Below are 116,259 nucleotides of genomic sequence, written 5' to 3'. Positions count from 1 at the left end.
CCATGGCCTAGCGTCCTTTGGCAAGGTGTCAATCCACAATTTGCCACTCTCCACCTAGGTGTTAAATGGGTACCCAGTAGGATGCGAAAGCCTATGTGGTATGCGTAGCAATTGAGTCTTGGAACTCTTGTTGGAATGCTCCCCAGGGAGTGGAGAAGGTGCATACATTGTATGTGGGCGTGCCAGGATTCGATGACCGGGGTAACAATATATCTGTAAAGGGCTTAGAGATATTGTTCCAATATATTAAGCGCTATATAACAGCGGATTATTATTATCAACAAGTGAGTCTTCACACAAGACTAGCGCAAATAAAACTTGCCAATTCAATGAGAGAGACATTCTTCTGTACACAGGTCATTGACAGGTACATTAGGCTGCACACTTAGACTACTTTCTTTGAGTGAAGGGCTTGCGCAGAATACTATGCATGGAGCAAGCTTTTGGTAGCGGAGGGGAGAGTAATGAAGAAGGGGAGGGGGGGGGAAGTTGGCGACGTAGAGTAAGATAAGAAGAAAGCTGGTTTTTTTATAGTGGGAAGGGTGAAGGGGAGGGAGGGAGTGAGTAAGCCCCGACTGATCCACAGTGGGACAAGAGAGAAATGTAGAAGGGGGCAACGGGAGGCGAATGTTTATGGGTTACGAACAACAAAGACAGATACAGGAGGAAGTGAGGAGTTGAATTTCCTGTTTTGTAAGCCCTTGTCAGTCCCACTTGGGCTGAATTTTGTCATCAGAGAAGATCGCATTCGAACTCGCTCTCAAGACGGCCCTAACTGAATATGATTGGATTGTCAAGCAGCCATATCTCTTATTCACAGAGATTTTTTATTTAATATTGACAGGGCTTGGAAATTGTTACTGTCCCAGACGCCTAGTCATTTTTTTTTCAAAGAAATGATATATGGAAAATAATAATCCATGTGACATATGTTATTGTTGGAAAGAGGAATCCAGAAATAGAAATCCTCCAAAAATTCATGTTGGGAAATTGATCTTGGGTCCGCGAGCACCAGATTGACGTTGCTCTATCCCTGAAAGCATATTGAAGTGTATTTTCAACCTCAGCTGATAAACACTATAACCAAATAGACTTTGAAATATGGATGCAATTGGTCATTGCTTTAGTGTAAGAACTTTGCATATATTATGTACTGTAAGTCTGTAAAGAAAAGAAAATGTTGAGACAGTATCTGATATCTTCCAGAATTCATAGCAGAGAGCTTTCACAATGTCTTTTCATGGACAAAATTTTAATATGGGTATCTATTTTATGCTAAAATCACACAAACAGAACAAATTTCAAAGTTATTCATGGTACAGTGTATGTCATTTGATCTGTATAGAGTCGCGTTTCACAGGTGTGACTGTAGCATAAATTTCTTTCTGAATTTCTTTTTTTCTTACTCCCATTAAATGGCCCATTTTGATACCCCCCCCCCCCCGTTAGCTGAGCACATGCATCTCAGCATCCTCCCCCTCCTTTGCTGAGCCCATCTCATACCCCTTTCATACTGCCCTCTTCATTTTTCACCGGCGAACTTCTCTGCCTCGCATTCCTCACTTCCCCGGCAAAGAAAAAAATGTACCCTTTCGCACTGACATTTCTTCCCCGGCGAAAGTCAACGGGCGATTGCAGAACAAAACGAAAGAAAATTGTAAACATTACTTCTTACCTATTACAAAAAGGTATCAAAAATAATTAATTACAACATATTTTGGAAGTATTACGAGAAAAACAAGCAATATCACCTTGTTTTTATATTTTAGCGCATTTTATACATGTAAAAAGTGCTTTTTAATAAATATTGTTAGTAAAAAATGTTCGAGGGTATCTTCTTGGCCATAGCATTCAGCTGAGCTTGCAACTTATCGCGCGCGGAATCTTGGTACAGGGGACTTCGGGAGAGAAAAATTGACCTCTGACGTCATTAAAGAGGAGAAGTTCTCCGGTTTGCTTTCATACTGGCCTTTTCACCGGCGAACTTCGCCGGTGAAACAGTTTCGCCGGCGAAGTTCTCCACCTCTAGAGGTGGAGAAGTTCGCCGGCGAACTTCACCGGTGAAGTTCTCCTGTGTACCTTTCATACTGGACACTTTTCCCTTCGCTGGCGAACTTCGCCGGTGAAGTTCGCCGGTGAAAAGCGCAATATGAAAGGGGTATCAGTATCCTCCCCCTCCTAGCTGAGCCCATCTCAGGATCCTCCCCCTCCTAGCTGAGACCATCTCAGGATCCTCCCCATCCTAGCTGAGCCCGTCTCAGCATCCCCCCATCTGAGCCCATCTCAGCATCCTCCCTCTCTAAGCTGAGCCCATCTCAGCAACCCCCCCCCCCCACCTGAGCCCATCTCAGCATCCTCCCTCTCTAAGCTGAGCCCATCACAGCATTCTCCCCCCTAGCTGAGCCCATCTCAGCATCCCCCCCAGCTGAGTCCATCTCAGCATCCCCCCTAGTTAAGCCCATCTCAGCATCCTCCCCCTAGCTGAGTCAATCTCAGCATCCCTCCTAGCTGATTCCTTCTCAGCATCCTCCCTCTAGCGGAGCCCATCTCAGCATCCTCCCCCGAGCTGAGCCCATCTCAGCATCCTCCCCCTAGCTGAGTCCATTTCAGCATCCCTCCTAGCTGAGTCCATCTCAGCATCCCTCCTAGCTGAGTCCATCTCAGCATCCCTCCTAGCTAAGCCCATTTCAGCATCCTCCCCCAGTTGAGCCCATCTAAGCATCCTCTCCTCATACCTTAGCCCATCTCAGCATCCTCCCCCAAGCTGAGCCCATCTCAGCATCCTCCCCCAGTTGAACCCATCTAAGCATCCTCTCCTCATACCTTAGCCCATCTCAGCATCCTCCCCCGAGCTGAGCCCATCTCAGCATCCTCTCCCTAGCTGAGTCCATTTCAGCATCTTCCCGCGTAGCTGAGCCCATCTCAGCATCCTCCCCCTATCTGAGTCCATTTAAGCATCCCTCCTAGCTGAGCCCATCTCAGCATCCTCCCCCTAGCTGAGCCCATCTAAGCATCTTCCCGCCTAGCTGAGCCCATCTCAGCATCCTCCCCCTAGCTGAGCCCATCTAAGCATCTTCCCGCCTAGCTGAGCCCATCTCAGCATCCTCCCCCTCCTAGCTGAGCCCATATCAGCATCACCCTCTCTTAGCCGAAAACATCTCAGCGTCTCCCCCTCCTAGCTGAGACCATCTCAGCATTCTACCCCTTCTTTAGCTGAGCCAATCTCAGCATTCTACCCCATCTTTAGCTGAGCCCATCTCAGCATCCTCCCCTCTTAGCTGAGCCCATCTCACCATCCTCCTAGCTGAGCCAATTTTAGCATTGTCCCCATCCTAGCAGAGCTCATCTCGGCATCCCCTTGTAGCTGAACCCATATCACCATCCCTCCCCTTCTCACTTCTCCCATCTCTTCATCCTCTCCCACCTATATGTGCCCAACTCAGCATCCTCCCTTCTAGGTGAGTCCTTCTCAGTATCCCCCCTCCTCCTACATCAGCCCATCTCACCATCTTTCCCCTGTTAGCTGAGCCCAATATTGTCATATTTTTGGCAAAAGTTCGAGACGTTTCTCTTAAAATGTCACATCACCGCAAATACCCCCAATTACCTTGATCAATCGAAACAGACAAGGTTGGTTTTCATCAGCCTCAGTTACATAGTTTTGGTATTAAATCACCCAAACTTTCCCAATAAGCCACGCTACCATTGTATGATCACATTTCAGTGATTTATATTAAAAAATCATTTTGATTGGGTGCCAGAATACATGTACACTCCGGTGTTGTGTTCTTGCTTTCTTTTTTCAACAAATTTCCAATGGAAGTTTTAATGAATAAAGTGCACCAAATCCTAGTTGATCGAAAGCAAACAAGAACTAACAAAAGGCCAGGAGTGTCTAGGCGGTGGCTGCTTCACAGCCACGGCACATCGTCCATAGTCTTCCGCATCAGTCGTAGTGCAGAATTTTCACATAACAGTATTATACTAAAACGCAAAGACAAAAACTGCAGCTTCCGCCTAGATTTTAGGCTACCTGTAGTACAGTGGGATTGTCAGTAATAGCCCCTGAATATTTTCTCATGGCATACTAAATTGCCTAATATTCCTGGATCAAGCTTACTGGGTCTAATGATGACACAACTCCAGAATTGCAGTCATTGTCATCCCTATACACTTGAGAGAATGAATAGAATACATTGACCTCAGTATCACCCTCTCTTCCAATGACTCAACAACCCGTTCCTTATAGTCATCTTCTATATTCCTTTGAAGTAGCTTTGGTCTAGGATTCACCTCTTTAAGTCTAATCAGAACTTCTTAAAGCAGGCACAGGTTAATCCCCGTGCCTTTATCTTGGTTCTTAGCTGACGTGGTAAAGCCCATCTATAGCAGATGAGGTAAAGGTGAAGTGCCACTTGTGTGCTTTCCATTCGGTCTCATCCCACATGGTCTTATCCTAGTAAAGAGAATGGTGCTCTGCCTCCCAACTCCCTGGTAAAAGTATTCATCAAAAATACATAGGCCTCTGCAGGCTCTCAAAGATGATATTTTTTTATCCCACCGCTGCCACCAATAGTCCAACACCCTTTAGATATTGTTGGGTTTTATAGGAAACCTGAATTTCTTTCTACTTAGTACCCATCTAATGCACCTGGGTAACAATTGGTATAATTGTAAATTACCTCTTCATCTACACTCGCTATTTCGATTTTGTCTTTTCAGAATACGCCAGCCTACTTATAATATGGGGGGTTAGTCTCCAACAGGTTACACTATGGTCTAAATCTCCATGTAAAAAAAAAAAAAACTTCAAGCACATAAACAGATCTTCTTTCTTTTCATATCATGTTAGTGAATAACTGAACATACTAAAATAGACATGTTTTAACGGAGCAATACATGTACACATAGTCAATTGAGAACAAAATAAAAAATTACATGTATCTGAAAAATATATCCTTTTTCAGGTCAGGCTAAAAGAAAAGTGTTTTCCATCATGAAAACTACAAGCTCATGGGAACGTCCTTATAAATGAAGATTGGTTTAATTTCATGTTCCAGAACATATAAGAAAGAACCCTTTTCATATATAATTTGCAGTGATCGTGTGTACACAAATTCAATGGAGAATAAAAAGACCAGGATATTTGGCTTCTTGCAGGTGTATAGGTAATGTGTCCTGTTGTTTAATTAGGAAGTGAGCCACCTAGTGTTCTGATAAAAACATATTTCCTTTGTTTGGAAAGAGACGATCTGTGAATCCAAAGTTTGTTTTACATGAGTCACTTCTAAACTGTACATGAATAGATTCACAGGTTCACCTAAATGCCGACCACGGTAATCGTGTGCGTCACAATTACGCAGTTTCACAGTAGTTTATGCATAGCCATATTAGCCCTATATGTGTATTACATCATGTATATTCCTATACTTCTTTGCACCTAATTAAAAAAATTTTTTTTTATAAATTCTCAACAGGCATATTGATTCAATTTCTTGAACATATACTTTTTGTCTTTTTGGAACTCGTTCACCTTTTCTTTTCTCCTAGGCATTTTAATTCATTTGTTTAGCCACTTGACTTCACTACACTTGTGCTCTTGTCATTGATCACAACTTTTTGGCCTTTTAGAACATGGCGTTGTAATAGGATGAGAGTTTATATTTATTCTATTATTCTTTGTTTGGTGTCACCTGTGCCTGAGAGGCAAATTCAGACTATATCACTGTGATCTGCTGGTCATTGTATTTTATTGTACTTTTTTGTAACAGGGCTCTGTAATTACTCTGCTTGGAGTTGAAGAACATTCCAATCATTTCATTAGGCTACATATTTAGTTGTGTTTTTTTGTGATGACTAATTCTAGATAAAGTTTGACTTAACCCTCCTTTGACTTTGATCCTTTTATGAAAAAAACAACAACAAAACTTTTGACTTCCTTGTCATTTCCTGGTAGGAAACGGATAGGATTGCAAGAGAGAGAGAGAGAAAGAGACAGTGAGAGAGAGAGAGACAGAGGAATTTTTATTTTACAATTTAATTTATGAACTCTTTAAGGTTTATATCTATTCAAGCAGTTACTGTATACTTGGATAAGTTGGATTATTTCATTGGGTAAACTGCGTTTGTTCATAATGAAGTGCATTGTTAGGCTATTCTTGTTCGAGTTTGAAGACAGAGAGGAAAAAGCGTATTGTTGGTTTTGCTTTTTTTGTTCAAGTGACCAGTGCAACCAATGCAAGTGAAACTGATGTATTTGCTCAATGAGTCTCCACTTTTATGCTCTCGGAACGATCACTTTGGAATAATATTTGTCTTTGGAATTGTATTGAAATAACATCCATCATGGTTGAGTTATGAGTGCACATCTCTATTTGTACAAACATGACTTGATAAGTGGCCATCAACTGGGATTCCCAAGTACTAATTTGCCTCATCAGACTCACACTTCTTGAACTTGGAAATCAGAGAATTCCTTCTGTCCTTATTTTGATATCTTTTGGAGGAAGTCCTTCTTTATTTAGACCAGGAAAGGGAAAACGGCTTGGTTCCTTTGGTTATTCCACCATGAATAAAAATTTGCTGGTTCGCGTGACGACAAAGGACATCATTTTGTAAATATGGATTTTGAAGCTTGCTCCTGAGCCAGTTCATGTCAGAGAAAAGGTTACTGGTACTTGCAAGCAAGCAAGAACAGTTGCTAGTGGGTAATGTGGCAAAGGAGAATATTTAGAAGAGAGACACGAATGTGTAAACCTTTCAAGAGAACATCGAAAGTCATTGTGCCAAAGCAAACATGAATCTGCTTTACAAGGGATTTTTCTTTAAGACAGGTATGGTGAAATATCCAAGGAACTTTATTTTGAGAGTTGCGTGTTCTGGACACTAAGAAGTCAAGATTCAGAAGAGAATTGGCATCGTGATTCTAGTGGAAATTCAAGTCAATGTTTGGTTGGGTTATCTTGAAAATTCAGTTGAATAGTCAAAGGTGAGGGTTGAATATCCAAGACTTTTCAACATATCAAGACAGACATTGCCATACTGCAGATGAAGTGCTAATTAATGTGGCCTTTGGGTTGTGATCTCTGTTGTTCACTGACCAATCACATGAAAGAAGCCTGTGTCGGGAAATACTGCAATGTAAGACCTCTTGCTAATTGTTGATAACATCTTCAATGGTGCGGGAAGTGTGACTATGCTGTCGTGCTCCTTGGGAGTTACAGTGGAAATTCAGAGATAAAAGAAAGAAAAATGAATCCACATTCAAAAGCAAGCATGATCTGCTGTGCATGGTTCTGATTCAAACTTACCTTTAACTTACCTTACATTTGTGGTTAGTGGACATTCCAGTGGACATTCTTCCAAAGACTTGCTTCCAAGAGAACCCTGAAGCAAAACTGCCACAGATGGCTGTCAATGAACATCAAGTTTTTGTGTGTGATGTTCCTCTGATTGTGACATACCTGTAACTGTGACCTTGCATTTGTGAGCAGTGGAAGTTCTACCTTAGACTTGCCACCAGGTAAACGGAATCTGCAAGAGAATCCTGAAGCAGAACTGCCACAGATGGTTCTCACCAATTACCGAATGTTTTGTAGTGATGCTCCTCCTGTCCTGACCTACCAGGAGTTCAAAGTGGCAGAAGAGAGATATGCAATGAAGTTGGAGGAGGATGAGGAGGAGGACGAGGTTGGGGAGAGTGATCCTGAAATGTCTCTGGAAAGCTTCATCGAGGAAGATGACGATGACGAAGCCTTGCACCTTAGCCTTATTCTTGTAGGTGTACAGATTACAGAATCTTTTTAGAAGCTACTGTAGGGTTGATCTATAAGTGCTCGGGATCACAGTGATTGATTGAACATCGAGTATTTTTTCCCCATGGAATATTGGTTCTTTAGTTCAGCTAGGATCTATAGGCCTACGTGTTACATTGATCTTGCTTTAGTTTGTACCATGGTAATGAGACTTAAAGAAACAGAAATAAAGTTTCTGTGGTAGTTACTGTTGATGGTAAATTGGTATGTTATTTCTAACAGGGTTCTAGTTCTGATGCAAATAGGGTCCAATCATGTTTAATAGAGGGTGGCCTTGCATTTCATCAGTTGATCTTTCCAATTCCCGTCGTTATGGCATATGCATCAAAGGTGGTGGGGGAATAAATTTCTTGAATACATGTACATATATCTTCACATACTATGAATACCCTGGAAAAAAAACCTAGCGAATGAAGTTATGTTTTATGATACAAAGCATTAATTGTTTATCTCACATCCCTTGTAAAATAGATTTAGCTGCATGTATCATTTTAGGATTTAATCCTTCCTGAAATTTGTGATAAAAATAAAAAATAATAATAATAAAGAAGAAACATCTTTTTGGTATTAAGTCTCCCTCTGGTTGTCATAGGCATTATTGGTATATATATGCCATGTAAGTAATCGTGGGGACTTTGTTTTTAATATTGCGCAAAATTTTGTAATTACATATACATGTATATTGAAATTGAAATTTAAAATTGAAACTTTATTTACCACAATTTTCATAAAGAAACATACAAATCAAGAAATATGAATATTTCAAATAAAATACATTATAACATAAGTGAGAATATTTAAGGATAGTGGAATGATACAGGGCTCGACACTAGCGCCGGTCCGACGGTCCCAGACCGGTAAAAATCACTGTCGGGCCAGTAGATTTTCAGAAATAGCAAGATTTACTGGTCCGACATGACCAGTAAAAAATATCATTGTCGGGCCAGTAATTTTTCCAAAAATAGCAAGATTTATGGATCCGACATAAACAGTAATAAAAACTATTGTTGGGCCAGTAACTTTTCCAGAAATTGTCAAATTCGCTAGTCCAACATAAATATGAAAAATATTCCATGACTCAAATTGCAAACCATTTTCCTCCCGTGAAATTCTGGCATTCACACACAGAACACACACAGAATGAATCGCATGCAATTTTAATAGGGTAACATACAGTGCATATGGCTATAGCTAGCCAGCCACACAGCCCACATGGTAAATTTTCTACTGGCTGCACGAACGAAGCTTGGCTAACCTCTGGCAGAAATCTCTCACAGAACTGTAAAAATTCACATTCACACTAATGAAAAGCTCTTATAATGTCCATATTTCCTAAAAATTGGGGTAACTCTGTCATTTGTAAGCAGTAAAAGGAGAAATTTTCACTTCTGTTTTAGTTCAAAGAGATCGGGTTTCGAGTGATATCGTCTGAATACATGATAGCCCCACATATGCATTTGTGTGTGTGTTGATACACTTGGTTTCTTTCGTAGCAATATCTTAATTGAGCCAAAAAGAAACTGATAATTTATTTATGATGATAGTTTTAGCTTTCTTCCTTTGTTTTCTTTCAATCTTTCTTTCCTTCTTTCTTTTCAATCTTTCTTTGTTTCTTTCTCTTCTTTTCCCCCCCCCCCTTTTTCTTTGTCTTTCTTTCGTTCATTCTTTCTGTCCTTTTAATATTTTTCTGTATTTCTAATGCTCTTTCTTTTTCTTTCTTTTTTGATTTCCTACTTTCTTTAATTCTTGAGTCCATCCATCCTATATTTATCTCTTCTTTCTTTCTTCCTTTCCTTCTTTCTTTTTCTCTTTCTTTCCTTAATTCTTTGTTACTTTCTTTGTTTCTTTCTTGGATCATTCCATCCATCCTTTCTTTACCCTTTGTTTTTATTTCTTCCTTCTTTCAGCCCTTTCTCTCTTTCATTCCTTCCTTTCTTCTTTCTGTCTTTTGTTCTTTCTTTTTCCCCTTTGTTCCAACTATCCTTTTACCTTTTCTTACTTTCTTTTTTTTACTGCTTGCTTCCTTTCCTTTCTTCTTTCGTTCTTTCTTTCTTTGAAATTCGGTCTTTCTTTTTGTTCTTCCTTTCATCTATTCTTTTACATTTTTTTTTATATTGCTTCCTTCCTTCTTTATTTCTTTCCTTCATTCTTTTTTCCTTCTATCATTTTCCCTTTTCTTGATTTCTTCCTTCTTTTAATTCTTTCTTTCTGTTTTCCTTCTTTCCATCTCTCCTTTTACCCTTTCTTTCTTTTTTATTGCTTCTTTCCTTCTTTCTTTCATTACTTTGTCTTTTGTTCTTTCTTTCTATATTGCTTGCTTCATTTCATTCCTTCATTCCTTTTTTTCTTTTGTTCTTTCTTTCCTTCCTTTCCTTCTTTAGTTTTTTTTTCCTTCACATTTTTTCTTTACCTTTTTCTTCCTTCGTTTCTTTTATTCTTTCTTTATTTCTTTTTTCCTTCTTTCGATCTCTCCTTTTACCCTTTCTTTCTTTTATTTATTGCTTCTTTCCTTCTTTCTTTCCTTTTTTTCATTACTTTCTGTCATTTGTTTTTTCTTTCTTTATTGCTTGCTTCATTTCTTTCCTTCTTTTTTTCTTTCTTTCCTTCTTTTTTCTTTTGTTCTATCTTTCTTATTTTTGTTCTTTCTTTCCTTCTTTCTTTCTTTATAGTTCTTTCTTTTTTTCCTTCCTTCACATCTATCCTTTCTTTACCTTTGCTTTTTTCTTCCTTCCTTCCTTTCTTTTATTCTTTCTTCCTTTCTTTCTTTTTGTCTTTCATTCATTCCTTCATTTTTTTTTGGGGGGGGGGTAACAAGAAAGGACAGCAAAATAAACTCACGCCTTTTTTTCATGTTTTCTTTATTTTTTGGGACCAGTAGATTTTAGGTTCGGACCAGTAAAAAATTGAAAAACTGGGTATCTACTGGTCCGACATGAATAGGTTGGACCAGTAGAAAAAAAGGGTTAGTGTGGAGCCCTGCAGTGAGATACAAAGAACTTATAAATTAATGATCCTGAAAACAACTCAATATAAACAAATGCATTCAGGAAATACAGAACAAACATTGCTTGTAGTGTTGTGAACCCATTAGAAATGTCTAAATGTGAGCGTTTATAGTTAAGAGCACATAATACTCAATAACTCGGAAATGAAGTGCGAAGGAAGATAGTTTCTGTTTTACTCTCTTAGTATAGGCCTTAATATTGAAAAAAGTTCCCATAATATCTGTTGCGTGAGAAAGCATTATTGCAACACAGCAATGTGGAGAGGGGGGGGGGAGTCTTTCAATACATGCAAAAATAATTTTTAGAGGAGATTCAATATTCATATTTCATTGGTTAAATACTGCTTTAAATTGATTTTAGTTTCTAATGGATTAATCTTGTTTGATCAGTTGAAAGAATTTTTGTTGCTTTTTATATGAAACAATATTTCTATTACTGAAATAAGCCATTAATTCAGGAAATTATGGATTTTTTTGGGGGGTTGGGGGGGGGGGGAGGGTAAGGAGTGGGTCAGGCCTTTTTATTTTTATTCACTAGGTGCTAGGTATAACAAAATTGATACATTATACTGTAAATGCTAGCAAAAATGCAGCATGTGTCACAACACAAGCATAGTAAAAGCCTGCATGTTTACAGTTAAAAAAGTTTGGGGTTTTGTGTTTTCTTCTTTTACCCCTTTCACAAACCCAATTATGCGGATAATATCTGCATAATTTGGTTGTAAAATCGGAGCGGGACCAGAGTTATCCGCATTATTTCGATGCTGCAATTATCCGCACAATAGCAGCATCGGGACCAGATTTTGGCTTTGTGAATGCATTTCCAAAGTAATGCGGATAATTGCCATGGTGCGGTCACAAAAGGTCACCCTTTTCCAACACAACCCCATCGGAGGGGTCGTGTGCAGTTGCCATGAAAATTATCCGCCTTTTTCAGGTCGGGCGGTCGTAAAAAAATAGTGCGGATTATTTTCAGAGTTTGTGAATGCAATTTTTATTGAATTATCCGTGTACTCTTAGGCGGATAATTGGAGGATGGGTTTGTGAAAGGGGTATTTGTTTCCTCGATACGGTCAAAGGTGGGAGGGTCAATTAGAAAGCTAATAATTCTAGGGATATTTAATTGAAAAAAAATGCTTAACAATTTAATAAGTGTCAGGGAATAAATAAAAAGGAGGCGATTTCGTCCCAGAAATGCTCATAAGAGCACTGGAAAATGAAAAAGAGCCGTGGAAAATACCCAATCACTGTAATAAAGATTATTTAATATTGCAGATTTAGGCAGTAGAATGTGGATAGTAGCCCCCGAAAATATAATAATGATATTTGGCCTGTTAAGTGTCACAAATGCCTGCATGATTCAATACAAGCATGAAGCCTTGTAAAAGTTGTATGCCTGCACGTGTAGTTACATTTTAGTTGCATGAAAGAAAACAAGGTAACGTCTAACCTCTCTGCACCTTTCCTAACTTTGTTTCTAACGTGGTGTATTTTTGTCTTTTGTCTCTTCACGTTCTCTCAATCCATCCTTTCCTCTCAATGTCTCATCTTTCCATGTGGTGCCCTGGTGATTCTATCATTCTATCTTCACCTACACTTTCCAAAATGGGGGGAATCAAATCACAAATTCAATGCTTTAAAATAATCCATCATTCAATTCTTGAAATTTAAAATGCTGCGACAAAACGCTACATTTTTTGTTGCTGCTTCTTGCAATAGTCATCGGCAAAATTAGTGATAGAACAAAGACCTCACTTGAATACAATTTCTCAGCCTGTACTCAGACGAGAGAAACCCCCAACCAAATTACGCACCCACTTGGAAGTGGAAGAGTCCAGGGATAAGAGTTGGAATGGATGCGCACAGGAGGTGATGGCACGTACCACTAAGGAAGCAGGGTTGGGCAGTCTGGATGGCAAGAAGGAGGGATTCAGACAGAGGAGCAAATTGCTGACAGTGAGTTGTTGATGATCATTGTTTATTCTCGTCATCTTTTGATTTTGTTTCTTTCTTTTCCAACACAAGAAGCATGATTTAGCACTACAGATCATCCATAGGTTAATACTTTTTCACAACTGTAGCCCATTTTAAGTGCATTATTTCCATGTGTTTACACATTTATGCAGTCACTTTGAAGATGCAAAAAAAAGTAAACATTTACTCAAATACTGAGGAGTGTTTCGTGAAGCATTTTTCAGTGATATTCACTGACTAATATGCTTTTCACACTTTTTTTTCCTTAACCCTGGGAAATTGGTGGGGCTAAGGGGGGTCTTAGCCCCACCAATTTCCCGGGGTTAAGCTTAGCCCACTTTGTTTTCACACTACGTTTTAGCAAAGTGGGCTAGCACGGTAGTACAGTACTATCTGGCCCTGCCAAAAAGCACGGTTAGCCGGCGTATTGTGGTGCTAGCACCACGATTGCGGTGCTAAGAGATGCAGTGTGAAAAGAAACTGGGCTAAGGAGAAGTGGGGCTAAGCATTAGACAATCACAGAAGTTGCACGTTAATTGAGCTTTGTATGGTAAAATCATCAATATTCATGAGCTGTGTGATAGTCTGGGGTTAAGGCGTTAACCCCAGCTTGGCAAATAGTATGGGGTTAAGAAAGACAGTGTGAATTAAAAAAAAGATAGTATGTGGTTAAGGAAATGCAGTGTGAAAAGCATATCTGTTATTCTGAGCCAATTAGAAGCAAGGATTTCAGTAGCTTATAACAGAGGTTTCATGAAATGCCCCTGTGGTCACATCTGGGACCATTTTCACTTTTCACTCTTCTCGAGAGAAATCTCTTTGAATGTAGATGGTCTTCTTTCAAATAGTAAATTTCTTGCCCTCTGGTTAAAATGTTTCATTCAAAACATTGTGATTAAGTTTAATATGATAAGGTGTGAATATTTTTTTCTGTGTTTTTTTTTTATCTTTAGAGTGTAGGCCTGTCCAACAATGAACGGCTAATGTAAAAGCTCCACACTGTGCATGTCATTCCTATCAATACTGTTATCAGATCGTGAGCAATAAAGTATCTCCCTGTGATTCACACTCTGGCGGCAGTGACGTTTTTTCTCTTGCTTTGAACTTTTAATGACAAAACCATGAACAATAGTAAAATGACCTTGAAAAGATTATACATCAGAAAAGTTCACTTCAGTAGCTGGCAGGTTCAAACTATATGCTTGAATCATATTGGTCAATATTATAATAAAAATCATCTCAATATGGTAATTCCTATTGATAGTCTTGATGGCCAAGATAATAAATGAATTCAAAACTTTCATAAATTTGTGTTTGATATACTTTGAAAATGCACACATTTGTATGCAATTGGAGATTTGATGCACAATGTAGTACTTCTATCAGTACCGCAGTACTTCTATCAGAAGTCACAATTCATAAAAATCTTGAATGTGGATACATAGGAGTACGGTTATTGTTATTTTCTGAATGTACCCCACACACACACACACACACTCACACACACATATATATATATATATATATATATATATATATAATGTATCCATGTATATTTAGGAATAAGGCTATTGCTATTTGCTATAGTCTGAACGTATCATTCTTGTTTATCTTTGTTTTTAATTGGGGGGGGGGGGGGTTGGGGTAGCAGCCCAACATCAATACATGAACCATCATGAAACTTAAACTACAGAATGTGATCACTTCTCATTTTGTGTTTTGTTTCACTGTGGATTGTGGAAGTTTAACCATCATTCTTTTTTTCAATGACATACTACAGTATTCCTTTCTATTTGCTTTCATCTTTTTTTTTTACCCTTATCGATTTTCATATACAGATTTTGTTGTACATTTTTTGTGTGTTTTGTAACACCAATTCAGTATAAGTCACATTTTATCTGAACATGCTTTTCAATTTCCTGACCAGTTCTGTTTCTCATTAATGTAGATCTGTCACGGAGATAGGGTAAGAGTGATTTAGCTCATCGTCAGTCCCTCCCACCCACTTTTTTGTCGGTACGAAGTCATTACAATGCACATTTATTATATTTTTCTCAATGACGTATGACCTCACCTGCATACGTGTGTAAACATTCTTTTCAATAAAATTTTGCAATTCATAGTTCCATCTTGGTTTTTTGTTCAATTTCAACTCACTGAGGCATGAAGGTGCTGCCTGTCGATCTATGCACACTTATAGGTCTACCTGTTCATCTCTTTTCCCACTTTATAAAACATTCAGCATTGCTACAGGGGAATGTGAACCAGGAAACAGCTTTTTCAGCAAACAATCAATTATTTGTAAAAATATCTCGGAGAAAAGACCTAGTTAGGTACTCGGGCGTATCTATTCAGCAAAAGGTGTTGATTATGTCATGGGTGATGGGGGTTTCGCTTTTGGTGAGCTCATTGGGCCAGTGAATGAAAAAATAATGTTGTTAGAATATCACTTTTGACCAGGATCATGAATGCACTGCCTACTGGTGAATAGTACATTATATATCCCATCCTGGATAACCCATCTTCATCTTGAGGACTCACATGAATTTTGATATATTCTGATTCAGAAAATTATTTGCTTAAGTCGCAATTGGAAGAGTATAAACTTGAAGAGCAGTAGTGTTTGGCATCTTGCTTTACACATTCTACCAGGATCATGGATTACACTACCTTCTGGTCAATAGTAAATACTATTTGAAATTTTGTACATGTACCTGCATTGAAAGACCAAACAGAACAACATTTGTTGATAGTTTGGCAGCTTGTTGATCAACAGGAGATTTGGCATCATAGTTCAACCCTGGATAGAAGAACCCCCCTCTTCCTCTTGTAGAGCTTTGATATTCCGATCTAAAGACTGATACAATCAACTGGGTGTTGATGGGATCCTATGGAGGAATAACACCTTCTAGAAACCCAGCACATGTAAAATTTCAGATAAATTCTCTTAATGGTCTGTGCAACAAAGCACACACCAATCTTCAATGTACTGAAGGCCTACATTGTTCTAGTGTAACTTTATATATTGATTCTACTTTAGTTGATTAAAACAGTTATATTGCATTTGTCTCTCAAGGAGGATTGAAGGAAGTGTCGGATAGTACTTTTTATCAGTTGATAGTAAATGTTATCCCATGGCTATCCGAAGGCATGGGTGAGCATTTTATTCTCAATTGTTTACATGATTACTAATTAAAAGTGTTAAGCAGTCTGTATAAACTCTCACTTCCAGTCTATTTGGCATGAAATGATTAGAAATTTGAACTTGACTGCGTGTATAATCTACATTCATTGTATAAACATAAATTGGTCTTCAAATTTTAGTTTTTGAACTTTGATGCAACGTAATAATACATATGGCACCATGATTCTTCCTGGATAATATATATTGGAATACTTCGCTTCATGTGTATCTCTTTTGCTGTGTGGAGAAATGAATGACCCGGCATACAAGGAACAGGGCAAAATGGCTATTGCTGAAAGATTGTGTCCTTTTGAAGAGGTAAGTGGGCAAATCGTCAAAACTATTGCATGATTTGATAGTTCACTTGTCACAACAATATGCATTTTAAAGATAAATTCCAGTTCTGGTAACGATCTCAAAATGACTTTTTACAGAATCTAATATAATGACCACCCAAGTGTCTGTATGAATAAAAAATATGTGCCAAAGGATTCTGGAAGAAATTGTGTAATTGCTGAGAAATAAGCAAAATAAGCACGGATTCGGTCACTTCCGTCGGGTCTTTATTCCAGCAATAATAATACACTGTCCCACGTGTGCCTATCTGTGTTGGCGATTTTCAGTGTGATCGTATTTCAGCTTAGATTTTATGATTTCACAAAGTTCAGTTTATGTAACTGTACCAGATCTAGATCCACGATGATATAGTCTTACTTAACCTTGGTTTTACAGACTTTCTCACGAAATTAGTGTTTTACTGCAACTACTATCATTTAGCTTTAAAGCAAATTGGTAGATGACTTTTGCTGTAATCATATATTGAGAACAGCCTGTAAATAAACATGTTATAGGCTAATGTTATTTCCTTTTCAATCAATTATTGTTTTATGTAATGTCATTTAATGTGATGTCATGCATTGGTACAAGCACTTGTTTTCTAATGAAATTATATTTCTGTGTTTTCTCCTTTTCCTGAAAATGACTGATTATCGATGATAACTTTTACAGCACTGGTATCTGCCACATTGGTGCTGCTTGTGTTAGGCTAGTCTGCAGGCACAGACCCTGATTGAAACTTTGATCAACAAGTGGGGTTCGATGCAAAGATTAGTGCATACAGGCCTTCAGCACACAAGGCATTATAGGCTGCACATTCAGACCCTTAACTCGAGTTAAGGTTTGCATAGTAGACTAGTGCTATTAGCTGCATGCATGCTTCTATATACAGTACGTCCCAGAAAAAAGGAAATCGAGATTCCGATGTATTTTCTCTTCAAAGGCAAATGAATTATGATAGTTCATTTTTACATAATCATATAATTCAATTATTCCTCTTTATTCTAATACTTAATATGATATGAAAACTTTATGCATTAATCAGCAAGAGGAGTTTGAAATTTTATTGTAGAAATTAAGTTGCACAGAAAATTTGAACATGATTGGTTCGTGATACGACGAACGGGCTTATTCCATGAATGGCTCATTAGCATTTCTTTTGTATTCTTCGTTCAGATTTTCTCACTGATCCCTTAAATGAGAAAGGATTCAGATTCACATGAGTTTTTGTGCAAATCGTATCTGATATGCCTCAATATTACTTTTTTGTAATCTGCCATGTATGAATGATTTGCTAAACTGTTGGTTTCAAATTGGAGATAAGATTCCACTCTTGCAATGAGTACCATGTTAATAGTTAAATCATATTTAACGATTGCAAAATCTATCTCTGAAAACGGGTTTCCTTTTTTGTGGGACGTGCTGTAAATTAGATACATTCAACTGCTAGATAGCTGAAGCTGTAACTTGAATTATGGTCATTTTTTGTCATCAGAATGTCTTCAGATAATGAACAACTTGAAGAGCACAACACGGTTTACAGGGAAAACTTCTTTCAAAACAAAATGATAATCTAATTTTGTGACAGATGTTGATATACAATCCAGACAATTAATTCACATTTCACCTTTTCGCCTGTTACTTTGCTTTCTATTTTTTCTCTCAGTCATGGGGGAGGGGGGGGGGTGGGGTGGGGTAGATGCTCCTTAGCCCTGCCCCTCCCACATGTACGCTAGTGAGTAGAGTTAAGGCGACCGCACACCTTACGACTGGTCTGCGACCCGATTTTGGAACAAATCGCATTTTGCTCATTTTTTGAAGATGTGAATGGAACATATCATTTTATTTGAGGATAAAATTAATTAAATAATAATATTATAACCATTTGGAAAGATTGCAAGCCCTTATTTTGTAGTAAAGTCCAAATTAGTTTCAAATCGTAGCCAATCGTACGACTGCTATGACGTCATTACGACTAAATATCAAGATATCGCTTTTATTCTAAGAAGGATGATAGCATAGTCACAAATTTGATCATAGGTATTCGTACAATGATTTAGAACATTACACAGTAAGATATTCCAAGTCTTAATATTAGCATCAAATACTACTACATTTTATTCTAAAATCGGGTCGCAGATCAGTCGTAAGGTGTGCGGTCGCCTTTAGATATGGCAATGTGAGAGTTGAATTCAACATGGATGCAATGTCATGAGAGAAGAAGGCTTTTAAAGACATGTTTGTCTTATTTTCTCTCATTTCCAGTGAATGATTACAGAACTAATACCTTCTCCCACATATTTTCTACTTGCTATGTACATTACTCAAAGTCTTATACACAGGATGTCATGTCTAAATTTAGAACATTGATTTCAGATTTTTTGTCTCAAGATCTCAGTCAAATCATCTCAGTGTTCAGTGACAGCTTGGATATCTATTCAATGCTTCATTTTTGTCTCACCTGCATAGCAGAGTGAGACTATAGGCGCCGCTTTTCCGACGGCGACGGCGGCGGCGGCGTCAACACCAAATCTTAACCTGAGGTTAAGTTTTTGAAATGACAGCATAACTTAGAAAGTATATGGACCTAGTTCATGAAACTTGGCCATAAGGTTAATCAAGTATTACTGAACATCCTGCCTGCGTTTCATGTCACATGACCAAGGTCAAAGGTCATTTAGGGTCAATGAACTTAGACCATGTTGGGGGAATCAACATCAAAATCTTAACCTAAGGTTAAGTTTTTGAAATGTCATCATAACTTAGAAAATATATGGACCTAGTTCATGAAACTTATACATAAGGTTAATCAAGTATCACTGAACATCCTGCATGAGTTTCACATCACATGACCAAGGTCAAAGGTCATTTAGGGTCAATGAACTTTGGCCGAATTGGGGGTATCTGTTGAATTACCATCATAACTTTGAAAGTTTATGGATCTGATTCATGAAACTTGGACATAATAGTAATCAAGTATTACTGAACATCCTGTGCAAGTTTCAGGTCACATGATCAAGGTCAAAGGTCATTTAGGGTCAATGAACTTTGGCCAAATTGGGGTATTTGTTGAATTACAGCCATAAATTTGAAAGTGTGTTGGTCTAGTTCATAAAACTTGGACATAATAGTAATCAAGTATTACTGAACATCCTGTGCAAGTTTCAGGTCACATGATCAAGGTCAAAGGTCATTTAGGGTCAATGAACTTTGGCCAAATTGGGGTATTTGTTGAATTACAGCCATAAATTTGAAAGTGTGTTGGTCTAGTTCATAAAACTTGGACATAATAGTAATCAAGTATCACTGAACATCCTGTGCGAGTTTCAGGTCACATGATCAAGGTCAAAGGTCATGTAAGGTCAAAGAACTTTGGCCACGTTGGGGGTATTTGTTGAATTGCCATCATATCTCTATAAGTGTATTGGTCTAGTTCATAAAACGTGGAAATAAGAGTAACCAAGTATCACTGAACATCTTGTGCGAGTTATAGTAGTTTTCAAAATCAGCACTGCTGCTATATTGAATCGCGTGATGCAGGTGAGACGGCCAGAGGCATTCCACGTGTTGCTGATGAAATTAGGCAAAATCCCAGTGTCGAATCAATTTATTTATGTTTCTGTTCTTATGACATATATGTATGGGCAGAGTAGAATATGGATACTCAATTTTATGAGATAGATAATGTGTTATCTTGCAGCATATAGGTTATGGGCTGACATGTTTCAAGAGAAACTACATAAGAGAATACAAATCCTATTCAGCTTGTTAGTCTGCAAATTCAGACCTCTGCTGCGGTCGGGGTTTTCACTAGTCTGCAGGCACAGACCTTTGGTTTTCGCAATTCGCATAATGCATTTAATGCAGAGTTTGATTCACTATTAAATAGTGGCTGGCTCTGCTTATTTGACACAGACATAGGCCCAAATTCACAAAGGTGGTTTTGAAAACCCACGGTTGAATCCATTGTTTATGTAGATTTCCTGTATAAATTACGCTTAATTTAGCGGTATCAGAGGCGTGTATAAAAAATACCCAATGCTGATGCGCGCTTTTGTCACAGTGCGCCAAATTGACACATATTACCATGGTTAGATATGCTATTTTATTCATGAGTCCACTGTTTTGAGTAATGAGTCCACTCTTCAAACAGTGGACTCATGAATAAAATAGCGTGGATAACCAAGGCAACAGATGTCAATTTGGCGCACTGACAAAAGCGCGCATCAGCATTAGACATTTTTTAATGTATACGGTAAATAAGCGTAATTTATACAGGAAATCTGCATAAACCATGGGTTCAACCGATGGTTTTAAAAACAACCTTTGTGAATTCGGGCCATAGAGTTTGACGTTCTAGTCTTCACTCAGATAGACATGGGATATTTAGTTAAAATGTCAATCTGAGTCTGTGCTTGCATGCAGACTAGGTTTTCACCTGAAAACTGGGCGTTGTGGCGTGCGCCTGTAATCCAAGCTGTTGGGAAGTTACAAATTGATGCAGAGGTTCGAGGTTCGAGCCCTGGTCACGTCTTTTTGATGGTGACGTTAAAGGTCGGTCCCAGACGTAAATAATAATATCTGTTTGATACACGTCTGACAAAAAACTCAAACACACACACACACAACTGGGGGAGATGCAACCGTTATACAAGGCCATGTGCCTGTTGTGATGTTTATATCAAACGCTTACCGACTGGAAACAGACTAGTCGCAATAAGCCGAATGGATGCGAGTCAAGTCACAGGACCTTTAAGAACTTGACTTTTATTTCTTATGTTTACTATTGTTTACAACTCACGATTGCTACCTGAGATGTAGCGACCAATCAGCATGTGTATTGCTCGCATCAATGAACCCTGTATGACCCCGTGCCACAGAAGCGAACGGACCTGATCCCATGACGTCATCGACACCGATGGTGCGGATTGGCGCATCGGCATGCTCATGAATAATTCATATATTCACGTCTTCACCAGGTTCGAAAATGCATCGCGACAAGTCGCTCGCCGCCATGCTCACTCGGGGCCTTGCCAACTCCCTTCGTTGACTGCTAGTAACGTCTCAGCCACTATTTGACTGGGAAGGTAGCCAAGTCACAAGGTGGAGATTGGCACCAAACATGCTTAGTCTATCACCAGCCAGACTCATGTTTACAGGAATGGGTTGGGCCCCCTCCTCTCTCACTTCCTGTAACTTATGTCAACCTGTCAATCAGAAGGGCATTAGTATGTAATATTTTATATGCATTATTGCCCTATAATACATATTATTGCCTCCTATATCTACTTACTTTGATGATGTCAGCCTGTTATTTTACCCTCAATGTATACAATGGCTCTACCCAGAAGGGCAAGTGTATGTATTATTCTATACTTTTTTATGCCTGTTTGCCTGTGTCTTCTTAATGGTAGACATGAACCCTCTTGTATCACCTCCAGACAGAAGCATGTTTTCATCATTTCAAAATAGTGCAATATCATCTTGTGCACCCCTGAGACTGAGAAGGGCAATAGTTCATGTTATTTTACTCTGTCTAGTGCAATATCACCCCAGTTTGTACATCCCTGGGATGGACCAGGGCATTAGTTCATATTATTTGTGTCATGAAGGTTCATCTCCATGCTTATCGCCCCCCCCCCCTGTCTCCTGTATTGATTGTGCATCAATATTTCATATATTGACGAGGTTTGAGAACCTTGAGCATTAGTGTAATTGTTGACCATACCCATATAGGGTCCACGGTGTGATATTGTTATATATGCACACGTATCATGCCTCTCAAAGTGAAGATTCTAAATTGTTTTGAATATGTTACTAATTCAACATTGACTATCTTTTAGGCATATTCTTGATAAATTTTCTCAAATTTTGTTTCCAACAAACATGCACAAAACAATGATGTATATTGCAACTAACTCTCTAAAATAGAATGATGTATAGTGGGGGGGGGGGGCACTTCAATTGTCGAGTGGATACCATGCATGACCCCAAAAACATGTAAAAAGGATCTCTTTTTCAAGATAGGGCACGTTAGGTACATAATAAGGGTGTCAAAAACACTAAAATAATGAAATAAGGGTATATATTTCGCTAGGAAAAATACATGATTACGGTCCGATTTCCGAAGGTAAAAAATACTAAAATACTTTATAAAGGATATACGTGTTTAGGGTCCGATTGCGATTTGAGCGAGTTGTGTGGGGTGGTACTAAACCCAATGAAAGTATTAGGTAAAGCTGATGTGTGTGACATAACAATTAAGATATCTTTGTACTTGTTTAGAGGGTCAATTCAGGGAATACTTCAATATACTTCAATATCAAGGGTACCATTTTGTATCCAATACTTGTTAAGTGTAGGGTTTCACATGCCCATACTTGTTAAGGGGTGCATTTTCAGAACGTGGAAAATACTTGTTTAGGGTGCTTTACAAAACCCCATGGTCACGCATGATATCCTCTGTCAATGGAAGTGGCCCATCTGGGCCTATCCCCCAATTCAAGAAATGTTGGTATTCAGTTATCAAAGTTTGCAGACATTAAAGTATATCTCCATCTTCCAAATTGAAGTGCAGTCTCTTTGATCACCCTATGACCTTTTCATGAGTTGGACCTTTTTTTATGTCTTGGAAGATAAGGGGAAAACCCCTTTACTTCCCCTTCATGGCTACACATAACATTGAGGGAAGCAGGGGAACATTTTACACCTTAACCCTAACCCGCGGGGGAGGGGGTGTTGAATCAACCACACTCACATTTTCCATGATCATTCCGCTGTGCGAAATTTTTCGACCGCGTCGCTCGCTGACTTTTTACTTTGAAGTTTTGCACATCTTTTGAGACCAAATTTGCAATGCCCGGGTATGCGGTTAGAAAATTTTGCAACATTACGTAAGTGCATGTCAGACCAAAAATTGCTCTAAATGATGTTTTTTTTTCTAAATTGAGTTTTCTCATCATATGAAGATATGACTATTTTTACTCTTATCAGCTGAAAAATTGATTTTAGTGTAATTATGCTTCAAAAGGCTCTGCAATAAATATGGTAAAACAAGAATGAAACACAATGAAATTCATAAAAGAATAAAATACATAAGAAATTCATTTCAAACCAGGAAATTATTCATTTGTTATTGTTAGCAATGGTATAAATAATATTTACACCAAAAATTAGCATTGTAAGAGCTTTTTAAAGTGATTTCGGAAAAATTTACCGTACACCCATGTAGATTACGTCCCACACGGTTATCATGCCGATTTTCATGGCGTTCGCGCGAGCGTCAGCTGAGATCTCAAAGGGGGGGGGATTGAATCAACCCTCCCGGTTATATAACACCCAAAAATATCCGATCTGGTTAGGGTCAACTTTAAAATATGGCCTTTTTTCTCAAATCGGCCCAAAATCCATGTGAAATATGCATCAAATTCTATCAAATTTTAATTTCAAATTTCAAAATGCAGAAGATTACCTTGTGAATTGTGATCATAACATTGAACACCATTTATATCTTGAGTCCTGGAAAGTAATTCACGAAACAGGCAGGACATGATTTTCACTGACAATCTTGCTTTTAGCCAATCAGATATTAGGATTTTGCTCATGATAATAATTAGCCAGTGAAAATGCCAGTCTATTTGAACAAGAAATGCCTACTCAAACACATTTCCTGGTTCTTTGCCCAGAATGCTGCATTTTGGTCCCATAGACTTTTGATATTTCCCCCGATTGATTGGAAATATTTGTAAACTTCATTCTTTCCTAAATTCAAACCACAGATGTATTATTTCTTACAAACAAACCATCTCAGAATGTTGGATCAAGACATTCTTGTTTTCCAATATAATAGCAAATGGCCATCATAATTGTTAGTAATGTTTATATTTATATATTTTCCCTTGTTATTATGAAAAATGTTTGTATTATGTATTGAGACTATTGTACAGTACAAGAGTTTATTAGAGTACCCATACTATATAGTCTTCATTAGGAGACAGCCCTTTTAAACCAGAAACCTTATTCCCCCTGAAAACAACATCCTGATGTTTTGACTATGACCAAGCATATATATAGATATGAATTAATTTTATACTCTCAGGGCAACCCAATTTAGAGATTCAATTTTTTTTTGGTCAGGTGACGTACACAGCTGTAATGAAGCTCGGCACTACGCTAATGTAGAAATTTGGGCGGAGGACTTAATGCAATGTGATGACCTCATTTGAGTAGAACTATCTTTTTTGTTGTCATTGGCAACAATTGTAGGCTAAATGTCATGAAAGACGCAAGCATACAGTGTACATTCACACTTGAAATTCTTTTGATAATATATATCTCCCATTTTGTTTGTAAATTTAATTCGGGAAAAGATCGGTCGAATCTCACTTTTTTCATTCACATAGTTTGGGAGGTCATTATAAAAAGTTATGGAGTTTTTAGAAACTTTGAAGTCCCCTGCCCCCCCCCCCCCCTTGAAGAAAGTTTTTTTTTTATATTCACCATCAATTTTAAATGTAAATTATTTTATTGATCTGTAGACAAAAGTCATCATTGTAGGAAGTGGTGATTTCATGTGCATAGGGAAAGATACATAATGCATGTATGATATCAGTGGGCAAAGAATAGATTTTTAGACAATCATATTTGAAGTAATAACTGAATTGATATTTTTTCCATATTAGTCTAGCTTATTCATTTTTCTTTGGGGGGGGGGGTAAAAACAAATCTGTAATCATCAACAAACAAGTCAACCAGGTGGCTGGATATGTCACCATTTGCATAGAAAAATTTTACTAGAAAAAATAAAACAAAATTGCAATTTTTCTTGATTTTGTGGTATATTCAAAGACAAATATTTTCAGGAACATTGTTTTTGGGGAAGTTGTATCTTAGACAAATAATTTCAAGAGCATGATTTTGTAGAAGAATATGTTTTCGGCAAATGTTTTCAGGAACATTATTTTGTGAAAGTTACGCGTGTGTAAAATCTAGATCATGACTTTTTGGAAGTTCGGTTCGAGAACAAATGTAGTCAGGAACATGATTTTTTTTAAAGTTATGTTGGAGGCAAAGTTTTTCAGGAACATAATCCTCTAGAAGTTTTTTTTATTTGTAATAATCCAAGGCAGCTATTGGATGGATAAAGTCACATTGGTGTGAATGTCAGCATTGACTAATCTCTTCATCTCAACTTCTCCATGTTTTAGGCTGCGATTACAGAATCAGGCCAAGTTAGAAGCCATGGAGTTTTGGCGCATTATGTTATGAAATTTGTAACGAATATCAAATAGGCCACTGGGATACAGGATTTTGCTTCTCTGCCCCAGAGTTTGAGTGCCATTAGTCATTTAATAAGTAAAGTAAAGTAAAACTGAATTGAATTGGAAATCTTTATATTAATTTATGAGAAACGATCAGAAAAATGTGAAAAAAGCTTGGTTATCTTCATGGCATCTTTAAAAAGAAAGAAAAAAAACCCACCTTTCCCTAGAGTCAACACTTTGCATGCTGAATTAATTCTAAAAGGATAATAATGACTATTTTTCTTCTGGAAATTTCTTTTAAGCTTGCTATTCTTATTGCACTATTGATACTTATAGTAATTTTGTAGGTGTTAATGACAAATTACAGCTATCACTAAACCTCTGTGGCAAAAAGATGAAAGAGAAAAATATTTAGTAAATATCGCAATTTGGGAACATTTGAATGCAAAGGGTTGGAGAGAAATGATGAATAAAACTCGTAATTGGCAAAGGCCATCATTCATGCTATATGACACAGATTTTTGAATTTCAAATGAAAAAGGATGAAAATCACAGATTTTTCGTTATCAGTCTTGGATATTCATGTAACTACCATCAACTGTTTATACTTTCCAGTCATTGTGTGAGTAAGCATGGCAGTAACTCCATGGAGCAAATTTCAGAAGCATCTTTAAAAATCAGCTTCGTACAAATTCGCAATCCTTTTTTTACCTTTCCGTACATATGGGGCCCGTTTCATAAAGACTTGTTATGATAAAAATGCACAGTTTCTGTTACAAGTCTGTTATCAGCCAATCGAACGGTTTAAGTACATAAAACTGTTATTGCAAATTTGTTATTATAACAAGTTTTATGAAATATGCCCTTGGAGTAAACTATTAGAATTGTGTCTTCTGGTGAGGCCTTTCATTTTGGAGCATCATGGCATATAGAATTGACATAATGGTGTTTTAAATTGAATCACAAATGTCAATTCTGAGCCAAGTATTACCATAAGAGAGGTCAGAATGTAAGGGGCACACCGAGATCGATCTAATCAGCTTAAGCTCAGGCCTGACCCTGCATTGTGCAACCTCACTAAAGATAGAACACACACACTACGGGTGATGACATCTCGAAGGAAATGAATCCGTAAACACAAACACTCCGCCAATAAAGCAGGGAGGCCCGCTCGTTATCCCCAGATATGCACGTCGTCGCAGGAAATAACTGGCTGTTGCTGTCATTCCCTTGCAACGTCAGGGCAGTCAAAGTTCGCAGAGGAACCCTTTTCAGCGTGATTCTGATGGATTCAGCATCAGGGTAGCAATTCTGGAGGATTGTTTGAAACTGAGAGTTTGAACATAGAGTGTTTGTAGAGGGAAGGGATGCATTGAAATGATGTCTGAGGGTTGGTGCATACCTGTGCAGGAACCTATGTAAGTTCTAATGGGGTTGGCAGATTCAGTTGTTCACTGTGATCCAAATTTGGGGAATCATTTCAAACTACAAGTTGGAACATCTCGCATGGAGTATTTTCACGAGGGAAGGATGGAATTGATTGAAACAATTATTGAGGATTGGTACATGGTCCACGGAGACCTATGTAAGCGTGCCAACAGGTTGGCAAATCCACTTGTTCACCTCGATCTCTTGTGACTCTTTGGGAATATGACTTTGATAACTCCAGGTACTTCTTCACACCACTGACTGATCTCCTGGGCCACCCTTCTCTCTTCATTGATCAGCAGCCTTGATTCTATAAATGCCTCTGAACTAGAACTTCAATTCCTGTTGAAAGGACCAAACCGTTTACAAGTTGACGACAGATGCTAAACCACAACCATCATCTCTATTTCGAAGCTGTATCTCTTTACCTCATGGGACCTTCTCCATTTCAGTTCTTTATTTCAGTTTGCTGATGCCTACCGTTGTTCCTCACTTGTTCATGGAATGCTTCTATACAGGATCATCTTTCTCAATTTTGAATTTCTCATCCACTTTGAACGACAAAAACCATTCTTTGTGATTACTTGTAAATGCCAAGAAGCACTTTCATCCTTTGTTTCGGACTGCGTTGGCTTCATATTTTTATTTTATGCTAATACGAATTTCTGAATTCTGAGTCCTGGCACCAAATAGTATCATTCCTTGATACATGCAGCTTTAACTGTTCAGCTGGTTAGAATTAATGATTCCTGTTAATAGAACCTGGCATCTTCAATTTACACATACAAACTGCAGTTTTCTGATACTCTTCATGTTTACTTGCTGACCTGATTTAGTCTTAACTTGGAACTTGGATCATCATTTTTCACTTGTCTCTTGGTTTACTCCCCGTGAAATATGAATTAACTTTTCATGTTTTATATATCTATTGATCGGATGAAATATTTAAATCTAGGATTTCATAGATTTCATCTTGAATTTGAAGCTTTGCCTCTTTCTCGATGACATCAGAACTTTTGAATGTGTTCTTGAGTGTTAAGAGTGGATTTTTCCTCCCAGGAAAACTGTCGCTTTGATACTTAGCTGGCTGGATAACATGATCATTCTTAAGACTGAACTTCTGCAAGTCATACTCTTCTGTTGATACTAGCAATGGGCAAACAGGATAATTCTTCAGAGTGAACTTCTCTTCCCAGTATTTCTTGCATTGCTCCAAGCATTGGACAAGAGGATCTATGTTAATATTGTCACATCGTTTTGACAAAATCTTTTTAACCAAATCTCTGATATCAGGAAATGTGTGGAGAAAGTGAAGAATCCCTTTTCTGTTACTGATATTTAACCTTTGCCTGTGGAAATCAAATTAGCTTTTCAAATGTCACATTATTCAATATCATGATGGATTGATTAAGTATTTGTGGATGACAAATCTTGTTCAGAAAAAGCGGTGGAAATCTGTTGCCTTTATTAAACTTCATCACATTCACATTGAAGATACCTTTGTGTTGACTTGTGGCAATTATTCCCACACTGCCAAGCTGTGAGACAGATATCAGAGGAATACCTATACCTTAAAGAGGTGTTTTATTTTTAGTTTTATTTGCTGCTAAGACACCTGCCAAGATGTTGCTTGCAATGCCGCAATATCAGCATCGTTCTCGTATGCCTGATATCATCACGTCAACGGAGTATCAGCTTCGCCCTAGAAAGGTATCTTTGTCAACTTTTTTTTTGTTTTTTTTTGTTTTTTGACTTTCAGGGTATTTTTTTTTTGGGGGGGGGTGATGAAAAAAAAGATCATTTAACTTTCTAAATGAATAGATGAAAAATGGTGTAGTTGCACATTCCAGACTTTCCCCCTTTTTCTTTTTGACTGCTCACACTAATTCTTTCTTTTATTTCATTTTATTTGAAATACAATAAGGGGTGATAATTTGGACCCTTTCCACCTCATTGAGTTTTCATTCTGGTGACATTGAAAGAAATGATATGATAGCAATATCCTGTCATTGATATCACCCAGGCAGGGCTTAAATGTAGCTATATTACCCTTCAAAGTTCCCATCTTAATCCCCTGTGACTGCGAGGGATTAATCAACGAGTCTACGAGACCCAACATGCACAATAAATGAAATTAACACAACCAGCGTCATATTAAAACCAAATGATAGGAACTTTTACACTACAGATTTCTGCCCCATGTATGTTTCATTTTCCTGCCTACGTAGTGAAGAAATGAAGTAGACAAATATGTTTTTAGAAATGAGTTTGTTAGTTTTTTGTATTTCCTTTAATGATGTACTTCTTTTGATGAATTTCAGAGATAGAAATTAGATTACAACTAAATTATTTTCAAATTTTGCTTTTGATATGCACAGTTCTATTGTGCAAAGTGTAGTGAATGTTCAGGTAAAATAGTCCACAGAGCAGCACACTTCTACCACAGGTAGCACACAGTGCGACACACTTCTAGCTTAGATCGTACAAAGCGCAACACACTTCTACAGTCGAGGAAAGTACACAGTGAAACATACTTCTACCACAGATAGTACATAGTGCAAGGATACGACTACCACAAATATTGCACAGTGCAATACACTTTAACTTTGTATATACTCCAGATGATGATAATGTCTGTTGTACCTCAAGAGATCAAAACTGTACACTTGAGATATCAGTGGAATAAAGAACACCATCTACCGTTTTATTATTAATCACATGATTCACCTATCCCTATATAGATCCTCAGATAGCAATGTATGGAACATTATTTGTAATATAATCTGCAGGTCTCATGGCTGAAGACAGGAAGTAGGTAAAATATGTATTCCTTCAAAACATCCTGGTCATATGTATCAAGTGTTGATATTTCTATGTTAAGATATGTTTACAATTTAATTTGTAATTCCTGTTCTTTTTGTGCAGGGAACACCTGGTTCTGATAGGAAATGTGTCAAGAGAAATACTTATTTGATAACACAGAAAGCGTGGATGATAGGTCTTTAAACAAAGATGGTATCTGAGGAGGCATGGGTGCGACGTCAATTCAACGTCTTTAACTGACGTCATTATAATCATATTTCTGGTTTGTTAGATTAAAGTGTAACAACACATTTTTCTTACGAAAATACGCACTTAATAGCTGAACCTCTTGATCCTGGTCAACTTAGCATATCGAGTCTGGTTAGTCGAAATGGCCCTGTAAATGAAGCATTTTTAGCATTTCTCTGTGCAATCACGTTTACATTATTCCATTCATGATGAGCTTTTCAAACTACGCATTCTGCCTTCGCCATGTCAAAAGGCTGTCACATTTGGATGTTTTTTTCCCAGTGTATGCCAAGGTACATATAATTAGCAGGCCATTTTGTCATTTAATCCCTTTTCCTGATATAACACATTTTATTCTTGATATAAAGATTGTCTCTTGACAATGGCACAAAATACCAAGAATTTTGAATCTGTTATATCAAAATATAATTTGGGTTTTTAACAAAATGCAATTCTGAATATAAAAAAGATTAAATGAGATTTTAGCTTGCCATAGATACACTGGAGAAAACCTACAGGTGTGACTGACAGCCCCATCACCAATAAAATTCCAGGGCCCCATTGTATAAAATTTACCACTTTGGTAACTTTGCCATCCAATGGTAATTACCATGGAAACAATGCTCATCAGCCAATCAAAATCAAGGAGTACATACCAGTGGCTGGCAGACTATAATGGTAATTTTAATGCAACGGCCTCCAGAGGTCGCATGTTTGGAATTCATACATTCTTTACACAAATCAAGCAGTTGTATCTTGGAATAACCTGGTTTACTTTAATTAGGTTACCAAGCTCAGGAGAAGGGAGAGGCCTGTCCATGCTTCAGTGATATGTTTGGAAAGTTTCTTCTCTCCTCGGTAATTGCATTAGACCAAGGAAAAGAGGGAGTTTATCTACCTAAACAAACTGAATATCTTGGATATTTTTAATGAATTCAGATAAGGTTGATTGGTGGGGATTTTTTTACCTGATTGCTAAGAAAGCATGAATGCTTGTTAGCAAGCAACCAGGACCAGAGGACCAACGGCTTAAGGTCCTCTCCGAAGGACCTGGTAATGAGGATTAATGCCTTACCAAAAGGCACTAGCGCACCAAGTGTGAATCGAACCCGGGTCACCAGAATACGAATCCCCCGCTCTACCGACTGAGCTATCGCGCCTCCTCGTGGTGTCTTCAATTACTACCTAAACATTGAATTAATATGCAAACCCTTAATATTTTGAGTTAAATTTTAAAGATTTTGATCTAAATGATTTGATTTTTTGAAATACACTTATACTTGTAGGATTCAGGTCGAATCTGGAGTTAAATTGGTTACTCACAACAGCCAATACGGATTTACTTAAAATTGTGTAATTTGGAGTGCAATGTAGTGTTTTGTATCTTTATTGGATAAAATTCTGATTATCTGATCAAAATCTGATTACATGTCAGTTTTACCTGACGACGTGTGAATTCTTATTTTTATTTTGCACGGGGGCCATCTGTTTTTAGGCAATGGGTTAAATGACTTCTTATGACAATAATATCAGGTTCTTGCAAAGAAATGTCAAATCCTATCAGACTTTATCACTTGGTTTCTGCACAATTATATTCCTTGTCCTTTTGGTATTATCATTGTGTTTAGGCATTGTATCATGTTAGATTCCATATATTTTCACATAAGAAGTGACTGGCAAGTGTTGATCAAGGTCTAATGATGTTCTTGCTGGGTTAGAACCAAGTACCTTATGAGTTCTAACAAAGTCCAGAGACTTACCTTAAAACAACATTGGTTTTCACACAGGATGTTTTCCAAACCTATATAATGCTAGTATGCTACATCTTCCATGCGCTTCTCCCCGTTTGGACAGGGATTTGTGTCTTAACTCTCCAGAAAGCTAGTCATAATCATCCGAATCACATAGAAGTCACGAAGTGAATGTGATTCTTTGGTTAAATCCTAGATCAATAAGACTGCAACTGAATGCCAGGCAGCTGAGCCACTCTTCCTTAAATCCCCTAAGGAGATATCAGTAATCCCAATTGCCCCAAGAGTATATTTGACGTCATCTGATTCTTTGGAATGCAACCAAGGAAGTAATGTGCCTCCAGTGGATAATCATGGAGTCACATGGAAGGAGCTTAGCTCTTCCATGCCCTTCTCTCCATTTTGACAGGGATTTGTGTAAGATATCCATTTACGACTGTTATCAGTTATTGAATTCGTAGCATATGATGGGCCTAGATTGAATTCATTAATGAAAACTGGATAATCACGAAGGAATGCTACATCTTCCATGCACTTCTCTCAATTCAGACAGGGATTAGTGAATTATTTTTCACTTACAACTGTTTTATTGAAATCATTTTATCTGATTGGTAATGAGTGAATTATTCAATGAAAACTTGATATTCATGAAATCATATTATATGCTTCATTCACACAGGGATTTGTGCGAGGTATTCATTTAATACCAGTGGTAAAGGCTATTTATGATTTTAATATACAACTGTTAAGCTATTAAAATGTGAACATGTGATTGGATGAGAGTGCATTAAGCATTGAAAACTGGATATTTTCATTGGAAACTCAAATCTTCCATGCACTTCTCTCAATTCAGACAGAGATTTGTGTGTGATGTTCACTTGCAAGTGTTATAAGCTATTGAAATCATAACATCTGATTAGCCACGAGAGAGTATCAATGAAAAGTGGATATAAAGTAATATTACATCTTCTATGCCCTTCTCTTCATTCAGACAGGGATTTGAGTGTGATTTTTCACTTACAATTGTTATAAGCTATTGAAATCTTAGCATCTGATTAGGTAAGAATGAATTAATTAATAAATACTGGATATTCATGGAGTCACATGGAGGAAGGTTATATATCTTCCATGCACTTCTCTCCATTGAGGCAGGGATGTGTGTATGGTTTTCACTTACATCTCTTATAATCTATTGAAATCCAACATCTTAAAGGGATGGTCAAGGCTGAACATATTTATATCTAAATAAATAGAGTAAAATTCACAGAGCAAAATGCTGAAAATATCATCAGCATCGGATAACAAATAACGAAGTTATTGAATTTTAAAGTTTATTAATATTTTGTGAAAACAGTTATATGCACATCATCATGAATATTCATTAGGGGGGCTGATGATGTCACATCCCCACTTTCCTTTTTCTTATGTTATTACATGAAATTAATGTTTCATTTTTCATACATGTGTGAATGATGTGTCTCCATTATGATGATATAAGTTGCGGCAATAAATAACTACATGTATAATGCGCTTAATCATTTGTCAATCCAATTGTTTTAGTTCTTGGTCGAAATATTTTGAATAAACCAAATTTCATATAATAAAATACAAAAGAACAAGTGGGGATATGATATCATCAGCCCACCTAATGAATATTCATAAAGACACGCCGACAACTGTTTCACTAGAATAATGCAAATCTTGAAGTTTAAAATTCAATATCTTTGTTATTTGTTACCCAATTTTGAGCATTTTCACCTACATCTCTTATAATCTATTGAAATCTAGCATCCTAAAGCCAGAAAGAGAATTAATCAATGAAAACTTGCTATTCATTAATTATCATTACATCTTTCATGCTCTTCTCTCTATTCAGACTGGGATTTGTGTATGATTTTTCACTTACATCTGTTATAAAATATTGAAATCCTAGCATCTGATTAGCCGAGAGAGAAGAAATTAATTTATACTGGAGTGGATATTCATGAAATCACCAGGGGCCCGTTTCTCAACACATGGACAAGTTAGTCATATCTTTATCCACCAACCACGGAGTTAGTTCCAATCTTACTAAACCTGTTTCTCGAAAGGCTTCCTAACTAGAATACCTTGATATCGATACTATCGGTAAAAAGAGCAGACGAGACGTAGCCTTAGTCACAAAATAGCATAATTTTCTAAAAGAAAAATTATGACAAAATTGCAAATATTATGATGAATTGGGAAATAAATCTTTTCAAAATAATAGCACAGGTGAATTATGCATCATACATACTTAGACCATGAAGACTGGATCATTCAATTGCAGAGAAAATTAAATTATGAATAATTCATTTCATGACTAAATAATCAATTGTGGACGTTGAGATGGGTACCCCCGGCAGACCCAATTTTAATAGTTTACGAAAGTAAACCATAACGGTTTTCTTTGTAAAATGGTGATAATTATACGGACTTTTACGATTCCAAACGTCATCAAAATATAGTTTAACGAAACATTGATACCGAAATATACGATATTGGACAAATTATATGCATAAATTAGAGATAGAATTCATCCAACTGTTAATATGGGTCTGAAAACAACAAATACGAGTTCAGTTATGGATGGCCTGACGTGGTATAATCTTTATCGATTAAATCATGGCGTTTACCAACAGTTTTTATAGTTTCTTTGTATTACAATTATCATTGAATGCATTAACCCACTTGTTTTGTGATGTAATTTCAACCACTATGATTGATTACGTAAGATTATAATTTCAAAATTTCTAGGCACTTTCGCATGTCATAGTCTACCCATGTAATGCCACTACGTCATTAAGAAAGAAGTTAAGACAGGTTCGGAGGTGTCATAAATATTTAGTGAGGTTGTTGTACCCGATCTTGGTAAAGAGGGCTTCGTGAAACGATGAGCGGACAAGTAGCTCACTATCTTCGATTTAGTCAAGAAGTTAGACTTATGACGGTGTTGAGAAACGGGCCCCAGGAGCGTTCTCTTCCACGCTCTTCTCTCCATTCGGAGAGGGATTTTGTATGATTTTCATTTACTGTTTGATATACGCTATTGAAATCTTTGCATCATTTTGCTTGACATGCTTCTGCTGTTCTTTCTAAAATTGTTTAATCATTTTTTTTTAATTGAGGGGTCACTCTTTGTGGAGGTGCCGTGGCCAATTGGTCTAAGCCACTTAATAGACACATGGAAATCTGAGGTTCAATCCCTGCCACGATACTTATGCCCTTGACCAAGGCATTTAAACAACGATTCTGTTTCATCCTACATTGAAATTAATTGAAATGCTAAGGGCATTTTTGGTAACAATTAGTGTTCATTTATAAAAAAAGAAATACATTGTTTTCAGTTTGATGCATGGAGAAGCCCACTCACATCGAAGGTAGTCATCCTGTCTACATAGCCAGCCTCCGATCTTCCGTTCAGGATGGTGATTACATAACAATTTGTGCTTGGGACCACACACATTACTTGTACCTCATTTAGCCCAAATCCATATATCTCTAATATCTAAATTTAACTGACACAATGACAGCAGCGTTCTATTCAGGAAAAGAAATAGGCCTATTGTGGTGACTTGATGTATATTAACTTCTGCATTGTTTGGCTCTGATGATTCATGCATTGTGGTTTCATTGTCAAGAACAAACGTTTAAAATTTCTTGTGCTGTCAACACCGCTTTCTATGTATGACCCTGAAAATTCTTAAGTGTATGTATCAGATTTCGAGAATAAAAGATACAGGTTTGTCTCACATAAGATTGTTATCCATTCAACATAAGAGTAAGATTGATTCAGTCACAAAATTGCTGCGATGTAATTCCTTCTTAAAATTGTTTGTAATTTTGATAACCCCAAAATGGTGCAAGGCAATAAGAGCTTAGCAAATTATTCTTGTGTAAGTAACTGATTAAGAAAAAAAAATCAATTTTTGAATTGTGTGAGGACTCGTACTTGTATGTACATTCATGACCCGGAAGGGTTGAGAAATTTTCAAGAAATACATAGTTCGAGAAGAATTATCAAACTTCGGGATCTGTGTCTGTTGGAAATGAACATTTTTGGAATTCTTTGTATTTTTCTGATACAGGAACACTTAACACTGAATATAGTTTTTATTCTGATATATTTGTAACAAAAAAATCAACAATATTCGGTGACACGACATGTGCTCTGGCCACAGTTACTCCCGGCTTTATATCGTCTAAGAGTTTTATGTTAGGTTTATGGTTAGGTTAAGGATAGGGTATAGTGTTGAATCCAGGGTTGAAGTTGGTCATTCCATTACTTTGTGGAATTTGCAGCAGAGCAATTGTCGCCGGAGCAAATATCATGGAACCACAATATTCATAAATGATGTAGAAGCATTCACACAGCATTAAAGAAGGTGTGAATCATGATTATTAAACATGCACATTTTCTCTCTGTGTGTGAATGGGTCTATCGTTTGATGCAAATCTTGCAGGGCTTATACCCCTTTCATACTGCCCTCTTCATTTTTCACCGGCGAACTTCTCCGCCTCGCATTCCTCACTTCCCCGGCGAAGAAAAAAATGTACCCTTTCGCACTGACATTTCTTCCCCGGCGAAAGTCAACGGGCGATAGCAGAACAAACGAAAGAAAATTGTAAACATTTTTGTACCTATTACAAAAGGTATAAAAAAAATTAATTACAACATATTTTGGAAGTATTACGATAAAAACAAACAATATCACCTTGTTTTTATATTTTAGCGCATTTTATACATGTGAAAAGTGCTTTTTAATAAATATTGTAAGTAAAAAAAAAATTATGTTCGAGGGTATCTACTTGGCCATAGCATTCAGCTGAGCTTGCAACTATCGCGCGCGAAATCTCGGTACAGGGGACTTTGGGAGAAAAAAGAATTGACCTCTGACGTCATTAAAGAGGAGAAGTTCTCCGGTTTGCTTTCATACTGGCCTTTTCAGTTCGCCGGTGGAACAGTTTCGCCGGCGAAGTTCTCCACCTCTAGATTTGCCAGCGAACTGCGCCGGTGAAAAGCGCAATATGAAAGGGGTATTGTATCAGAAGCAATATGATACACATGAGTGTCTGGCATATGATTGAAACATTGTAAACAAATATAATCTGATTAACATTGGAAGTGATATACATCAAGGACTCTCAGTTCATGATCTTTCAACTCAATGTCACATGGATTTAAAAATATTTAGGTTTTTGGTTGTGAAATTGTTGCAGAGAAATTTATTATAATACAGTGATAAATCTGTGAAGAATTAGAACCTACCTATCCAAAATGAACAAAATGTTTTAATTCAAAATGTTTCTTTTGCAAACGCAATTGTAGGAATAGGAATTAAAGTGTTCTATTCATTTGTAAAACAGGATATGTAATGATTATTTGTAAAAGTGAAAATGAAAATGAATGCCACTCACTTTGTTAAAACCCAAATGGGGGATTACCCAAATGGACCATTATACAGCTCCAGAGAAAGGGCAGCATAGAATAGATTATACCTGGGGGTTTTTTGAAAGAAAAAATAGCTCTCTCTCTATAGTATATAAGTAAAACAAACCTAAATTTATAATCCTCTTCTGGTCTTTAGCCTCTGCCATAAGGTAATGATTTAGTGGCTATTAAAATAGAACAATGAATTTAGTTACTTGAACAAAAATATGGAATTTTATGTCTGACATGCTTTGGCTTACCGGTATCATATCAAATATTTCTTAACATCCTGCTATCACTCGCTGTTTCTCAATTATCTTTGGAAGATTGCTATCCCAGTAATTTTTTCCCCAAATCCTCGAATTTTAGTGCCAAAAATAAACCTGGCAACCATTTTCAGTAACCTGATAACTTTTTCAAATTACAGGAATACTACAAATTTGCTGAGATATAGATATGGGTCAAATTGATATCAACTTTTAAATCAGAAGAACTGGACTGTCCTTTTTCTGTCCTGTAATTCCCCAAATCCAATTTTCTTAGGAAACTGGCTTATTTGTGAAGCCGCCAGACCACAGTGGTAACGTGGGCTGTAACAGAAACTACAACGGAGTCAACTACACAGTCCCATGTCAACCAAAGATATTGGATTCCCCACGTGTTAAAGTGAAAGTACATTTGTGGGGAAGTTATACTTATTTTTGTTATCTTTCTACATCTCTGTATGTTATTCAGAAAGATAATGAAAGCAGGGGATTCCCCCTGACTTGAGTAAACTGCAAAAGATTGCTTTTTGTTCAATAATTCCCTAATATGCCTACAAAATATGCTGAAATGTTTGGGTTGAACATCTGTGAGTACATAGTCCCAATCATTCATTCTGTGTGCTGTACTTTTGACTCTCAGCAGAGTTCATCATTTTCATTGATTTTTCCCTTATCCCACTGCGTAAAATATTTTTTTTGGTGTAGAATTTGAATGATCATTTTATAGATACATTTGAGGAATTATTTCCATTATCCAATCTTACAATCAGGGACCTGTAACATAAAGCTAAGCAAAGATCATAGAACATTTTTCTATGATTGATTGCATTGACTACAATGTACAGTTAATCATGAAAATCAAGTGCACGCTTTATTGCCAACCTTTGTGTTTAGGGACTTAGACCTGAAATTTATCCTAATAGAGTTACATGAAGTACCTGGTGCGACGTCAAAGAGGGTAGGAGGAGGGGGTAGAGAACCACCACTGATTTTTGTCTCACCTGCATAGCAGAGTGAGACTATAGGCGCCGCTTTTCCGACGGCGACGGCGGCGGCGACGGCGGCGTCAACACCAAATCTTAACCTGAGGTTAAGTTTTTGAAATGACAGCATAACTTAGAAAGTATATGGACCTAGTTCATGAAACTTGGCCATAAGGTTAATCAAGTATTACTGAACATCCTGCCTGAGTTTCATGTCACATGACCAAGGTCAAAGGTCATTTAGGGTCAATGAACTTAGACCATGTTGGGGGAATCAACATCAAAATCTTAACCTAAGGTTAAGTTTTTGAAATGTCATCATAACTTAGAAAATATATGGACCTAGTTCATGAAACTTATACATAAGGTTAATCAAGTATCACTGAACATCCTGCATGAGTTTCACGTCACATGACCAAGGTCAAAGGTCATTTAGGGTCAATGAACTTTGGCCGAATTGGGGGTATCTGTTGAATTACCATCATAACTTCGAAAGTTTATGGATCTGATTCATGAAACTTGGACATAATAGTTATCAAGTATTACTGAACATCCTGTGCAAGTTTCAGGTCACATGATCAAGGTCAAAGGTCATGTAAGGTCAAAGAACTTTGGCCACATTGGGGGTATTTGTTGAATTGCCATCATATCTCTATAAGTGTATTGGTCTAGTTCATAAAACGTGGAAATAAGAGTAACCAAGTATCACTGAACATCTTGTGCGAGTTATAGTAGTTTTCAAAATCAGCACTGCTGCTATATTGAATCGCGTGATGCAGGTGAGACGGCCAGAGGCATTCCACTTGTTTTTATTTAATATTGAAAAAAAGGGGAAAAGAGGATGGAAAAGGAAAAAGAGGGAGAAAGGGAAGACAGAAGGGAGAAGAGCAAAAAAAGTAGAAAAAAGAGAGGTGTGGCTCGTGTAACTCTATAATATCCCCAATAATAAGTTCAATTGATTCATCTTAAAGTTATCCCCTGATCCCCCTCCCCTCACCCCATTAGAATATATTGGTGCCACTCCTTTGCAATATGTTTGTTGGGAAGATGGAAGCATTTTACGAGGTATTGAATTCTATCAATGATAAAAGTCATGACCCGGGTCCCGTAACACAAAGGTTAGCGATTATTCCCTAATTTCAAAGAACAATTCTGATTGGTTCATCGTCAGTCTACTTAGCAAAATGCGCATGCAAAGAGGATCTTGATTGGTCATTCCATTTAGCGATTAATCGCTAACCTTTGTGTTACGGCGCCCAGGCCTTAGCTTTCCCTTTAAATATTCAAGATGTCTATAATCAATAGCATGCATTAAACCTAGAAAGACTATTAATAACATATCCCTTAACTCCAGCAGGGGCTCATGTTATAGGTTCACCCGGTCACGAGACTCTCTCTCTGCATCCAATGGGGGGAAAAGTGCACGAGCGAGACGTTAGCAACCATTAATTGCGTTCTTCTCGTTAATCATTTCCTGTTTCGAGGTAACATTCATGTATCGCCTTATGCAAGTTACCTCTCTGACTTCTTCTCTCGCCCACCTACACGTACCTCGGATTCCGTCCAGTGTTTGCCATTTTAATTTATTTTCTAATTATGGTGCAGATATTTAACTGGGATTCTACAAATTGTGGCTGCTAGCTGATTACTTCTCGGTATTATATAGCAGTTTTATCGTTGCCTCTCTCCAGGATATTGTACACTGTGTCATCACCTCCCTGTGGCAAATCTAGAAATAGCTTGATGCTTTTGGTGATATGCCTAGACCGTCGTGAATCCCTTTATGAACTCTGCTACCCATCTTGAGCAAAAATGATCTTCCGATGAAGTCATTGAGGTATCTGGAGCGTTAGTCTAGCTGTTACATTATTCTTTCAAACATTAAACTGTTGTCTCTGAATGATAATAGATGTTCTCTGCAGCACCAAGATAAAGGTTTTAATTGACCGAACGAAAATAAAGTTTCACATCCCAATAAGGCTTTATTTCTGCTTCAGATGTCTACCTAATCTTAACTATCAAATACCCCATATGTTTTTAGTATCTTAAGGCCTATTCATCCTTGTTCTACCAACCTTGGACCTGCATTGTCATCTCTGTTAGGTCATACTGGATCAACATTTAAGAGTTAATTAAACCTTGTTCTGCATGAACTAAGTTGTCCATTTGTAAAAATCTGCTGGGAATGGGATTTAGATTATCTTAAAGTCTATTACTTAAGACTGATCTATGTCCTCACCAACCTTGGCCTATGATTTATGTCTATTGTAGCCTGGCCAGTAAATGATTCTCCAAGTATTGACACATTCAAGACATCGCCCTAACCGACACTGCTAGGGGTCAGACAGTTATTAAAACTGACAAGTGACGTTGGCTTCATCAGGAACTCAATTCCTAATCCCTAACATTGAACTGTTTCCAACGTCATTCTCAAGTCCGCATCTAGTTAGCTTAACCAGATGACTCCAAGATTCTCCTAATCCAGTTGGCTTAGCACAGGAACTACCAGGCTGGCATGTAGGCAATTGGCTGAGAAAAAAAAAAATGAAAAAGAGCAATATATCGGGACTTTCTCAAGGATAAATTTTCAAGGAGAGGGATGAATTTGCACCCAAGACATTGACCTGGTCCCATATTTTAGTCTCTTACTTCCTATTCCACTGAAAGATACCCCAAACGTTAATGAGTTGTGCTCAATTGGCCTTAGAACGAGGAGGAAACAACTAATTTTCATGTGTGCGGGAGGGTATTGGCAACTATTTATAATCATTACAGAGCATCGGTAGATTATTTTCCACTACTGCCCTCCTGTGTATTGTTCCTATATAGAATGGGTATTCAGTGCGTAACAGCAACCATGGTGCCCTCATAGCTCATGTCATTAGTAGCAAGAATATTTCGACTGGGTAGCAACAATAAACCCAGAAAAGTTCTCTCTTGTATGACTTGCAGTATGATATCTCAAGGATCATGCGCAGGAATATCATCAGTGCAGTGCCTGTCATAGACTATGAACTCTTTATGTTGCCTGTGGAACATAATACCCTTGGATTGGATTGTAAAGTACATACTGATGTGGGAGAACTGATTGTTTTGTTTTTATAGGCAACTGTGGTCCTTACTCATATTCTCAGGGATTTGTTTTGTGGTATACTGATTCACACTTCGCTGACATCGCAGAGTGAACACCAAGGATTTTTTAGAAATACGTCTATTCAAGTCATCTACTAGAAATGAACTGTTCAACCAGTTTAAGGTTCTTGATGTTTTTGGCTACTTGCTTCCCAATGCGCATGACTAACCACGGTCAGGCAACATTTAAATTTGATTTTCTGCGATCGATATTCGGACAAGGTGCCTTATAACTTTGAGCTTTGTCATCTTTCCTGTTATAGCATGCACAGTGCCCTTTGGGTCCCTTTCCAGTTAATTTGAACTGCTGAAAGCAAAAGGGATCTCTCTAAATGCTTGGAGTTTAGCGCAGTCCGGGTACTAAACGTGACAGGATAAAGCTGTTCGACTGCCAGGGACTTAAAGGGATTAGTCAGCAGATAATCTAATCCGATGCCTGTGAGCGGATTTATCACAACGACATCTACCATGGTGTCCCGCCATGAACATGGTACCTCAACATTGGTATGTGATTCGGGATATTGGATTATCATTTAACCTCATTTTTATGGTTGTCTGGAAGGTGGATTTAAAGATTGCGAATGTTATCTGCCACTGTTTCTGTATGTATTCTAGATACAGAAATCAGTGTTTCATATCTCAAGTTACTCACGTCTTATTAGACAGATATCCATGTAGACTTAAAATAGGTTTAACCCATAGGAGACTGAGCTCGCATACATGTATATGATGGCTGGGGTCTATGGAATAATGAAATCATTCAGTCTTCAAAGGGTTAAATGATTCTGAAAACTTTTAAGAGTCTGAACTCTGAACATCCTTCAATTAGGTTTCATGGAAAAGAGTAGACAGACATGAAATGATGTGTTAAATGTGCAATTCAATGGTAATGCTCTGTTTTAAAATATGTTCAACTTTGGCATACCAATAATTTTATATACTCTCTTTAGAAGTTGATGTTTAACTACATGGATGAATGCCACTTTCAGTGAAGTTTAAGTAACTAAATAGAATTTGTATATTCTTCATTTTACTACCGACTTTAATTTTGCCTTTATGTATAGTCACGTATTGTATTACCGGACACTAGTATGATTCCGGACGCGTATATTACTGCGTTCTAAAACAAATTTGTACCGTAAGACTTCAGCAATTCAATTTTACAGAGCAATACATAGAACAAGATTGCAAAAACAAGGCGAAAATCCAACTTTTACCTAGTTACAATGTATCTCTAAAAATGACAGAAAATGCTTAAAATATCATATAACATAGTTTTGTATTAACAATTTATATATTTCCTAACGGAAATATGGGCCTGATTTGCCGAATTTCAATCTCGTCCACTCCTTCGATCGAATGATGAGGTGTGGTGTATTGTCGGTGATTGTCGACGGCTAGTTCTCAAGGTACCCGTGCGCGAGGTTTACCGTGATTAGAGCCGTCGATCGGCAGCGCATCGATAGAACTTGATGAGCGTCACGATACGAACGCGAGCATATTATTATTGGAAAGTGCCATGGAACATGCAGCTAACAAGACAAAATAAAATAAGTTATCAAACACGAATTTATTACCAACATCTGCTCAGATTCGATATAAAAAAAGCAAATAATACTTAGAATTTACTCATGATATGATATAAGAAGAAAAAAATCACAAAAATTTGTTCTTACATCATTATAATCAAGGATATCTTTACCCGTCCGGCGCGCGTCCGGAATCATGATATAATTTGTCGCGCACGAAAATAATTGTTTTTCGTGGAGGGGTATGCGGCAAGTGCGATGCAAAGAAAATGGTTGGTAAATATAAAATAATTTTATCATATTCATAATTTTCATAATATTTGGAATAGCAAGTGTGAATTTTTCTTGATTGTATTTCCTCTAGTTGTAATTTTTAAAGCACTGAAATAAAGGTGTCCGGCAATAGGATACACTGCCATACATTCTTTTTTATCTATAACATATGTGAATGTCATTTTATATAACCGGAAATGTACATTCTATTCTTGAGAAACCCTTTATTTTCATTTCTTTCCTGCATATTTTTATGTTATCAATAAAGCAATATCCAACTCATTTAATCACACTCCTTATTAGAATATGGAACCTCCATTACGACCTTGCTCAATTTCAATTGTACCTTTACATTTTTAATAAACGAAGAGAAAGATTACCTCCATGTATATTGCACATTGCATGTATATTTCTTTACAGCAGTGTACTGCTCATGACTCATTATTCCATTTTGAAGCAAGTGATAATTTTGCCATCAATTTCCTGATCTTTTATCGCGGGAACGTTTCATGAAACAAATAATCAGTGATTTTCACTGGCAATTGTTATAATCTACTGAAACCCTGGTACCTAATTGGTTCAGAGCACATAAGTCTCTGAAAATTGAATATTTGGCTTCAGAAAATACTCCTTACAGTTGTCATTACATGTACCAAATGCCATCAAATATTTATGATATTTGATAATTAAGGGCCTGTCTTACAGAGAGTTGTGATTGATCCGATCAATGGCAACAATGGAAAGCCAGGAAAGTCAATATATAAAATGCACATTTGTTAAAAAAAATTCTAGATAATATGAATGTATATCCATAAATTAATTGATTTCTTGAAAATTTGGTGTGGTCTCCTTTGTTTACAAAGGACATTTTGCAAATTTCCTGGAGAAAAATTATGACAATGATGGATTTCCATACAGTTACGATTGATTGGATCACTCGTAACTCTTTGTAAGACGGGGCCCAGAAGTCAGGTGATTTTTTTTCCTTTTCACCTTTCACTTTGCAAATATGTGGGACCTACATTTACATTCCTTTCACAACCATGTGATGTTTGGTAAAAGTGGTAATAACAATGATTGACATGTACCATGCCTTTTTTATTGATACTCTAATATATTTTAGTTAGGGGGGCACTAAACCATATTGCTGCATACTTGTATAACCAGAGAATGTGTGAAAGGGGTAGTTATTGCTGCCAGTTGAAGCACAGATATCGAAAAAAAAGGGAAAAACGGTTTACTTCTATAAATCAAATAAAAAATATCAGTAAAAGTGGTGTATTTCTGAGTTTCTCACATTATGTTTAGGGTATCAGTCTTTTCAAATGATACGCAGGAAAATCGCTGTTTAAGATTTTATACAACGCTGTTTACTATATGAACCTTACAGTATTTGTTTAACCATTTAAACAATCATGTTTAATTTATTGAATATTAGATATTGAAAATTAAACTTTGTTGCTTAAGATTTAATCACTTGTTTAAACTGTTTAAACAATTACTGGAAGGTTCATATAGTAAACAGCGTTGTATAATTTTTTTACTGTGTAGATGTATGTATATATGTATTGCAGGAAGCCCTGTTTTTCTTTTTAATTTTACTGTTTGTTTAGCAGTTATCAGTCATAAAAGATTTGCAATGTTTGAGCAATTGGCATTTAGAATGTAAAAAAAAAACTTCTTCTCACTTGGGGAAAACTGTTCCATTAATTGTTATTTGGCTGAAGATAAATGCAATTTCAAGTGATGAGAAGTAGGCAATAGAACCAACACAGAGGCATTTTCTTGTGTGGAAGGGGGTCCTAAAGCTACGCAGGTCCTAAAGCTACGCACCACTCACCGCGCATGCAGTTTAAATGGCAAAATGCGCACTCTGCTGTGTGTGAACTTGTGAAGCTATTCAATTCTACAGAGGTTGCAATAATTCACTAAATGCAGAGAAAATCAGCAACTGTCTGGAATTTTGGTTTTGTGTTCACTTTAAAATTTCATATTTTCCTATGATAATATGAACATATTTTAGAAATCAAGGCACATCAGGAAATACTATTACTATTTCTTTGCATGATAAATCGAGTGCGTAACTATAGGACCCCTTCTACATTGGGCAGCGAAATCAAGGGGTGTTCGGTAAACACGGCGGGATTTTTGCATTAGTGAGTTTTGTGATAATTTCTTCTTGGTTAAGGATCTTTAGAATATTTTCCACAAATTAGTGAAAGATAATTTGTTCATATATTAAGATTTGCATAGTTTTATTCGTTTGTAAACAAAGTGCGTAGCTTTAGGTCCCCCCATCATACGTTTCATGAAACTGAGTTTATTTGCAAATATTTCAGGAAGTTATTATTCCACCCAGGAATCTCTTAAAATTTATTTGAAACTAGGCTGCGTTTATGCGACCTCAAGCCAGAATCATGATTTGAATCATGATTCGAATCATGATTCAAAACACAAACATGAATCACGATATCACAGAATCAGCGTTTAGACGACCTTCATTCCAATGCTGTTTCTCCTCAGATTCGGGCCAATCCAGTGCGCATCACTAGTGCGCAGTTTGACAGAGGAAGTTTTTCGCACGTGCTTCGGCTCTCGAAAAATCTTTTGCTTCCAGAATTCACTCTATACCTAATTTTATTTACTTCTATCATATAGGGTCCCTGTGCTTGTATTCATCTTGTTAATTTATCAAAAATGGTGTTCGGAAGTGAATTTCAGCGTAGATCCAATTTAATATTGACACTCTATACTCAACAACAACTGAGATCATTGTCTGTCCAGTTAATTCATTTACTAGAACTTGAAGTTGAAGACATGACCAAAAAATGAAAAGTAGTGGACGATGCGATGACCAACACAGAACTTGGACATGACAAGAAATGCATGCAGAGTAATCATGTACATACAATGAGCTGAGCTTGGCAAGAGTCAAACCGAAAGTAGCCCGACACAGTGAGGTCATATAATCATGATTCAAATCACGATATCGTTTATTCGAACATTTTCGTACGTGATTCTGCAGAAACGTCTTTCCAAACGCCCCTTTTTTCGTGTTTCATGTTTGTGATTCTAATCATGATTATATTCAATTTCGACTAAACGCAATCGTGATTCTGCAGAATCATGATTTGAATCATGATTCAGATCATGATTCTAGGGTGAAAAAGTGGCGGATAAACGCACCCCTAGACTCCAGAATTAATTGGAGATTTCTCCTACCCTTTTCTTCTTTAATTGCAGATGAGACGGAAGATCAACGATGCATTCCGCAGGAAGCATCACCACCAGAAGACGGAAGATGACAGGATATCGGTGACCTCCGAAGGAAGTGATTCTGAGGTCAATGAACAAAGTGAGTGCACTCATGTATTTCCCTTTGCTATGTCAGGCATGTTATGCTATTACCAGTGTTACTACTATACTCTGGGAATGAGCTGGTGACGATGGTAAGTGTCTTCCTTTGGAATGACAGCACATGGGTTCAAATCTCACTAAGTGGATAAAGCAATCAACTCCTCTTAAATGGATATATTGATATTACTGTGTTTTCTACTACTACTACTACTACTACTACTACTAATACTACTAATACTACTACTACTACTACTACTACTACTACTACTACTTTTACTACTACTACTACTACTACTACTACTACTACTACAACCATTACTACCACTACTACTACTACTACTACTACTACTACTACTACTACTACTACTACTACTACTTTTACTACTACTACTACTACTACTACTACTACTACAACCATTACTACCACTACTACTACTACTGCTACTACTACTACTACTACTTCTAATACTACTACTACTATTAATATTACTTTAACTACTACTACTACTACTACTACTACTACTACTTCTACTACTACTACTACTACTACTACTACTATTACTGCTGCTGCTACTAATACTATACTACTACTTCTTCTTTTACCTCTTCTTTTCAACATATTCAGTAGCTTCATATTATGATATGCATTTGCATTTTATTAAATCAATGTGAATATATGGTCATTATAAAATGTACAATGAACCTAAAGGCTGCCCTTTTTACTCTATTTTCTTTTCTTTTTTCTTTTTATCGAAAGTTGTAAGTGTGGTCTTTCAGTTTCATCCAGCGACATCCTGTTCAATTCTCATGAACTCAGTTAGTTAATAATTACTATATCCTGTATGAGAAAAGGAAGTTCTACATGGATTCTGTAATATTGTAATATGACCTTGCATTGCATGTGATAATAAGTCTTCAGGTCAACAAACTTGTGATCAAATATTTGCTTGTACCTAATGACCCCCCCCCTCCTCCTCCTTCAAGCGTTTCAAGTGCATAGCGATCAACTCTAAATGATAAATAGAGTATGTAAATTTACACATTGAAATCAAATTCAAAATAATATAACAGGAGGCATGGTAGCTCTGTTGGTAGAGTGGTATTTTTGCAATAATCGCCCCGAGTCCTGGTGCATAATTTTTTTCCCCCTGATCATCCTGTTATTCCACTACAAGGTGCACACAATATAGGACAAGCTGCAAAGATATTCACATCATATAGGGTATCCCATTTAGGCACCTGGGTGGAGAGTGGGCAAAGTGTGGATCGACGTCTTGCCTGTACTTTAACATTCTGTAATTGACGCCTTGCCTATACTATAACATTCTGTAATTTAGGTAGGGGCTTTCCCTGATTTCAAGCTATGGGTAACTATGGGGTCACGGGCGTGGCTCCGAGAGGGATTTGTACCCATAATCCCTGTTGCGTAGGCAACCGTTAATAATACCTTACCCTGCCTGAAATGAACTTGGATATTGTTTAATCTTGTTTTATCTTTTGAGGTTAAATGGAGATTTTGGTTTTGGAAGTTTTATCAAACTTGTTGACTATTGTTTTGTTGCTGTTTCTTCGTTATTGCTTAAAATTTTTTTGTCGGTATATTGTGCAGTTTTGAGCCTACACACCGGTGTGTTGGCTCAGTTGGTAGAGTGTCCGTCTCACAACCGGGAGGTCAGGGGTTCAAACCCCGGCCGCATCAGACCAAAAGACGTTAAAAGATTGGAGTTGCTGCTACCCTGTTTGGCGTTCAACGAAAAAGGGATAGAGCCTCGTCGATCTGGCGCTACACAGCGGCTGCCGGGTCCACGATTAATTGGGCAAAGCAAATTTTCGGAGTATTTTCATTTTATGTTTATTTCGAACAATAAAATATGGATTTTTGGATATTGTGGACAGATTGGTCTGAACAAGCATTACAATGCAAACAAATATATTATACTGTTATCAATATGATTATTTGGCAAGTTGGATATAGCATGTCATTTTGTTTTTTCTTTCTGCAAAACAATGATTTCCCCAAAAGAATTCATACTTCTGATACTGTTTTAAATACTTATTACTCAATCATTGTAAAAAAAAAAATAATGATGATTCTTAGCAGGGTTGGGCTCGATTTCTTTCTTTAATTACAATTGCAATTATGTATTTGAGGAAATGTTCAATTACAATTAATTTTCAATTTCTAGAAAAGTCATAAATGAAACCATTGTTATTCTGTACATATAACCACCTATTTCAACATAATTCTAAGTTACGTAGAAACTGACAAGATGAAGGTTAAGGTTAAAGAGCATTGATTCTGCCTTTTACTCTCTTTAACGCTGAAGCAGTTTACATGAAAAAGGTCATGAAATTATATCATAAATTGAATAAGTTTATTGTAAAGTAATTGAATGTACTTAAAAGGTAATTGTCAGAAATTTAAGTCGATAACATTTTTCTTCAATTACAATTACTTTCCTTTTCAAAATTTCAACTACAATTACTAAAAAAAAATGTAATTAATTACGTAATTGAATTGATCAATTACCTTGTAATTAAGCCCAATCCTGATTCTTAGTTCATATGATTATGCATTTATTGAATTAAACCAAACATATGGTGAAATTCTTAATTTTTAGATCCAAGCCTCCTTTAAGTTTTTGAATTGTTTTCTGAATTGACCTACATAGAAAATTTAAATATAGATTTTTTTCCCTTGAATTCTGATAGAATGTCTGTGAATTCAGAAAGAAATTTTGTTCATACTGAAGGCTATCAAAATTCAATATGTATTGTGTACTTTAAAGAAAGTATCAATCTGCATATGAAAACTTGAGCTACAGTTTGAAAAAAAAATTTCCCATACTTGAAGTTATTGCCACTTTGTATTCCTGTATAAGATTATAAATAGCAAGGATTTATATGCTTTCCTGAGTATCCAGCGACCATTTTTTTGTCTGACCACTAGCCCTTCTCAGGGATGTGAACCTTAATTCTAACTTCCCCAGGAAATGATGTTAAATGTGGTTTGAAAGATCCAAGAGAGTAGGTCAAAAACTCTTGGAAGAGCAATGATCGGACCTAAATTTTGTGAATTTAGATCAAAACTTCTGAGATTATTACACAGGTTGTTGACCAATTGTAGAATGGTTCGCTTTGGCAGTTCTTTCCGAAAGCCAAACTTTGATTGATCATAATACATTTAAAGAATAAAGTGGTGGTGGCAATGCTTCATATTGTATACCACTAAAAAAAAAGATGATGATGGTGACGATGATGATGATGATGGTGACGATGATGATAATAATGATGATGATGATGGTGATGATGATGATGATGATGATGATGATGATGATGATAGTGATGATGATGGTGATGATATGATGATGGTGAAAATGGTGATAATGATGCTGATGATGATGATGAGATGATGATGATGGTGATGATGATGATGATGGTGGTGATGATAATGATAATGATGATGATGATTATGATAATGATAAATGATGATGATGATGGTGATAATGATGGTGGTGGTGGTGATGGTAATGAGGATGAGGATGATTATGATGACGACCATGATAATAGGGATAGTGATCGTGATAATGACAGTAACAATGATGATAAATATGAATGAAGAAAAGGAAGAGGGAGATGATGCATGAGAACAATTGCCTTTATGTAGGCCTACATTCCTGTTATCTATAAAATATGTGAATGTCATTTTATATAACCATTTAGCCTTAAAATATCAATCCTTTGATTTTCACTGAACTCAATTTCATTCATCTTCTTGTCAACAGCCAAGTTTTGGTCTAGATATGAAAAAATAACGGTTCAAATTTAGACCCAGTCAACTTGTTTTTTCCTCTGCGAGCGAAACAGATATGGGTAATAGTTTTCTGAATCTGCACGTTGAGGAAATTGATCCAATTTTTAGGAGACTCAGGGAGCATAGATTTTCTATCTAATGTGGTTTCAAAATACCAGTTAATCTAAATTTAGTCAAAGAAGTGGGCTTTGGCAGACATAGATTTCTTGGGGGGTCGGGGCAGTAGCCCTTGTCTGCCCCCTGCACCTTGTCAAAATGCAAATGTTCTTATTGAGTGGTGGTAACCTGGGGAGCGTTTCATCAACAGTTCCGTCCTACAGGTTGTCAAATCTGACAACTTCCCTTGATTTTGATTCGCTGAGAAGCTCTGTTAAAGTGGTAACTGTCGGATAAAACGGGACTTGTCGGATAAAACCTATGACATGTCCTTTCATGAAACGCTCCCCTGTTGTTTCTTGCTTGTCATTTTCTTTTCAATGTGCCCCCCCCCCCCCCCGTTCAATCCTGGATTTGCTCCGGTACCTTGACTTGCTTTTAAGAATCATAACGCATATTCAAACCAACTCGACCGCCAGAATACCTGTTAAATTACAAGAACTTGTTCATGCCCCAAAATACCTCCTAATTATTATTTCACGTATTGACACTGACCCAAAGCAGACACATTGGGGTAAGTTTCAAAGTTATGAGCATGCGCAGTATTGTCCGATTAGCTGGCAAGGTGTGCGATTCAAATTTGCTCGCTCAGCAGTCCATGGCACTTATGCCCAAGAACTCGCTTGGTTGAGAATGTTCTCTTAATGGGCGATTCCATGCTAGAAAATCAGCCATTTTCAGAACACTTTTTAACCTGCTGTCCAAAGGAACAAGGAACGTCAATTTGTTTTGTGGTAATTACTACTGGGTAGCCATGTAAAGAAATGACAACCAACAAAAATTTGTTGTCCATGAGTAAATTAGAGATTAAAAATGTTGCGTGTCATACGGGACATTTCTGATTTACGTACGACACACAACATTTTCATGTTTAATTCATTTCATCCATAATCAAACATTTTTGTTGGTTATCAGTTTTTCTACAACTTTATCATTGACCAAAAAGAAAATTTTATTGCTCAAGCATTCAGCCGAGAGACTAGAAATTGTTGTCGAAATGTTCCATACGACACGTATGGAACCGCCCTAATTTGCTTCCACACGGCAACAATAATTGCACCCTTGGAAAAATCCCTGTAAAAGTTCTTGTAATTTTCAACAAGTACCTACTCTTTAGCTTAAAAAATTGGAAAACTTGGAAAATCAGTTTAGGTGTTCATGAAAGTTAAAAAGAGAGACTTAATGCGTGAGTAATTATTAAGTAATGAGTCATTGATCTATTAACCTAATTACTGACCAGTTAGGGTAATTGAATGCTAATTGAGCATTGCTCCAATATTGTTGACAATGGCTTTTATAGATTTGGCTTTGGGAATCAATCAACAAGTTGTTCAGAGTAGAAACAGTTTAATTGTATCATTATGCAGTAAAAATTTATCTTACATGCAAATTTTTCATTTTCTATTGAATAGCAATTGATATGTCAAATCGTGAAGTATGCAGTAGACATGTTTTTCACTTGGTGCATTTCTTAGTATTTCTTACATTGTTTTGACAATCAATTGGCTGTTTTGGCTTCGTTACAGAAATATGGTTTATCTTGTAAAGGAAGTATTCATTTTTTCAGCTTAGATTGTGTGATTATAATTATTCAACATGTCAAGTGGAATAATCAAATCATCAGAAAAGTTGTGTTCATTCACAAATTCACAAAGTGAAAGCAAGGAAGATGGACAAAAAATACTCGAAAGGTGTTTCAAAAAATCAAACGTGACTTTCCTAAATGTTTTTCCCCATGATAGCACTTGTGTAAACATGCTTTTTTTGGTTACTCTGATCGAGCGTGCTTCTCGCTTGTGAATTACTTACATTCATTTCCCATTGGTGTTTCTTTTCAGTAGTTTAGAATTCAAATGTGAACTGGACCATGCTGTTGTACCCTTCACATGTGAAAGATACCATTCACATTTCCTCGTCATTCCCAAAGACATTTTCCATGTGAACATGACATTAAAATAATTGCATTTGTGAGAAGCATTTCATGAAGAGTTTTGCCAGTAATTTTCACTGCCTTTTTCACTCCCAGCCAATCAGATGCAAGGATTTACAGTAGCTTGTAACATCAGTCAGTGCAAATCGCAGACAAAACTTTTCATGTAACACTCCCCCTGATACTGGATCCATGCTTCTGCCACGTGCTTAGGATCAAAACATGATCTCTCGTAATTTACTTGACATCCGATGCAGTCACATGACTTTGTCCCCGCTCTCCTTGTCAGGTGACCTTCTCCTTCCTCCCTCCCTTTCCCCCCAGCGGAGATGAACTTTGTCTACTCTACACAGACAGACTGTTTTTAACTTTCAGTAAGTCTTAAGTACATATCTTCATACTATTTGCCCATTCTTTACAAAAAGTTAAACTTGGTGGCATTTGTGGATCTTGAAGGTGGTTCTTGTTTGCATTATCTGAGTTCAAACTTTATGAAATGGAATAGACTTTTGTGTCTAAATCATAAACTTTTCTCGCATTACTCAAATTACATATATTTTGCTTACAGTTTCACCTTGTGCTAAAGTCATTAATTGGGCATTGCAAAAAAACTTGCTCTCAACTGTAAATCTGTTTGGAGTCCTCACATTAATGTCATGCAATTGATTGCTGATCTGATCTTTGCTTCCTTGTACGAAAGATTTTGAATTGAAATGCTACAGCTAAAATTGATGTATCGATTGTAAAATTGTGAATAGAAATTTCCATTTGATCGCAAATTTCTTCTTGCAACATGAAGTACATATGTGACCTACCACCCCAAAAACCGCCAATAAGTCACCAGGCAAGGTTCTCTGTAAATTGTCAAAATAGTAATTTAGTCTCCAAAAATTAAAAAAATAGCTTATCTGAAAGAGCCATTCTCCTTCTTCTTCATACTGTGAAAATTTGAAGTTAGAAGTTGAATAAAAGAAAACATACAAGAGTTTCTTGGACACTACTTTTTCGGACTGCTCGGAAGTTTCACTGAGACTACACAGTATGCACATCTCATGCTTGAGTGAACCCCAAACTTCAAACCTTGTTAAATTCTCCTTATTTTTTAAGCTCTTGCTGAATTTTCTCTGCATTCAATCAAGTACTTGTCATGGTTGTTGTTGTTCAATTTTAACATATTATAAATCATTTTAAAGCTTAGGTAATGAATTTTCAAGCTCAATAAAATTCTCAATATTCATTCTGAATTTGATCGACTTATTGTTGGTTTTGGGGAGGCAGGTCACATATCCGACTTGCCACATTTCAGTGGTTCATAGGATTGTACATAGCTTTACAGGCAGTCTCATGACACAATATACCCTGCAGGACGATGCACCTCTCCCGACGAGGGGCGAAGGAAACTTCCCCCTCCTTCCAAAGACCCCTCCCACTGGATAGGTACCTTCTGGCTGGGAGCCATTTCCCGCCTTTCCGTGGGTGCAGACACTTGGAACGGGTAACCATGGCAACGGTGTGTGTGTGTTTTACGCATGTGGTGTGACGATGACTGATGTACCTAGAAAACTATGCGCTTTGGACTTTATAGGCGGCGCAGTGATTGCTATAGCGTTAGATCCAGGAATATTCAGGGAGTGGGGGAAAGTCTTGAGTATGGCATAGAGACGAAAAGATTGAAAATAAGTAGATTCACATCTTAAATAACACATATAAAAAGTCGAGGAATTTGCAACAAAAAATAGAATATCAATAGAAGTGGGAGCATTTTTTTTTTATGTTATCAGTCAAAAAACCAACCTTTTTTGTCCTAGAAGCTGTTACATATGAAAACAAAATTTTTGAACCAAGTTGATAAAAATATTGAATAAATGAATGAATTCAATTAAACGGATGGATGATTGAATAAATGAATGAATTCAAATGAATGAAAGGATGATCGAATGAATGAATTTTAACTTTTAATTAATGAATGAATTTAAGCAAGTAAATAGATGAATTTTAATGAATGGATTTGAATGAATTCAATTGAGTGAATCATTGATTGATTGGAAGAAGTTGACAATGAAATGTGATTTCTACATTTACCCTTCTTGAACTTACATGTAAACTAACATAGATATTATTATATTTCTTTAATTTCTGCCTTACATGTCTTATGGAGATGAAACCAAAATTAGAGATGACACTGAATGAACTGTTTGCATTTAGTCAGAAACCATTAAAACAATTACATGCAATTATTATTTGTATTGTTAACTTTTCTCTCTCATAAGGCAAAGTAAGAAATAGAACCAACTTAATGGACTTATAACAAACATTAGAAACAGGATTCTTCTGTTTCCTGTTCTAAGAAATATAAGATTAATGAACTCTCATGTTGACATAAAAACTGCAATTGTAACCTTTCCCAGTCCATTTCCATGTTTTCATGAATAATTCTTGGCTTGCATTTACATGAACATGGAGCTTTATGAAAGAATAATGAAATGTTTTTTTTTTCAATCTTACTTTTACAGGCTATTCTTTAGTTGTAATCTCAAGCTGCAGCTCATCCTGTCATTCATATTGGTACCATGTTAATATTTACAGAAGTGAATCAATGACAAATGTGGCGCAGATTTCACTGCTGCCCTCTATTGGCCATGATTGTACAGGGCTGAAGCTCTAAGATAATATCACATTGCAAGACAAGTATTTTTTTCTTATAACAAGGACATTTGCATTACTTGTGATTGTATTTTATGTCAATATTTGAAGATGTTTTAGAAACTCTTATTTTTTTATTGTCTTGGAAGCCTCTCTTTTTGACTCGATTTGTGAATCCAGCTGAAATTAGGTTTCAAAAAGCTTTTTATCACCTCCCAAATATTTATCAGCATTTGTTTAGCATGTACATATCTTTGTAAATTTCAAAATGTGAAAATTTATTTGTTGAAAGTATTAATGATGAAAGGAAAGAATATAAAATGATGAGTGAGTTGGGAAGACATAGAGGAAGAACTAATCAAAGAAAAAAAGGGGAAAATATAGAAAGTGAGTAAGGATGGAGTGATTTAGTGAGTTTGCAATTGAGAGAGACAGCCTTATAAATTGATTAAGATAAGTTTAGGGAGGTAGCTTATAATGAATCAACTTGGTAAGTTAGTAAGTATGAAAAGAAAGAATTAATTATTGAAAAAAATGAATGAATAGATTAAGACAAAGAATGACAAAACAAGAGAAATTATATACAAGAGTGACAAGAGCAAAAACAAGAAAGATGAAAAAAGAGAGGAATTTATGAAATCGGGGAAGTTGATGAAAAAGGAAATAAAGGGTTGATGAAAAGAAACCTTTAGAAAATGCATTGCTTTATAGGACAGAATGCAGCAGGTAGAGTGTGAGACTAGCAATAGTTGATTTTGTTGGACAAACATGATCAGAGACAACCACAGACAATTAAGATGAAATCAAGGACACATTTCCAGATACTGAAAGACATAGAAAACAAACTAACTATAGCAAGGTCATGGCCATTCCCTACAGTTTGATACAAGTGATAAACTTGGGGTAAACCTTGAGTAAAGAGGATCATTTTCACCTGTGTAGAAACATCATGGTCATGTGTTTTAATGGTTTTGATAAACAGGTCAGCGTGAATCATCGATACATAGCCCCTTTTGAATGATTCGTTATGTTTATACCTGTATGACTACGTCACTGCAGCACCCTTATCGAAGTTGATCCCAATTTTTTTTGGGCAGATTTAGGGATTGACGTCCGTGATAGATTTATGTTGCCAATTTTAATAGGAATTCATAGATATAAATAAAAAAAATGTGAACATGATTACTTTGTTGTACTTTTGCTTATATGCCATTGACTACAGTGTATCTACTACACAAAAAACTCTTTGAAAGAAATTTTGTATGATGTCATCAGTTCCAACGCTTTCATATGTAGGGCCTATGTTGTGAAAATGTGTTTTTTTAAGCAAAATATTTCCACTGCATCACTCTCTAGTCTCTGGGTTTTCATCAAATTTCAATGAAATTTTCATTGTTATATGGTGGTGTAAATTTTCTATTTTCATTTAAATCAACCTTTTTTTTGGGGGGGGGGGGTGAGGTCAGGTGCGGATCCAGAGTCTTGACTTTTGTGGGATGCAAAGTTGCGCACCAGCGCAGTTATCAGCTGCAGATCTACGATTATTTCAAAGGGGTCGCTACTTGACCGAAAAATTACAAAAATTTTACAAGCGAAAAAAAGGGGTCATCGCTCCCACATGAAGGCATTTTAGAGAGCCTGCACCAGTATTTTTATCAAATTTTATAGGGGGCACCTGCACCTTCCACCCCTCCCCCTGGGCTGGATCATTTTACTTCCCTTTTAATGAGTTTGTAACAGGTTAAGGACTTTGGGAGAGGAGATATACATACAGAGAGCTACATATAGGTGATGGTTGGGCGTATGTAAGGTGTATGTTAGTATGTCTGTCATCCAGGGGGATAATGTTACAGCAATCTTGCTCATGTTCTAACCCCACGGGAGGAAGCATGCAGGAGAATGATGAAGTCAGAGTAGACACCTGTTCACACCTACAAAGTAAGATCCCCATTCACACTCTCCCGATCATCTCGTATACCATCCAACTACAGCCAATAAGATTTATCGCTAATCAGAACCGCAATGCATCACAGGATCGAAAAGGGGGCCGTTAGCTAGCTCTGCGCACTACGGACAGTCCGCAGTGCGCGTGGGCGGAGGTAGCTTGATTGCCCCCTTTACAATCCTATAACGCATTGCGGTTCTGATTAGCGATAAACCTTATAATCAAGTTGCAGCCAATTATTAAGTTCATTCAAGGTTATGGTTGTGTATACCCTTTTGACCGACCGTGATGCCCCTTTCAATGGCCCTTGATAATTTTGTGCACTCTTTGTTTTTCCCTGTCATGCTTTAATATGGAATTGTGCCTTATAGAAAAGGAGTGTGTCCCCCCCAAAAAAAATGGGATTCGAGGCCGAAATTCCAATTTCGTGTTGATATTCAGATGAGATAGTAATATATTTTGTTTGGGGGGGTTGAGGGTGATTTGAAAGGGGCTTTTAATTTGAACTTGAGTTCTATGCATATGCTTTAGATTGGTTATTAATAATGCACTATGAGCTTTGTTAGGTGATATGAAGGTAAATCATTGTCTGATTCACTTTAGGCATTCCCATTCTCTCTAAGAGTCTTGATATTTTGCCCCATTTTATTCAAAGTATCTCTTTTCATTGAGAAAATAGGTTCAAGTACCTGTTTTACCTAATTCATGTATATAACATTATTTGTATTTAAGTAAATCATTCTACACTTATTTTCAAGTGTGAAATGGGTGAAAGATCAGATTATTTAGTAACAGGAAGAACTGGTACTTGTCTGTGATTCTTCTGTTCCGTCATCTACATTTAGGGGTTTGCCTAGCATATACCCAGTTGCACCATTCACAGTAGTATTATTTCTGACATCTGACTAGAGTGTATTGAAAACCTTCATAAATGACAGTTTTTATTTATTCATACCCTTTTGCTTTCAGACAGAGGTAAAGAATGCCTTCAGAGATATTATTTATTTTTATAATTTTTCAACAGTTCTACATCTAACAAAGATTGCAGTCAAACAGTTTATGTGATATTGCATAATTAGTGAACATGTTTTAATGGCTTCAGTGAGAAACATTTTTCTGTCTGGTTTTGCTTTGTTTATTTCTTTAGGTATTGAATGATATTGCGAATAAATTCAGTCTAAGTCCCACAAATCATTTTCTTCCAAACTAACATATTGAAATGGTTACATAAGTTTGGTAAAAATATAAAGAAACTAAGGGGCATTTTTGTATTTGTTAACACGCTAAATTCATAAATAAGGTTAAATACAAACAAAGGCCTCTACTACCCCTGTTCTCTTGAGAATTTCAACTGACAAACTGCACTAATTTGTCTTGTGAGTTGGCAAATTCCTGTAATACTTTTGTGAACTTTGTATAGGTGAACTTCACCATTGCAATGAGTCATGATTTTGATAGATGCCAATTTTGGTCATTTACTGAGCTCTCGTACTAGATATGGAACCCCCCCCCCCCGTCACTTACCAAAATCCCTTTCCAGATTTGAAGACATTCACGTCCCCCTCCCTGTGTCATTTAGTAATCTCTTGGAGATAGTTTCGCTTCCCCCTCTTTTAGTTGTTGAATCATCTTCCCACCCCCTTCCTATCTCTCTCCCACTTTCTCAGTTTTAATCTTACCCCACCCTGTCTCATTTAGTAATCTCTTGGAGTTAGTTTCCCCTCCCATCTTTAAGTTTCTGAATCAGCTCTCCTCCCCCCCCCCCTCTCTCCATCCCCTGTGCATGTCTGTGTCGACTCTTTGTAATCTCTGCAGTCTTTTGCTCTGCCTTTGTCTGTAGGCCTACATGTTTCTTTTTTCCCTCGCTCTCTCACTGATTTTCCCCCGAAACCCCTCACTTCTCTCTCTCTCTCTCTCTCCATTTTACCTTGCCCTGAACCCCACCCCGTACTCAACTTATTTTTTTCATGTACTGAGGGGCTGCATTTGAAATCCAGGCCATCTGATAAGGCATATTTAATCTGTACTCATCCTGAGTGTTGCTTTACGTCACTAAACCTCTTTCTGTGACTTGTACAGTTTTCATGAAATTACGATCCACAGATGTGGTGAAATTGAAATTTTGTTTATAATTTCATCTGATTATCTGTCTTTTATTTGAAATCTTTTGTAAAAGGAGGGAGAGAGGGATGGAGATTAAATTCAGAAAATCGATATCGGTGTTAGATTCACATTTTGAATGTCAACCCAATCACACAGTCGAAGCCTGTGAAGTTCCACAGATAAATTATTGTTTCAGATCCCATTTCACAAAACAAAAGTCACACTTGGTGATCGTGCATTTGCACTTGCTACCCCCAAACTATGGAATGGCCTGCCAATTGATATAAGATGCTCTCCATCCTTGACTCTCTTCAAATCAAAATTAAAAACATATCTCTTTAGTTAAGAAAATGTGCTGTGCAGACATAGGTAAAAAGAGCTCTGAACAAGCTGCGCTATACAAATTAATGTTAATTATTATTATTTATTATGTGCCCCAGTTTTGATCGAGGGAACCCTAGATAAAACGAGAGAGGGGAAACACTAATTTCATAAACCACCAGAATTTTCCAGAAAGAGTTTGTCAGGTGGGAAGGGGCTAACAGAAAGGTGTGGGAGGGGTGGGTATAGCGGTATAGGCGGAAGAGAAAAAGGGGAAACAGGATTTACGTAAACAACAAAGAAAAAAGTTGTTCAGGTTGAGAGGGGCATCAGCTCGGTCTAGGAGGTGGCAATTGAAGAAAATAAAGGAATGCGCAGGATTTCCATAAACCGCTTCAGAAAGTTAGTCGGGATGAGAGGGGCCAACATTCTGGTCCAGGACGGGATGGGCGGAACGAAGAGTTGGGAATAGAATATCCGGGATCCACGTACCACAGCGAAAGCAAGTTGGGAACCCCTGCGAGTCATGCATGCAGAGTGGACGTGCTGTTCCCTCCGTTTAACTTTGTCACACTCAGGCAGAATCTATTCTGTACATTCCAACTTCCTCTCCTCTCTGTGTATTCACGCTATACTGTCATCATGTCCTCTCCTTGACGTGCAAGGAAATTTTTTGAATGTTTGTTGGAAAGTTGAGGATCTATTTGGACTAACCTAGATGTGTACAATCAAGTTCTTTAACATTTCCTTTTTTGTAATAGGGTAAGCATTCATATTCATTTCTACACAAATTGAAGGATATTGAATATTGACAAAACTCCTGTTTTAAAGTCATTTTTGATTTGTTTTGTTTTGTTTTTGCTGTCTTTATTATTGTTGCTTTTTTTTTGGGGGGGGGTAATTTTTTTTTTGCAAATCAGGATTTATTTGATGAGAATTTGGACTGTACTCTGATATCCCAATTTCAAAATGAGTGTCATATGTGGGGCCCCATCTCATCAAGAATTGTTATTATAACAAATGTACAATTTCTAGAACAAATTTACTATCAGCCAATCAGATTAGAGGATTTCAGTAGCTTTAAACTCTTATTTCAATTTGCTATTATAACACGTTTTATGAAATGGGTCCCATGCTTGTCTATAGCAATCACTTAAATATTTTTTTTTTATTAAGGAATTGAATACATTGTCAAATCCAATTTCTATAAGTTTATTTGATTGCTTTTTTTTTTCAAAATGGATATTTTTTCAAATTAATTAGATCATTTTTAAACCAGTTATTGAACTGATATCAACTCCTTTCAATGTGAATCACTTCTCACTTAGTATTAATCCAGTAGTCAATGCTAAGTTCAAGCTCCCTAGATATTGCCTTTTCACTTGGTAGTTTGTCAGGCTACATGTAATTTTATGCAGCATACTAATTTATAAATAAGTGTTGATATTGAAATATATGTGTCATCTTTACAAGCTTACATTATACAGATTTGTTTCTGTTACTTATCTTATGTAATTATGAAGAAGAGGTAATATATCTATGCCCTGTTGGAACCAGTTAGTCCCTGTGCATCCCTGTTGATAAAAACCAATGAAACGACTTTTGCTCCTGCGACAAGTGCAATATTCATAGAGTCCACTGTGTAAATACACTGAACACTCACATTGTAGAGGTGTCCACAGCCTTCACATTGCAAAAAAAATATAATATGAAAATGTTAGCATTGTTAATCAAATCTCCACATAGTACCACTATGCATACATGAACACACTTGTGGGTGTGTTCACAGTGTGAAATTATCTCACACTGTTAAATTTGGACATTGTTTAGTGTGTATCACGTTTTCACATAGTTCCACTATGTGAACACACTGTGTGCACTCACCCTGTGTACATGTCCAAAGTGTGAAATTGTATTCATACTGTTTGAATTTGAGCATTTAACAGCATGAGCCACATTCTCACATAGTTCCATGATGTATTAAGCATGCTGTGAACATACACATGCTAGAGGCAACAACAAAGTGAGATTATCTTTAATACATTGTTAAAATTTGACATTTTAAAAGTTTAAATCACATTTTTTACACCGCATATCTCTTCATAGATGAGTTCAGAGATCCTCTTGACTCCACCTCTTTGTGCTAGACAGCAGATAACAGGCTTCGTGATACCATGGATCAATAATGTTACATTATTGATAGTCCATTATGTAAAAACAATGTGAATTCTCATATTGTAGACTCGAGGTGTCCACAGTTTGAAATCACTTTGTCTAATCACCAATTCATCTATGACCATTTCGTCTCATAACCAGTTGGCCCAATATCCATTTTATTTTCATTCATTTCGCCCAATTAACACTTTGTCCAATTAGACCGAATGGTATATACATGTAGACTAAATGGCTATTGGACCAACTGGTTATTCGATGAAATGGTGAGTGGACAAAATGGCAATTAGACCATGTGGAGAGTGAACGAACTGATGGTAGACCAAATTATAGTAAAAGAGTTGGTCATTGGACAAATTTGCATTAGACCAACTGGAAATAAGCCGTCTACATTGTGAAATTATCATCACACTGGACACACACACCGTAGAGGTGACATCAAAGTGAGAGTATCGTCACATCATTAGATTTGAGCATTTTAACAGTGTGATTCATATTTTCACATATTGCAGGTCCACAATGTAAACACACTATAAACATTCACACTGTACAGGTGTCCACAGTGTTTTAAAGTTATATTCAAATTGTGGACACACACACCATAGAGGTGACCATTGGCGGCGGAAGCCCAAAAAATTAGGGGGGTCCACCTTAAATTTTGGGATGGACACGGGTAAAAAAATTTGACAAGCAAAATTAAAAAAAAGGTATCAACCAAAATTTTAGGGGGACCACAAAAATTTAAGTGGGGTACACCTGAATTTAGGGGGCATGCAGGAAACAAAATGTGAACACACTATGAACATTCACACTGTACAGGTGTCCACAGTGTTTTAAAGCTATATTCACACTGTGGACACACACTGTAGAAGTGACATCAAAGTGAGATTATCTTCACATCATTAATTTGAGCATTTTAACAGTGTGATTCACATTTTCACATACTGCAGGTCCACAATGTGAACACACTATGAACATTCACACTGTACAGGTGTCCACAGTGTTTTAAAGTTATATTCAAATTGTGGACACACACATTGTAGAAGTGACATCAAAGTGAGATTATCTTCACATCATTAATTAGAGCATTTTAACAGTGTGATTCACATTTTCACATACTACAGGTCCACAATGTGAACATTTTCACATAATGTAGTTCAACAATGTGAACATATACCATGAATATTCACACTGTACCGGTATTCATACTGTGAAATTATCTTTACACTGTGGACACACACACTGTAGAAGTGACATCAAAGTGAGATTATATTCAAATCATTAAATTTGTGCATAAAGTGTGATTCACACATAGTCCACTGTGATGATACACTGGGCACATTGTGTGTCACACTGATCTTTCCAGCAGAAAAAGTCTTTGGAAAATCCGGCAATCAATGGATTTCATCCAGAGTCAGGCAGAGGCCAGGGGAGTCTGACAGTGAACCCTATATTCTCTGGATAAGGGGTCAGGTCTAATTGCGTGTAGATGAATTAATTTTAGGGGCACATAACAGCTGTGCATTATATCTTTCTGAATCATAATTTGCAAAGTGTCTCCCCCCTTCCCTCCCTCCTTTCAAAAGCATGAACTGACTAACCCCCGCACCCTCCTTCTTTCAAAATGGGAAACAAGTATTGTCTTTATCTTCATTTATGAATTACAAGGGAACATAATCACAACACCTTCACGAAGCAATTACAGTGTCACACACTCCACAATGTGTAAACCAGTGTTGAGATGGTCCTTAGTTCTCAACATTACGTAATACATGTTATATCTGCATAGCCCTGCACTAAATATATACATACAGACAAGGACACGCAGAGAAACAACGTTTAACCAATTCAATTGAAAGTGGAGGAAGTGGTCGTGTTAGGAAATTAACGTGAGATTAATTAGCGATTACCAGTTTCATATTGTGCTCTTGAAGATAATAGTCCTTTCACATGAGCTATGTAGTTGATGATGCTTTATAATAAAAACAACTTATTGTTCTATGTGGAAATTTGAGTGCTATAAATGTATTTCAAGTGGGATTTAAAAAGTTAAATAATGTGACGTTTCAAGTTTGAAGAGGTGTAGGTACTTTAAAATGGAGATGATTTTTTGTGCGATTCAGGGGGCAAGGGGTTAAGAGGGCGGGGGCTATGTTGCTGTACTTTGGCAAAAGGAAGCAAGTTACAAAAGTATCATTTGTTGTAAATGGGCAATGTGTGTTCGTCATTTACATAGGCATCAGTGCAATTTAACAGCATATTTTCTTCAATATCTTTCCATAGAACGATAGTTTCTTCCCCAAATTTTGCCTGAACGTGCAACATACAAAGGGAGTTTCAGAAACAACAATAACTCAAATTTGACTGATGTGTCACTTGCTTCCTTTTTTGCCAGAGTTGGGCAGTATGGCCTGGACAGCTGTCTTATCATAAGAACCATTGTAATTATTTGATCTATCTTTGTTATTAATAAGATTGCATAAGGATCACCTGAATAAAACCAATCAATTCAATTAAATGATTAATATGAAAGCTTTATAGGGGCTATTTTTATGACAATATAATTTTATCACAACTTAACTATTTCATATTTCTGTGAGTTCTATCTTCAGTAGACTATGAATAGCAATTTTTTTTTTTAGAAAGGGAAGCACTTCCCGTTATATTAACACATTTTTGCTTAAATCGTGAAAGCCCCAAATATATTTATGGCTTTACACCACATCGTACCCCCTCAAAATTCTTGGTTAATTTTTGCTACCGGTTATCATGACACAGATGTTGTAACAAAATATCCAGAACTTTGATACCTGTTGTATACATTTTTCATACAAATAAAACAAACACCCAGGAAAAAAATTACATTAAAGCTGGTAATTTCAAGACATGCGACCGAAAAAGCAGCATTTATTTCTTCGGACAGATAATTGTAACTCATAAAATATACAAAAATTGGGATGGTATTTCAGGTTATTTGTCCATTTTCACTTTTCACTTCTTTGGACCACTGAATAATGATTTGCAGGGGCAATATTTTCAGGACTCTATTTTTTCAACATATCACAGACACATGCGGGTAACAATGGGGACCATGTAGCTAAGATTCTATAATGGTCCTATCAATGTCAACCAAATGCCTTTAATGTCACAATCTCTCATGTTAAAGATCAGCGGGAAATTGGCCTCTCATTGTATTTCCTGTCATATTCATGCAACACGTTCGTGTCTGAAAAGAAATTGTGACGAATCGGACTAAAGGAAAGTATGCTCAATGTTACAGTACCTACAAGCTAGCATCAAAGTTTTAAAAAAAGGACAGAAAAATTGTGTCAATGCTATTTTTGTAGTCCTGTTCTGTTTAATATTAAGACCAAGCCAGGGGAATACATAATTTTGTTTTCCGGGGCTAGTTTGGTTAGATCACCATACAAAATCTGTACATTGTATTAGAGTTTATATTGAATTTCATGAGAATCTCAGGGGCTCTTTTGTTTTCCAAGTTTTATGGGCAAGGGGGGGGGGGGTATTGCCCAAGCCCCCATGTCAGTTTTTAAATGCAACTAGCTTTCAAGTAAAACTTTTGACGAGGCTCCCTTGAAAAAATGGGCCTCTGGTTTGGATGGGACTACCCTGCTTTTTATAAAGAAGATATGAATGAATGAATGATTGATTGAAGGAAAGAGTGTTTGAATGAATGAATTACGGAAAGAGTGTTTGAATGAATAAATAAATGCATGAATGAATGAATGAACGAACGAATGATTGAACAAATTACAATAGAATAACTGAATGAATGAATGCATGAGTGAATAAAATGAATGAGTGAGGGAATGAGTGATTGAATGAATTAATAAATATTATAATTTGCTCAATATGATTTTTAAAACTGTACAGACTATTTTTAAAGTTGTAATATCAGCTTCATATTTTAGCGCCTAGTTTTAAAATGAAAAAAAAAGTTGTGTCGAATTTAATCATCAACAGGTTTAAGGGTCGACTAAAATGAAATTTTAATTCTCCACATTGCTCAACCTGTACTTCATTTTCAACCTGCTCATGACTAAAAAAAGGGTGCATCACCTATTACAAAATAAAATCCCTCATCCTTCATAGCCTATTTGCTTCATTTTACTTTCTATAAGATCATTGGTTCTTGTTTCACTTACATCATGATAAAGCTCACATGACATATTAAAGGAAGTGTTATTACAATATTAGCGTTCATATTGATTAAAATAGTATTGGTACTTGAAAATACCCTTCATGAACATGTCTTGATGTATGACTAAGGAATGCACGTGAGACAATGATGCATATGGAAGAGTTGCATGATCAGACTCCTCCAGAAAGAGATATTTCAGAGGCTCGACGATTCCCAGAGCAGAAAGGATTCAAACTTTTATCTACTTTTGAATTTTATTGAAAAAATTTGGTTGGATTTGTAGGCAGTAGACTTGGAAAAACTGGAGATTTGTAAGTACATTTTTTCTTCTAAGATACCATGACATCTACCCTAACAACAATATTTAATAATCTCCCCTGCAACTATTACCCCAAAGTCCTGTAGAAAATCTGTCAGTTATTAAGGGAAAAAAATCACATTTCCTTAAACATTTCCATAGTCCTTATTATAGTCCCCAACTTGTGGCACCATGTCCTCAGAGAAACTAAGACAGGACTAAAGTTCTAGGACCAAATATTAGGTCACCTTTTTTTTGGGGGGGGGAGGGGGGGGGGTTCACCTGTTTGCAAACTTCAGAGGGAACTGATTGCATAGTTCAGCATTGATTCTCGACCCACTTTAAGAGTGGGGTCAAATCTGAGTTTAGTCCTCCGGACTGGAAGTGACTTGTTCCTCACCCGTTTAACGGATCCCAGCCTGAAGTGCTCTGCCCTCTTTCTTCTTCTGTATTCTGATGGTCATTTTACAAATGACTTATAACTTGTCCAACCTGGTATTAATTACCATGGTAACGGCTCATCAGCCAATTACAAACAAGGTTTCCATGGTTACTTACTATAATGGCAAAGTTGCAAGAAATGTAAAACTTTATGAAACTGGCCTCTGGTGTTCATTTGTTAGATTCTTGATCTACATGATCTAGGGAGGATTTCACGTAAGAGGTTGTCAGTTATTTTCACTGACTATTGTTATAAGCTACTGAAATCCTCGCATCTGATTGGCTCTGAGCAAATTTTTCTGTGAAAACCACTGAGAAGTTGCTTCATGAGACAATCTCCTGTTCTGTACAATTCAGCATGATACAATTGTGACAACTGCAGTCTGTTAAGCCCCCATCACACTTATTCGGAATCAGCAGGAATCAAGCTGAAGCTGGAACAAAAAAAATATTTAAAAATTCTATAAATTTTTTGGAGGAACTTATGAATTCACCAAACTGGAGTTGTAATTCAGTAAATTGACCAGGTGAATCATCATACACTAGTCAAAATGAACCGCAATGGAATCAGATTGATATTTCATTCTACATTCTTGGACATTCTAGGCGCATTCTAAATATTCTGAGTGCATTCTGAGTGCATTCAATATATTTTTGGCATTTCTTTTAGCCGTCCCGAAGGTTTTGGTCATGTTCAAAACATTCGAGGGGTATTTTCGAACAGTGTTCGAACTTCAAAGTAGATTTAAATGACCAACTGGTGGTCGATCAGTAGTCCTTTCATTCCAGCCAATTCTACTTGATTTGGAATAAGTTTTACTTTGTTAACTTTGATTAAGTTTGCTCTCCTCTTCCCTGGCCACCAACTGATGCACTGGGCAAACTGCTATGAAATATTGCACGTACCTGTATAATATTTTATGTCATTTTATTTAATGATTGATATTGCTTTTGTAATCTTGAATATGTTTGAAGTGCCAAATAAATAATAAGTAAATCAATAAAATTGTGGAGAAAAGTGGGCCAGAGTGACAAATTGTCTGATAATTCGTTGATTTGATATGGATTGACCCAATGAATTGTGGAGAAAAATAGGCCAAAGTGAGATGTATAGATTAGAATAGACCTAATGAGTATTTTTTCGGATCACCGTGATGATTTAAAAAGTGAACTTTTTTACTTCTAAAGTTCTACAGGTCACTTGCACTGCACACAACTTAATAATGAATAATAAATAAATAAATAATAACAACTTACAGATCATTAATAGTTTTCCTAAATTACATTAACAGAATTTGACAACTGAATTAAAATTTGCTATCTTTCACTTTTCCATCACAGGTGTTTTCCTTTAATGGTCTTAGGGCCTGTTATTCAAATGTAAACTGCACAGATTAGCATGTGGTAGTGCTAATTGCCATTAGTGTATGTCAATGAGCCAGGGGAAATTGCTCTGTTTAAAGGCTATCCGTCAGAAAGACTTGAATATCAAGGCTATATTTAAAAGGAAGAAAAACATTATTTATTTAAACATTGTCTTTCAATTTTAAGGGTATAATTTACAAGCAAAAGTATCACTTTGAAGACTAAGTTTTGGCTTTGCCAAATATTTTTTGTGTTTATAGTGAATATGATATATGAATTATCCCTCATCAAAGTATAAAAAAAAACTATCAAAGGCCTATCTGTAAGATTCATAGCTTGTTTTCATTTTGTTGTTTCCTGGAGTTCCTTCTTTCCAGTGTGTTTTTCAGGATTTCTAGAGATTTTCTCATCAAAGAGTTCCTCAAAACATGGTTTGCTCTTGAATTGAAACATGACACTATTCTAGTCTGCAGGCACAGACCATTCATTATCAAAACTTTCACCAACAAGTGGGTCTGGAGAGAAGTCTAGCACAAATTACAGTTTGCTTGTACCGTTAATGATTGGGCAGCCACAAAACACACAATTACATTCAGCTCCTAGTAGGCTTAACATTCATTTCAGACAACTTAACCTCTTCCCCGTGGAACCAGTCTGTCCCTGTACAAAGCCTATGGGAAATACCGAATTCAGTAACCAACAGGTTAAGTGTGTTTTGACCAACTCAGTGGCTGATGTTTACATGCTAAAATAATGCACTAGTCACACCAACAGATCTGACCAGTGGTGTGCCATTGGAAATAATGCAGTTGCTTTGGTCATTCTGGAGTAATGTCTTATCTGTGTGACTGAGGCATAGCCCAAGCCTTCGGACTTGTTTGTGTGTCATGATTATACCGTCTTCTTCCTTCTCTCAGGCCAAACCAATTAAAGTGCAAGTGAAGTGCGTGCTTCCTCCTCTTCATTAACGTAAATAGGTCCACCTTCTTCGGTCAACGCGGTCAGCCTCTTAATTGCCTTCGTTATAATAGCCTTCTGTACTTTCCAAGACATGAGGATGTGTTTATCTGTGACGATTTTGTTATTTATAGATTGCACCGTGAGTTGATTCAGTTGAGGTGATATTCTTAAGCTATTATTCAAGGATTTTTTTTATTCTCTCACTGATATTGATGATTGTTTGCGCCCATCGAGAATATTTCTTGTGATTGTACCGTTGGACTGTACCCTGATTGTATACAACTGAAATCATTTTCTTCAGGACTCTCTCCCTTTGGTATTCTGATAAATTTCTTTGTGATATTTGTAGACTGGATGATTTTTGTGTCATTTTTAAAAAATGGATCATAAAGTGGAATATGCTTTTTAAAGAGGTATGGTAAGAACATTTCTGTATTGTTACTATGGTCAGTGGTTATTGTGACTGGTCATTTTTAGTGACATAATTTGTATATTATTTCAATTTTTACCATCTTGGGTTGGCGTTTATAAGTCACTTCATCCTATCTTGCCACTGTCCTCATGTTCACTACAAATTTGATTGTGTTTTCATGTATGTTTTATATGTTTATATGTTTGTTGATTGCTCTTTATGAGTGAAAGATAAATACTTATTGAATTGAATTGAAATTTGTACGTGAATATTGTAATCTGGTGTCTGTACAGTACATGATGAAAATTGAGCAATGCTTGAATTTACTAGATCTAGATTTCTTAGAAGAAATGTATGCTTTATTGTACAAGTAACAATTTGAAAGGAACTTTTGAAGAGATTTTGTTCATGACAACTGTGTCAGTTCCATCTTAAGCCCCCATCACACTTATTCGGAATCAGCAGGAATCAAGCAGAAGCTGGAAAGAAAAAATATTCAAAAAATCTAGAAATTTTTGGGAGGAACTTATGAAATCACCAAACTGGAGTTGAAATTCAGTAAATTGACCACGTGTATCATCATACACTAGTCAAAATGAACCGCAATGGAGTCAGATTGATAGTTCGTGCTACGTTCTTGGACATTCTAGGGGCATTCTAAATATCCTGACTGCATTCTTAGTGCATTCAAAATATTTTTGTCATTTCTTTTGGCCGTCCCGAAGGTTTTGGTCATGTTCAAAACATTCGAGGGATATTTTCGAACGGTGTTCGAAGTAGCTTTAAATGACCAACTGGTGGTCAAACAATAGTCCTTTCATTCAGGCCAATTCTGCTTGATTCAGAATAAGTGTGAAGGGGGCTTTAGGAAGGTCATCTGCCATTGTTATGTTCTTGGGATATAAATTGGAAGTTACACTGGGTACAGATCTTTAAACTTGTTCTGAGAAATGTTCATCACCTTCAAGGCTTGCACTTCACTGTTTTATTTAGATGTTTATTTAATCATTTTCTGTCAGAGGATGGGTAGCCCTTTCAACGAAGCTGATTTTCAAAGTGGTTCACTTCAATATTACAAACAATATAGAACAAGTGTAACAAAAAAAAACAGAGAGAGGCAAATCACACCACAATATTAGCAATACAAGTTTTAAAAAATAAAAACAAATGAGAAAATGAGAATGCAAAAGATGGATAGTAAAACCAATCAAACAATTAAAGAAGTACATGGTGAAGACTAACATGATTGTCCCTCAGCAAATGTATATTTCGTAATTGTAACAAGTCAAGGCCATGAAAAAAGAGTGTTTGGTTTCAATATTCTCTTTAGGATGATTTTTATTGGCTTGTTGATCCCCATGACTACTTGAATGGCTAAACACACTGTCCAAATTAATATTTGAAGCTATATAAAGAAGACAGTATAGTAACTCACAAATAAATTGGAATTGATCATATGAGTTAAAAAATGCCTGAAGTATGTTGTTTGTACTCTAAATATCATACATTTGAAAATAGTCCAAAAAAAGTATTGTGATCCAGGTATGAATGAAAGAAAATGGTGTTAAATGTTCAATCTACAATGATTTAGTGTGAATGCTAATCTTTTATCCAACCTTACTAATGATTTGAGATTAATTTCAATATTTAGAATGCCGCTCAAAAGATATTCGATTTCGATTTAATACCGGGATATCTACAACAATGCTTTTATGCAATTTGAAGAAGAAAGAGGAACTACAATTCCAATTCCTCACAGGAAAGAGTCTCAGACTTATAAAATATCCCCAAAAAAACCTTCGTCCTGGATTGCATCCAATTTATAGACAATATGCAACCTGTAGGAAATCATGTGTACGGGAATTATGCCAGATATAGTGACATAAAATGATCGTTTAAGTGAGATTTAATCCAGCATTTCTCCACACAGGTCTCTCCATGGGGCAGGGATTTGCACTGAACTGTTAGGAGCTATGAGTCAGTAAACAAGACATAGTCCCTTATGTATTTTCATATCAGAATATATTATATACATGTGAATGGAGTTTTCCTGTTCAGTTCTGTGGCTTCTCTTTCTCTATGGATATGAGTAGGTGGAGAATTTCTTTGTCAAATCTGTCTTCATGTATTTTCTCAGTAGGGTTTTGTACATGTAGGATGTATAACTTCTTTGTGCATGATGTGGGTAGTGTTGGAGTTAACTATAAAGAGATTTCAAGTTCCCCGCAACAAAAACATGCATATATAGAATATGGTATTCTTCATGAAGAGGGAGGGTAAAATTTACTTACAAGCTTTCTTATCTTGTTTTCCTGTAAATATTATCCCCTTGGTGTGGATATGTTGGTACTTTTTAAGATCAGGTACCAAAAGTAAGTACCTTCACAAAATGAGCGTTTGCATCTTCACCACAAGCACGATTTCAGTTTTGTCATTCAGAGTTGTTTTCATAAACCCTATTGTTTTGTCTGTGTAGAAATTACATGTAGATGATTAGAAAGGGAAAAAACATTGAGTGAAATAATTTCTAAATCCAGAGCAGAAAATGCCCAGATTTTTGTTATTACATGTACTTTTAGATGTATTTATGAATCCAAGGTTAGTGAGAGAAAAGACTCTTCACATTCAAATATTTTCTGTATTTGGTATTGATGTAATATTTGAGGTTAGCCTAATCATTTCTTTGTTCTCGGACTCTTGCCATGTTGAGTTGAGGAAGGGGGATTCCTCAAACTTTTCCCAATATTTCCCCCCTTCCAGAAGAAGTAATATGCTTTAGGGGGAATCCTCAAAACTTTTCCCAATTTGTCCCCTTGCCGAACAGGTATTTTGTTCTTTTGTGTGATACTTCCATGAGTCAGTGATCACTACAGATTCCTTATGCCTCTTCTGTTTTCCTTTTGCTTGTAAGTGAAGAGACTTGCTACGACGTCTCCGAGAGCCCTGCATTTGTTTTCACTTAACCTGCTCCAGAATTATTCATAATGGCGTCACTTGGACCTAATACGCTTGAGGAGGGGTGATGGTGAAATAGTCTTGAAAGTTCATACAGATGATATTTGTGGTTTTCTTTTCTGTTGCATTTTCATAGGACATAGTAAGAGATAAGATTTCATTGATTTGAATAAGGGGATTAATCGATGAAACAAATATTAATTTTCTTTGACATATGTTATAAGCTACTGAAATCCTTGCTTCTGATTGGCTCAGAAGAAACAAGTCAGTGAAGTAAAAATCACCTATTACTCCATGAAACACTCCGTGTGTCATTTGTGGAGATTCATTTTGTGATCGTATTTTAAAATTTAGCGAAGATGGAGAGACGGACAAAGAAAACAATGGGAATGAACAAGGTTTTGTCTTGGTGAAACAGAAGTTAGTGAGAGAAATGACAAAGACTGGTTGTTGGGTCTTCTGGTGCAATTCGGTCTATCAAACCATTGGACTCATAGATAGATAGGTAGATTGCTAGACACTATACAGCCGGAAGACAGACAGACAGACAGAAATGTAGATAGATTCCACTGTTGCTCACAAACCTGCATCTATTCTGGCTCTTAGCCATTTCCATGTTAATCTTAAAATAATGATTTCCTTTTGATGTTCTCTCTTCACCTGGCAGTTCTCAAGAAGCGCTTGACCTATGTCCGCGCCATGAGATTACGTTCCTCAGTCTACTGTACGATGCAGCCTCGATGGGCCTTGCAGTACTCCAAACTCTACGAATACGCTGTCATCGTCTCACTGAAGATCAACCCGGAGACCAGAAGATATGAGCCCTACGAAATGAAGAGGTTTCCTCATGAGGTATGTGTCCCTGTAAGAAGAAATCAGTTGCAAATTTCTGATGCAAAATGACAATTGATAGATCGATTGTAACTTGAGGAAATTGATTTTAGTGCCTGTGGTAAGAAGCATACCAGCATTCAAGTACACATTTGCAATAAATTTCCACGATTGTGATTGATTTTTTAACCAAAAGTAGCCTACAGTTGATTGCAAGTTCCTTGCAATGCCCCATTTGTTTCACAGACAAGGCTGACAATGTTGCAAATGAAATGATCAACTTACACTCTTTGGTAAATGGTGTGATCAATGACATTTTGAGTTAACTCCTTGGATTTGAGAGCTGAGAAGCTCTGTTTCTTAAGTCGATATCAGTGATGTCAAACTTCATTAAATGGTTGTCAAGGCCCCATAGCATAATGGTTTATGTATTGATCTTGGGGCTGGTTTTTATAATTTATCACACACAATGCAAACAACTTTATGAATCGATTCCATAATCATTTGCTAAGCTTTTTTTAAGGGGCTATTTTCTAGTATAAGACATGGATATTCTGCAATTTGATTGACCAATGACAATTTTTGTCTCGCCTGCATAGCAGAGTGAGACCATAGGCGCCGCTTTTCTGACAGCGGCGGATTCAACATTGAAATCTTAACCTAAGGTTCAGTTTTCAAATGACATCAAAAGTATATGGATCTAGTTTATGAAACATTGGCATAAGAGTAATCAAGTATCATTGAACATCCTATGCAAGTTTCAGGCTACATGACAAGGTCAAAGATCATTTAAGGTCAATGAACTTTGTTGAATTGTTGAATAGCCATCATAACTTTGATAGTTAATGGATATCATGAAATATGGACATAGGGGTAATCAAGTATCACTGATCATCTTATAGTCTTAGGTCACATGATCAAGGTCAAATGTCATTTAGGGTCAATGAACGTAGTATTATATTATTGTATGAATGGTGTTTTTTTGTGAATAATTATTTTATAGTTGTTCTCAAAGTCAGCACTGCTGCTACATTGAATCGCGTAATGCAGGCAAGACTGCCAGAGGCACTCCACTTGTTAAGCTTTATGTTACAGAGTAATTTTCTAATATAAGATAAGGAAATTATGCAATTTGATTGACCAATAACAAATTTTAAAGAATATTTATAGATCTTTTGATTAACAATGTTTTTAAAATGGTGGCACGATATTTGCTCTGGCGACAATTGCTATGGGCTTTATTATGTCTAAGATATAGGTTTAGGGTTAGGGTTGCAATAGATGTGAAATAAATGAATTTGAAATTTGAATTTGAATTTGAATAGGGTTTTATGTTAGGGTTAGGTTTAGGATAGGGTATAGTGTTAAATCCAGGGTTGAAGTTGGTCATTAAATTTGTGTGTAGAATTCATAGTGGAGCAACGGTCACCGGAGCAGTTTTCATGGAACCGTTCAAACAGAGATGTAAGTCAGATTTCAGACCCTGACAACTTCTCACCTTTGGCCTTTACACGCTTTAGATTTTTTTTCTTTTTCAGGTGAGTGACAGTCAAACAGACAAACTGCGAGCTATCCCAGAGTTCTGCTTCCCCGATGCCTTCAAGTGGGCGCCCGTTGAACAGTACAACAGCGAGAGCTTCTGCTTCGTACTCACAAGCTCAGATGGATCGAGACTCTACGGTTACAACAGAAGAATACTGGTAGGTCCATCACCTTCCTGCTCAATCATTCTCTCTAGATTCCTGAGATTGAAATATATTGCGGTCAGGGACCAATACAAAGTTGGATTGAAGTTTTCAGGCTAATTGATTCAGATTCCAATCGTATTCGATTTGGACTTTTGATTCAATTTGGATTGCTCCCTGATCACAATGTATTAGATTAACGTTCAGTCTACAGAATTCATATGAGTTGGCATGAAAGTTGTTAAATGTGCATGGGAAATCACTTCAGCGGGGTGAACTGGCCCAATCAGTGTGTGCTTCCTCATTTACAATGTGTATATATATATAGCTTTTCTTACAATATACCATTTGAGATAACTAAGTCTGTTCTTTGGTCTAACAGATAATTGTGAAATAAGCTCTAGCGTTCCTTACAAATTCACAAAATCATAACATGTTCCAATTTGTTAACATTGACATCACAAAGCCTCTATTTGCATGCTGTGTGTGACTATTAGAATGCCACTATTTATGATTTCCCAATCCTGCTGTACATCCTCCCCAGCTGTTAACGAAGTTGGGGTACAACTCGGGGCTTCAGGCTTGGTAATACAAATAGCACATGTATGATCCACTGGTAATGTTCATTCAATGTAATTACATTCAGAGGCCCTTACTGACCACTACTGTTTGTTAATAGTAGCTTGATAAAAATGTTCTAAAAACTGTTTTAAATTGTCATCAAAATCATTTTTATATGGGGATTTATACAACAGCATGTAATGTTCTCAAATGTTTATAATGGTAATATTATAGCTAAAAAACAAAACAAGTAGAAGTAGTAGTAGAAGGAGAAGGAGAAGGAGAAGTAGTAGTAGTAGTAGTAGTAGTAGTAGTAGTAGTAGTAGTAGTAGTAGTAGTAGTAGTAGTAGTAGTAGTAGTAGTAGTAGTAGTAGTAGTAGAAGTAGATGGAATAATAGTAGTAGTAGTAGAATTGGTAGTAGAAGAAGTAGTAGTAGTAGTAGTAGTAGTAGTAGTAGTAGTAGTAAAAGTAGTAGAAGTATACGGATTAGTAGTAGTAGTAGTAGTAGTAGTAGTAGTAGTAGAAGTAGTACTTAGTAGTAGAAGGAGAAGAAGACGGAATAGTAGTAGTAGTAGTAGAAGTAGATGGAATAGTAGTAGTAGTAACTAGTAGAAGCAGTAGTAGTAGTAGTAGTAATAGCACCAGCAGCACTGCTCTAAATGAAAAAGAGTATTAACATTAAAATAAATCTTCTAATTTACTATGACCAAATACATATCTTTACAGACATAGCTAATGACATCATAAAAGATGAATTTTCTCAGATATTTTCTTGTGGGTAGCTTTGTAACAGTACTTCATACGTTGATAAGCAACCGTGCATATCCTGTATTGCTGCTTTACCATCAAAATCAATTATTTGAGGTTTCCAGATGATATTGGTTGAAGCAAGGAAATGTTTACAGAAGAAAACCAAATTCTGGTGAACCAAGACACCATTTCTGTGGCTGGGCATGGAAATGTTGGTGCTCTAGAGGCTCACGTAGAAAAAATATTTTGACCTAGATGTGTTTTGATATTTATGAAAGTATTGTGTCGTTTGACAATGAGATAATCAAATTAAAGTACAAATTTGTAATGCTAGTATCATGGTAGGATAGATGCAATATAGATTTTAACCTAAAAATCATGAATACGAAATGTTGCAATAATAAAAAAAACACTTTAAATAGCATAAATTATCAACTTTTTATGGAAATAACAAATTCCAGTAAGAAATTATTTGGAAATTATCAGTTTTAGAAATCAGTCTTGGTACAGATGCTATTAAATCTCACCAAACATTTTTCAAGATTCTGTGTTAAACAGTTCATACCCTATCACATTTTAAAAAGGAAATGTGCTGAGAAAAGGAGTCCCAATGACTACTTAATGGTGACTAGGCCCCTATGTCTGGATAATCTCAACCATCTTTAATGCCTTTGAAATCTACAATGTATTTGATTACGTGTACTGGAATGTGTTTGCTACAGATGAGTCAGAGTTTCACCATGAATCTGAAGATGCAGTTGAGTGTAATCATAACTTGTATGATTTGGGCCCTGCAGCATAATGCTATGTATTATTGGAGCAAGAAGCTAATTTTAAGTTTGATCAATCAGCCTTAGGGGATGTTGCAAGAAAATATTTGCGATCAATTGCAAATATTCTGTCACAATTTTACAACTGATAGATCAACGCTAGCTATAGCAAATCAGATTAAACTTCTTGTTTCTAGGAGCAGATTAGCAATCAATCACTAATTTGCATTGAACTGCAAGACATATGATTGATTTAGGGACCAAAAATAGACTTGCAATTGATCGCAAGTTTCTTGCAACACCCCATTAGAAATCTGCCCTATGATCAATTTGCTAGGCTGTGTGTTATAGGGTCCTGGAGGGTGTTTCATAAAGCTGTTCGTAAGACAAGAATGACTTTACGCACGACTGGTGATCTTTTCTTGTGCTATGTGATAGTATCCCTATGTAATTGAGTTATGACTTAAGAACATGTACCAGCCATGCGTAAAGTCGTTCATAATTTTACGAACAGCTTTTTGAAACAACCACCCGCCCTATGATCAATTGCTAGGCTGTATGTTATGGGGTCCAGGGGGCCGTTACATAAAGCTGTTTGTAAGTTAAGAGCAACTTTAAGAACGATTGGTGATCCTTTCTTATGCGCTAAACCATCGCCAATGAATATACCATTTTCCACAAGAAAGGATCACCAGTCGTTCTTAAAGACGCTCTTAACGTACGAACAGCTTTATGAAATACCCACCTGGATTTATTTTGTGTTGACTTCTTTATAGAAGGTCCTATGTAATGCAGCTTTTCAAGAAACTTGCAATCAATTGTAAATCAATTTTGATTGCGAAGTCAGAAGTCTGGAAATTAATTTCATATTGATACTGGATTGCAGGTCTGCTTTCAGTATTAAGACCATTTGCAAACCCTTATAAACTGATGTCAAGACATGCAGTTAAATCATTCTGAATTTAATACCTCGGTATATTAAACACCGCCAGTGTTCTGAAGTTATATCCATACATATTTTAGTTATATCCATATTTTTTCCCCATTTTTAGGCAGAATATTCCCCAAGGGAAGAAAAAAAAATATGTAAATACAAGAATACTCATACCCGCCTACACAAAATTCTTTAAAAGCTACATAATGGATTAAATTCTGAAAGAAATACTGCCTTTTTGGTTCTCGGCTAATTTTACAATATGTGGAATAAGTATGTTAGAAAACAGGTGAAGCTTAACCGGAGTAACGAAGGAGTCAATTTGGTGAAGGGAACGTGATCCAGTCACAGACGGAGAGATTCGTATCCAAATAGCTCTTATTCCTGATCTTGCTTAATTCCGCTGAATTGTCATTTTCATTTTGCATTGGACTAGTTTACCAGGAAATAACAGCTTTTTGAAAAGTCTAGAAAGATGTTGCCTCTTACATTGACTTGAGTTTGGAATTGGCAGGTGCTGGTTTTAAGGAAATGATTTTTCATATTCTTGTATTTTTAATTTTTGGGATTCGCTGTTGATATCTTGAGATTGTTATCTTTCCTTGTAAAGTTCGTCTGTCTAGTTCATTTAAAAATGGAATATTATATCACTGTTGCATGTCAGAATTTAAGTGCTGATTTTGTGACATAATTAGGGATGTTCTGTAGTTTTCCTGTCATTTCATGTTCATTTTGTGGAATTTTAAATTGGTGGAGTAATCATTGTTACCAAATGTTCATCACTATCATCCATATTTTCATAATACTTATTTCTTCAACTTCTTCTTGTCCTTCTGTTCACCATCATCCCCTTCCTCCTCTTCGTCATTGCCATCACCAACACTGCCCTCATCATAATCCTTCTCCTCTTTCTCTTCTTCCTCCTCCACCTCATCATCATTGACAGCATCATCATAATCGCTCTTCTTCTCTTCCCTTGCCTTGCATCTTCCTACCCTCGCAATCTCCCTTTTTTCAGTAGATTATGATGAAGATGATGATAATGACATTGATGATGATCATCATCTCCACTAATATCACGTGCATCATCAATATTGTCATCTTCATCAATATCATCATCTACATCGTCATCATTATCCATCATCATCATCATCATCATCACCATCATCATCATCCTCATCATCATCATCATTATCATCCATCATCCCTCTTCTCTTCACTGTTATCATTATCATCAATATTTCCATCCTCATCATCGCTTTCCTCTCACATTATAAGATTTTAAAGCTATTACGGAAGTCATATCCAACAGATCACTGACTCTGCCCCCCTTTCTTTTCTTCTTCCAGCCTCCAGGCAAGGGTCCCAGGTTACCGGAGGTGGTGTGCGTGATGAGCCCCATCGGATGCTATCCCATCTACAACCAGCTCCTTGATGAGATCGAGATCAGGAGGAAACATTCCATGGCAGCCGTTGACAACTTGCTCAAGCTCTCACAAGACTGCCCTTTCCCAAGACCGGTTAGTGGACATGAACAATTCCATGGACTGTTTGGCTATTGTTATAAGCTACTGATGAGCATTGGTTTTGTGAAACACACTCCTGGGGGGTGTTTCACAAATATTTTTTTGACTTGCGAGTTGCAATTCCAAATTAGGTGCGGTATAAAAGAAATCACCCCATTGGTCACACCATGCTAAGAGGATGCATATCTAAGCACCTTCAGATTTATCATTACCCCATTCATCTAATTCAATCTATCATTCCCGCACACAATGTATGTTCATACTCCACTCCCTGGGGAGTATTCCAGCTAGTCGCCATTGAGGCGCATGCAATCCTGGACAAACTACAATGGCTTTCATATCCTACCAGTACCCTTCTAACACCTGGGTGGAGAGGGACAAATTGTGGATTGACGCCTTGCCAAATGATGCTACCCCATGGTGGGATTCAAACACACGGCCCTCTGATTACAAGGCAAGAGTCAGAACCGCTATAACACATGTAGTGAAGTAAACTCATTACAATCTAACGTAATGCATGAGTTAATAACTGTTAAATGAGAAAAGTGCACGCTTTTAGCAAAGGACATGAAATCATTCTTTGTTTGTGGTTTTGTACCCCCCTACTGGTTCTAACATCTTTGTGAATCAAGGACTTTTAGCTTGGAGGCAAGCGTTCTGAAAAGCGACAGCCTGTTAAATGAGCAAGGCGCTCTCACTCATTCTTTGCACATGTTGTGACACAAAGTGGCATCAGACGAGTTGAGGTTTGACAGGAAGTCTGCCAGGGATAACGGAATGTCAGATAAGGGAAGGGAGAGGGGGAAGGGTAGGGTAGGAGGGAGAATGAATTGAAGGTCAAGTAGATGCCTGGAGACTGAAACTGAAAGTGGATGATATCACCAAGGCTACTCAGTATTGCACATGTTGTGTCATGAAGATGATCTAATTTGATCCATTGTGTATTTGGTAAAGCGCCTATTCCTTATACCTCAGCCACATGTGCTCTACGGCAGCCATACGGCGAGTCGAGAACACCCGTTTTAACATCTTTTTTGTAATAGCTACATATAAGTGGTTTGAATAAAAATGAATAAACGGCTGTTTTCGATTTGCCATACTGCCGCCGTAGAGCAAATTATGACCGATGTATTATGGGTACAAAGTGCTTCACAACATGATTGGATGAACAATACCTCAGCCACATTTGCTCTACGGCAGTCATACGGCGAATTGAAAACAGCCGTTTTAACATTTTTTTTGTAAAAGCTACATATAAGTGGTTTGAATAAACGGCTGTTTTCGACTCGCCATACTGCCGCCGTAGAGCAAATTATGACTGATGTATTATGGGTACAAAGTGCTTCACAACATGATTGGATGAACAAAGTGGCATCAGGGACTTGATCAGGAAGTTTAGCAATTGAAGATTTTCCTGATTCTGTGATTGATTGCATTGAATATTGTGTATGATCAATCGTAAAAATCAGCCCCAAGATCAATCACTAAGCTTTATGTAACAGGGCCCTGGTGGGTGTTTCATAAACATGCTCTTAGTTGCTAAGACAGCTACATAGAGATATACCATTTATCACAAGAAAGGGTCACCTGTCATCCATAAAGTCATTCATAATAATAATAATAATAGGCATTTATATAGCGCCATCTATCTAGAAATATTCTATTCCGAGGCACGTTGTTGTTATTATTATTATTACCCCGGCTTTAGCTCGAGCTGCCTGTCAGCGCTCATGCATTCAAGGAATTAATCCTGCCGGGTATCCATTCACCTCACCTGGGTCGAGTGTAGCACAATGTGGATAAATTTCTTGCTGAAGGAAATTACACCATGGCTGGGATTCGAACCCACGACCCTCTGTTTCAAAGTCAGAAAACTTATCCACTGGGCCACAACGCTCCACAGTTCATAACTTACTGTAGAAATAGCTTTATGAAACACCCACTGGAACATTCAGAACAGCATATAGGGGAAGGGCTAGTTGGGACCGGATTAAAGCAAGGTAGTGATGACATTGAAAGAGTACAGTAGGTGATGTCAGCAAGATTGTACAGTGTAGCGCATATTATGTCAGGATTCATGGTGCCAGCAGAAAGTTCAGGGTCATTGAAAATCTGCTCAGGGTATCGCGATCGTGAGTACGGGGGAAGGGGGCTTGTAGGGGGCAGAGGAATTGATCATAGATTGGGAGCAAAGACTTCTGAAGTTGTTAATGGATGATGTAATCGAGGTCACTTGGTCTTGCACATGTTGTGTCACGTGTTACTATATGAACGAGATGCATGGCATCTGAAAAGTAGAGGCTAAAGAGGATATATCTGTAAAGGGGGCGGGGACAAAGATGGTGAATCAGAATTTTTGGCTTGATTCAAGACTAGCAGAGGCTAATTTCTGACGGAAGATACTGTACCATCAGTGAGGTTCCTCAGAAAATGCCATTTTTGTCTCGCCTGCATAGCAGAGTGAGACTATAGGCGCCACTTTTCCGACGGCGGCGGCGTCAACACCAAATCTTATTACGCAAAGGTTAAGTTTTTGAAATGACAGCATAATTTAGAAAGTATATATGGACCTAGTTCATGACAATTGGCCATAAGGTTAATCAAGTATTACTGAACATCCTGCTTGAGTTTCAGGTCACATGACCAAGGTCAAAGGTCATTTAGGGTCAATGAACTTAGACCATGTTGGGGGAATCAAGAGTTGGTCACCTTCAGTTTTCTCAGCATAGCGAAGCTGTTGTCAAACTCATTGAGGGTGTGTTCAATGTCGGTTTAAACAGCAACATGGATCATGATTGAAAACGTGATTACAAAAACTTTGATATAATGAGAAACAAAGGGTGTGTTCAATGTCCTCTATTCCCAGTCATAAAAGTAAACGTCTTTCAAATCATGATTCGGAGGAAAATTTAAATGTCGAAAAAGATGCTTTTGGAAATGCAATCAGTTCTAATTTTATGCTCTTGAGCATCGCAAATGCGACATTGAACACAATTGAGTTTTGAAACGTTTTTAAATATGCTCTCGCAGTGGAAGCCTACACAAACAGGTGCCAGAACTGATCTTTCTTGCGATGTGTCAAACGAAAGCGGGAAATTTAAAGACGATCAACATATAAACGACTTTATATTTTTGACACTGAACAGAGCACCGCTGATCGTGTTTGTGTTCGGTGATTTCTAATTGAGTTTTCAATCATGATTTTGTTTAAATTTGATTATCGACATTGAACACACCCTTTATCACAAACTTGATTATTTCTTTTGTTTATTTCCTGTATCTAGGGAAGCCACGTAAAGGTATCAACTCCGCCCAATAATAACAACTGGAAGAAGCTCCACAGCAGTCAGCTAGATCCCAAGCCTCTCATACTCCAGAGACCTCAAGATCAAAGATTAGAGCACGTAAGTTAAAGGGGAAACCCACCCAAATAAAAACTTGTTTTTATAGAAAGAAGAAAAGTCCTACAAGTTGATAAGTGAAAGTTCAAACAATATCGGACAAACAATAAGAAATTTATGAATTTTTAAAAGTTGTAAATATTGGTATTCTTTAAACCCATTGAAACTTCAAATTGGCCGCATATGTGATGTCAAAGTGATGTAAGGCAAGGACTACTCTTCCATGCACTCCAATACATAAAAGGGTAAAATGCCATTTTTCCCCAAAAGTCTTATTTCAAATTATACTTTTCTTTGATGAGGTCATAAAATAATATTCTACCTGGGTTATATTTAGATAAGCGGTACTGCCCCAGGGGAATGGGTACTTAGGAGAAAACTACTAAGTACATGGCCTATTGGAAAATTGTCCTTGCCTCTTGTCATAATTTACTTACCCAGTTGCCAATTTGAAATCTACATAGTCTTATTGATCTCAATTTTAAAGCAGCTATAACTATCTTATTGCTTGTCCGATTTCTTTCAAACTTTCACCATTCTGTTTAATTGATTTTTCTCCTTCCCAGCACAACATTTTATGGCCAAGGCTGGGTCAGGTTAAACAGGATATTGATAGTCATGTGCTATTAGTGATATACATGTAAATCAAATTGTGTGACCAGCTGCTAAGCTGTCGGATAAGATTAACTGTCATTCTTTTTTTTATTCTGAGCTTCTTCCAATATGTTTGTTTTAGATGTTTCTATTCTACTTTTTATAAATCTAACCATTTTATATTACTTAATCATATTTGTAGATGTTTAAACAAGAAAGAACTCTGAATTTGCATTGGGACTGTAACATACAAGATGATAACATTTTCTCAGCACAAATGAATTTAATCCATTATCCATTTTTTTTTCTCATTTGTAAAACAGGTTGACTTTGATACGTTGTTTAATTGTTTGAGTGTGAACAGGATAGTACAAATCTTTGCTTCATTACTCCTAGAGAGGAGAGTTATCATGTGCTCAGGGAAATTAAGGTGAGTGATTCCAATTCCATCTAAATGTCACTAATTTCAACCAATTCCATATCAATTTCAATAATTTCAACCAATTTTATATCAGTTTCAAATATTTTGACCAAGCCCATATCATTACAATTATTTCAACCAATACTATATCAATTTCAATTTCAATTACCTTGACCAGTCTCATGTCAATTTCAATCATTTCAACCAATCCTATTTTAATTTCAGTTACTTCAACCAATCCCATTTCAATTATTTCACCCAATCCTATTTCGATTTCAATTACTTCGACGGATAATATGTAAATTTTAATTATTTAAATCAATCCCATTTCAATTACCTTGACCAATCTCATGTCAATTTCAAGCATTTCAACCAATCCTATTTCAATTTCAATTACTTCAACCAATCCCATTTCAATTATTTCACCCAATCCTATTTCGAATCCAATTACTTCGACGAATAATATGTAAATTTCAATTATTTAAACCAATCCCATATCAATTTCAATTACCTTGACCAATCTCATGTCAATTTCAATCATTTCAACCAATCCTATTTCAATTTCAATTACTTCAACCAATCCCATTTCACCCGATCCTATTTCGATTTCAATTTCAATTACTTTGACCGATAATATGTCAATTTCAATTATTTAAACCAATCCCATATCAATTTTAATTATTTCAACCAATCCCAAATAAATGAGTTTAATTTCTATTATTTCAATCAGTTCCATATTAATTGCAATTTCAGTTATTTGAACCAATCCTTAATTAAGTTTAATTATTTCAACTAATGTTTTAATGCTGAAATTGGAAGATATGCAATGAAAAGAGACTGAGTGTGATACCTGCTAAAGAGAATTTCATTAAGATACCCGATTTCTCACTACATGTGATCTTGTCATCAGGGGTCTAATGGATAAAAAAATTGCCATAAAAACTCTGGCAAACAAAATTATGTTATTGGCAATAACACATTGAAAAACTGGCAAAAAAAAAATGCCAGAGTTTTTCTTTTCTGCAACAAGTCCCAGGTTTTATGAATGATTTTTCTTTCCAAATATGTTGCCAGGCACTGCCCGAATAGATTATAAACTCTTCATGAAACAATGTTTTTGTGCTGTTCTGAATATTTACAGTAAGCTTTCAAGATGTTCTCAGGCATTAGTGGGTCTCCTGTATCCATTCTCATGGCAACACGTCTACGTACCGGTCCTACCAGAGAAGCTGATCGACATGTGCTGTTCACCGACACCTTACATCATGGGAATGCTCTCACTGTGTATACCGAGGCTGGAAGAGATGCCCCTTGAAGAGGTGGGTTGATGGTGGTGTTGGTATTGGTGCTGGTGGTGGTGTTAGTGGTTGTGGTGCATGGTGTTGGATATTATATGCAAAAAGGGGCAAAAATGTCAATTTGATTTGAAAATAATGATGAAGATGGTGATCGATGATGATGATGATGATGAAGATCGATGATGATGATGATTATAATGAAGATGATAAAGCTGATGATGAACATGATGGTGATGATGGTGATGATGATGATGGTGATGGTAGTGATGATGTTGATGATGGTGATGGTGGTGGTGATGGTGATGTTGATGGTGGTATTGATGATGGTGATGATGATGATAATGATGAGTATGGAGATCATTGGTGACGATGTTGATGTTGAAAGTGATAAAAAATGTTCATAATAAACTCTTTCCCTTTCGCAGGTCCTGGTCGTTGATCTCGATGCTAGGGATTTCTACACCGTGGTCGGTGATGAGGAAACTATTCTGCCAAAGAAACTGTCATTAGCCCTCGAGAGGGCGCTGAAGGTTTGCAGTATGAGCAGCTGGGAGGGAGCCGACACCGATGATGAATTATCAGAAGGTACATACATTTTTTTTTTCTCTGAATAACAATCAAGTCAGAACAATATATGAACAAAAAGTGTTTAGAAATCAAATAAGTTTAAAACAAATGTGCAAGAAAATTTGATTAACAGAAGTATACATGTATATTTTCAGGTATTAATGTAATATTAATATTTGTATGTCATGTGAAGTCAACATTTTTATTAGGGTTAGGATTATTGGGAGTATAGATATTGCTTACTTTGATGACCTAAAGCATTTAACCTAGGTTACTTGTGTTTTAAATGCAATCTCTGTTTCATTAATACTTCTTCATTTATTAAAATTATTTTTACAAAAATTTGAAATATAGCAATGGTTTATTTCAGAAAAGTTATTCATTATATTCTTTGTTTGATTTTTGTCTCACCTGCATAGCAGAATGAGACTAAAGGCGTCGCTTTTCCGACGGCGGCGGCGGCGTCAACACCAAATCTTAACCCATGGTTAAGTTTTTGAAAGGACAACATAACTTAGAAAGTAAATGGACCTAGTTCATGAAACTTGGCCATAAGGTTAATCAAGTATTACTGAACATCCTGCCTGAGTTTCATGTCACATGACCAAGGTCAAATGTCATTTAGGGTCAATGAACTTAGACCATGTTGGGGAATCAACATCAAAATCTTAACCTAAGGTTAAGTTTTTGAAATGTCATCATAACTTATAAAAACTTGGACATAAGGTTAATCAAGTATCACTGAACATCCTGCATGAGTTTCACGTCACATGACCAAGGTCAAAGGTCATTTAGGGTCAATGAACTTTGGCCGAATTGGGGGTATCTGTTGAATTACCATCATAACTTTGAAAGTTTATGGATCTGATTCATGAAACTTTAACATAATAGTAGTCAAGTGTCACTGAACATCCTGTGCGAGTTTTAGGTCACATAATTAAGGTCATGTAAGGTCAATGAACTTTGGCCATGTTGGGGGTATTTGTTGAATTACCATCATATCTCTGTAAGTGTATTGGTCTTGTTCACAAAACGTGTACATACAGTAAGAGTAACCAAGTATCACTGAACATCTTGTGCAAGTTATAGTAGTTTTCAAAGTCAGCAATGCTGCTATATTGAATCGCGTGATGCAGGTGAGACCGCCAGAGGCATTCCACTGGTAAGGAATTGCTTTTGCATTATTTCGTTTATACTTCACCTCTAATCGAACCTGAGCATTAGTTATCTCATTTCTGAAATAAATGTTATGTCCTTTATGTTTAGACCATGAATCGAAAAGCAGAGCCATCTCCGAGGCTTTCATCCGGTTCTTTGTAGAGACTGTCGGTCACTACTCCAACCACTTCACCCAACAGTACGACGGCTCGCAGAAGTTTGACCGGGAGAGTTTCGTCAAGGCGATCTCGTCGAAGAGCGTGAGGAATTTCCTGGAGGTCTTCAGCGAGACGCAGATGTTCTCTCTCTTCATTCAGGAGAAGGAGGCGGAGAGCGAGGGCATCTCGCAAGGTAAAGGTGTGAATCATTGTTCCTTTTTCTTACAATAGTTACCCCTCCCTTCTCCCCTCCCTCGTCCCTTCCTCACCCTCATGAAATATCGTGGGGGGGGGGAGGTCCTCTCACTCTCTTTATCCAAGAGAAGGAGTCGGAGAGCGAGGACATCTCCCGAGATTAAGGTTTGAATCATTGTTCCTTGTTCTTATGGTAGTTACCCCTCCCTTCTCCCCTCTCCCTTCCCCACCCTCAAGAAATATCATGGGGAGGAGGTCCTCTCACTCTCTTTATCCAAGAGAAGGAGTCGGAGAGCGAGGACATCTCCCGAGATTAAGGTTTGAATCATTGTTCCTTGTTCTTATAATAGTTACCCCTCCTTTCTCCCCTCCTCTTGTCTCTTCCCCACCCTCATGAAATATCTTGAGGGGGGATCCAGTCACTCTCTTTATCCAAGAGAAGGAGTCGGAGAGTGAGGGCATCTCGCAAGGTAAAGGTGTGAATCATTGTTCCTTGTTCTCATAATAGTTACCCCTTCCCACCCTTATGAAATATCCGGCAGGGGGGGCCTATCACTCTCTTCATCCAAGAGAAGGAGTCGGAGAGTGAGGGCATCTCCCAAGGTCTAGGTATGAATCATTGTTCCTTGTTCTTCTAATAGTTACCCCTCCCCTTCACCCTCACCTCCCTTCCCCACCCTCATGAAATATCTAGACGGGGGGGGGGGGGGATCCAGTCACTCTCTTTATCCAAGAGAAGGAGTCGGAGAGTGAGGGCATCTCCCAAGGTCTATGTATGAATCATTGTTCCTTGTTCTTCTAATGGTTACCCCTCCCCTCTCCCTTCCCAACCCATATGAAATATCTAGAGGGGGATCCAGTCACTCTCTTTATCCAAGAGAAGGAGTCGGAGAGTGAGGGCATCTCCCAAGGTAAAGGCGTGAATCATTGTTCCTTGTTCTCATAATAGTTACCCCTTCCCACCCTTATGAAATATCCGGCAGGGGGGGGGCCTATCACTCTCTTCATCCAAGAGAAGGAGTCGGAGAGTGAGGGCATCTCGCAAGGTAATGGTGTGAGTCAAAGTTCCTTGTTCTCGTAATATTAACCCCTCCCCCACTCCTCCTCCTCACCATCCTACCCCCCCTCCTCTTACCCCCCACCCATCCAAAAGCCGGCTCGCCCTCCTTGATTTGCATCTTACATTGACCCCCACCCCCTGTCCTTTACCTTTCAAACCTTACCTTTCAAATTGTGCCAACCTGATTAAATAAAACCGGAAATAAAAGAAATAAAGTATGTGAAAAAATGAATTAAAAATTCGCAATAGAATGCTGAGCAATGGTACTTCAGGTACTAGGTATGTTTGATATAGCACAATTTTGATACCCTTACACATGTATGATACCTATGCTAATACATATATATCTTTTGTTTTGTTGTATTATTTAGGGCTGTTTGAGAGGAGAGTAAGAGAATTCGAGAATGAGTCGAAGAGCAACTCAAAGAACATTGGTGCCAAGATGAAGAAATTCGGAAAGGCTGTCAAAGAAATCAAAGATTCAGGTACGAAAAGTAATAAATTTTGGTCATTTACTTCTTTATTTTTTCCATGCCTCCCATCCATTCTGAATTTGGAGAAAAAAAATCTTTTTTTTCTAATGTGATTATTATTATTTTTTTTTTTTTGAGCAAAATTATTTTCAATCAGAATGGTTTTGGAGGTCTGGGGTGAATTTCATGAAAAGTTTTTTCAGTGATTTTCACCAACTAATTTACTCTCAACCAATCAGATGCTAGGATTACCAGTAGCTTATAACAATAGTCAGTTTAAATCACTGGCTCTCTGTTTCATGAAATGCTCCCATGGTACTGTAAGAGTCATGTGCGTCAGACAGGATAGGATTAGCCACGTCTGTTGTTCATGTTAGCAGTGCTTCAAAAGCTCTGATCATTGCCCCAACCCGTCACCAAGACCTATTTCTGTTCCACTGAGTCATAACCTGTGCCTGGAGAGATTCAGGCCTAGACTTGGCATGCGAACAAAGTTTTTACTGGTGGCAACTAACATTTAAAGGGACATATTCTCCATTGTACTCCGTAAGCATTAAGTATAAGAAAATTAAAAGGGAGGGAGATTTGTATTTTTGGTTTTTAATAGACTTTGTAGAAAAATATGGGCAATGTCGGGTTTGGGTTACTATAGCATTCTAGAAAGTAGTCAATCTGAAAACTTAATTTAAGGGGAGATAATACCCGCAGAGCTGCAAAGTCTAACTGATTGTCAGGGAAATTCCCTGAAAAATTGACCAAGTTTAGAGTAAGAACTGCAGATTATCAAGATCTCTCTGATTCATAAATTGATTTTATCCATTGGATTGTCTGAAAATTGTGAACGATCTCCCTAGTTTCTCAGTAAGGTACTCCCTGAAAGGTGAATCTTATCAGTTAGCAGCTCTGCAACTGTTAAAATATATTTATTCATTTTTTTTCCTGTTGAGTGAGCACAATAGCTGATTATCATTTCACCATGACAAAGGTTGGTGTTGCACATTGCAGTAGTGTAAACTATGAATTATTTCCCAGGCATGTAGGAATAGAAGTTTGTGTTTAGGTTATCATATATGCACAGATAAAAATGTCTCCATAATATTAGCTTTGGTTTTGGCACTTGCGCTGTGTTAGAATTTGCCAGTTTATGTCACACGCCAACACAACCTCTCCAAAAACGACGAAAAGTATATCATTTGTCTGTGGTATTAACAAGTATACTTAATAGCTCTTCATGTAGTTAGACATGGCATGTCAACTCATACTCCATGCTGTACTGTACAAGGAAATTCTCTTATTTGCAAGGTTTTTGTCTTATTAAAGAGCATCAATCTTGGCTACAGTTCAGTAATTTCCACCAGGGATTGTTTTCTTTCAGGAACACCCACACTCGGGCTGTGGTTATCTTTTTCCTCTTCCTCTCTTGGCTAGCACTGTTAGAAACAGAATATATGCGGAAAAGAAAACACAATTATATGAAAATAAACAACAGAGTGTTTCATGAAGCCTCTTATCGGTGATTAGCAATGCCTGATTTGCTCTGAGCCAATCAGATGCGAGTATTTCAGTACTTTGTAACAGTTCAAAGTCAATGACTTTGTTTCATGCAATGCTCCCCCGCGGTATCTCTATGGCTGTTTGAAACCAAGTGGCTTTTGGCCAAGATTGTTGAGACTGAACAGTGCAATGAAAAGTGTGGATCTCTGCGGCCTTTTCACTGCAATCAAAGGAGGATCAAAGTTAAATTTTCAGAAGGAATTTAAAGGGAAACATAACATTTATACATATAGTTACATGGAGTTGCATGGAATGCATACATGTATATAAAAGAAAAACTAAGATCAAGGTTCTGATGAATAAAATGAGAGTTGGAATATTAACATGAAGTTCTGGGAAATTCCAAACTTGCAAATTCTAAAATAATTGTACACTGAGTGGTGTCCGGTTATATTTTCTTTACTTGGTATCAAATTAAAGCCTACATGTTTCTTATGGTTTATCCAGATTTGTTCATAATAAAATTTCGGAACTTACAATATTTCATTTTAGTGTATGTTTATGTCTATGTTGTATTTACTCATGAATATTGTACGTATGAACATACATGTAGACTGATCTAGCATTTAAGTGATGTAACTTTATACATTATCTTCAAGATTAAAGCATCAATTTTCTTTTCCTATTCTGCAGGTATGAAGCTGGCTGAATCGGCAAAGATCGCCCAGAAGCGAATGAAACAGAACTTTGAGGATAAAATTTGACATATGGCTCCCGAAACCCCGTCCAAAGCGCCTCGGGAGCCACTGAATTATAAAGCAGTGCGTCGAGTGACGGGGCATGACCTTCGACATATGGTCATATGATAGGACGCAGTGACAAGTGATCATGACATGAAGTCACACTAGCTATGTTGCTCCACTGAGGAAGTGTCAGCATCAGCTTCAAAGGAGATGTTGTGCGAAAGTGAATGGGGAATATATGTTACCTTGAGGTACACCTATGGCACATTCAACATGTCCCCATGAGATGAAAATTGCAGGAATCTAAAAGGGGAATTTGAGGTCTAGAAGTGATGATGAGAGAAAGCAGATGAGGACTATATGATGCCCTCTGGTACACCAGTAACCCATGCACCTTGTCAATTCAGCCTCAAATGAAAAGGTTGGAGAAAATAAATGGGGAATATATGTTGCCCTGGGAAACACAATGCAGCATATCAGCTCGCGATGAATATTGCAGGAATGAAAAAAATCTAAGCCTCTGTCGCTGATATTTATTGGGAGTCAAATGACATAGCTGTAGGATGGAGACTATACATGCCCTTACATGTAGGTTTATATTTCATCACTCTGATATGACTCCTTGCCTGACATAGACCTCAAGATAGGCTACAGTGCTCTTCAGTGTATATTCAAGATTCAAGAGACAGTCTGGTAGTTCTTCTTAGCAGAGCACACGATCTTAAAGTCAGAAATTTGAATGTCCCAGCATCTGGAGATTTGCTAGTTGACTCTAATCATCTTAAAAGCCTTGTTCATTCCATCCGCTCTATCTTCATATTTCTGGGATTCCAATTGAGCGTGAAATACAAACCATTCCAGAGGCAGTTTGATGTCTCCAAGGTTCTGAAACAACCTCAATGATTCTGTAGAACCATGACCCTTGGAATGAGATGCCTGATCCTCTTCAATCAACATTGTGCAGTTTCTTTTGACTTCACTGTAGTAAGCTGTATTAGTTTAATGTGGATCAAATGATAGGTAGTCTCTCACAGAGTACTGTTGGAAGATCAGAAGCTTCAACAGGCTGCAACTTCCTGCAAGCTTGCAGTTCAGCCTTCAAAGTTAGGAGATTAAAAAGCAGGGTTAAAGACTGAAGAAAGTCGGTAAATTAGATGTTCAATATGTGCATTCTCAACCCCTAGCATCTCTCTTGGTGATTTTCAGGATGATTCTTTGGGTAAAATACTACCTGAAATACAGAAACAACCATTAAACTGACAAACAGGTATAAACGCACATGTGCAGCATCATTAAAATTTGCACAAATTGTTACTCCTTTTATGGTCAGGACAGAGAGTATTTTCTAGGCTTGTTCCTGATGGTAGAATCTCACACCCTGGTACTTTTTTAAGGTACCAAAAGAAGTCCAAGTAAGGTTCTGTCGCAGCTTCCAGTGTGAATTTCTTTGTATTTTCAAGCTCCCTTTTCTTGTTGTCAAGGGAAAATTGAGTAAAGTTTATGGGCAGCATTTCATAAAAGTAAATAGTCGGGGATTTCCACTGACTATTGTTTTAAGCTTCCCAATTTGCTCAGAGCAAATTTGACAGTGAAAATTCTTGACAATATGCTTCGTGAAATTTTTCACTGATTTCCCCTGACTGGTAGTCTAATCAAGGCTTTAATTCTCTGACGACAGACTGCATGTAGAGCCCGTGGTACAAAGAGTTGCGACTTATCCAATCAATCTTAATTATGGAAAGCCATTTATGTTGTAATTCTTCATCTCTGATGCATTGTTCCTTTGTAAACAAAAAAGGATGAAGCTGAGTAGTAAAACAAATAATGCACTGGTGTTTGTCATATTTAGATCTCATCGTAAAAGGATTTATTTTAGATCATGGTTACATTGGCTTCCCATAGTTCAGATTGATTGGATCAGTTGCATCTTCCTGTGAGACGGGCCTGTATAATTCAGTCACTGACTTGAATTGTCGGACTATCTGAGCTGCTGCCAAGTAGTAGTACTCACTCTGTATTTCAAACTGAAATGTTAATATATTGATCGTTTTGTGCAAGGTGTTGTAAATGACCGTGTTTTCTGTTTTGTTCTATTTAATCGATCGTTGAAAAAATTGATAGACTTTGCAAAGTGTTTGTCACTCTTGTGATTATGGTGGTAGTTGTGAATATTATTATGCTGAAAGTAAATAGGCCACACTAGAATTCCTCAATTCTATTCTCTTCTCATGATTCGAAAATGTTCAATTCTTTTTTATAGCATTAAATCATCGAGAATCATTGTTTGATAAAAGTCTCTGTAAATGGGTCAGTGTAGGTGACTCATTTTGGAAGTTTCTTGGAAATGACACAAGTCAGATCCATTTCCCCCTGTGTCTGTGAGTATTGTTTCTCGTCTCCCTCCCCCCTCTCTTCGCTTTATGTATGTCTGTCTGTAGGTATCTTACTTTCTCTCTCCATCTCTGTCTTTCTCTTTGTCTCTCTATTTCTCTCTTCCGTTCTCTCTCTGCCTGTTTGTCACTCTTTCTGTCTGTCTGTCTCTCTCTCTATCTCTTTCATCATCATTCTATGTCACTCACTTCTTCTTCCTCCTCCCAGAACTTAGAACAAAAAAAGAAAGAATTAAGAAACTCTACCAATTTTCACATGAAACAATTATGAATTTTCTGAATTTTAATAAGTTCAGAGCAAAGTAGTTGCGGAAAACTATTAAGGTTCCCTTTATGAAACAATGAACCCCTGATTCTTCATTGCCAAGTTATGAAATACAAAATACGGATCAATTCCGGTTCTTTGATGTACAGATAGAATGTATTTGACAATTGCTGCATCTTGAATTAAAATGATAAAAATAAACTAAATGTTCACCACTTGAGAAGAGTGAGTGAAAATGGCAAAAGAAAATATGAGATCAAAATAGTACTACATTTACTGTGTGTTTGCTGGTCATAAAGTAGCTATTTTACTAAAAACAAGCTATGTTTAATGATGTACAAAGTATTTTATGTGAATCTACAATGTATAATGCTCGTATTCCATTGATGTTGAAGTAGAAATATGTACATAACTCGATCATTGTGTTAAAAGTGCCACTGAATGAAAAATGTTGAAATGATTGAGAAACAAGTTTGGACAAGTTGTAAATAGTTGTGTGTAATATATATATGCATTTCCAAGGAAAGATTTACAAATTATAACTGAGCATAGTATATATGATGATTATATAATTTCAATATCTTAATATACATATTCCTGCTGTATATATTGCAATCTTCTTTGCATGCAAATAATGGTGTTTTTCTGAATTTATTACTAAACATGTATAGGGCTTTAGACTGTACATGACATTTCTAGGAATTTTGTAAAATTTTGTTCATTATTTCATTTGATCATAGCTTAATCCATTTCCTACTGGAAACAAACTGTCCCTGTACAAGTCTATGGGAATGGCAGAATTCAGTAGTCAACGGGTTATAAACCCATTGAAGACTGGAACCTGATGGTCTCTGTGCAAAGCCTATAGGAATCACAGAATTCAGTATTCAATAGGTTAACCCATTGCTTACTGGAACCAAATAGTCACCTGTACAAAGTCCATGCTACTAGATTATATCACTTTAATTTGTGTTTTTTCATATTTTGATAGTCAACATATGGTCAATGGTTCTAGATATGTTTTATGCACCATATAACTATTGAAATAAATCTGTAATAATTTATTTCAAGGATGTGAAATAAATTTGTATGCAGTTTTTGTTTTTGTTTTTTTTTAATAATTATGTGAAAGTACATGTAGTACAGAGTACCTCTTATCCAGAAGAAAAGCAATTCAGAATTGTTTAATAGATCAATGGACCCTTTTTAAACAATTTGCAAAATGTTGTCTTCCTAACTTATGTCTAAAACGTTTCATTGGATAGGTTTTTTTTTTTGTACTTATAATTTGAAGGAAAATCTTTTTAAATGCCCTGGCACTGCAGCAAGTAGGTAAAAGATTTCCAATTGAAATTACAAGCTTCAAATTACAATTCTGATTGGTGAATTATTTCATTAGTCCCCGATTATGTTTGTTTGTATATCTGGGGCCTATTGCATAAAAGTTACCATTATGGTAACTTTGCCATCCAATGGTGACTTGCATGGAATCCTTGGTTTTGATTGGCTGTTGATCAGCATTACCATGGTAGTTACCATTGGATGGCATTGTTACCATATTAACTTATGCAACGGGGACCAGGGTGGTGTTTCAGAAAGAGTTGAGTGTGGCTTAGGCATTCATGCTTAAAATCAGACGTGCTGATATGTACCACAATTTAATTGATTAATAATCAGTAGTGCACGTCCTCTTAATATAGTTTGACCAATACGATTATGCCTTTTATACTGCACAAAACTTGAAATTTAAGTGCAAATCGAAGTCACACTTATCATTGTGAAACACCCCACTATCATGAAAATTGTGCCCTCAAAACACCCCCTCCCCACGGAAAACATGAGAAATTGAAGAGTTTTCACTAAGCATGTAGGTCCTGTGAGAGTTTTTATATGTTGCAATTTTGAGTTTGTATTATACTTTGAGACGTTCTTATTCAAACTCTTTGGCCCGAATTCACAAAGGTGGTTTTGAAAACCCACGGTTGAATCCATGGTTTATGCAGATTTTCTGTATAAATTACGCTTATTTTACCGCGTATTTAATCAGAATGTCTAATGCTGATGCGCGTTTTGTCACAGTGTGCCAAATTGACACCTCTTGCCGTGGTTATCCACGCTATTTTATTCATGAGTCCACTGTTTTGAATAATAAGTCCACTCTTCATTCAAACGGTGGACTCATAATAAAATACCGTACCTTACCATGGTAACAGGCGTCAATTTGGCACACTGTGACAAAAGCGCGCATCAGCATTGGACATGTTTTATACACGCGCCCAATACGCGCTAAATTAAGCGTAATTTATACAGGAAATCAGCATAAACCATGGATTCAACAGTGCGTTTTCAAAACCACCTTTGTGAATTTGGGCCTATATGTTACAGTCACACTTGTGAAACATACTCTAGACAGACAAAATCCATTTTTGTTATTACCAATGACATACCATCAGTCGGTTTGGAATCGATTCCATTGGTACGACTGTAGCGTTTGTATCATATTACATTTGATTTAGCTGAATGTATTAGCGCAATTCTTATGTTTTAGGTGCTCAGAAGATAGAAGAGAAACATTCTGGAACATATTAATATTCTTTGGGATTTTCTTCTTATCTCTATATTCAGTTACCCAAATGATTAATGTTTTATATCTTGTATTTATTTTATCTTATTCACCACAATTTTGTTGTTTTTTTAACCAGATGTTTGAAGTATTACAGTAGCAGAGTTTATATATACATTGCAATTTTCTTTGTATCAGCTGATTTATGTTTAAGAAGCAACTCTCATAATCTAATTATAGAGTATAGGTCAATTTTGTTTTATATATATATTTATTAGTTATCTACATGCTTTGCTCATGGTAGTATATTTCTTTCATATCTTTATCTTAAAAGTGTAAAATGTATCTTTTGTAAAGGTTTGAGCTTTCAATTTACTTTCAAAGTCTGGACCAAAATTTAAAAGTCTTTCCAAACTTTTTTTCTCAAAACTGAAGGGTAAAATATAATGTCCGTTGTCTATACATTCTCACTTTATTTTTGTTTTCTTTGAAGTACTGCAATTCGGAAATCAGTTATTGTTATTGATCATACATGTAGTTCTCTTTCATGGTTATTTCTATGAAAAAAAAATGAAAATCTTGCAATAAATACATGTCTTTTGCTATGGAGCAAACTATATTATGTACAAGAGAGGTATGATTTTCATTATTTTGTTCCATCAGAAGACTTTTTTATACCTTGATTGGGTATACCGGTAAGTGCGAAAGAGAGAGGGTGAGAGATAGAGAAAGAGATGAGAGAGAAGAAAGAGCGAGAGCCGGGGGGGGGGGGGGAGAGAGACATCGACAAAGAGGCAGTAATGTACCTAAAAAATGGGGGGGCATGGTTGCAAGAGAAGGAAATTAGCAAATGTTTTGAAAATCTACATATGAAAAATTATTTTTTTTTTTACATTTAAACAATATATTTTTACAATAGAAAAATATATAACATTCTACCATTTTTCCACTTTCCTTTATTTTTTCCCCTTGGTCATGGAATTTTTAAAGGCCCCCCCCCCCCCTTCCATCTTTTCACCATTGGAAGAAGGAGAGAGACTGATGCATGATAGTTGACCGTGAAGGGAAAGAGAGAAGAGACAGGCAGAGGAGAGAGAGAGAGGAAGAAACAGAAAAAGAGAGAGGGAGTGAAGAGGGGGATAGACATGAGACAGAAAGAACTACTTTGCAAGGATCCCAATAGTTAACATTTTGAATTTATTAAAAAGGTATAAAGAAGAAAATTTAGATGATTATGATGATGATCGTGAAACATTTAATGTCTCCCTCGTTTCATCTGTTTTGTTTTTGCTTTGGTTTTTTTTTTTTTTTTACTTTGATATTGTGTAATGCTGCATCATAGGCCTTGTTTGTTTGCTATTTCAACTGTTTCCCAGTATGCAGTGAACAAATAATTCTTTCCTTAATCCTCATGTAAATCTTTTAACAACATCATGTATATATGCAGTGGTATGCACCCCACCCCCGTTAGGATAGATTTTTGAGGGATTTTCGCTTTGTTCTTTGGCCCCTTCGAGAAAAAACATCAAATCTTGCGATGGTACTGGTCGGAATTGGTTCAATACAAGCCAATCACAAGGTTTATTGACCTATGCAATTACATTTAATTTTAATACGCACTTTCTGATCCATTCATTGGACGAAAGTCGCCGCACCACGCCCATCAACAGCGACGTCATTATCGAAACGAGAAAGACATTCGAATTAGTACTTCAAAGGAAATGTTTCTAATGAAATGATGTCCTTCTCGAAGCTGTTGTGGCAAATAAGATCAACATTAATATTCGGTAAGAAAGCATTTAGGCCTACATTACAATATTTTGAAATATTCCTGCTGCATTGGCATTGTGCTTAAAATGATAATATCGCAGCAAATTCTCAACCCAATCATCGCTTGGCACCGTCAATCTCGGTCCACATCTTCATGAGATAACTTGCCCTGAACTCCCCGTAGGCAAAGCGTCAGAACGCGATGCAGCAAATGCACAGGCCAAGAATCACCCGGCGATGAGTGTGCACCTCGACTTCAGTCAAGTAACGTTAGATCTAACCAGTATTGTAGGCCTTGCTAGGCGGGAAATGAAACATCAGTAACTTAATTGAAGTTAACGATGTTAAGAACAAAATACACATTAAGTTTACTGGTTTAAAATCTAGTTCGAATCGTGTCTATTAATTAATGCTGGGCCCATGCCATGGACATGGCCAGGCTAGACCAAAAAGCTTCAGTCTCTGTATTTTGGTTGTTCCGCTGAACTGCGTTGTCAGAAATTGTTATAAATCCCCAGAAATGACTGTTATTCCTGTCTATGGCCAGGCATAAACCATGTCTGCGCAACATTGTTAGGCCTAACTTCAAAGTTCAATTCAAGTAAGGCCTAACGTTAGAGTTGAGATTTAACTTTTATTTTTATTTCACAAAAAAAATCAGTTGAGAATGTTGCTTATAATGTTATATATAATGTGTGTCAAAAATCTCATTAGAAAATTGAAAGAAATATATGATTTTCTTGGAATAATCCTTTGCCAGTCATTTTCAGATTGAACAAAAAAAAATTGCGCCCCATGGCCATGTCTAACTTTCTTTGTTGAGCCTCCCTCAGGTGATGGTTCATGTACGTTTCACTTCAATTTACTAAAGTTTGTGTAGTGTAGCGGTAGTGAAGTGTAGTGGAGCATCACGAACCGTCACCTGGTTATGTTGAGCCAAGTTGAGGACACCTGTCATGAGTGTCTGTAACCAAATCGGGCATTGTATAGTTGACGATAGTTGAGTTGCAATTAATGTAATGTTGGGTTTAACATTTAATAGGATTGTGGGTCTGTTGTCTGTACACTTTAATACGTCAGCAGATGAAAACATCATATTTTGCTCTAGATTTTCTCAAAATTCATTTAGATTAGTAGCAAAAATAGTTGTGACAATTTGTGCCTTGTGATTGCAAAGCTCATGTAATAATCGTTTTGTCTGGACGTTATGTTAATACATGTAGTTGCAATCAGTGCAAGTTTTTGCAATGCCTCATTATTAGACTAGAATGTTTGTCTAAACTATAGTTTAATTTTCAAAGAAAATGTAAGTCAGAATAGTACGGTAGGCCTACAAGTCATTTGGTTAAATGCACATTTGTAGTTGATTTGCATTAACTGTAATTGGAACTCAATTTCTAGCAAAGCCCAATGCTGAAAATTTTGAGACGTGGAGTCTATGCTTGATTTGCAATTAAAGTTTAAAAGATGCAATTTTATTTTTTTGCAATCCCCCATTATTTGACTCTGTGCTTGCAATTGATCCTCTATCTGTACAAATGCATCCTAAAATCATCATTCCCACCATTAATTATCTATGCTTAATATTATATTGTGGTGAAATGACCCTTATAAGTCTGTATATTTAAAGGGCAAGTCCACCCCAACAAAACGTTGATGTGAATATAAAAATCCAACAAGCGTAACACTAAACATTTTATCAAAATCGGATGTAAAATGAGAAAGTTATTACATTTTTGATTTTTTCTTATTTTCACAAAACAGTTATATACACATCCTAATTGGTATGCAAATGAGGGGAGTGAGGACGTCACTCACTATTTATTTTGTATTTTATTGTATGAAATATGAAATATTATAAATTTTCCTCATTATCCTAAGAAACAGATTTCTCCCTCCCTTAACATATGGAAATACCATTTTTTCATCATTTTATGGTTCAGTCAAGTTGGTCCTTATGGTCAAATCTGTTTTAAAGAATTGAAATATTGTATACCCCGGTAATTCAAACAATTAAAAAAAAAATAGTGAGTGAGGGACATCATTGACTTATTTGCATATCACTAAATTGTGCATATAACTGTTTTATGAAAATAAGCAAAACTTTAAAATGCCATAACTTTGTTATTTTGCATCTGATTCTGATGAAATTTTCAGCTTGTTTCATGCTTGTTTGATTTTCTCTCGATTAAAATCAATAATTTTTGTGATAAATCTTGGCTACAAATGTTCCAATAATTTCTAAACATTTTTTCATCTAATTAAATTTTCTATTTTCTCTGTTTTCTAATGATATCTGCATGTCTATATCGTCATTGCCATCATATTATTTGTTTGTCATCACTTTGCTTCCATTTCCAGATTTACACATATTGGTGAATATCTGCATGGGATGACTGGTCATTTCAATCTCAACATTGTTTTCAAGCCTTGAAGATGAGCAACATATTCAAGAGACTCCGGCTGATGGGGAGGAGTAAGGAGACAGAAGAGGTGAATGGAAATGATGGGGTGGAGCCACAGAAGAACAATAGGATGCAAATTGACACAGGTATGCAGATACTCCTTTATGACTAATTTTTGCAGCCCTTTTGGTTATTATTTCATAATTCTTCACAACTAGGAAAAATTCAGAATTTGCTCATCAAATATCTATGGCCAGTGACAGGTACACTGAGGCCAATAATGTGTGATTTCAAGTTCAGTGTTTGGTGTTGGTGTTGAGAGCGTGAAAAGGCTGCTGAACTGAGCTGGGTTCAGAAGAATAATAACGGTTGTGTTATCGTTAGCTAGCGTCATGTCACGCTTCTGCGCTGCTAGATCATCTCAAGCGAGAACTTCTCATCGACGAAATAGAAATCGAGGAGAAATTACAGTAAAATCTCATTGTACAGAATGCAAAGGCTAACATCACTTCAAGAATCCAAAAGAGTAAACATTACTGTCTGGGCTTCAATGATTTATGCCAGTTGTGGTAACGATATCAAAATGAGTTCAAACAGAGTCCAATAACATTAGTATTACCACGAAAGTGTGTTTATGAATAAAGAATATGTGCCAAAAGACTTTGGTATTATGTGTAATTGCTGAGAAATGAGCAAAATATAGCACAGAATTCCATCAAATGTCTGGCATTTTTTGAATAAAAATAATAAACTGTCCCACATACGCAATTGTGTGTTAGTGATCATCAGAATTATTGGTTTTCAGCTAAGATTTCATGATTTCACAAAGCTAATTGTTTTATACATTAATGTACCAAATGAGCATTAACCTTGCAAGACTTTGTCATGAAATAATTGTTTGCTGCAACTACATGTACACTGTTGATCATAAAGGTGGAATATTTTTTTTCACCAAATTTTCACAGCGCAATTATTACAACATGATTTGAATATGGAATTTATGGTGCATGATAACCACTTTACTTTATTATTCTGCCTTTTACACACGTTTGACAGTGATATTTTACAAGTTTATGTCCTAAGCGATGGATGTCATGAGCATAGAACAACAATGACGACAATATACAGTAAATTAAAGGATCATGAGATATTTATTTTCAATCTCTCTCAGTTTTCCAGATGACTTCTTTTTTGTGATTTCATGGACAAATTTGCATCAAACTTGAGTCATTGTTCTTACTCAGTCACTAGTATCAGGTATGTCCACCCCTGGCACGAACCAGCGCATGCAGACGTCGTGGCATGCTGTCCACTAGCTTGTTGATGACATCAACAGGCATAGCGTCCCATTCTTCCCTTAGAGCATCTGCCAACTCCTGCAGATTTTGAGGAATGACCTCTCTATCGTTGATGGCTCGGCCTAGGGCATCCCATGCATGCTCTATGGGGTTCATATCCGGCGAACAAGCTGGCCATGGCAACTGTACGACGCCCTCTGCCTCCAGGAATTCCCTTACTGCAGCGGCCCTGTGCGGTCTAGCGTTGTCATCCTGCAGTCGGAAATTGTGTCCATACACTCGTCTTGCATATGGAAGACAGTGGAACTCCAAGATATCCCTGTAGGTGGCGGCGTTGACGTTTCCGTCCGGAACCACCAGTGGCATTTTCCCTCCATAATGGATGCTGGCCCATATCATCACTGAGCCGCCTCCGCCTTGAGTCGTCTCGTGGATACATTCATCGCGAAGGTTTTCCCCGGCTAATCGACGAACTCGTTGTCTCCCATCCTTTCGGTCAAGGATGAACCGGCTCTCGTCCGTGAAGACCACATGTTGTCAATGTCCTGGATGAAGCCTTCTGTGCTCCCTAGCGCAAATAAGACGAACTACTCTGTGGCGAACAGACAGGCGTGGACATTTGGTCAACCGTCGTGCTCGGTACCCAGGACCAAAATCCAGTTAAAACCAATTAGGGCAAAACCAATTGAAACCAGTTGGCCAACTGGTTTCAATAGGGAAATTGGAACAACTGGTTCCAATTGAAAACCAGTTGCCAATTGGTTCCAGTTAAAACCAACTGGTTCCAATTGAAAACCAGTTGCCAATTGGTTCCAGTTAAAACCAATTGGGCAACTGGAACCAGTTGGCAATCGGTGTCAATTGGTTCCAGTTGTTCCAATTTCCCTATTAACACCAATTGAATCCAATTGGAGGCAACTGGTTTCAATTGGTTCCAGTTGAAACCAATTGGAGGCAACTGGATTCAACTGGAACCAGTTGAAACCAATTGGTTTCCAACTGGATCCAATTGGAACTAATTGGAATGAACTTAATTAGTTACAAATTAATTAGCATGCATTTGCACTAACTATTGCTCATATGCCAACACAGAAGCAGTATTATATGTCTATTGATACCAATGTAAAGGGCATTGATAAAATACAGACTTTCATATGTATATATTATATGGAAGATCTTCAAATATATGTATTTTTATTTGATGTAATTTGGTAACAGTTAGTGGTGTACTAATTATCCTTTAATCTGTTTTAATTATAATCTATAACATTTATGAACATGGTTTTCACTGCTAAGTATTCTAAATACTTATCTTTAAAAAGTGTGGCACTTGAAATTGAAAAGAATTAAATAGATACATTGTTAATGATGATGAATCTCATAAAACATTAATCTGTGCACACTGGCAGATAATATGCAAATTAACTGGTTTCAATTGGATCCAGTTGGGTAACTGGAAAATTTCCAATTGGAAACCAATTGGAAATCATTTCCAGTTACCCAACTGGTTCCAGTTTTATTTCCAGTTACCCAACTGGTTCCAATTAGAATTCATTTCAAATTACCCATCTTTCCAGTTAGAAGTCATCTCCAGTTACCCAATTGGTACCAGTTAGGATTTCCAGTTACACAACTGCATGGTTCAAGTTAGGATTTCCAGTTACCCAACTGGTTCCAGTTAGAAATCATTTCCAGTTGGAAGTCATTTCCAGTTACCCAACTGGTTCCAGTTAGGATTTCCAGTTGCCCAACTGGTTCCAGTTGGGATTTCCAGTTACTCAACTGGTTCCAGTTGGAAGTCATTTCCAATTGGAAGTCATTTCCAGTTACCCAACTGGTTCCAGTTAGGATTTCCAGTTACCCAACTGGTTCCAGTTAGAAATCATTTCCAGTTGGAAGTCATTTCCAGTTACCCAACTGGTTCCAGTTAGGATTTCCAGTTGCCCAACTGGTTCCAGTTGGGATTTCCAGTTACTCAACTGGTTCCAGTTGGAAGTCATTTCCAATTGGAAGTCATTTCCAGTTACCCAACTGGTTCCAGTTAGAAATCATTTCCAGTTGGAAGTCATTTCCAGTTACCCAACTGGTTCCAGTTAGGATTTCCAGTTGCCCAACTGGTTCCAGTTAGGATTTCCAGTTGCCCAACTGGTTCCAGTTAGAAATCATTTCCAGTTGGAAGTCATTTCCAGTTACCCAACTGGTTCCAGTTAGGATTTCCAGTTGCCCAACTGGTTCCAGTTAGGATTTCCAGTTGCCCAACTGGTTTCAATTGGTTTCAACTGGAAATTGTTAAATTCCAGTTAAAACCAATTGAAACCAGTTAAAACCAATTGAAACCAATTGAAACCAGTTGGAAATCCAACTGGTTTCAATTGGATTTTGGTCCTGGGTAACCATGTTGGAGCAATCTGCGATTAACGGTTGACCGGGAAACGTTGATCCCATGATATCTCCTCCACAAGCGCCAAGACGGCTCGTGGGCAATTTCCGGTTTCTGCGGCTAAAATTCAACAGTTGGCGATCATCTCTTCATGTGGTCAATCTGGGACGTCCTGGAGATTTCCGTGGCCGCACATTCCCCGCCTCACGTTGACGTTTCAGGATCTTAGAGACTGCACTCTGTGATATCCCTAGGACTTCTGCGATATCAGTCTGCTTGTAGCCCCCCTGTCGCAGTGCTACCACTCTCTCGCGTGTTGCTGTTGCCGTTGGACCAAGCATAGTCCAGGGAACGTCTCTACCAATTTTTATTTCAAACGGTACAAGGAACTCGAAAAAATGCAACCTTCTTGTACACAGTGCTAAATCAGGGAAAGGGACAGAATATCATATGCATAGGCTTTTATAGTCTACAACAAAATAATTTATTACGTAATCCAAATTTCTCATGTTATAATGTCACCTGTGTAATGGGGAAACATTATGTAAACACTCAATTACCATTTTGTCTACGCGTAGCCTTTCAAATACCAACAAAACTCGATTTTTATTCAAAAATATTTTATTCCACCTTTATGACCAACAGTGTACTTTAAAATCTAATTTTATGGGGATGTCATGTGTCATCCTGTTCACCAACACTGAACTTGAACTGCCGGAAACTTACGTCACATTTTCCAAGGTCAATCCCAACACCAGCATCAGCATCTAAAGCCAGGATTAATTCAAACCATGTTGTCTTTTATTTGTTGTGTTTCTGATCATTTCTATGAATGGACAGATTAATATGTATCCTCTTTGTCTTTTCCTCGCTATTTTTAAAATCAAATCTTTATATTATGGGCATCAGCTAGCGCAGAGAATTGTCTCTTTTTTTCATGGGGGGGGGGGCATCTATTGTTGCTTCCCTGTGCCCTACCCCCCCCCCCCCAAACACAAGAGATAATTCTCTGCTCCACTGTCCATGTTTTCTTTTCTTCCCCTTCTTTAAACTCATGATTGAAATTTTAAGAAATGTGTATAAATGTAGGAAGTAATTTTTGCCCCCAAAAGTCTGAAATTGATAGATATTATTAAAATATTACATAATAGTGTAAAAATATGGTGATAACTGATATGCCTTCTTCTGCTCTAGCTCTCTGTGTTCTTTTTACCTCAACTCATCCTTCTCAAATTCATACACAATTTTCTGTTAGATTTATACCTGAAATTTCCATCTCTGTTTATGTTTAGGATTTGTATTTTCCACTTGTATTGTATATATATGCTAGTAAGTAGTATCTTGTTTTGCTTTATTATACAGGGCCCCAAAGTACAACAGTATTACTGATGGGGTTACCCTCTTTAAATAATACCAAATAAATAAATAATAGTTGTTCATAACAGTATCTTTATACTTTGTGCCCTTTGAACAATTTGAATATATAGGATTGGGAATTAGGCAAGGTTCTTAAGATTTGTTAACCCTTTCTGAAAATAAAGTATTTTTTGAAAGTCTAGAAATTTAGCAATGAGTCTTCTCATAACTTTCATATCATTAACCTTAATATGTGACGTGTTCATTCATCTACATGTAATAGACATAATTAATAGCACAATGATCTACTTTCATACAAGAAGTTATACATGTACTGTAGGTGCACGACAGGCGCGGATCCAGCCATATTAGACACAATAGTATTTTAGGGGCCATATTATTTTTGCACTGTAATCTGTCTCTCAAAACTACTATGTCTTATCCAGCTGGATCCACTTCTGTTGCATTGTATCAACCATCCTTTTAATAGCTCAGAGCTCTTCACTGTAGGAATTAATCATGTGTATATATCTATTCACCTTTAATACCTGGGTTGATTTTTGGTGGATATAATACACATTACTTTTATTAACTTTGTGCAAGCATTATCCCTAAAATTGTGATTGATTTTTATCTGGGTTTTTTTTCTTTGACAGAACTTCATCATGAAGAGTACCTTAATCTCGACAGAGGAGATTTCCGCCATCAGCGTCCAAGATACCGAAAAGGTGCTCGAAAGAGGCTCTGCTTCCCTTCAAGACATGACAGCGAACCCCCTGTAAGCTTTTCCAAGTCCCGTCAGGAGAGAATACCTCCTGCAGACCACAAGGATGCAGGTTTACTCAAAGTCAGCATCACAGGAAATGAAATTGGCAGAGAGATGAGTGATCATGCAGTCGCGGGTGGAGGATTGAACTTGTCTACTGAAGGAGCCGATGATATGAATGAGTCTTTTGAAGCTCTGATGCCTGATCTATCATTCAGCGACGGTACTGATCAATCAGCCAAGAAGATGGCTCAGAGAAGTAACGAAGTCACACCTGAGCCACCTGTCCTTCATCGAATAGATACCGGTCCCAGACCGCATTGGTCATCTAAGGAAGATATGAACCTATCAGTGAAATCTCCAGTTACCAGATCACAGTCGAGGAAAGAGGATCTACAGCTTCTTAAACTCCTGTGTTCTGATGATGACACTACCTCGGAAAAGCCACTGCCTTTATTTTCTCTATCCAAGGATAAAAGAAGGCCTGGGTTTCCTTTTCATGTTGCACCCTTGAAAGTAAGCGAGCCAAGGGAAAAGTCGCTAAAGAAGAGCGCCGGTCAGATTGAAAAGAATGATCTGAACACACCACTTGCGGAATCAAGCATAAGTGCAAGTATCATGACTAGATCTTCTAGAAAGAGAAAGCAAATGGTGTGTGGTGAGAACAACCACTGCATTGATCTAAATGCTATGGCTCCAGAATCACTAAACTTACCTGACGGTGAAGCTGAAGACTTGAATGGGAACATTGCGAGAAATAGCACTGACAAACAAGGTATCAAGCTAGATAGAGAAAATGACAAGGAAAATAGAAAAACTGTAGGAAAGAGTGAACTTAAAGATTCAAACATTCCTGGAAATCATCTGAAGTTAGTTGATAAAAATCAGGAAAATTCCAAAGAGCCTGACTGCAAAAGCCTCAAGTTCTCTGCCTCGGCTGAAAACCTAACTACATGTATTTTTAATGATATAAAAACAAATTGTATACAGGATGATCCAGTACAAGGCAATGATATCAAAGAGATGCAGTTTGAGCAAGGAATTGCTAGTCAAGTAAGGGGATCAATGGAGTCTACTGTATTAACCGAAGGCCTGAATGGGTTAACAGAGGAAACCTTAGAACCTACTGCATTTCCAGAAGTTTGCCATGATAAAATCTGTGAGGAGCCTCAATCACAAACAGCATCTTGGCAAAGAGCAGGAGATCATCATCCAAAGACAAAATTATTGCAAGAAGGAGATGATTATCAAGAAGAGAGAGAAGTATTGCAAGGAGTTGACAAAATAAATGGCATGGAAAGCAAGAATGGATCTCACAGCAGAGAGTGCAGCGAGGATCGAAGTAGCCAGGTAATTGCAGAACTTGCTGAAATGCATACTGTTGACAACAGTTCTGAGGAAACTGATGACATCTCTGATGAGACAACTGTCGGACGAGAAAGAGGTGTTGACGCAATAGAGTGCAATGTAAAGGATACTATTTCAGGTGACACTGAGGAGCCGATCAGGCAGGAAAGTTCAAGACCCCCTCAGGTTATCGGGGCTGATAATGAAAACAATACGTCAAATACCAAGAAGTGTCTAGAACACAATCAAGAGACTGTAACTGATAGCAGATTAGATGACATGAGTACTGTTAGAAGCAACATCACAAAGCCATATAGCCAGAAGAGACAAACGCTGCCTCAAGTAATCAATTTTGATAATGACACCAAGGAGTTGACTGGAAAGAATGGTCCAACATCATCTCAAGTGATGGAGGCTGATGATGGCTTGGAAGCATTGAGTACTGTTGATTATGGCACCAAAAAGCGAAATAGCCAGAAGACTCCAGAGCCACCTAAAGTAACCAATGGTGATACAATGTTACATGAAGCGATTACTGCTAAAAGTGACACCATGGAGGTAAATAGCCAGACGAGTCCAGAAGCACCACAGTTGATCGAGACTGAGGATAGATTAGATGAAATGAGTACTGCTATTAATAGCATCAAGGAGTCGAATAGCCAGAATAGTCTTGAACCATCTCAAGAAACTGAGGCTGATACTACATTAGATGAATTGAAGAAATCTTCAGGGTTAAGAAGAGAGGTCATTGACAAAATGGAGATTGATAAAGATAGTAGTAGAGGAGAAACAATTCAACCTGTGAGCCATAGGAAATCAAAGGCCACATTTTCACCACAGGGTATGAATAGATCTGAAAGAGTTTGTACAGAAGCTCAGCAAACCATGGTAAATGTTCCCCAAGAAGTAAGTCATCATGGACTGTTTTCCAAAGGAGGAATCAAAGGTGGGGAAACAAGTATCAGCAGGATGACGGAAGCCTCCAAATCAACCAAGTTTGAGACCTGTGTGATTGGAGGGGTTGGATTTGATTACAGAACGGCCTGTTTACCATGTGGTCCACAGAATAACCCAGTAAAATGTGATCTCTCGCCCACCATTACCCCACGGGATACATATGAAATGTTCGCAGCCCCAAACTCGTACGGTGATTTCAATGGTAGATGGCCCATTACTGAAGGAAATAGGGACTATGCATCCACACGGGGTAGAAGAGGCAGAAAGAGGAAGACTGAACTGTGGCAAAGAGCTACGTCTTATCCAGATGGGAATTTGAATGCTTACAACATGCCAGGAAATGACTTTGACTTGAAGATTGCAGCACCAGGGTCATACTGCTTACAAAGCAATGGCACCTTTACAGTGTCAGGTCCAATGCTTCACAGTCAATCCCAGGGGTTTAGCAATGCAGGAAGCTACTGTGAAGATATGACTTCGGTGAAACTATTACGGGGGAGAAATGACCTTGATCTAGCCAGGGCAGCTTTACCTGACAGCGGAATGGGTCTTCAGGGAGCTTCCAGAAAGATGGAGTTTGATCCTTCTAGAATTGATCGGAAGGACTATGAGGATCACAGAAATTCTGCAAATATCCTGAGTCAGAAGCATGTAGGATACAATGACCCATTCATCCAGGGTCAGTTTGATGGACTTTGTATGATTGACAGCAGAGGTTGTTACATTCCTGTAAATCCTTATGGTCCTTTGATCCCTCCTTCAGGGTTCCAAGATAGATATATTGGTCCTTTAGGCCAGCAGTACTACCCTGACCCTAACCAATATAGAGAGAGTCGAAGTAACATCAAAACAGACAAAGAAAACCTCTTTTTGTGTGATAAGAAACAGAGGAATGGCGACTACCAGTTTATGGTTGAGAATTCCCAGTCAACTTTAAAGGCTAGTGCAGATGGAGACAGAAGGTCCATTGACAGCAATCAACAGACTACTGAGATGGAGGACATACTGGATGCCTTGAAGATACTCCTGCGTGATGCCTTTGACCCATCTGTCGCAGATCCTGGAGAACTTTTAGCAACATATGGGGCAGAGCTTTTGAAGGACGACGAATTGCGAATGGATTTCATTCACTTCTGTGAGGAACTGTTGAGGTGAGCACATAAAGATTATATACTCACGAGCATTTATGCTAAAAAATGCTTCATACTGGGAATATTGTTACGGGTAGATGTTATTTGAAATTTAATCTTCATGATGTACAGCTTGTTCATGCTACATAAATCCCAGACAGACTGATGATAATCCTGTATAGCTGTAGTGATTTGACATTTTCTAAAATTACATTTTTATTGTAGTCATCATACTCTATAATTTTTCCATATCAACAGATCATTTTGGTTTATCATAATACAGCAAGGGCATTGTACAGTGATGTTTTATGTAAGATGCGTGAATGATGTCTATGTACATATACATGAAGCTATGATTTTGTAAGATCTGTCAATTCTTTCAAAGGTGTATAAGTTGGATTGTTGTTCCACTGAATTATAGCTAAATTCACTTTGTCTCCTCCCCCCCTTCCCCATCTCTTTATCTCTCTATTTTGTCTCCTTATTCCTCTGCTCTCCATTCATACCAATATATTCACAGCTATGAGATAATGAAGAACCAATCAGAAGGGTACTTTCCAGGTGCCTACGGGGACTACCCCTACCCAAACCAAGCTCCCCTATGGCCTCCAAACCAATATCCCCCAGGATGTTACCCCAGTGACATTGCTTATTTCTTTGACGGTGAGTCCTACCTACCAATGCGGGTCCAACCAGATCAGCAAGGTAACATGTGCATGATGCTTCCTGACGGCCACCCTGATCAATATGGTCCCAAAGACTTCATACCGATCTACGCAGGACCGCAGGGTCTGTGTGTGAACATTGATTCTTTCACTAATCCTGGAGCAGAAAAGGATCCAGAACAGCTTACAGGGAATCCTATTTTTGCATCACGGTCCACTCAGATCATCAAGGCAACATGTGCATGAGGCTTCCTGAATGCCACCCCAATCAGTATGGCCCCAAAGACTTCATGCCAATCTACGCAGGATCAGAGAGTCTGTGTGTGAACATTGATTCTTTCACTAATCCTGGTGCAGAAAAGGATCCAGAACAGCTTACAGGGAATCCTATTTTTGCATCAGGGTCCACTCAGATCAACAAGGCAACATGTGCATGATGCTTCCCGACGGCCACCCCAATCAGTATGGTCCCAAAGACTTCATGCCAATCTACGCAGGATCAGAGAGTCAGTGTGTGAACGTTAAATTCATTCACCAGTGCTGTAGCAAATTATGATCAAGAGCAGGAAACATTTATCCATTCAGATCACAAGCAACTGAAGAAGTCGGGATCAGCAATATGTTCTGACCACTCAAAGAAAACAATTTTCTGAGGATGACTCTTGATCGAAAGAAGAAAGTCCCTGTTTTGCTAAAATATGCATGTACACTGAATGTCAACAAAATATATAGATAATTTGTTGGTGCTTGTGCAAGGAACAATTGAACTATTATAATGATTACTCAAACTGAGATTGCATGTACAGTATGATAGTACAGTGTACAATTTTATTGTACATATATGTCCACTGTACGTGTGTGCAATACAAGAAGCAATAGGTCATATTTTGGTGCATTCAAAGTTTGTATGTACTGAGCTACGTAGATAAAAAAAAAAGAAGCAAGTGACACCGCATTTCTAGATAAGAAAAACATCATTTTGATACCTTAAAATATTTTTGTATATAGTACCAATTCTATTTTCAAAAATATATTCAAGATACAGAGGAGGAAGAAGAAGAGGAAGAAGAAGAAACAGTTTTATGAAAGTATTTTTTAACTTGATGTAAGAATGGGAAAGAAATACATGTAGCAATTCAATGCAAATGAAACTTCATGTATAGTATGAGGATTGAGGAAGTTCATATGTGATCTGAACTATATTTTAGAACATGATTACATGTTTATAAATGAATTAGGGAGAAAATATGTAAAAACTTATACGAATGAAACTTAAATTCATGCTTATATTACACTCTTGATGTGCTATCTGTACTTTCAAACATGTATACCAATTATATTTGAAAAGGCTCCTGTATTCTCAAATAGAAAATTGTCAGAAAATGCATCTTTTAAGTAAAAATATTTTTAGCAAACTTCCGCAGATGAAACCATATGTGAATATGAGGAAGTTGATGTGTGATCTATATTTTTAATATGAATATCAAATACTATATTTGATAAAAGACCTTTGTATTTTCAAATGCAAATTATTTTATCAGCAAATGCATATTTTGTGATGAAACTTTTGGTAGACACATCAAACTATGAAAGATTCAACACAGTATATTGTATGCATTTTTTTTCTTCAAAATACTATCTTTGATGTTTTATGGTATGGTGATTAGTCACAGTTTATACTTGTATATGTACGGTAGGCATGTATGTGTAGAAAGCTACATGAGTGACTTAATTTCACCATTATTAAACTAATGAATCTTCTTTAGTACATGTACTCATCATTAAGCTTTGTTTCTTGTCATTTCATGAAATGGAAAAGTGTATGAAGAAGCAAGTTTTTAAAACAATTTTGGAATTTGTCTCCTTCATTTTAAATGTGTAGATTACTATTTGGTTAGCATGAAACATCTTTATTTTTAAAATATAGTATATATTGATGAACCAATTTATTGTTAAATTTGGCTAAAGATTATAATTTTCAGTCAAAATTGCATTCTGATGCAATCAAGCATTTTTGTGCATAATAGATTTTCTTATAACAGTTTTTTGTCATTAATTGAATTGATAAATTCATTCACTATTTTAGAATAAATCGATTTTACTGTTATATCAAAAGCACTCTTGAAAAAAAATGTCTTGTGAAACTTGAAAAGTAGCAATTTTGCATTTATTTGTGTTAACTCAACCTTGACATGACTGATCCGTAATTTTACACAGAAACTGATATTCTAGAAGCGAAGAAATGCTTCAACCAGGTTATCTTTTTCTGCTCAAACCTTATCGTTGAAAAGTTATACCACTTTGATTTAGGGAAATTTTCTTTTGTCTTGTGTCTACCTTTCGTGGTCCATTTCATTGATCTATTACCATATTTTTCTACTTTTATGTGATTCAATTTCAGTTTTATTTCATTTTACATTAAAAATTGTACCTTAAAGGTTTTATTTGTATGCATACATGAGGTAAAATGTCTTTAAAAGATATCTTCAATAATAAACAATTCAGAATAAAAATCTTTAGTCTGTCCTTCTCGTTTTGCCAAACCAGTGAACATTTCATGAAAAGACTTGTCAGATTTTTTATCCGACAAGTCCTGATTTATCCGACAGTTACCATAGGAGCGGTGCCTCTCTGTCAATCAAAATCAAGGAAAGTTGTCAGTGCTGATATCTTGTTGGACAACAATGTTGATGAAACGCAGCCTAGCGCCTTGTAACATAAAAAGATTCAATCAATTATACAATGAATTGCATCTGTAAGTCATTGGTTAAACCATATACAAAACCAATTTATTGACTTTGAAATTTGGTTGTATCTGTTTGTGTAACAGGGCCCTATTGATATTTGATTCATGAGTGGAGAAAATGAAAGCTTTCCACTAAACTTGTATGAATTGTGTTGAAGATGGGATGAGGGTGGGGGATTGAAGAGCTTGGTGTCTGAAGGAGGGGGGGCGAGGGGTAAGTGATGGTGTTGAAGAAGGGGGGAGAGGGGGATAGAGAAAGAGATATAGACAGATTGAGATAAAGGAGGAAACGAAGGGGAGAGGAGTGGTAGAGATGGAGAGAGAGGGCAAGAGATGGAAGGATTGAGATGTAATCACAACTGAAAAACCCTAGACAAAACTCAGAGGGATCGAGAGGGAAAAACGAGAAATATGGATGGGTTGAAGTGATTAATGACAAGAATTGTGAATTTCTCGAAATCAAATAAAATCTCAAAGGGAGAGAGAAAAGGAAAGAAATGAACAAAGATGGGAAAGAGAGAGAGAAATGGAAGGAAAGAATAATTGAGATTCGAACACAGCTATAAGAAACAATATCAATCCCCAAATTGCGCGTCTAATTGGTTGGCAGTCATATTGCATTTGATTTTTGAGTTGTGTTTGTTTTCAACAGTTGCGTTTTGTTTTGTTTGTTTTTTGGAATCGGGTCTCCGATGGAGAAATAGTGAGAGAAAAATATAAAAGAGAGGGGGTGGATGATGTCATTACTGGAAAGACATTTACCCGAGGACAACAAGGTGGGGGGAGTGGTTATCTCCCCCTCTCCTCCCTCTATCCGTTTCTCTACCTCCCTCTCCTTTCTATCTCGCTCTCTCTCTCTTATGTCCATTTGTCCTCTCCATCCATATTTGTTCTGTTTTATTCATATTTCATTATTTTCCAATATACCGGGCCTATAATCGATTTGGATTTCATACAAACCAAAGCCTGATTGTTTTACAGAAATGGATAGAAACAAAATATGGAATAAAATCATCCCCACGAAGAAAGAATGGAATGTAACAGATTAGAACTTAATAGAACTTTTAAAATAAAGATGGAATCAAGATCATCTAAGATCACGTTTCTCAGGCGCGGATCCAGGAGGGGGCCGAGCCGGCCCGCGAAATTATTTTTCCCACCGAGTTCTGGACCAACATATGAATATTCATGACTTGCGTCTTCGGATTGAGAGTACGCATGCGCGTGGACTTGGCCTCGACCAGTGCCGATCGTAAGCATTCACGTTGCTCAGAATGAATTAGCATCGTCAAATTACCGGTATACCTTACATAGTTACATCGGCCTTATAGGCTTAGATCTATATATACATCCAATTCTTAAACACTTATCAAACTAGCTGCCATTAATGGCAAGACATGTGCTAGGCAGGGGCCGCGGAACGGTTTTCAAAGTGGGGGGCTGAGCCAAAAGTGGGGGGGCTGGGGGCTGACCATGCAAAAAATCACAATCGTATGGTCATTTTTACGATTTTGTACATGGTTTTGGGAAAAAGTGGGGGGGGGGGCTGAAGCCCCCCCAGCCCCCCGCTTCCGCGGCCCCTGCTAGGGTAGGGCTAGCTTAGGCTAGCGCATTAACTTTACCTCAAATCTGGACCTGTCTAATGCCTAATACTAATAGGAATAGCCGACTAATGCCATGGTTAACTTCGAACTTGTTAATTCCGAACTTTACGTTTGATTAGGTTTAATTGGACCAATAACTTTTTTACCATGGTTTAATATGTCTAGTCCGTATACAGAACCAGTCCTAGATCTAAAAAAAAATATCTTAGTTCTAGTCTAGTCTCTAGATCTAGACTCTGATCTACGCGCTATCAGCATTGAACCACTAGTGTACCAAGGGGGGGGGGGGGGGCAGACTGCCCCCCTGACGAGTCACAACTGATCCAGGGGACGTGCCCCCCCCCCCCTTGAGAAGCCAAATTAATAATTTGTAATGTCAAAATGCAACGAAAAAAGACGTATGTCCCCTCTTTTGAACGTGAAGGTCTTTTTTTTTCTTGTCAAATTTTTTTCAGCTACGAAATCCTTAATTTTGGGTGAAGACGGGGATCAAGATCACTGACGTTAATTTGTGATTGACGTTATAATACGTTCCATGCACAAACTGGTGTACCTAGGATTTTCCAAAAGGGGGGCAAATTTTTTAGAGGATATTTCGTCCGCGAAAAAATGTGACAAGCCCCCCCCCCCCCCCCATAAAAAAGGGTCTTCACCCCAAATTATGGATTTCTTAGCTGAAAAAAAAAATTGACAAGAAAAAAAAAAAAAAGATCTTCACGTTCAAAAAAGGGGACATACGTCTTTTTCATTGCATTTTTACATTACAAATTATTAATTTGGCTTCTCAAAGCTAGGGGGCACGTCCCCTGAATCAGTTGTGACTCGCCAGAGGGACAGTCTCCCCCCCCCCCCCCCCCCTTGGTACACTAGTGGTTCCATGCTGATACAGTGTAGATCAGAGTCTAGATATATAGACTAGACTAGAACTAAGATAAAAAAAATTTAGATCTAGGACTGGTTTATATACGGACTAGACATATTAAACCATGGCAAATAAGCTAATATTTGTCTAAACCTAATTAAACGTGAAGTTCGGAATTAACCAGTTCGAAGTTAACCATGGCATTAGTCGGCTATTAAGTGTTGTAGTCAAGGCTCAAACCTCCAAGGCCAAGGCCAATGCTTTAATACCCAAGGCCAAGGCTTCAATACCAAAGGCCAAGGCCAAGGCATGGAAACCCAAGGCTAAGGCCTGAAAACCTCAACCTTGCGCGATGTTGCCAGCGCGAATCACCAGCTCAAACTTCTTGACATGTCGTGTAATAAGACATGGAAATTATTTTATTCTGAGCTGGTTTTGTAATCATGAAAAAGATGTGTATCTAACTAAAAAATAACTTTGCGCTCGCTAATTCTTTTTATATACTGACCAGTAAAGGAAGCAGTTAATTAAGCAGTTAATTACTGCATTTTAAATAAGATATATAACTCACCAATAAAAAATAATGCGAGCGCAAAGCGCGAGCTCAAAAATTTGTGATATTCCAACCTGAAAACTGGACATTCTAAGCATTTTTTTGTGAACG

General features: G+C 37.1%; 1 protein-coding gene across 4 annotated transcripts; it reads left to right on the top strand.

Moving 5' to 3' along the window:
- Window positions 1-41,324: 41,324 nt before the first annotated feature.
- On the top strand, window positions 41,325-94,088 carry LOC129268263 (DENN domain-containing protein 2B-like). 4 transcript variants are annotated; one of them, XM_064104721.1, is made up of 12 exons: window positions 41,325-42,139; window positions 46,681-46,792; window positions 73,139-73,323; window positions 74,841-75,002; window positions 79,353-79,523; window positions 82,814-82,933; window positions 83,848-83,954; window positions 85,087-85,264; window positions 85,669-85,828; window positions 87,077-87,319; window positions 88,753-88,866; window positions 91,042-94,088. In XM_064104721.1, the coding sequence occupies exons 1-12, from the start codon at window positions 42,068-42,070 to the stop codon at window positions 91,110-91,112; spliced, it is 1,695 nt and encodes a 564-aa protein (XP_063960791.1). In that variant the 5' UTR covers window positions 41,325-42,067; the 3' UTR covers window positions 91,113-94,088. The 4 variants fall into 4 exon arrangements, with proteins under 4 accessions (XP_063960791.1, XP_063960790.1, XP_054761808.1 ...); XM_064104720.1 differs by having other exon boundaries at window positions 41,329-42,139; window positions 87,077-87,325; window positions 91,042-91,937; XM_054905833.2 differs by lacking the exons at window positions 41,325-42,139; window positions 46,681-46,792 and adding an exon at window positions 69,080-69,517.
- Window positions 94,089-116,259: the final 22,171 nt, after the last annotated feature.

This window comes from Lytechinus pictus, chromosome 9, assembly GCF_037042905.1.
Source record: "Lytechinus pictus isolate F3 Inbred chromosome 9, Lp3.0, whole genome shotgun sequence".
NCBI lineage: Eukaryota > Metazoa > Echinodermata > Echinoidea > Temnopleuroida > Toxopneustidae > Lytechinus > Lytechinus pictus.
Note: the sequence above shows the minus strand (reverse complement) of the source record. Positions and strands in the feature narration are given on the sequence as shown.

What these genes read in the sequence shown, in the direction of transcription:
- LOC129268263 (XM_064104720.1), top strand. Translation starts at nt 42,068, where the DNA reads ATGCCTGTGAGCGGATTTATCACAACGACATCTACCATGGTGTCCCGC. An exon ending in TTCTGAGGTCAATGAACAAA is followed by an intron (nt 46,793 to 73,138) that starts GTGAGTGCACTC and finishes TTCACCTGGCAG; the next exon opens with TTCTCAAGAAGCGCTTGACC. An exon ending in AAGATCAAAGATTAGAGCAC is followed by an intron (nt 82,934 to 83,847) that starts GTAAGTTAAAGG and finishes TTTGTAAAACAG; the next exon opens with GTTGACTTTGATACGTTGTT.